Source organism: Wyeomyia smithii, chromosome 1, assembly GCF_029784165.1.
Source record: "Wyeomyia smithii strain HCP4-BCI-WySm-NY-G18 chromosome 1, ASM2978416v1, whole genome shotgun sequence".
Taxonomy (NCBI): domain Eukaryota; kingdom Metazoa; phylum Arthropoda; class Insecta; order Diptera; family Culicidae; genus Wyeomyia; species Wyeomyia smithii.
The window spans coordinates 57,244,952-57,376,222 of record NC_073694.1 but is presented as its reverse complement, the minus strand read 5'-3'; the positions used below and the strand labels follow the sequence as shown (position 1 = coordinate 57,376,222).

The window sequence follows — 131,271 nt, the reverse complement described above, 5'->3', positions numbered from 1 at the left end:
GAACAGTACCTACTGTAAACTGTAGACAAAAAATTTTAGGGTGGAATTCGAACGGGTGGGACAGGATTGGGAAAAGTAACACACAACCTGATGCGTATACTCCCTTGAAATCCAAATAAAAAAGCAAATACAGTTTGAAACAATTTTTAAGTATTTCAGGCGTTATAACGTTTGAGTTAAAAAAATGGACAGACATTTATGGTTTTTCATGGGTTTATTTTTACACGCACTGACTACGCATGCAGCATCAATCATACTAACCCATGAGTCAGCAGGAAAAAATTGACAACTCTATCAGTCGAACTCCAACCGTGATGGCGAAAACAGTGAAGCTACTCCGTTCTGAACTGTGCGCGTTCAAAGAACGGTACCCCGTCGCGTCGAAAAAGGACATCGTTCGGCAGTTCTTGGACACCGCATACGCCCGTTTCGGCATCTACAACATCTTGGCACTATTGGACAACAATCAGAGCATTGTAAGAAAGCTCAGCTCCGGACGGCTGACGACCATGTGCGACAAAAAACTCCGAAGAATGCTGAAGAGGAAGACCGAGAGAAAAGTGGTTACATTGCTGCGTGCGCTCGGCCAGGAGATCGGTGCAACCGGCCAAACAATGGAAAAGTACTTGGCGAATATGGACATAGATGTCAGGAACCAGCAGTTCCGTCCACTAGTCTCGGAGCTGCAGGCAATGATGCAGCGGCAGCGCCTGAATAAGATGGTCAAGTCGATTTTCCGGCAAATCACGACGTGACGGTGGGGAAGTACGACGAGACCTGTCTCACCCTGGATGGCAACGACTGGAAGGGCACTGCGTATTTTACCTCCCCGGCGAAGGAAGAGAACACCGAGGTGATGTTTATTTCACACACCAAGTTCCCCAAGAAGGTGTTGCTGTGGCTGACAATCAGCGAGAAGGGGATGTCAAAGTTGCTCTTCTTTCGCTACGGACTGGCTCCGAAAGGCTGAAGACGCGGTGTTTTCGCCGGATCTTGCGTCAGCCCACTACTCGAAGCGATCGTTGGAGGAGATGAAGCAGCTGGATATCGATATGGTACCCAAGTTGGCGGACCCGCCCAACGTCCCCCAGTTGCGTCCCATCGAGGATTTCTGATTATTGAGAAAAGGTTATGTTTCCATTTAATTCTACTACAAAAAATCGAATACCCTTTAATCGAATACCGTCCTCAGATACGTATTTCGGCTGCTACATGCAACCATCATCAGTGCTTATGTGGACAGTCCACATTAGCACTGATGATGGTTGCTTGTAGTAGCCGAAATACGTATCTGCGGACGGTATTCGATTAAAGGGTATTCGATTTTTTGTAGTAGAATTAAATGGAAACATAACCTATTCTCAATATTCAATTCCATTCTACTAAGACGCTCAAAAAGAAATTTATTTGAGGATTTCTGGCCAAGCCTGAAGCGTAAGATCTACTCCAACAATTTTGTCGTGAAAACTGAGGAGGAATTTATAAGCAAAACGACGAAAGAGTTAATAAATATGCCTACACGCATGTTATCGTCCGTCATGACCAATGTTCCGGATAACTGCTGGAATTGCGCACGCAAGGGCATAGAACTTTCTTGCGAGGGAGCTAGCATAACTACCTACCATGGGAAATTTCCCAAACTCAATTATCTGTCTTAGTTATTTTTCCACCACCATCCGAAAAAAGTCCATTTTTTTCAACGCATACGTTAAATAACTGTTTCCAATTGGTCTCGAGTTACGATGCTAGCCTAAAAAACCAGTCGTCTAAGTTCGACTCGAGAGAGACTGTTAGTGTCAGTAGGTTCGTAGTGCTAGCCCCGCAATTATCCTGTACACTTAACAGCTGGCTGCGAAGTCTGTGTATTATGAACAGAACGTCATATTCCGAATCGGAATGTAGAATCAAGGCTTTGCTTTAAATAACTGCTCAAACAGATATAAAATATCAGGGTACCATCGATTAGAAATCTTTGCTTTACCAAAATCCATTAAAACCAACCAGAAACTTGAAAAATCGAAAAGTCTAAAACAAAACATGAATTTTTTTGTAAATTAAAAATTAAGACTATCTTCGGTTACTTCTGTACGTTACAGGAAATGGCGTCAATTTGGAACACAAATACGTAGCCCGTCGTTGAGCGTCGTGTATTTACATTTCTAGCCCAATCGGCATCGGGTAGTAAACGGTTTTCCCATTGTCTGCCGTTCCTTTAAAGTATCGGAAAATCCTCTTCCCTGCCTACCAATGTGCATAGGAACTTCTTCAATCGTTTTTTTTTTTAGTTTTGCACTGTTTATGAAGATTGTAAATCCACATAGATAGTGACGAACAACATTCTGTCTCCATTGATCTTGTAGTAAAGACGGGTGTCGCCTTTTGGTTGTTCCAGTTCGCACTCATAGTCATGTAACGACTCATCCAAATGTTGGTTCCAACCACGACTGGATTGCATCAGACTGTACATCACCACCAACACCATCAGGAATGTTATCGTTGAGCACCGGACCTTACTCACTTTACTTCTCTTTTATGGCGACAGATCGTTGAGATCCTATGCCGAATCCAGAACACGTCTCCACAAAACTCGGTCTTGGTCTTCTCCTCCCAGTCTCCCCTCACACCTGCTGCTAGGGCATCCTTGTCGACAGCACACATCCAGCGCAAGCGAAGTCTGCCTCGAAGTTGTCGGCCTCTATCCGGTTCTCTGTTTAATATTGTTTTTGCCGGTCGCTCATCTGCCATCTGTGCTACGTGGCCAGCCCAACACCCGCAGAACTACCGCGCTCTCTGCTAGCCACCATGTACTTCGTTTTGGCAGTGTTTATGGTGAGTCCAATTCTCTTAGCTTACCTTCTGAGAGCCGTGAAGGCCTCCTCAACAGCTCTACGGTTAACACCAATGATATCAATGTGCATGTGAACTTCGTAATGATGGTTCTTCCCGTTCCCGTTCCTCTGCACACCTGCTATTCGTATTGCACCTTCTAAAGCTACGTTGAACAGCAAGTTCGAGAGCATAGTCACAAGCTCCGTGTTCAAAATAATTTGCCACAGCTCGTTGCGTTTCATTGTATCGTACACCGTCTTAAAGTCTTTAAACACATGATGTGTCTGCAAGTTGTGCTCTCGGAACTTGTCGAGGATCTGTCTCAAGGTTAACATCTGGTCCGTTGTAGATCGTCCGCTCGAAAACCGTATTGGTATTCTCCAACAAAGACTTCCTGCTGCGGCCTCAGTCGCTAGAACAGAATACGGGAGAGATTTTAATAAGCAGAATTGAGGAGGCTTATGTTCCGATAATTGCTACAGTCGAGTCTCTGTCCCTTCTTGTAGATAGGGCATATGAGTCCTTCCAGCCAGTTCCTCACACCATACCTCCAGGATAATCTGGTGAATTGCACTTAACAGCCGCTCGCTCCCGACTTTGAAAACTTCGGCCGGTAAGCCGTTCTTCCTAGCGGCTTTGTGGTTCTTCAGCTTCCTGCAGCTTGTCCATCCTCCCCAATTTCTATCCTTTTCCCCTCGACGACTCTCCTATCTTCCTCACCGTTCAACACCACTTCTAAATGTTGTTTCCACCGCCTGACCATCTGCGATTCATCGGTAATCAGATTCCCCTCCCTGTCATTACACATGGCAGGTACTGAAACGGACTGGTTCCTGTTTCCGTTAATCGTTCTATAGCAGCTCCTCGTGTCATGCTTGGTGAAGCAATTCTCTACCTCCGCGAGGATGCGAACGTAGTGGAATGTATCGGCCTATACCGATTGCTCCGATTCGTATCATCCTCTGGGTTGCTCGTAGTATGTTTATTTTGGCATGCTGCCTCACTAGAGCTGCGATTTCAAGTCTCGCGACGGGACTACCGTCTGTTGTTTAGCTGGCGAGACAGCGCATATCATACTTCAGCCGTCCGCCAGTTGCTGTTTGAGCCGCCCCTGATCTGGGGAATAGACGCTCAGGCAAGTTGTTCTCCAAGAAGAACAACACCTCGCTCCGTGTCTGCATACGACAGACCGGTTCACCGATCTTCCCTTGGTTGCTCCAGTCAGTACTACGTGGAGGTAATGATAGGAGTTGCTGGAGATGCTCTGGACCACACAGGGGTCTATGCAAACTAGTACAAATTGTACTGCTGGTACGCATTGCCTAGCCGTTTACAACCGGAGCACCGGACCACCAGTGCATAAACCTCGTCGTAGTTGATACCCGGTCGATGCGAATACCCCTTGACGACTAAGTGAGGCTTGTACCGCTTAATCTTTCAGTCGGGTTCACGTTTTGTTTTGTTTTGACTCACTTAATTTAGATTATCTTTCTGCCTTGGGACAAGTTCAAAGCACCCACGTCTCCAGTGCTGCGACTTTCTTTTTCATAGCCACCATGCACAGCTCTCGGTCTGGTTTACCTAACGTTTCGTTGTACGTAGTTAGATCGTTCATTTTCTCGACATCCTGAACTGCAGCACCTCGTGTGCCGCTTGTAATCGACTGTCGGAAAACATTTAGGTCAGTGTACGTATGAATGTCATTATACGTGTCTGGAAGCCGGCACTCTAGACCTCTGCGCCTCAACTTTAGCAGCAAATCAACCGATCTTCTGAATTGCAGTGGGAGCGCAATGTCGTTGTCTGCATCTTCGGTTGTTCTGGTTGATAGTCAGTTGCCTCGTCTTCAAATCACCACACGCTTCACCGACTGCCGCATCGGAAAATTAGATCTCTAGATATTCAACTGGTTCTGCCTGCTTAGGTAGGTGTCCTCAGTATAACCAACGAATTTATTGTCGATTTTGAGTCCAGTTTCTTCCGCTAAACCCTTCCAGTCGGTCTTGAGGTACGATGTTGGTTTAACAAGCCAGTCGTCGTTGGTTCGAGTCCAGGCTCGGGAAGGTCGAGTTCCGAAATTTAGCACCAAGGCTTTGCTTTGTTTTGCTTCTTCCTCTACTGCTTCGGTATGTGCATCATGGCCACGAAACCAAATAACTTCAAACGACCAACGTAGGATTTTTGTCCCGACCACTCCTTTTCTAGTGTCTTACCATCCAAAGACCGCGTTAGACTACAATCTGATCAATTGCCTTCTTGCTCATCGCTTTCGCCAAGAACTTCTTCAGGAAATTTGCATCATTTGGTATGCACCTTCATTTCTTGAGTAATTATGAAATATATCTAAATCGATTTTTCTTTTTGGATGTTCATTACCCTTGTTTGTGTATTTATTTGGTTATCTCGACTCATCTCCCACACTCACCTTCTCGAGATTCATGCGCCCCGCAACACAGTTTTACTCAAGCATACACGGACAGGATTGCTGATATTTTGTATAAACTAAATAGTGTGGAAGAAGTAATGAGTCTCGAAGAACAGATGAATATATCGCTAGTGGCAGCCCCACCCGAATTCAACCATCTTCTGGGTCCACTGCCAGTAGTAAGGGACAAAATATAAACAAGCAGAAGAAGCAAGTCAAGTGCTTTCATTGTTGAAAACTCGGTTGTATGATGAGGAAGTGCTACGCTTCACGAAAACAAAGGCAAATGAGAAGACAACAAAAAAGGAAACTAATCAACAGGAGGCCAACGTTGCTCTAGTGGCCCGACAAAATGGTACTTTCATCTGCCGTATTCCTCTTGACAGGATAAATTTGCGAGAGGTTGGAACGATCAGGCAAAGACAACGTCATTCTTGGCATCAGGGGTCGAAGGACACAATTCAGGATCAAGAAGAGGATTTAGAAGAGTTGATATGAATGATTTCCCTGTGAAGCATCGGGAAAATTCTAGGTAGTACTGGATTTAGGAGCTTCAAACCATATGTGTAAGGATAAGGACATGAAGGCTTTTAACAAGCTTTGGGAGATGGAGAATCTAATTTTGGTGATAACAGCTGAAGATCGTGAAATCTCAAGGTTCAACAAATGAGTAATTTATAGCAATCATCGTCGAAATCTGTTGAAATTTCAGAAGAATTTCAAATGTTTTTTATTTTTCAAAATGACGATATATAACTTAAATAGCAACTCTACTCCCGCATAATCCAATAACCATAAAACGTGCCTAACAACTAGTCCAGGATATAGCACCGATTGTATGGGGTATTGCTAAATCGGGTCTACTATGAAAGGCTGAAACTCAAAAGGCTGAAACACGAAAGGCTGAAATTCGAAAGGCTGAAATCACGAAAGGCTGAAAACTACATAAGGCTGAAAACACGAAAGGCTGAATCACGAAAAGCTGAAAAATCATAAGGCTGAAATTCACAAAGTTCATTTCTAAAAGAACACTCGTGGCCTACGGCCGACTCGATTGTCCGAGATGTATGCTGTCCTTACTCGCTATCGCTCGTTCGGACTAAACTAGGGGATCACCCCTACGAGTCAGTAGACCTAGAAAAACGAACGAACCTATACAGAGGTGATTTCGCGGGGGGGCTGCCCCCCCGCAGTGGCCGGCGCTTCCGACGGCGGGTCGCCGGCGCACACTCGCGGCCTTCGGCCGTCTCGCCCTGAATCATCTAGGAAACGTGTACAAGAGTCAAGTGTGTATAGATTCAAATGTTGCCGAAAATTAATTTTCCATTGCACAAACCAATTAATACTCAAACATTGAACTCTGTCACCTTATAAAAGTTTGTTATCCATGTGTCCGAATTTTTCAACGATTATGATTCAAAAGTTTCAGCCTTTCATGTTTCAGCCTTTCGTTCATTCAGCCTTTTGTGGTTTCAGCCTTTTGTGCATTCAGCCTTTCGTTATGAAACATACTTTTCCAGCCTTTCGAGTTTCAGCCTTTCGGGTTTCAGCCTTTTGAGTTTCAGCCTTTCGTTACTAACCTCGCTAAATCATATGGATTTTCATCCGTTTATTTTTGTTATTGATTATGTATGTGGGCTATCAGATATAAAGATTTCATAATCATACCCACCATAAGCAACATTTTCATTTGATATTAAAACTGGCAACGCTAGTTTTTAGTACAATCGAGCAGCCGTCTATAAAATCGACAAACCACTTAACTTCGGGCTCCCCTCTTGCACATCGACTTGCGCAGAGTTGCCAATGTTCCAGTTTAAACTGGATTCCTCCAGTTTTTTTCAAGTGATCCAGTCAAACAGTTTAATCCCAAAATCTTCCAGTTTTTTTGTATATCTGCCAGTTTTATCCAGATTTTTTGGACACTCAAGCTCCGACTGGTTTGGAAATATTTTTAGAACGTAAATTTTGTGGATTGATTAGCAGCATTTTCAGTATTGTATCTTCTCGCACGAAACACGGCCAAATTAAGGATGTGTTGTGCATGGTTGAGATAAAAAGACAAGTAAGTTCAGCTTTATTCTAAAACTAACAAATAGGTGTTATCAGATCATGAAGAAAAAAAATAATAACAATGATGGGTTAATGTTATATAAAAATAGAAACAATCTATCTCAAAGATATTATATACAGGCGGCATTCTTCAAATTAATTTCAGTTGCGTAGCAGTTTAAAAACTGTTCGAATTCACAGAACGTAAGAAAATGTTGCATCAATTAAAAAAATTTTGCTCCTGTGAATGAAAATTTTCAGTTTATAATTTCAACAAAATGTAGGCCTTAAGTTGCTGTACTTAAAACTTATATTGGATTCAATAACCTCACTCTCACAATTTATTTTTTCGGTATTTTGTAAATATATCCAATCCAGCTTTTTCCAGTTTTTTCTTCAGCAATCTTCCAGTTCAATTGAAAATTTTGTTGGCAACTCTGGACATGCGTGCGCCCATTGTTTCCTATCGTGCAGTCATATGACACTTCTTTTTCATTCATCGTCAGAGAAGAAAATCTCTCAGCGGAGGACTGCTCGCCATCAGAAAAACTTAAGTTAGTCGAAAATATTTCTGCTTTCCCTGTTAATAATCGGTGCAAAAGTGTGAAGAATAATTCAGCAAGATGCCTGGTTACATGTTTAACATCGATGGTGGCTATTTGGAAGGTCTGTGCCGTGGATTCAAGTGCGGAATCTTAAAGCAGGCAGACTATCTAAATTTGGTTCAATGCGAGACTCTTGAAGGTAAACATATGTAAAAGGAAATAATTAAAGATTCTTGGTGTATTAACGTTTATAAAGTGATAAATTGTAATGTGACTTCATCACGGGATAGTTAAAAAGAAAATCAATGAATAATTTTTAATCTGAAAGTTGATCATATGACCCTCCTCAGCACCATCAACAAAAGTAGGGGGGTCCACAAATGTATTTTTTCTGGCTTAAATGCAAATAATTTATAGATTCTATAATTTTCAATATTAAAAGCACCAGTTATTATTGTTGAAATAGAAAAAGCACAACATGATTATAACAAAAAATGTTACTTTCAGATTTAAAGTTGCACCTGCAGGGCACGGATTATGGCCAATTCCTTGCAAACGAACCGTCTCCACTAGCAGTTTCGGTTATCGATGACAAACTCCGTGAAAAATTGGTCATTGAGTTCCAGCATATGCGTAATCATGCCGTTGAACCCCTGTCAACCTTTTTGGACTTCATCACTTACAGTTACATGATTGATAACATTATTCTGCTTATCACTGGAACGCTGCACCAGCGGCCAATTTCGGAATTGATTCCAAAGTGTCACCCTCTCGGAAGCTTCGAACAGATGGAGGCTATTCATGTGGCCGCCACCCCGGCTGAGCTCTACAATGCCGTACTGGTGGACACTCCGTTGGCTCCCTTCTTTGTCGATTGCATCTCGGAGCAGGATCTGGATGAAATGAATATTGAAATTATTCGTAACACGCTGTACAAAGCGTACCTGGAGGCGTTCTATGATTTTTGCAAGAAAATTGGCGGCACAACAGCTGATGTTATGTGTGAAATTCTGGCGGTGAGTCTTTGTTAACATGTATACTATGTTTCTTGTTTTTTTGCTTACTATGTGTCAAAACAATCATTTGATTTTTTCGCTTCCGCTAGTTCGAAGCCGATCGTCGCGCCATCATCATTACAATAAACTCGTTCGGAACCGAACTGTCTAAGGACGACCGTGCCAAGTTGTACCCTCGCTGTGGTCGAATGAATCCGGACGGTTTGGCTGCGCTGGCTCGAGCCGACGATTACGAACAGGTCAAGGCTGTCGCGGAGTACTACGCTGAGTATGCCGCGTTGTTCGACGGTTCCGGTAACAATCCCGGCGATAAGACGCTGGAAGATAAGTTCTACGAGCACGAGGTGAAGCTGAACGTTTACGCCTTCATGCAGCAGTTCCATTTTGGTGTTTTCTACTCGTATCTTAAATTGAAAGAGCAGGAATGTCGTAACATTGTCTGGATCGCGGAATGTGTAGCCCAAAAGCATCGCGCCAAGATTGATAATTATATTCCCATCTTCTAAAAGGGAAAATTCATAGATTGTTTGCTAGTGCAAGAGAAAAGTTTAGACATTCCTTTTCATGTGAAAGTGGATAAGCTGCGAAATAACGACGATGAAAGTATTATACGTGTTTTATCTTTCTGAAATATTACCGTTGCTGTTTCGAGTGCAATCGAAGAAGAAATTACAGTTTCCCTCAGGCTTTAAAACTCTAATTCAACACGCCATACACAATCCTATGTAAATGCCGTTTCTGTTATTTGTTTGAAACATTTTATCTATTTTAGGGAAAAAATTCTTAATACCTGTCCGCCAAAGGTGAACGCTTTCTGTACATTTATTTGTGAACAATAGAATTTATTGAATACTGCACTAATCGTAATTAAACTCCAATTAATCAATGTACAATGGTGAAAAATAAAGTGTAGATAACCAATATATTTCACTATGTGTCATCCTTCGTTAAAAATGCCTAGTCTCAGTCAGGTTATGGGGTGTGAATGGCAGATCTCGAGAGCCTCCAAAATGTATCAACCATTCAGCTCGTTTCGATTTGTACAATGACACCGGTATGTGGATGCTCCTAAGCGTCCCAGCTGGCGCTATTGAACACATTCTTCACATTAATCGTTACTTTGCGCAATAGCGAATAGACCTACCTTTCCGGAAGCCGAACTGATTACTAACGAGACCGTTTACTTCGCCAATCTCAAGATAATTGAAGATAATTCTCTCAAGCTGCTTGGCCGCAGTGTCCAGCAGACATATAGGCCTATAATCCAATGCTTTCCCTGGTGATTTCCCAGCCTTCGCCAATAAGACCAGTCTCTGTAGCTTCCACCTCTCCGGGCAGAAGCAGTCATCCAGGAGTTCTGCATGACTGCCTAGAACTACCCAGGGGCCATATTAAACAGGAACATCAAAACACGGCTCGGCATAGTACGTTCTCTCCCCCTTCACGCTGGCATTTGAAAACAACGAGATCAAACGTAACCTGGAAGAACATCAAATGTTACCGAGAACTCAACAGCTGATAAATTCAGCGAAATGTTCAACAAGTTTCCGGCAAAATTTTCAAGAACTTCGGCAAATGAAATGGCAATACTTTCTGGTTTACGGTAAATCGATGTATTTGCTGCTGAATGTTCGTCGAAATATATTGCTGACAATAAATGTAGAGCAACATGTCAAAAGGATCTATCTACTTTCATCGATTCTCTTGATTGACTTTTCATTTGTTTAATAGTTCAGCTAAAGTAACTATTCCCAACGTGGTTTTTATTTAAAAAGCTAGATTAGATTCTCCGCTATCAAATGGTGTAAAGAACATATTATCATGAAACGTGTTTAATAAGCCGTGGCGGTTGAAAGAAACCGATCGATCAAAAAATCAATCAAAGCAGATAGATCCTTTTGACATGTTGCTCTAAATTTGATAAAAACTTTGCCGAGCTCGATCAGCTGTTGGAGAAATTGCCGAGATAAATTGAGTGTGCAGGTTCATCAACACGAGAGAAATCGAAACCTTTGGAGTAGTTGAATCTGTGTTAGTGCGAAGTCAGGAACCAGTTTTTCAATAACATACGTTGTTTTGTTTACGATTTTTTTTTCAGAAAAGCCATTCAAGAATTAACTATTTCTAAAAATATTATGGTGTAGTAACAACCCGGGAACCATCTAACTTGTTGTAGGAGTGGTCATTACCGGGTATTCGGCTATCATGTCATCTTGTACTGTATGTGGTTCCCGTGGTTCTGTGGTTAGCGATGTCGGTCGGCTAGCTCCCACACGGTTGTGATATCGGGTTCGATTCCCGATCAGGTCGAGGATCTTTTGGCCACCTTGAAAATACTGGGTTCGCCAGCAGAATTGCTCGAGCTCGCATGATTAATTCTCCGCCGCCACACAACGTTCTCCTGCACGCCACCGAAAATGAACGGCTGGTATCGTTGTCCAAAGTGACCAGCAGCGTCGGCAGAATTATTTCGTTAAAATCCGTAGATTCTACGGATTTCCCCTCTTTTCTACGGATTTCCCATATAAATGTTATTCCGTAGAAGCGAACAAATCCGTAGATCTACGGATAAATCCGTAGATCTGGCAAGCCTGGTGACCAGCAATGCAAGGTAGACAAATTCGTCGACTACCTCGAGCGCATCGCCGTCGATCGCCATATTACTGCCTAAGCGGCCCTGTCGTGGTCGGTTCCACCAGCCTTCGTTTTAGACATATTGTTCTTCAACCCAACCTTCTCTACCTTGCATGTTAGCAAAAACATCATATCAAGAAGACTGGCATCTTTGGATCGATCCCATACAAATGACAAGCGTCAAATCAAACAGCGCACTCCCTCTATTAAAGGTGGAGGTTTGCATCGCTGCGAAGACAGAGTGGGCGTATGTGGTGGTCCAACCTGTGCGTTCGGCTCGCATTCGCATCGCCAGCACGCACACTAGCATGCGTCAGTGCCACTTTTACTCGAAAGACTGCGCTGCTAAAACTGTCGCTCAATCTCAGGCAGAGTTCCCAGTCTTTTTGATATGATGTTTTTGATGTTAGTCTAATGTATTGCTTTGTCACCACTTCTAATGTTCTGTCGACAATCCCAACAAACAATTTTGTTGGATAACGGCTTGTTGAACTATAGTTCAGCCGAAATCCACTGCATAGTGGCTTATTAAGCTGTAAATCAACAAAAATGTTTTGCGAAATTGCAAACATTTAATTTTCCAATTTTCCTAATCAAAATTTAAAAAAAAATACCTTACTGATCGAACTCTGCAGGTTGTCTATCAGAGTTCAAAATCTGATAGATTTCCTGTCAGAGCAGATGTACCTCAAGGTTCAGTGTTGGGTCCAGTCCTGTACAACATATTCACTTCGGATCTTCCTGATTTGCCTCCAGGATGCACAAAGTCATTGTTCTGCGAAAACACAAGCATTTCCGTAAACGGAAAAAGTCTTCGTGTCATATGCAGTCGATTGCAGAAAAGTTTAGATGTTTTTTCTTCCTACTTGCAAAAGTGGAAAATCTCTCCCAATGCTTCTAAAAATCAAATGATAATTTTTCCGCATAAGCCTAGGGCTTCTTTCCTCAAGCCAAACAATAATCACGTTGTCAAGATGAATGGGGTTATTTTAAGTTGGTCTGACAAGGTTAAGTACTTGGGACTAATTTACGATAAAAAAAACTTATTTTCAAAGAGCACATTGAGAGTATACAAGCCAAGTGCATCAAATATACGAGATGTTTATATCCTCTCATCAACAGGAATTCTAAACTTTGTTTAAAGAACAAACTTTTGATTTACAAACAATTTTTTAGACCAGCAATGCTTTATGTTGTACCGATCTGGTCAAGTTGCTGTTCAACAAGAAAGAAAACGCTCCAAGGGATTCAGAATAAAATTCTGAAAATGATTTTGAAGCGTTCTCCGTGGTTTGGTACACTCGAATTACATAGACTTACTGGTGTTGAACCATTAGAAGCTATGTCAAATAAAATTATGAACAATTTTCGACAAAAATCGTTGCAATCCTCTATTGCTACGATAAGCTCTCTTTATAGCCAATAAGATAGCAATTAATTTAGTTATAAGTTTACTTCCCCCTTTCTGACAAGTAGGTTTAAATCCCTACGAACGCTAAGTCCTAATTGCGAAAGCAAACAAATCCTAACAATTAAAATTACAAATTTTAAACAGATGGTGGACTCTGTACTCATGGCAATTTTGGAGAATCTGCCATAAAGTGAAAATCTGGTTCGTTGTTGACCGGCCTTCTACGAAGCAAGCGCGCCTTTGGTCTTGGCCATTACGATCCTGTAAGCGCCACCCCACGAGTTCGTATTGGAACTCGCGTATAGCCTATCGAAGCAGGCCTTCTTGCTTCCCTTAATCGCACTCTTTAGCGCCGATCTTGCAGAACTGAATGCTGCGCGGCGCTCAATCCTCTGTCGGCTGGCTGTTCGCGCACGCTGCATCTTCCGTCGTGCCCGAAGGCACGCACTGCGGAGGTCCGCATCGCGTCAGTTCACCAGTAAACCCGTGACTTCAAATTCCTAGGTTGGCGAGTCCTAGGCATGGTGGCGTCGCACGCTCGAGATAGTATGGCAACTAGTTGGTCAGCAGTCTGGCGGATATCATGCTATCATGCTCTTTTATCTTTGCCTCTTCGAATATCTCAGCATCGAAATGCAATGTCTTCCACTCGCGGACGGTCTGAATGTTGGCTCTTCCTGTTACTTGCCACCTCACGTTGTTGTCTTCACTATAGCAAACCGACTGGTGGTCGCTATTGGTGGAGCCATTGTCTACTCTCCAGTTCGTGATCAGTTCTGGGCTGGAGAATGTCACATCGATGATTGACTCTGCACCATTTCCGCACCATTTCGAGCTTTGCCAAAGCCTCCAACAGGATCTGTCCTCTCTGGTTCGTAGAGCGACTTCCCCACACAACAGCCCAAGCGTTGAAGTCACTCGCCACCACCAGCGACTTTAGGCCCGTTAGCTCCATGGATAACTGGTCGACCACCTGGCTGAATCTTTCGGTTGAACAACGTGAATGAGCATTGCAACTGCAGGGGAGCTCCGTAGCCGCAAGGTTACAGAGTCCGCCTTGGTAAGCGGGTGGTCGTGGGTTCGAATCTTAGTTGAATCAGGCCATCTGGTTGCCAAAGGACTTTAGGCTTCCCACCAAGTACCTTTCCTTCAATTTGAATTCTATAGTACCCCTGTTGACTCTCCTTCTAACAAAAATAAGTCCATATTATAATTAAACTGGTGTGAGTAACGTGTGAAGGTTCTCTCCAGAGAATTGTAAACGGGCGATATTGTTAGGAGGGACAGAGGCTCGGTTATAGTAGAGTAGTAAGCTTGAAACGGAAAGGTAAAACTTACACACAAGCGCGGATATGAATGATAAGCGTATCACTTACTTCAATAGTGATACTGCTAATAGTATGAAGTGCGGAGTACAGAAATAACACCTGGGCAATATCACACTAGATCTAATCTCTGGTCGCAGTGATGGGTCCACACAGGAAAAAAAATCGCAACATCAGTAGAGCACTGCGTTTGCCTTGGCAACCGCGTGCCCTTCGTTTGAGGTTGAAACAACCTCGTGAACCGGGAACCTACTCATCGTCATACGGCCGCCATACTGGATTCATCCCCAATCCAGTTTCCGTTTGCGGGAAGGATGCGGTAGGGATCCGATACGATGGCGATGTCCGACAGCGACTCTGTGGTTGCTTGGTAAAGCAGCTGCTGAGCCGCGTAGCAGTGGTTCAGGTTCAGTTGCGTCAACTTTATGCCATGGTTTCGCAGGCTGGATTGCCGCCTGGTGCCTTCCATTAAGTGTTTGGTCTAACAGTTATTAAGTTATGTCTAACATGAAACCAGAAGTAAAACTGCATGTCTATGGCGACTTCAACCAACGTAATGCAGACTTTATTGTAGACATTGAAAATGAATCTATCTTACTCCCAGTCGTAGGCGAAAACGAAACACTGCAGTATCTTTTTGGCAAATCCTCAGAACTCGGTCTATATCAAATCAATCATGTCAAAAACAAACAAAATGCTTATTTAGACCTATTATTCACAAACTGCACTGAAGACTTCTGTGTAGATGCATCATTTACTCCCATCTGGAAAAATGAAGCATTCCACACAGCAATTGAATATTCAATAGTAATGAATAACACTTCGTACCCCAGCGACTGCGAGTACGAGGATGTACCGGAATACCACAAAACTGACTTCGAACAAGTCAAACGAACACTACGCATAATAAATTGGCGTAGTATAATTTGTAAAGAAGGAAATGTCAACGAAGAAGTAACAAAATTTTATGAAATAATTAATCAAATTATATCAGAAAATGTACCTCTAAAAAAAAGAAGACGAACGAACACCAACAAATATCCAGTGTGGTTTAATCCACAATTGAAGAACCTAAAAAATAGAAAACAAAAAGCACATAAAATATACAAAAAAGACAACAATAGCGAAAATCTTCAAAATTACCAAGAAATTTGCTGTCAACTTGACGCAGCCATTAAAATTGCACATGAAGAACATAATCGTAAAATCGAACATCAAATCAAGTCTTGCCCTAAGAACTTCTTTAATTACGTAAAAACCAAACTAAAAAGTAACAACTTTCCATCACGAATGCATCTTGACAGTAATGTAGGACAAACTAGTAATGAAATATGTAGTCTTTTTGCCACTTTTTTTCAAGAAATTTACACCACATATGAAGAAACAGATCGCGACCGCGAATACTTCTCGTATTTTCCTGAATTTTCGAATTCTTTATCTGTCAATCAAATATCTGAATTCGAAATTCAAAACGCACTTAAAAATTTAGACGCTACGAAAGGTCCTGGACCTGACAGAATAGCTCCAATTTTTCTCAAACACTTGGCAGAAGAACTATCTACACCCTTACAACACCTTTTTAACATGTCCCTGAAGAATGGAATTTTCCCAGAACTCTGGAAAACTTCATATTTAGTGCCAATTTTCAAATCTGGCGCTAAATCTGACATTCGTAATTATCGTGGAATTGCCATTATTTCATGCATTCCAAAATTATTTGAATCAATAATTAATGAAAAAATCTTTCAACAAGTAAAACACCAAATTACAACTCAACAGCACGGCTTTTACAAAGGCCGATCAACTACCACAAATCTTTTGGAATTCATAACTTTCACTCTGACTGTTATGGACAACGGTAACCACGTAGAAGCTCTTTATACGGACTTTAGCAAGGCATTTGACAGAATCGACATACCATTATTGCTCTTCAAGCTCGAAAAATACGGAACTGAAACAAAATTTTTGGAATGGCTGCAGTCATACTTAACAAAACGAACACAAATAGTCCGCTTTCAAAATTCCTTTTCAAACCCAATAGAAGTAACTTCTGGGGTTCCTCAAGGTTCCCACCTGGGCCCTCTTCTTTTTATATTATACGTAAATGACATTTCCTTCCTTCTTAAGTCAATACATGTGCTTGTATATGCTGATGACATGAAGCTCTTTATAGAAATAACCAATGCAGAAGACTTCGAAATATTCCAGAATGAAATTAATGTATTCTACACTTGGTGCAACAAAAGCCTATTACAACTCAACATTAAAAAATGTAATTCAATAGCCTTTAGCAGAAAAACAGTAACACCACCTACAAACATTTTCTTAGGAAACCAACCAGTAGAAAAATGCAAAATCGTAAGGGACCTAGGCGTAATCTTAGACTCCAAACTTACATTCATAGAACATTATAATACAATTATCAACAAAGCAAATAGTATGCTGGGCTTTATAAAACGCTTCGGCCACAATTTTCAAGACCCATATACAATCAAACTATTATATATTACATACGTCCGACCAATTCTGGAATACTGTAGCATTGTATGGAATCCCTATATTGCCACACATGAAGAACGCATTGAATCTGTCCAAAAACAATTTCTTTTGTACGCGCTTCGTGAGCTAAATTGGACATCATTTCCCTTACCATCATATGAAGCACGCTGCATGCTTATAGACATACAAGCACTTAAAGAACGCCGCAATCTGTCAATGCTTTATTTTATCAATGACATTATTTCTCAACGCGTGCAATCTACTCAATTATTATCACAACTAAATTTTTATGCACCCAGTCGTCAATTAAGAAATCGTAAAATATTTTCGGAAAATTCTCACAGAACAAACTACTCGAAAAATGGCCCAATAAATCGCATGATGCGTCACTATAATCAGCAGTGCGAAAATATCGACATCACCATGGGCAGAAATCAAATAAAAAAACGACTAACTACTGTTTGGCGTCTCGTTTTCTGGAACACATCATGCACTTGGGAGATTCCAAGCAATCCTTCGCTTCATAGACTGCACCAGCTCAACTTTTCTTTGAGGGCTTGTGCAACATCACTCCCCCAGGTGATTTTATCCAAGTTTTTAAGCTGGAGAGTCACCTCCGAGATAAGTGCCCGAGCCTGCACCTCTTTGCCAAGGTCCTGCTCGGCTAACGCTTTGTAGAAAGCGCTTTTATTCTTCGCATCCTTTTGGAGCTCAAGAATCATCTCGCCAGTGCTAGATCGACGGATGCTCAGATACTTGAGCTGGGTTTTGCTCCTCATTTTCTTCAAGACTTCCGAGTACCGTTTTGTCACTGCTCCGTCTTGGCACTTCTCACTTTTCCGGCACTCTTTTCCTACTACGGTAACCCATGGGTTTCACGCAGTCACCCCTCCGGTCCTCGTTCCTGCCTCTGAGCTTGTTGGTGTGCTAGCTTGCGAAGCTTGCTCCACCAACCGCTTCTTTGCGTTATCGGGGCCCGCTTCCCCGAACTGTCTCGTTCGCTTACCGACCTGCCCCGTAAAGCAGTTCGCAGGGAATGGGGGCATGAGGACATCGGTCATTTGAACTCCAGGTGTAGCGATGTTAGAGGTTGTGCTGGAGAAAGGTATACGTGCGGCCATATTTTGTGAGATGTGGCGAAGTCGATGAGTCTTAGGCCGTTTTGTGTTAGTCAGCTAGTGCATGGTGAACTTTCCAATTACCGGTTTGAACTCTTCCTCTTGGCCGACCTGAGCGTTGAGATCCTTGATAATGATCTTGATATTATGTGTTGTGTAGTGGTTGTATTATTTTTGCTTCAGATGCGTGTAGAGTTAATTCTTATCATTATCAGTGCTTTCGAGGTGAGGGCTGTGCACATTGGTGATAATGGAGAACCGGCCTTTGATTTTCAACCAGCACTGCGGGAGGTGATCGGCCACCACCCAATCACCAGCTTCTGCGTCTTGCCCATTACGATAAAATATGGTAAATGCTATGGCGCTACGATGTCGAACTTGTGGCTCTTTCATGAGCAAGTACTTGAGTACTTATAATAAAATTGAGAGATCGCCATTCCATGTTCCGAGTTTCCGTTCGTTAGTAGGTTGATTTTCCTGGTGGCCAACCTGAACGCGTGCTTATTACGGTAGTTATCATTAATATTTTTCATTGCGTGGTGAAAACTGTAGGAAGATTTTAAAGTCGCACATCCTTATACATTCTCCATACCATTTTCCTAACGCAGACATCAAAAACGTGAACAAAATGATTTCAAGCATATACTATACGATCAGTGAATAGAAATGCCAGCTAATATTATTTCCAGCGTTCTTTGAATTTCTATATTTTTTTGAATTAAAAGTTAGCTCTTTGACTGTTTTCTATATTTTTATACTCTTCTCAACGCCAAATTGCACAGTTTCTCTCAGCGATCAGTACTTGCTGCAATTTTTCATATTGGCTCGTTGCACTTTGCTAATCTAAGATTGAATAATGTTTTTTTTTCTCATCACCTTGAGATTTGGTGCTCTGATCGTAAGCATTTTTAATGTTGAACCCGTGCACATATAATTATCGCATGAACGGATTTTGCTATATTTTAGAAGTAAAGTGAAGTCGTATACGCCGATACATTGGCCGCTATTGAAATCCAACCACTTAACGCTGACACGCCGCCGGTTATATGATCGGTGCACAGGTCTGCTTGATAGGCAATCAGCGTTTTTTCAGCACTGGCCGTAAATAATGTTGTGTTTTGTGAAGTATCAAGTACAGCTGATTTGAAATGTCATCTAAAAAGTAAGCAAAGCCTTGGTTCTATATATTCCACTATCGGAACTCGATATACACAGGCTTCGCGGCCAACTGTCAAGTGTACAGGACACAATGACGCCAACATCTTTCGAGCTGCGTTCCGAACATACGACGGCTGGCTTGTTAGTTCGGCATCGTACCTCGAGACCAACCGGAGGTCACATAGAGTTATTTTTGTAATATGTCAATAGAAAATTGAGTTACTAGTTACAAACACTCTCACTGTCTACGATAATATTAGGCAAGGGAACATTCGTACATTACGTAACGCGGAATTTGGCAATTTTCAATAACCCCCAATTTTGCATGGCAGCCTCACGTAGTGTAACGCTACGCTGATAACTCTTCCTTCCCTGAGTGTGTTACGTAATATGCGAATGTTCTCCAATCGACAATTTTCCTGCATTGGTGATTAACAGAGTCGACACGATAAGGCAAAATCTTTTCTATTTTTTCTTGCTCGGCACTTGAAGATAACGTGAAAGCCATATGAGTCCAAGGAAGCCTTTTGGCCTCACGGAGCAGAATTACCAAATCTTATGTATTTGGTAGAGTATGTCATCCGATGGTGAAGCAACTAATCGTTGAAAATCCGAATAATCAGTAATTATATTTAATTAAAAAACCAAATGCATTCATTTTTTGTACTCTGTCAATTTCCATGGCTCTACTTAACAAGTGTACTTATTTCAACTATGGGAGCAATTACCCTACTGTACTGGACAGCCACGATTTCGTTTCCAAACTTGATGATGTCCCAAAAACACGCAAGCAGAAACAATTAGCCTGACTCGTGCTAAAAGATTTACTGCGATACCTACGTCATGCGTCTACTAGTTGTCCTACTGCATCAGCTATTTTCGGAACCCACAGCCTCACATTATAATCCTAGACCAAAAAGAAATTTCTAATCACAGCTAATATCAGTGTCTGTAGTCGATCATTCCAGTCTATTGTTATACAATAAATAGGCGTAGATTATCCAACGTAGATTATCAATCTGGCTAATTGATCAGCCTGGTGCACTACACAGTGTGAAAATATTTTTTGGTTTTGGTTCTATTTACCCTCTAGGTTATCGGTGAGATTTTATTGATCTCGCCAGAAGCAAACTGTTGAGCTGTAGATAAAGTCCACAAAGGTAATCGTTGACGTTGATGGTATTATTATCCCCGTATCTTAGTGAGATTAAGCGTTGCACTAACATCCAATTCAGTGGGGGGTTATTGAGACTAGCTGCTAGAATAGTTGAAATTTGTACAGCGCGCAGAACAGGTGCGCTTCTGATAACTGGTGACCACCCGTGAAGTAAACTGAGGAAAATGTGTTGCAACTGTTCAAACTTAGGCAAGAAGATTTGGGCCTTCGTAGGCGTACTAATCATTTTTGCACTGGCCGCTTTCTTCGGATTTGCTCTACCGGCAATAGTGAATGCAGTTGCGCGTCTAGTAAGTAACAAACTACTGTATCGTGCCTAGTGATCGACATGAAAAAAATTAAGTACGGATACTCCTCCAAAGATCGTTTTTGGTTCGGTCCTACCTGACTCTGTTCCAAAGTCCAATCAGTAGTCTGGGAACAACAGTGGCTGGTGAATTCGTTTAGAGTTTTCACAATTGAAAAAAAATGGTGGTGAAAAAATAATCATAAGGCTGGCCTTATATTTCAACGGTTTTACTACCATTATTTTGATATATGCGCTCAAAGCGAGCTAGAGAAGACAATGCTGATAACTTTTATACTAAGGTGCGCGACAAACGATTAGTTCGAGAACATCAATCAAAAAGGTTCACCATATAAATTACACCACGGAAAAATAAACTATGAATAGATTATGAACAAACTGGTATAAGTTTATGACAAACATAACTTTACGATAAACTTAAAGTAGACTGGGAGGAGCTTATTCCATGAATTGGGTAGACTGATAAAGTTAGCAAATTGAATGTTAAAGATCGTTTCAATTAGCCACGCGCTTAAACTTTCAATCCAATCAGTGGTATTATTGTACTGGACTTTCTCTGCTTCTACCCGATCAGATCTATGTCAATCGTTTTTATCAACAGTGTGTTCAGCTGGTAACTTTTTCAGGAATTCGTAATGAAACCGGGCACTCAGGTATACGATAACTGGTTGAACGGCGAGGTTCCCATGTACTTCGACATTTATTGCTGGGATTGGACGAACTCAGACGAGGCTACGAACGACAGTGTGCGGCCCAATTTTGTCCAACGAGGGCCGTACGTTTTCTTAGAAGTACACGAGAGGCATTTTATAGAAACCAACCCGGATCACACAATAACGTTCCAGCAGAATCGAACGTGGACTTATATTCCGGAACAGTCAAATGGAGACTTTTACACCGACACTGTAACTACTCCTCACACGATGCTTATGGTGAGCTAAAGTGATCTACAATTTTTCGCTTTATTAATTCAATAGAAAATAAATTGTTTTAGACTGTTGGAGCACTAGCTGAAGACGAACCATTTTTAAGAGCCATTCTAGATGGGATGATTGATGCTAATAATCTGGCTGATGGATATACCTATAAGAATGTTAAGGTTCAGGACATTTTATTCGACGGGGCTAAGGATCCGCTTCTTGAGGCATTACAAACACTTCTAGGCGCGTTTCCTGAATTAGTAGAAGGTGTCGAGGTACCTCCCTGGGATGGTTTCGCATATTTGGCAGAGCGAAACAACAGCGTTGATTATGATGGCGTTTTTCGGATGGGCACCGGTACAGATTCGTGGACCAACACTGGGCTAATGAGATCATGGAATGGAGATACAACGGTTCCGTACTACCGCGGTGATTGTGCTAAAGTTCATGGTTCAACTGGTCAAGTAAATCCTCCGATGACCCAAGCACAGATTGACAACCCAGAAGATTTCTTACTATTCATAACCGATATATGCAGTGCGATACGGTTGAAGTATGATGGAGAATTCGAGCACGGTGGAATTGTGGGTGGAGTTTGGATAGGCGACGATAGTATCTTTGATAATGGACACAATTATCCAGAGACCGAATGCCAGTGTACAGCCGCAAAGGAAGAATGTCCTGTGCTTAAACCGGGGTTATTAGATGTATCTGGCTGCAACTTTGGTGCCCCATTGGTAGTCAGTTTTCCACACTTTTATCTAGCAGACCCTAGTTATTTGGACAGTGTCACTGGTCTGAGTCCGTTACGGGAACTACATGAGTTCCGCTATGCGCTACATCCGTTTTCTGGAATTCCGTTGACAGTAAATGGAAGATTGCAGTATAACGTTCATGTAAGAGATTATGGACTGAAGTGAGTATTTGCAATTGACATTTATGTAAAAATTTGGGATTACTCTGTTGGAATTTGTTTTTTTTTTCAGGTTGACTAAGGGTTTACCCGATCTGATTGCGCCCACACTCTGGTTTGAACAAAGAGTTGTTTTGCCGGAAGATAAAATCGATGACTTGAAGGTTAGTACATAATATCGCTAAATGTTCTTTTAAAGTCTATATTTCGGATGTACCTTTTCAGCTCATTTACACATTGCGAGACGTCGGAAAATACGTTGGCTGGGCACTTTTCGGCATTGGTCTGTTGGCACTTATTGTTGCACTTTATTTCAGCATGTTTGTATGGAAAGATTGATCTACAAATATAGTTTTTGCAGCGCGTGAACGCATTTTTGATTGAAACTCAGAGTTTGTGATATTCTTGTCTACCTACTCATTTATAACGTCAGAAACGAATCGGCTAGGAATGGGCGAACGGCTCACGAGCCGTTCATATGAACCGGTTCTTAGCAAAGACCAAAAAACGAACGGCTCGTGAATTAGTGTGAACCATGAGCCGTTCAGATGAGCCGGTTCGGAACGGTGAGTGAGCGGTTCAGAGCCGTTTCGCCCACTCCTAGAATTGGCGCATTCGAGTTGATGGAAATTCCCTGGTTTTTTGTTTTTCTTCGCAAGCTTTCGTTTTCGTGAGCACCATTCGATCTTATCTTCTCTCAATGTGCCTATCAAGACCATCAGTCATTTTAATTTATTTTTTGTTTGCCTGACTTATTCGCTCATAATAAATAATTAAAACATAATCGAAGACAGGTAAGCTTAAGTTCAGGTATGATCCTTTCGAAAAAACCTTAAAAATTGCTGTTATTATGCATAGTTATACGTTATACCACACATGGCAACTAGGAAGGATCGTCAAACTAAGCGCCGGCCCTCACACGTTCCTATCTCACGCCTCCACGAGTCATATGATACAAAAGACAGCCAGCTGGAGCATGGACGCAATATTGTCATCCGACAATAGCTTAGTAAGAAGATGCGACGTGTCTATTGGCATGTTAACTATACTCCGGCGGTAGAGGTAATGCTTCGCCCGAGCGTCTGTTCACCAAGATAGAGCGGCTCAAAACAGCGTCTGTTCTCAACGTTAGTCCTGGTGTCAGTGTGGGACTCTGGGAGCCACCTGGAAACAAAGCTGACACGATGGTCCCCCGGTGAGTCAGGGATTAGTGGAAGGCCTAGCAAGCCACTCCGCAAAACACCAAACGTTGCAAATATCGAAGAAGTAAATACGGATTGGAACAATCGGCCCAGCCCTAGGCGACGAAATAATACTACGTTTGGAAACTCGGTGCATATAACTGCAGATCGTTATGGAACAGACAGACGTACAAGCAAGAATAACATTAATCGAAAATTCCGTGTAAATTTTTAAAGAGAATTGCATTTTAAATCTCTTGTATACTAGCGCCACCTGGTGACCCTATTGCTACAATACAGCGCGTGATCGTGTGGCAGCTGATCAGTGCGAGGATGTATAAGTTAAACATTAATTCCTCGACAAAGGTCCACAAAGCCACCTGGAGATCACCTGATTTACAACTGGAGAACCAAATCGACCATGTTCTAGTTCTAGGTAAATTCCTCTGAGATATCATAAACTTTGGCACCTACCGCAGTGCGAATATAAACCAAATATTATGAATAAATGCGAATATAAACCAAATATTCGCGGTACGGCAGGTCCTTCAGGAATGCCGTGAATTTAACGTGCCCACACACCATCTGTTCACCATCACCATCTCTTCGACTTCGCCGATGACATCGACACCGTGGTACGAGCCCTCGAGAAGATGACGAAGACGTACACAGGGATACCAGCGGCCAAATTTCGGGCACACATTTCTTCGAAGGGAAGAAAATTTCTTCATATACTTTTAATAAAGAAATTTTCTTCTCTTCAAAGAAACGTGTTCGACATCGACACCGTAGTACGAGCCCTTGAGAAGATGACGAAGACGTACACAGGGATACCAGCGGCCAAATTTCGGGCACACATTTCTTCGAAGGGAAGAAAATTTCTTCATATACTTTTAATAAACAAATTTTCTTCTCTTCAAAGAAACGTGTTCTCGGAATTTGGCCGCAGATGTGCAGATTTGTCTTCAAAACGCAGATTTTTGGAATCTGTGTGCAGATTTTTGTTGATTCGCAGATATTTACAGATTTTCAATAGTTTTTGCAGATATTTGTAGAAGTTTACCTCTATTTGCGCAGACTTCCTCAAAATGTGTGCAGATTTTTGCAGACATTTGTCTGCCCAAGTGAAATGTTTTCGAATCACGGCTAGATTTTATACAGATTTCAAGCAGATTTTTCCAGTTTTTCGAGCAGTTGCAGGCATTTTTCAAAAACATCTGGCATCTCTGGACATACATTAGTCTAAAGTGATGGCTTCAAGGCTACAGTCGTACAAATTGGACTGGCCATAAACGCTTCGATGACTAAGTACATGAGAGGCAGAGATTCCAGAGAAGAGAGTATCAACTTTCCACAACGAATTCATATTAGCGGTGATGAAATAGAGATCGAGCTCGTGTACTGTGCTCACCGAAGACTGCTAACATCGACACCAGTAGAGGAATTTGTTGCAGGAAATCGTGCCTACGTTGGACTCCGGAGGATGCATATCTAAACACTGATGAGACCGCTAGTACTTGGACCATGCTCGTAGAGAACCAACGTACCCTTGGGATTTTCGAACGAAAGGTGCTGCGTGCCATCTGCGGTGGAGTGGTGAGATGGATCATGGCGAAGGCGGATAAACCACGAGTTGCCTCGGCTGCTGAGAGAACCACTCATCGTTCACACGGCGAAATTTGTGAGACTGCGGTGTGCTGGGCATGTCGTAAGGATGTCGGACCACAGTCTAATGAACAAGGCGATGAGCCGCGCAGCGAGTAAGGTGGCTCGATCATGTGGAAGACTACCTGCGGGGCCAAACAACATGGCTGGAGAGCTGCAGCCATGAACCGGATTGGATGAAGACTAATTCGGCCAACAGCAAGGGATAACTAGAGTTGGAGCTGACTGGTAAGGTAAGTTATACCACAGACTAACAGCAAAAACATCATACCAAGAAGACTGGCTTGATATGATGTTTTTGCGAAAGTGTACTAAACGGTAAAAAATTTCAAGTGTTAATGCCATAACGCGCAACGATTATATCGATTATGTCAAACTGGTCGAACCCCATGTTAATATTGTCGGATATCGACTGCTGAGCATAATCACCGTAATCACCACTACCATCACCTCACCTCACATACCTGAAAAACGTCTAAAACATGAACAAGGGTCGATAAAATACGACTGACAGCGCGTAAGCGAAAAGTGTGTGGGGAAATTTTCGCGATGCATGAAAAAGATCGCAAGTGATATTAAATAAAATGTTTTGATCTCAAAATATCAAATCTCCAGTGTGTTTAGTTTGTAATTATAATGCAATAGCAGTTGTGTCGTACAAGTAATTATATGGGCGATACAAAAAGCATCCACGATGCAATGACTTCGAATAGCAGCAGCAACAGCAATCTAGCAGTGCTGAATCCCGTTGTTCGATCCTCCAGTGTTCTTTCGACTTCCGACAGTCCACAGTCTGTGGCAGCCACAGCAACAGCAAATTCAACACTTACTACACTATCAATATCAACAGCAACAGCATCACCACCAGCAGTAGCAGCAGCAGCAGTAGAGTTAAGTAACACCTCCACAAACTCCGCCGTTCGAAGCACTTCCAATACATCTAATGTAACTGATAAGTCGGACGATAATCTTGACTCGTGTAGCAAGTCAAGTGATAGTGGCAATTTGTTGGCCGTCAGTGATAGTCTTTCTTGCACCGGCAGCAGCAGCACTAAGCAGGACAAAAGTTTAGATAAAACCGGTAAAAGTCAGAAAAATCTCACAGAGCGTGCGAAGAAAACACCTTGGTATAATGCAATTTATCCCTCCTATAAATCACGAACCGAGGACTTCAAAAAATTGTTCAAGGATGTGCCGACTGACGATGACCGCCTAATTGTTGACTATTCTTGTGCTATACAAAAGGATATCTTGGTGCACGGTCGGTTGTATGTTACACAAAATTTTCTTTGCTTTCACGCCAACATTATAGTGTGGGAAACTCGACTATCGATTCGCTGGAAAGAAGTCACATCGATTACCAAGGAGAAAACCGCTCGAGTCATTCCAAATGCTATCCTGGTCTGCACGGACAATGATAAGCATTTTCTTACATCGTTTACGTCACGTGACAAGACGTATTTGATGCTTTTTCGAGTGTGGCAGAATGCGTTGATGGAAAAACCTATAAACCCGCAGGAATTGTGGCAGTGGGTACATACTTGTTACGGAGATCAACTCGGTCTAACCAGTGACGACGAAGACTACATCGACCCGTACGATCAAACTTGCGAGAGTATCAACATTTCCAAGCAGTCCTCCGAGGAACTGCCTAAAGAAACAAACGACTGTTCGGACGAATCTGGTAGCATCATGGTTGCAAAAGAAACCAAATTAACTAAAAAGCCGTCGCTGCCGAAGGCAACCTTCAGCCCGGAAAGCACTCTATCAACCCCATCGGAATTGCTCCCTACGGACATGTCCGATTCAACCGAGTCGGAAAAAGAGGAAGAATTCTTCGCTGGTGTCGAGTGCAATTCGTTGCACTCTGGACGCCAGCTGGTGCATACTATTCTTCCAATCAATGTGGACATATTGTTTGAATTGCTTTTCTCGAAGTCAAAATTTCTCACTGAATTTCACAACACTCGTAAAACTACAGATATGATACACGGAGAATGGAAGGTTAACAAAGAAGGCCTCAAGGAGCGGGTCGTTTGTCTGACTATTGCTATTACGCAAACAATTGGACCGCGAAGTGCCCAAGTAACAGAGACCCAAGTTATGCGAGATTGCAGTAAGCCTGGACAGTTGTATTCGATTGACGTTAATGCCGTTCAAGGGGGTATTCCCTATGCGGACAGTTTCTATGTAACGCAACACTATTGCATGTCTCGGACAAAGGACGATCATACCGTCCTGTCGGTTCACGCGCAAATTCACTACAAAAAGAATATATTCGGCTTCGTTCGAGGCTTCATCGAGAAAAATACCTGGGTTGGGCTGGAGGATTTCTACAATGCTCTGTTGCGAAACTTGCAAAGTGAATATTGCATACCCCCGGCTAAGAGTAAAAGCCGACGATCTCGAAAGTCTACATCTTCTCAGCACACCAAGCTTGGGTCGATGGATGAGCCACTATTACGGACCGCTCCGCTACCGGCATCCGCGATTGCAACGGGAGTTACTAGAGTAGCACGAAAACGCAGCGGCGGTTCGCGTACCTTCTTCTCGTGGTTTGTGGTGATACTGTTGGTAATTCTTCTCTCAATTAACGTGGCCCTCTATATGAAATTGTTGAATCTGGAAGAAGAAAACGAGAGTCTCTTTCGTAGCAGCAGCGGTAGCGATAGTATGCTGGATAGGAAAATCCTGCAGAATCCACCGCTAACCCATGCCGATTGGCTTTCGCTGCTGCACGAACAGGAAGCGAAGCACGCCAAGGAAATGATCAAGTGGCAACATGTGCTGAATACGGTTACGGATCTCCTTAAAAAGGTTAGCACCATCTGCGAAAATATTCCCGGTAATGTTTCACAAAGTGATCAACCTGTTATCCGCAATGACGAATTGTAGAATCAATAAAATTGGTATTGTTTAGTATTTCTCTAGTATCTATTTAGAAAATAGCGAATCGACAGTGTATTGCGCCTATTATGCCGATTCAACCCCGCCATGATTAGTCACAGTGATGTGATTCCCGTTTCATTGAACACCAACTTAACAAAAATTTCAGTTCGCATTTACAATGCATCCTGGACTCTTATCTGATCAGTTTTGGAAATTACCGAACAAAATTATTCTTATCAACCATTATCTATCACTTTCCAGTCACTCATTTATCTGAATTGCTTTTCGAGTCAGTTCGACAGTCTTGAAAACTTTTTAATGTTCCATGTTACTTTTGGATCTATAACTTGTGTTGAAAACGTCAACCTTTATTATCCGAATGTTTATTTAAGTAAACAATAAATTAAATACTGTCCTACCGTTTCACAAACGCGTCGCCCAAGGCGTACGCTAGCGTGCCTCGTATTCGCTTCCCCTTCAAGACCATACCATGCGGAAGCAATGCTGGCTGCCGCACATAGATTCCTCTCCGTTCTGGTGTCCAAGCACGAAAGATCCCTTCAACGTCAACTGGTAAATTGATGGAAACCCATCCGGCAGATGAGAGTAAAATATCTGCAACGGATAAATGTTTCCCCACACCGCTCAACAAGATATCCGTAGTAGATGCTTGCAGTTGTGGCCACTTGGCAAGCCTCTCAGGGTCTGGTCCTGGCACTCGAAAATATTCCGTACCTAGCAGTGTTTGATAGACTTCATCAGCATGCTCTGTATCACAAATGGTGACGGGTAGATTGGGCGTTGAGTACAACAAGATACGAGTCGCGGGAAGTCCATCTAGATAGTCTAGTCGACCTATTCCTCCCAGAAACAGAGTCATTCCCGTCTTCAGGAGATACGCTCGGGGACGAATCATTTGTTTCGGTAGCACTTGCAATAACTCGTCCGTGGTAAGTAGATTCGTAATTTGGTCTGGTTGTACTACACCCGGTGTATCATAGCACCATTTACTGTTTATATAGATATCACTTTTTTCGTTCAAAGTCAAAATAGGTGGAGCTCCTGAGCTTCGTTGACTAACGGAAAAACGGTCCTTTGGCTCTTGGGTTTCATTTGCATTTGGGAACGTGCACCCAATGTGACCTATTAGGGTAGCATGTTGGACCAAGCCAGTATTTCTCGCTTGATGTTTCCGCATTTTTTCTTCCTGTATTTGTTGCAATTTTTCTGAAAGCAGTCTTTTTGTACGTAAATAAAGCCGGTAGTCCGATGGTCTTAGGATCGGAAATTTCAACATGCGCAAAGTAGTCCCTGGCCAAGGACAAGCGGTGGCTCGCTGTATCAGGTCCCGAGCTTGAACTTTGCACAAATCCGATCGTAAAAGTGCGTTAAATAATGAACTTTTGCCAACATTCGTACAACCAACAAGATAGACATCCCCACGATTACCCCAAATGTTATGCAATTTTGTGATCAACTGCTCTACTCCAAATCCGCTGGTGGCCGAAATCAGGGCAACATGCTTAATGTTGTTCTTATCGAATCCCGCATCAATAACAGATTTCGCCAGATTATTGCGAATATTGTCCAAATATCCAGGGCAATCCTTTGGTAAAAGATCGACCTTGTTTCCCACTACTATCACCGAACGAGATGGACCTAGGATATCTGACAAGCCAGGCCAAATGGAGCACGGAAAATCCAGTAAGTCTACCTGCAAGCATAGCGAATACATAAAAAACGGTACCTAGTAAACCGGTATGTGACTCACCATCAATAAAGCCAACGCTTTGTTGTCTTTTATACGTGCAATCATGTCCACATAATCCTCTGGAGAAACAGTTACATTGATAGCCGTATTGTAGGTTTTCAAAAAGTGGCACCTTTGGCAAATAGTCGTTGCTAACTGTTGCTTGCTCAACCGCTTGAATAGTTGACTCGGCAGATAACCTGGAATACTCGGCTCAGCGCACTGTAGTAGAGCTCCGCAGCCCCCGCAGGCGACTTTTGACACCGGTTCCCTAGGATCTGGAGTGCCGTAAAGCGACGTTCGGTCATCATCTTCGTTTTCCTCATAGTATTCATAGTCAGACATCCACTCTCCGGTTGTCGGTGCTTGGTCCAACATTTTGCCGTCATTATTTGCGCTTCGTTCAATTTTTACTTGCAAATGTTCGTAAGGCAGATAGTTTACTGGATCGTCAGAATCACTAACAGCTTCTTCTTCCTTTGTTTCATTTAAACTCTCCCCATACACGTGCTGCAGTGCCACAGGAAATGCCTGTACCGAGACGCGCTCGCGCGCTTTATTTCTTTCAATCTTCTCTAGTTGTTGCGCAAAGATTTTGTTTCTCCGGTAGCCCAACCGAAGCGTGTTTTCTTGCACATAGGAACTGTAATGAATTTTATCTTTAATTCGCTCAATTTGTTGCTTCCGAGTGTTAGAAGGCTGAGGTTTCGATTTCTTCTCGATTGAACAAGATCGTGCTAGCAATGGTATTTGAAGATAGTTTATGCGACAAAATTCAGGTACGTACAATAGTTTCCTCACGTGTGTGCTTCGAATCATTTTTTAAAAACAACCTTCTTCACTAATAATGCAATATCAAGAAACATACCAATATGTTTATTCAACTGCAGCTGTGATGTTTTAGAAATTTTGTTTTTGTTAATGCCGCACGCGTGCAGTTGACGTTTTTAATCTTGGCTTGCCTTTTTCTCAGAGATGCCAGATGTTTTTGAAAAATGTTTGCAACTGCTCGAAAACCCGGAAAAATCTGCTTGAAATCTGAAAAATTCGCGATTCGAAAAAAATTCGCTCGCGCAGGCAAAAGTCTGCAAAAATCTGCACACATTTTGAGAAAATCTGCGCAAATATAAGGAGACTCTGAGAGAAATCTGCAGAAACTATGGAAAATCTGCAAAAATCTGCGAATCAATAAAAATCTGCACACGGATTCTAAAAATCTGCGTTTTGCAGACAAATCTGCACATCTGGTATCCCTGCTCTTTCTTCACATCCTCAGCACCAGAGCTGCCAGCCGGCAGTCTTAGCAAACCATTGAGCAAAACCATCTCAAATGACCAAATCCGGAGCACTTCGTGATAAGGGCGAATCTAACAAACTGTAAACAAATAAAGATTTAGCGAAAACGTATGAAGTGAGCTACTATCTCACCCCTTTGGTATCACACCATGTTTCAAGGGCTAATATCTCAACATATCTAGAGAAACATTTCAAAAGTTCCTATCTGCTTTGATCGATTTTTTGATCGATCACTTTCATTCAAGCTCCACAACTCATTAAACACCTTTTATGACGCGTTATTCGTACAAGTTGATAACGGAGGGATCACTCTTGCCTTCTGAACGAAAACCACGCTTGGGAGAGTCACTAGAGCTGAACCATTACCAAAATGAAAAGATCCTTCGGAAAAATGATGAAAGCAGACAGGAACTTTTGAAATGTTTATCTAGATATGTAAAAACGAGATAGCATATCACCGTTTCTTTAGGTACATCTTTATCTTATCATGATTCTCATGATTCTCAAAGCAGTTTGCAAGTCGAATCGCGACAAATCGACTCTAGTGCTTGGGATCTTTTGTGCAATATGATTTGCCTCGAATACAATGGGCACACTAGCGACATTACTTATCTAGGGACTAAATAATCTTATTTTATCACGCTTAGTTACAACACTTTTAATCGAGCCTTTGGCATTCCTATACCGAGTAACAGTGAACAATGATCTCATGTCCTGGGCTCAAATTAATTTGTGCCCGCTGTCAGCTGTAAGATAAAGATGTATGAAAAGAAGCGGTGATATGCTATCTCGTTTCTACATATGTTGAGATGTTAGCCCTTGAAACATGGCGTGATGCCAAAGGGGTGCTTTTCATCCACTCCTGACATTATCATTTTGTTTATTTACATTGCTCGATTGGTACCCTTGGTTTGACACTAATTTGATTCCTTTGGTTTCATCTTTGCGCAACTCTATATTATAAACATACACTCTGGTGATTAACGTACAGCCTGGCAACCCTGTCTATTGTATGATTTGTTTTCATTCTGTTTTCCGGGTTTAGCAGTTGTATAATTTTCATTACCCCGGACGCAAAATAAATAATAGTCGCAATTACCGAAAAAATGGATTTTTCAAGCGATACAGATCAAATCTGTCGACTGTGTTGTGAATCAAAACTACGCCTGAACGATATAACCCTGCTTGAGTATAACCAGAAATGTCTTTTAATGCAATTTTTTGCAGAGGTTCTTCGTTTGGAGGTTGAAAAAGCGTTAATAAACCTTGAAGCTTTTCCTTTAAACTTCCGGTGTTTCGTTTCAGTATGATCCCGATGATGGTTTGCCACAAAAAATATGTAAACACTGCATAACTACTGTGGCCAACATAAATGAAACTATTGAAGACATTCGAGCTAATGATGCGATGCTACGGAAACGATTTTGTGATGAGATCAAGCTGGAGAAGGTTGAAATGGTTGGACCAACAGAAACTCTGATTCCTATCGAAACCGAGTAAGTTTGCAAACATAAAGTTTCATTTTCGAAAAACAATTTTAAATAAAATCGTTTTCGTAACAGGGAAACTAATGATGAGACATATGCTGAACCATTGAATAACGTAGAATATCTGGACCAAGACGAGCATGTTTTACAGTCCTATCTTAGCGGAAAGACAGAACAGACAGATGAAGACCATAGTGAAACGATACTAGCAGAATCGTTGAAGCTGCCGTCCGAAGACGAATTCGAACCCCAACCAGAATCAGAGTCCGAGCAGTCACTGTTGCAAGAAAAACCATGCGCAACACGAAAAAAAGACAACACTAAAACCAATAGGAAACAGCCTAGAGTACCTGCAAGACGCGGTCGCAAGCCTGGACCTAAAATGGATACCTCGAACCGACCCCGCTTGAATGATAATAAATGCTATGTGTGTAAAAGTGACTCCCTGGGATCTAAAGAGGCTCTCCTGGCTCACCTGCACTCCCACTCGGACATGTTGCCCTACACATGTAAAATATGTGTGAAGGAATATATCGTCATTGACAGTGTCACGACGTTAAACGTTCACAAACGCATGCACGAGAATCCTGTCAAATGTAATTATTGCGACCGGCGCTACAGTGATAAGCGCAATGTTGCGCTTCACGTACAGCAGTTCCATCTTGGCGAAACTACACCCTGTCCGTTTCCCTGCAACCAATGTGGAAAAGTTTGTTCCTCAAAGATGTCATTAAAACTGCACCAAGTTTTACACAACAAACCCTTCAAGTGTGATCGATGCGAAAAAGTGTTCAGCCAGAAAAGTAAACTGCGTCGTCACATCGAAAGGCGGCACGAGCGCACTAAGCAATACGAGTGCCATATCTGTCACAAACTGTTACATTCGTTGGATGCAGTTCAACAACACATCGAAAACATGCACACGGAAAAATCGCTAATTTGCTCGTACTGTTCGAAAAAGTAGGTATCTGAATATTGTTTAAGTCATCGTAAGAAAATTGGTTTGGTTCGGTTTTGCAGGTTCAGTTCTAAAACACTGCTGCGTAATCATGAGAATGTGCACAAACGCAATCCCGAATACAGAGCACCACAAAGTTGGACATCCTTCTATACGCCGCTAGAAGGCGAAAACGAAGGGTACTCGAAGTGCCACGTTTGCAACATGAAGTTCAAATCGATAGTGGCACACTTGAGGCAGATTCATTTTCCAGAGGAGTACCACTGCCAGACTTGCGGAGCAATTTTCAAACGCAAAGAAGCGTACGAAACGCACGTCCTGGAGCACGTTCAAGGGAAAGCCTTCCAGTGTCCGATATGTGGAAGAGAGTTCTCTGAGCGGAAACTCCTGGTATGTCATCTCAGGACCAAGAAGCACAAGGATCATCCATTGGCTAAATCGCTTGACTGGTTGGCGCGTAAGCGTCAAAATACCCGCCACAAAAGCGAAGAACAGGACAGTGATCTGCTTGACGACGTGCTGGTGTGATTTATGGTGTGATTATTTAAATGTAAATTGTGGGACACTAAATCAATGTAAATTGTGGAACAAATATGGTGCGCTGTTGTGGCCGATGAAATATATAATAAAGGTTGAGTAATTGAAGCATGTTCGTAAAACCATTAGATTTTAAATACAACTGGAGAAATTAACTTCAAAATGTATATTCAAATCGTTATCAACCGAATCCATCTGTTCAGAACAAACAATAAACGATGCAGATCAAAACGTTTTTCAAATAAATTTAGTGCAAGAGTTTCAAGGAACGTGACGTCAAATATTTTATAGATAAGGTAAAACATGTTTTATAGTGTGTATTGAAAAAAGGAGTTCAAATTTTAATGAAGATTGAATTTCTCGGGTTTTTATTTATGTATTACCTCTATTAAGCAACAACGACGTAGTGTATTTTATTAATACTGTGGTTTGAGTTGTATCCGACTAAGTTAAAATATTCTTGATTGTCCTTTTGCATACCTATTTCTTCAATACAAAAACTGATGAAGATTTCATATCTTCAATCTTACTTTTTGGCTGCGTAACTATTTAAACAAAACTCTTCGTTTGCTTTTATCGTGCACAAGATACTTTATACTCGTCAATCTTATTTTCCACGAATAAGCGTGCATTCATGAGTTTATTTATTATTTTTATTTTTGTTATTGAGTTTCAATTCGCAAACAGAACACAGATTTGTCTGGAAATTAACGAAATTACTCGATATTCGGATGCCGTTTTCATCCAGATGACAAAACGCCGACTGCTGTGCTTGGTTGTGACCGGTCTCCTGTTTCTGTTAGTTGTGATTTACAGTACGAATTTATATTTCATCAACTGGCTTGCAACGGATGAAACATCGTCCATGCGGGATGCATTGCTAGAACAGCAGGAAAAGCGTTTCAAGCCGCAAATGCTTGCAGCAAACAAAAGTGAATTCCGCTTCGGGCTTCAACAGTCAACAAATGATGTTTATCCTGCGTTAAGTCGAGGAGAGGCACTCAAAGTAGTGATTGAATCAAGGATTCCCAAATTGAAAACCGCTTTCAAGAACAAAAATCCTCGCTATTATCCGGTTAAACGCGGATTACTTCGGTCTTTCAGTGCTTCTACGAGCTTCAACTTGTCTACCGTATGGAAAATTGCTAGTTCGGTATGTTCAATTCTTTTTCGGAATAATATAGCATTTCAGGTTTAAAATTTGTTTCGTATTCTAGTGGCCTCATGAAAACGAGATTTATCCTCAAAAGGATGAAAAGATTGGCAAAGTTATACGTGCTTTGCAGGAGGCCGAGATCTTAGCTGCCAGAAACACGCCTCGAGGAACCCAGTTGAAGCTGCTGTTCGATTTAGCTGGAAAGCAAACTGTTCTTTTTAAACCTAGTTGGTATAGCAGAAATACTACTATCGATGGCTTGGTTTATTCCGGAAAGGATCGTCACAACTCGGAAATTGTTGCTTTTCATCTAGCGGCTATACTGAACCTCCGATGGACTCCAATTGTTGTCGGCCGACGGATTTCCCTGCTGGAAATTTACCGATTAGCTGATCAAGAGCTCAAGGAGACAATGATTAGTAAGTATTTGCTGGCCCAGAGGATATTGTAATTACCAATTCTCTTACATTTTCTATCTAGAAATCGACACTCGTCAATGTGTCTATGGCAAGTGCTATTACTGTAAAAAGAGTGAGGCTGTTTGTAACGACCCAAAAACGGGTACTCTAGAGGGTGCTCTCCTTCTTCTGATTCCGGGAAAGTTTGCTAAGTATCGTTCACCCTGGCAGAGAACGTATCAAAACGGGGTATCAGCTGAGTGGGAGAAAACGGATGCTTACTGTGCTAAAGTTAAGGAAAAACTACCAACAGTGCGATTACTAGATTTAATCGATGTGGCCATTTTCGACTTTCTTATTCAAAACGGCGATCGACATCATTACGAGACCCGTGACGAACGAGTGCTACTGATGGACAACGGGAAAGGATTTGGAAACGCGTTCAAAGACCATTTTGACGTTTTGGCGCCCTTGTACCAGTGTTGCATGTAAGATTCCGTCCAACGACAGTTTGATCTAAACAGTAACTGATACTTGTTCTAGGATACGTAAAACCACCTGGGAGCGATTGCAAATTTTCTCTGGCGGGGCTATTACGGAAACTCTAGTCGAATTGAACGAAATAGATCTACTGTATCCATTGCTGACCAAAGAGCACTATATAGGAATAGAAAGGCGTTTAATTTTAGTGTATACAACCGTTGAGCTTTGCAAGGAAAAATATGGTAACAAAGTGTTCAGATAGTGTTTCTTGTTGATTTGAGTACTTTCTCTAGTGTTTTATTGAATTTACATTATTGTCGATTACAAACGATCTGTCGATACATAATTCTAAATCCACGTCCAACCCGTTCGTTGTTTGTCCGAACCGCAACTACAATCGGTCCTCCACTGTCGTCTGTAACCGGACTGTTTTGGGTGTAATTAGCAATGCTTGAACCAGCGTTCAAGCGGTCTCCACACAGCCGTATATAGTTGATAGTAATAAAATCATCCGGACAGCTGTATATTTCAACGCCAGCTGTGTTCGGTTTGGTCAAGCTGCTGCCCTCTTCGTCCACGTTGATCATTTGAAACGTGGTAGCCTGTCCATCTTCCGCCACGGCCTCAAACATTGTGCTGCAGAAGTTGGGTGATCGTTTGATGCAGATTGCATAGTTTAGGCTATTCTGTAACGATGTAACGATAAAAAAAACATATTCAAGTAAATAATTGATAAAGGAACTAAATTTACAGAAAAGAAATGAGCCGTTGCGGATCAGAGTGGTCTATGTGCCATCGAGCGAATTTGTCAGGAGAAGAAAATTTCGAAAACTCTCTGAATAAAATTCAGTTTAACGGATTCTTTAAAACAAAATGTTCTAATATAAAGGTTATGAAGTGTTTTAACATGTGAATACATGAAATGGTTGTCCGACTTTTCCTAGAAAACCATTCCCCAGAAAATAAAGTGTCGAAGGATTTTCCCCAGAATGAACCATTCTCCAGAGTACCAAATCCCAGAATATACTAGTTACCAGAAATCTGAACCCCTGAAAGTACTAGTTACCAGAAAACCGTTTCCCAGAATACACCAATGCCCAGAAAACTATTCTCCAGCATCACCGTCACCAGAAAAAAAAATTAGTATTCAGTTATTATATTGTTAACATTCTAAATTATTTGTCATTTGAATTAACACTTGCGTACCAGACCCCTCCAGAGCCCGCACGAAGCGGGAGCACGACCGCAGACCCGTGACCCGGCAGCCACGTGACCCGGCAGCCCCGTAGCCCGAGTCATCCCAGTCTTCAGAGCCAATCCTTATCCCGAAGTTACGGATCTAATTTGCCGACTTCCCTTACCTACATCGATCTATCGAATAGAGACTCTAAACTTTGGAGACCTGCTGCGGATTCGGTACAAGCTGTTGAGAGAGAGCTTCGATTTTCAAGGTCCAAGAAGAGAATATCGACACATTAATTTAATACCATGCTCTACTAGCTTGTCCAACCATATCTCTCTATGAAAGACTTCCATGGCTAGTATGACTGTTAAACAGAAAAGAAAACTCTTCCGATATCTCTTGTTGGCTTCTCGAAGGAAAGGATTCATGTTGCCATGATTACAAAGGCGATACCGTTTCCGGTGTGCACGCCAATGCAAACGTATACTCAACAGGCTCCGGAATTGTAACCGGGTTCCCTTTCGCTTGTTTAATATATACTAGTGGATGTTGCATCAACCCAGGTAAACGAACGAACCTCTACAGAGGTAATTTCTGCTGGGGGGCTGCCCCCCATGTGAACTAGATTAACCGAATTAAGATAAGAAGGGGTATTTTAGATTTTTGGTCAAGGAGCCTCAGAAATCAATTCGCTACTGTGTTTATGTGGTCGACTTGTGATGCTCATTCAGCCAAAAACGATTACTGAAAGTTGTCTGATTTCATGACTATGGCCTGGTGTCAAGCGCTTACTTATTTACTCCATGAAAGAACAAATGTATTAGTTGACAATAAGTTGGTACAAATGATAGAATAGTTATTTTTTTTTTTTGTTAGGGAATTAGAATTACGTTGTCCATTGATGTGAACTTTTGTAATATATATCCCAGTCAATTGCAATACGTGTCCCCTTGCAAAATACAATGACCACTATTGTTGAGTGATCAGGTACCTGCACCGACACGCTCCCAGTCAGGTGAAATATGGTTTATGAAGCCAATCACCTTCCCAGGATTCAAAGACCAAATCTCTTTGGGCTGTAAACAGCCACTGCCAAGAAACCTTGATCTGCGTTTAAATAATGCACCACAACTGCACAGCAGATGTTCCGATGTCTCGCTTTCCATATTACAAAAGCGACAGATATCATCCTGAACCCGGCCAATGTTCTTTAAATGATATCTACTCGGACAGTGCCCCGTTACTAAGCCGACGTATGTACAAAGAGCTCTTTTGTTGAGCTCTAGGAGCTTTTTCGAATGATTCTCGTTTGGTGTGATAAATCTTTTAGATTGGGAACACTTTTTGACATCAAACCAATTGGTTATCACCTTTTGTTCCTCCCAGCGTTTAAGCTCCATTTTCACTGCACAGTTTGATATACCGCAGAAAGGTTCTGGGCCGATAAACTGTGAGTTAGATCCTTGTTTTGCAAGTTCGTCTGCTTTTTCATTCCCACCAATGCCACAATGTCCTGGAACCCAATACAAATTTACTGAGTTTGTTTGACATAGCTGTCGCAATGTGAGAATACATTCCCAGACAATCTTGGATGTACATTTATAAGCATCAAGTGCTTTCAGTGCTGCTTGACTGTCAGAGAAAATACAAATATTTGCATGTATGTATTTCCTAGTCAGACATACATTCGCACATTCAAGGATTGCAAAAATCTCTGCTTGAAACACTGTTGGCCAGTGTCCCATTGCCACTGAAATATTAATTCCAGGGCCGAAGATTCCTGCACCAGTTTTGGTACCTATTTTTGAGCCATCTGTGAAAAATATCGTTGAACCGGGACGGACATCAGGAACTCCGACTTCCCAGTCTGCACGCGACGTTTCGCATACCTTGTAGGGAATATCATGGTTATCCTGAGGTGCCATCCAGTCTCCATTCATACTCATCACTGGCCCTCTTTTGAAAAAGTCCAGTATTGTCAGGTGACCCACAAGATCACCTGACAATATAGTTTTTGTTCTTTTTAGCTTCAAGGCACTCTTCTGCTTCTAGTTGCACGTATTCGTACAACGGCAGCAGATGAAGAATTGCATCAAGAGCTTTAGACGGGGTGCTTTTCATTGCTCCTGTTATAGCAATGCACGCAAGTCGTTGAACTTTATCTAGCTTTGTTCTAGCGGTGGACTCTTTGGTTTTTGGCCACCACACTAACGCAGCGTAGGTCAGTTTTGGACGTATAATAGATGTGAATATCCACATCACCATTTTCGGTCTCAAGCCCCACTTTCTCCCAACGGTTTTGGAGTACAACCATAATGCACTGACCGCCCTTTAGCTTTAGCTTGGCATCAAGGATAACTCCTAAGTATTTAACCTGTTCACTGAATGGAATTTCTACTCCTCCAAGCTTGAGAGTTTTTAGATTGAATTTCCTCTTTCTAGTGAAAGGTACGATTACAGCTTTTGTCGGATTAATGCTGAGACCCTCCTTTATACACCAAGACTGGGTATACTCCAGAGCCTCCTGCATTCTTTCCGAAACTATGTTGTCGAACTTTCCTCTTACCAAGATGACTATGTCATCTGCAAAGCCCACAACTTCGAAACCTTTTGCTTCTAAGCTTTTGAGAAGATCGTCCACCACCAATGACCACATAAGTGGCGAAAGAACACCTCCTTGCGGACATCCTTTCGTTGCCCTTATCGTGATAGACGAGCCTCCCAACTCAGAAGTGATTTCTCTTTTTGCAAGCATGGTATGAATCCAGTTAACAATGCTCGTGTGAAATCCTCTGTTCTTCATTGCACTAGACATTGAAGAATAGGACGCATTATCAAAAGCACCTTCAATATCCAAGAAAGAGCACAGAGCAATTTCTTTAGCTGAAAGTGACTTTTCAATTTTTATGACCAGCGTATGAAGCGCTGTTATAGTGGATTTTCCAGTTTGATAGGCAAACTGGAACTTTGAAAGCGGTAGAATCGTTATACATTTCAGATATACATAAACTCAGTTTTAACAGATTTTCCATGTTAAAAAATAAAAATGCATATTTCTTCGTTTTTGGATAACAGTTTTCTGGAAAACGTTATTTTCTGGGAAATAGTTTTCTGGGCATTGATTCATTCCGGATAATAACTTTCTGGGGATTAGTACTTTCTGGGTAGCAGTTTTCTGGTGATTGGTACATTTTGGGATTTTGTTTTCTGGGGAAAAAGCTTCGACGTTTTATTTTCTGGGGAATAGTTTTCGAGTAATTGTTATACAATCCATGAAATTACTATTTTTTGGCGAAATAAGTGATTTTACCATGCCAATGTACATAGACCACTTTGACTTCATATATATTTCACTGAAATCCTCGTATCGTTTCGGAACAGAGTGGTCTATGTACATAAACATAAATAAAAATGACGTTAAGTCGTATAAAATGGCTAGTGTCATATGTTATATGATGTGCATGGCATGTCACAAGTAACACGTGACGTGTAACATTACATGTAACACAACATGTTACGTATTACATGATATTTGACATGTTACATTACGTGTAACATGTTACAAATCACATGTTACAGGGCAAGTGACAAATTACATATCATATGTAATATGTTACATGTCACATGTTACATGATGGTATTACCTCGATTTATGTACATAGACCACTCTGTTCCGAAACAGAATGGCCATTCTGTTTCGGACGAAATTTCAACATGGTATAAATCACCTTTTAAGTTCGATTTTTCGAACTTTTTCTAGTCTCCTAACTTTAGCTTCTTGAGTAGATGCGGTTTATGTAAAAAACTCATTTTTGGAAAAATGGTCTTTAGATCACTCTGTTCCGCAACGGCTCAAATATAGAGCTCAGCATCACGTGTAGAAAAATGTAACGATTTTTTCAAAGATATGATGCACGAGATGCAACATGGGTTAATGCAACATCAAGAAGAAGTATATGGTACTATAGCCCCATCCTGTTTTTGATCTTAATCAATGAAGCATGGCTTATAAATACTACGGTCACAAACAAACTGACGTGTCACTCGATGACGGTTTCATCGACCAGAAAAATAACGATAATTTTGAAATTTTGCTTAGTGGCCAATAATGCCGCTAGTGCACATTCATTATCAAAGACAAAAACCATCAATAAAGCCGCTTGTGTTGATTTAAGCAAGCGTGCGCATCCATTAGCAAAGACAAAAACCGTTTTACGAAAATAAGTTAGTAGGCAATAAGCTCGCTCACATGGCGCATGAGTGTAACGTTTCGAATAAGGACGAAGATTTTTCAGTTTTTTTTGTTCGAAGAGGCACGTCTGTTTGTCTGTGCTACGGTGTTGTATACAAATCGTGCAAATACGCAAAAAAAAGCATGGATGGCAACTCTGCTAATTTTCTATGTTAAACAAATCTGGCAACCATATTTAATTTTACATGACTTTACTGCGACTCTACGTACGCACTGGAAAGTGAAATAAAAATTCGAAACTTTGTAAAACTATATTACTGAATTTTGAAGCTTGTTCCATCACATACTCACAATACTTTTAATTATAAATGCACCACACGTAATATCAAGCATGGTGAACACATTTCCTCTTAAAAATCACAATTCACGTGTTTCACAAAATAAATACTAATTGCGAAACTTATTCTGTACGAAAAGGACCACGCATGAGATTGTTTGCTTTGCACTCTTGGAGCTTCGATTTGACGGTTAGTTTAGAATTTTTGACCTCACTCTTTGCGTATCGGTACAACATCGTTCGTAAAAAATACATTAGGCACTGTTAATTTTTAACTAAGTTCGATGTAAGACTTGCTCCCTGTGTGATAAGAGCGTCATAAGTGATAAATCGAAATCAGTCAAAGGTATTTTTAGCAGCAACCTAGTTATCAATGTTGCTGGAAAACGACGATGCTTTTTGCATTACGTAATATTCAAACGAGCTTTGAAGGTTCATTTCCCACAGCATGACGTACAGAAATGCTTGGCTGCGTTCGTTTGATTTGTTTTTAAAGGCGACTTTGGCATTACTAATTTATGTATAGGGATGAAGGCGTTCTTTATGGACTGAACGGTCTGCGCCAAACAGCGAGAAAGAAAAAAAAAAAAGAAAGAAGGCGTTCTTCGGTATTTGATTAAAAAATTAGTATTATATTATTATAAGATACGGAATTTTCGTTCTCAAAGAAAGTGAACAGGATGTATCAATGATAATGATTGTCTAGTTCAAGAAATAAACTGTGAAAATGTATGTTTCAAATCACATCAACAATAGTAAATAAGGTAAGATTTTTTTTCGAAGATTGTTATCAAATTTAAGAACAAACAAATTAAAATTTAGAAAATCAAATGCACAAATCAGTGCAATAAGGAACAAATAACAGAAATGACTATATTACATATCGATTGTCGGTCTAAGGCCTATGGTTCTGTTTGTTACCTAAGATACTCACCAAATAACTCGGATTGCGCTGCTCTACTATAACAGAATGATCGTCATAGTTGAACGATTTAATATATCCATTCACGCTGTCGTAAAACTGCAGACATCCATCGGGAGCTTCATCGGTTACCAACTGTGAATGAAAATGGCTTACAAAGGTAATTCGTATTTTCATATAACAAAAAACGACGTCCACTCACCTGAATTATTCGAATGCTAAATGCTTTCGGTTGATCAGAATTAGATACGGCAGTCAGGTACAAAAAATGGGAATACTGCCTGTCAATATGAAGAAATACTGAGGGAAAAATTAAACAATAAACATTTATTTGCATGAATTTCGCTTACCATGCTGGCCACTGTTAACACCGCATATGATCGGATATTTCCGATAGCTGTTCTGAATGGAAATGATAAATTTATCCTCCAAACAGTTACCGTCGATAGGCGGGGCCATTTCGAAAAATATAAACTCCAACAAAACCTGGCGCACGTTCCAGCGGAGTCCCACTGACAAGGTGCAAGTCAGTCTGCTACGGACCGCCAGCGGATAGTTTGGACTTTGGAAGTAGCTTAAATTCTGCGCAGTCTGCTCGTTACAACCTAGTTTAACTATCGGTGAAAGTTCTTATTACATCTTGACCAAATTTATATATTGGAAGACTTACAAACACAGCAGACCCCAAAACCAACTGCGCACAAATCGAGTGGCACACCACCTAGTTGGTGGCATTCCACCTGGTGATAGCAAACACCGTAAAGCCTCGTTAAGTTATCACGTTTTGCCACGCAAGGTGTGTTTTCGAATCTAATCACATCGAACACACTGAACAATGTTAGCGGAGATTTGATCTTTTGTATGACTCGTGATCCGGTTGAGTTAACTGCGAGCCCATGCCCGAAAAGCTTCTGCAGTCTTTCGCTGATTAGGGCAAGTGCGTTCTCGATTCGGGTGGGTGGTCGCATAACATTACTGGTGGCAGTTGCGTTGGTTGCGATGATCGACGTAGGTGTAGCGATGGTGCCGCTGCTGATTGGCGATGGTTCATTTTTTGTGACGATGACCGACGACGGTGTAGACAGGCTTTCTTCCTCATTACTTTCATTTCCTATTACTGGAAGCACAGGCTCGGCTTGCTGCTGCTGCTTGTTAGCGATAACTTTCGGATCGTAACGTAATCCATATTCTACCTTGTAATCAATGTACTGAAGTTGGCTCCTCCCAAGTAAGTCATGCAAGCGCTGGTGCTGCGAAGTTGGCAGTTGATTAACTGAAGCATTGTCGACAATGAGCACGTTTGGAGGAATGTCTGAGATTATGAATGATTGTTAATTGTTGAATCAGATTGAAATGCTTAAGAATTCGATTCTATATGTTTAAAAACATTAATTATATTTTATCTAGATCTACATCTAATAAACGTCTAGCTTTCATTCCAGTTAAAAAAATACAAATCGTTTTCGTTAAAATGTACACTCAACACTAACAATAAATTAATAAGGTTCAAAATCATGCATCTACCTACGTTGTTGTTTAATTGATATTTCAGACTTTTAATTAATGTAACCAGTGTCATTTCTACTCGGAAGTGGTTTATATACACTCTGCCAAACCTAAAATCATATCATTATTCATTATGTCCAATTTAGTTCGTTCCTGCACTTGTTTCGCTGTATTCCATTGCAAAACAGATAAAAAAGCAGTATTTAGCATTTATTTGTTGGCTATTTATATGCTTTGAATTATGTTGTCGATCAGATAGAGCATTCCTCTAGACTGCTAATCTAGAGTTTACTAGAAGAGCTAAATCACGGAAAGTTCTTTTAATTATTTATTGCAATTTCAACTTTCATTGACACCTACCAATCTTCTTACATGCAGAGTATATTTTAAGACAAGTTATTTGATTCAAAGCTACGTGTTATTCAGGCAAATAAAGCTCAACAAATACTCAGTTTCATGCATTTCAGCTTTATTAGCTTCCGTTTATTTTAGTTCTCGTGTTTTCCGGTATGAAATTCTTCAAGTATGAAATTCTGTAGATGGAAACCTTCAGAATGAATGGTGACATCCGCAGAAATAATCATCAATTATCATGCGTGTCATCCTTAATCGTGTGATCTTTATTAATAGATTTAACTTATTACCAAACTAACAATAAAAATACAGATACATAATCGTTTACAGGATATTGAGAATAAAACTTGATGTTGAGTGTGTGATTTTGGAAAGCAAATCACATTTGTTCAAAATTTCATTATTCTAAATATTTAAAATTTTACTACCTAGCACCTGTGCTTATTTTATCTATTGTTAATATAAACTATTGACTGGAAAAGATTAACCTTATGTGAGAGCAGGTCTGGAAATGTACGAAGCAGTCCTAGTCCTATCCCATTCATTTAGGTTTCTTCTTAAAGTATGACGTGAAAACTGCATTACTTTTCCAGACCTTCGTCATACAATCTTGGATGTTAATGATTGCCTCGCTCGGTCCGAATGCTAGATGTTTTGGCAAGTTTTCAAACGTAAATCCTGCTCGATCTGTTTTCAAGTAGTTTCTGATACGTGTCTTGTAGTTTTCAATTCTGAATTGGTGAGTTGTTCATAATTCTTTGCAACTATACTTCAATAATATAAAACTCCATAAATTTCTTACAGAAATAATGCCCGAGAACAACTATAGTATTATTCAGACGTTAGAACATAAAGACACTGTTTTGTCGGTGTTACCTTCGTTGTGGATTATTAAAAACGGATGGAAGTCCTATGAAACGGACGATTCTGATAGCAGTAGCATTGATGGCGATGATCTGTGCTATTGGCCTAAAGGTATTTCTGGCTATCGGTTGCTGGAAAAATCCAAAAAAGATCCCAACGTCAATCCGGACATAAAAATGCTGCGGCCCTTGCGGTGCACGATTAAGCGAAACAAATTTGAAAATTATTCTGAGGTAAAGAGGTGTCCATTCGAAGGAGTTTTAGGTCTTTCTACAATTTAAACGTTCTAATTTAAGGCGTTCCAGGAATTGGAAAGGCTGGAAAAGGTTTCGGAAGAATATGGAACAATGAAGAAGATGAGAAAAGACCGACAGTTACAGCCAGTGCGATCATCTGAAGAACCAACAAGCTTGCTCCAGAGTTCAAATGATGATCCTACTAAAGCACCGGATATACGTGAACTACTGCAGTCACTGCACGAGAAAGTTGATAAGAACACCAGAATACTTGAAGAATACAAGCTTGCTGAAAAAAGAACATTCACGCTTCTCTCCCAAGTCAATGCTAAATTAGATGTCCTTGCCAATCAAATCAACTTGAAAAACTTTGGGTCGCAGAATTCCCAGCGAGTCGAAACTTTGTGCAACGAAACAATAGCTGCCCCGTTGAGTCCAATAAAAAATTTCGAAGAACTGCAATCTCTTGAAAAGCAAGCAAAAGATCAGCAGTTCGTTGAGGTGGTCACCAAATATTTTGGCTCCATGCACGGTAAGAGTCGATACGTTGGTGAAGGTGGAACAGTTTGCCTGCAGATCATCGACTATTTCTTCGATAGAGAATTTCTACTGACCTGCTCGTGGACCGGAACAAGCAGACCGAAAAACAGCGATGAAGTTACTATGCCCAAGATTCCCTTCTACAAGTTTGATAGAGTTATTGCTCTGTTTCATAAAGTGGTCACGTTTTCCGATCCAACGTATCCGCTGGTCGAGTGCCAAAACTTTCTGAAACGTTGTTTGCGAAATGCCAAGCAACGATTCATAGAAATTAAAGGAGTAAGAGCTTCGTCGGCAAGAAAGAGACGCAAACAAAATCAAAATCAATCGGTGCGAAGCAGCGTGGATGGTTACCAGGAAAAGCAGGATGAAGAAGATGAGTCATCGATGACATGTGAAGAACCATTCGTGAAGTTTGAAGAAGCGTGGATGGATGAGGAAGAGGAGAACCAGGATGATGCAGAAGACTTTGATTGATCAGTTCAAATGCATCCGTCGCACAATAGCTCGGGGAGTAAACTTTGCGAATCACATAATTCTGCCTAATGCTGAAAGTATTCCAAAAGGAAAAGTTTATCGTTTGACTTTGATTTATATTAGTTATTAAACAAAATCATGAACAATAAACAATCCGACAGTGGATCTTTGAAAACTTGTCTTTGCTTTTATAAAGATTGGCCTCTGTTTACAGTTTAACCCTCTCCCAGCGGAAAAAAAACATTTTTTAGTTCGGAAAATGTCTTGTTTTAAACTCTCAACCCAAATGTTTCGTTATTTTCTTATATTTGTGACTCTCAGCGTCCCTCATAGATTTTTATTCGACCACCCTAATTCCTGATTTTATTAAAAATTTGATTTCTATCAATCTTTTTTTTTTTTAAATTTAATCCGATACAACCCTGACAAATTTTATTATTTTTCCTATGTTGACGCATTTTTTATTAGGCAAAGCAATTTTAGTTTTTATTAATTGTGGTATTTTTTAGAACAATCACTCAACCTAAAGATTAACAGGGTTTCTAGCGTCTGAAAGTACCCAAAAAACCTGGAGTTATCAGGGTATCTAAAAAAAAACCTGAAAAAACTTGGAATTTCTAAAACAATTAGGAAACTTTGATTTTTTTTGGATCCGATAAATGCCGAAAATTGAGATAGAGTAATGATTTGTTCCTAATAGTATTGAATGATATTACTAGAGAGCTATGAAGGAAAGGAAATGGCGTAATAACGAAAAATAGTTTTCACAATGAAGGACAAGGTAGATTGGTATTACAATTATTTTTTCAGTTTACGGCTAGTTTGATGGAACAATTTCATGCATCTAGCCCACCTGGGAAGCCACAGAATACAAAACGATTTTCGGCAATAAAAAAATATTTTTTTCTGAATAACGACAGATTTTTTTAATAATATTTTATTGCATGAAAAATCCCTTTTGAATTTTTAGATCATAGATTTTACTATGAGCGTTTTGAAATTAATAGCTTAAATGGGCCAATTTCGATTCTTCATTTCATAACTGAAACACAAGGCATTAAAAGGTTGAAACAAAAGGCTGTATTGAGGAACAAAATTCTGCAAATAAGTTCATAGGCAGAGTTCAGAGCGTCTTTGCTTTTTTAACTTTGTCATTCAGATCCCTCCTGATCCTTCTGATGTTTTGTATTAAAATAAAAATACCATCAATGCAATTAAATTTTTATGCAAATCTTGTTTAACAGCCTACTAAAACTTATGAAATGTTCCTAACTATCTGTGATCATATCCGGTTTTTATAAATTCAGATCTTTATTTAGGATTTATTTTCCGGTGAGACGAACTCAATTTATCAGTTAAGCCGAACAACATTGGTATCAAAATTTATGATATCACTTCAGGAATTGATTTTCGTTTATTTTGAGTTCATCTGATGAGTTGTGTCCGAAATTTCCATTCCGGACCAGATTCCCGATCTTGAACATGGTCCCAGAGATCCGGATTTACAGGAACCATATGGGAACCAACGGCTGTTTAGGCCCTGTATATTAGCTTGAGTGTGACATCACATTTCAACTAAAAAAGCCACATAACTGTACAATAGAGGTACCCTTAGGAGCAACTAAAATTTTGATATTATTCTTGTATCCTTCATTCATACTTGCACGATCACTGTTATTTTGGGTGAGATTTACTTGATATAAAATAAAGGACATAATTCCTTTTTTAAAGTTTAAGAAGCACAATGTTCGTTATTTTTATTTTACCGTGCTTTTTTGTTTATGAATGACAGCGCATTACTGCAAACGTGACATAATTGAATAGAAGGGGATGAGGGAGGTGTGACAAGGGGTAGTCATTTTTTTCCAAATTTTGCGTAACATCATTGGGAGATGGCCTAAATATGCAAAAGTTACAATTTTGGAGCCGGTTTCCTCTCGCTCCGTGGGATTCTTTCCATTTTTTGATGCCGTCTGAAACCTTTAATTATGGCTAATTCAATATGTTCAGAAATAAACTGATACATTATATTTGAAGAAAGTTAGATAAGATTGTAATTAAATGTTGTATTGAAGAAGCAATTCCTATTAAAACCAGCCCACTGGTTACATGAAGGTTCAAAATGAGTCAAGTTATTGAATGCCAATGTTAAATAAGTAATGAAACTGCGTTAAGTTGATCAAGTTGATGAACCTCTCGTTAACTGGAAATTAATACTTATTTGGACCCTTTGTTTTTCGTCAAAACTTGTCTCACGAAAATTGCTCTAACTCTTGAATTTCTTCAAGCAGTTACTCAAACCAACATGCCAACGAAAAGAGAAAAAATAGGGCCTTCTTTTGCAAAGATCAAAGTGGGTGGTAGCCATATTGATTTTGGCTAGAAGTGAGGAAATATTCTCCAGGGCTTAGACTTATAAAAAAAGGATGCATGAACTAGAAAAAGTTGAGCACCACTGCGCTATAGAAAGGTTGCTTCTTATAAGTAGGTCTACATTTAAAACCAGCGCACAGTGGTCCATTAAGGCAAAAAGTGGAACTTTATTCTATAGCGCCTTTTACCTTCATCTTAGCTTTAAAGTGTCTTCGGAACAATTGTTTGTATGAATGACCCGCATAATCGCAAATTGTCAAAAAGTATGAAAAGTTTATTATACTGAAAATAAAAAAAATAACTTTTTTGTGTTAAGAAGAATAGAAAAAATATGCTGAAATGTGCAATAACTTTGTAAGAAAAAGTCCTGGAGATGTGTGGTCTTCAACAAAAACGTGTGTTTTGTATGTCCAAATGTTTCTCCAGAACAACATTTTTTTTGTAATATGTAGCTAACAAAAGTCAAGTGCAAAAAATTAACTTTTTAGTAACTTTTACAGAAAATACTCTGTAACTCTGTACCCAATGCAGATAGGAATTTTGTTTGTTCAGCAAAGATTCATATTTCTGCACGTTCTAAAACTTTGCCGAATTAACCATTCCTCTATCTCTTAACACTAAAAAGTTAGTATATTTGATATGGTCGGCGTGCAACCAGACCGAACCAAGCGCCATTTTTTTTTTGAAAATTGAGTTTTTAACACTAGTGGATGTTATAATTGATAATCTATATTTCATGAAGAAACGAAATCATTTGAACAGTTTATAATGGTATTATAACAAAATTTCTCTGCAGCAGCTTGCATGAAGCATACGGGGTGAGTAAACTTTGTTCGCCGTTTACTCGAAATAATGTTTTTGGTGCTTGGTTCGGTCTGGTCGCACGCCGACCATATATGAAAAGCTACTGTAACATATGCCGTACTCTAATACTGGGACAAATGGAACCTAAAGGAGTTTATAGTACTTTAGCTTAACTTCAAGGAAAAGTATTGACTTCATAATTCCACTTGCCCCTTTTCAACTTATACGTTCTTGAAGTTATTGAAAAAATAAGCTAAAATATGAAACAACTTTGTAACGAAAAGTCCTGGAGATATATGGTGTTTCACAAAAATGTGTGTTTTATGTGCCCTAACAATTCCTCCGAACAATACTTTCGTGTAAAATGCAACTAACAAAAGTTAAGTACAAAAACTCACTTTTAAGTAAGTTCCATGTAATATACTTTATAACTTTGTACCAAAAGAAGATAGGATTTTCATTTGTTCAACAAAGTTTCATATTTTTGAATCTTCTACAACTTTGCTGAACAAACTATTCTTCTATCTCTCAACACAAAAAAGTTATTTTTTTTATTTTTAGTATAATAAACTTTTCATACTTTTTGACAATTTGCAATTATGCGGGTCATTTATACAAACAATTGTTCCGAAGACACTTTTAAGCTTGGATGAAGGTAAAAGGCGCTATAGAATTAAGTTCCACTTTTTGCCTTATTGGACCACTGTGCAGCGGAATGGAAAAACTAAAATTTTTGTTGGCGGAAAAATCTTCGACAAAGTTGTAGATCATTTGATTTTAGGCGACTTTATAGAGGAATACTTTCATGTGGCTTTTGAATTGGCTTAATTTTCAACAGACTCGGGCCGTTCTTAGCTTTTAGATATCGGAGACCAGTCTTGTAATTCTGGCCTTGTACACATTGTACACATTCTTCGGTAAAGTTATAGATAAGCTGATTTAAGAGTTGTTCATCTGCAAGTTCAATTATTTTCAATAAAAACTATTTTTTTTTCTGCAATCATAGCAATTTTACGTAATTTCAAAAATTTTTAAAGTTAATTTTCAACGTCAATTTTATTTAAATTTTTGTCAACTATTAATTCAATTAATAACATTAATATACGACACAATCTTTCCGGTAGCTTTGAAAGGATGAAAGTGCTATAAGAATGGCAAAGAAAAGACTTTTCTTTTCAATTCAAACATAATACGCAAAATTTATTTTAAAGTTTAAGATGCTCAAAGAATTTTATTTTTTTAATTCAGATTAGTTTATTTATAGACAATATGTTGTTATGGCAGTAGTTTAAAAAAGAGTTTTTGACGAAAAATGGCACTTTGTTCAAAAAAAGGGAGGGACCAATGGAGCGAGGGGTGGTCCAATCGGCATCGAATTTGAGATTTTTGCATTGTGAAGTTTGAGCCAAATCTATAATTTTACTAAAAAATATGTACAGTCTCCGGGATTGCGGACTTGCGGGTTCAAGTTGGGAAATTGCGGGTTCAAGTCCCGTCGGGATACGGGGTATTTTTCCAAATCTGTATCATATTTCCAGTTCGCTTATTTTTCGCTTTCCCTACTGCACACATTGCCTACTTAATGAACTTGAATGTTAACGGGTAAAAGCCGTTGTTAAAAATAGAAGTTTAGTTCGAATAATAAGTTAAACATTTGCGTGTAGTTATAGCAGCTATTTGGCTGGGAAATAATATAGGTAGGTATGATAGCATGGCAGTCAAACATTCAACCAGCCAGCTCATCAATTTTGAATCTTCGGCATCATCGTTCCCATGCAGCACCAAGCTACAAAGCAACGACGATTGGAATATGAATCCTGGAACGTGACAATTGAACGAGGGACATCGCGCCGCCACCGATGATGGTTCCCAGCTGACCTCAGCAAGCTAGCTTAGTAGTTAGGTTGTTAGACGGTTAGGAGAAGAAGTCACAGTCAGTTCTAGTTTAGATTTGGTAGTGAATAGATCGTTTAGTGAATACTAATGTTTTTTAAAAAGTTCTTAATGGAAAGAAATCCATAAGTGGCGCAGTCGACGGCCCTTTCTACGTAAAGAAAAGTGAAGCTTGAACAAACGCTAGTGCATTAATAACAGTTGACCAATAAGGGCAAGTGTAATTTGGAACTCAACCCGTAGCGCCAAGTGCAAGTGCTTTTTGTTGAACAATCTCTGTGTTAAAGTGCAAGTGCGATTGTGCTCGACCCTGTAGCTTAGGACGCCCGGCGAAAAATTCATCGAGAATTTGGATCCATCCCCCGACACGTAGGCAACTTGTGACGTCCCATTCCAGCAACACTTCTTCTGAGCGGTTGGCTTCAGCCATTTGAGATTGGGAGAACAACACAAATCGGTGAGTTAATTTCATCTTACTTTCAATTTATTATATGCCTAAGTATAGGCCATTTCCTAAATTATAAAAGCATTAAAATACAATAAAAACACAACCATGGCTGAGGGATTCGACCTTCAAGCCATGTTCAACGCGCTCAATCAATTGGAGCATCGCGTTAATGCACTCCAACATGAAAATGCGCAACTGCGAGCGGATCAGTTACAGCAACAACAGAATCAGCTAGCAGTAAATGCTGTTGCAGCACCTGCAGCACGCGGGCAACCGCAATATTTTCAAAATACCGGACCCAATAAAAACAATCCCGACGTATGACGGGAATAAAAAGCAATTAAGTGCTTGGCTATCCACAGCCGAACGAACTCTTAATCTATTTAGAGAGAGAGTAGCTGTAGATGTTTACAACATCTATGAACAAACTGTCATAAACAAAATCGAGGGCAAAGCCCGTGACACTATTTGTGTCAATGGGAACCCATCGACATTTGCTGAAGTCGCGGAAATTTTACGCGCAATCTATGGTGACAGAAATGACATGTCCACTTACCAAACACAATTATGGTCATTAAAAATGGAGAAATCTCTCCACACGTATTACAAACGCACGAAAGAAATAACGCAGAACATGAAATCGCTTGCTAAGCAGAGACAACTGTATAATAACCATTGGGAAGCGATCAACGATTTTTTGGATCAGGAATGCTTAGCTGCATTCATAAATGGATTGAATAAACAATACTTTGGATATGCCCAAGCCTCTAAGCCAGACGACTTGGAAAGCGCTTACGCATTTTTGTGCAAATTTCAAAACGCGGAGCATACCAAAAAATATACTCAGGCTTACGAACAAAACCAGAACAGAAACAAACAAACATTTAATAAACAATTCACAAAAACGGAAAACCAGACACCTAATGCAGGAAAATCTAAACCACCCTCTGACAGACGTAAAGTAACTCCAATGGAAATTGACCCTACACTGAGGTCGAGAATTAACAACCATGATGCAGAAGAGGAAAACGAAACTGAAAATAACACAGACGTTAGCGAAAATGAATCGGATGGTAACGAAGAAGTAAATTTTCAAATTGTGAGTTTCAAAGAAACTCTGGAATAAATTCAAAAAATGGACTACCGTACACAATTATAAAGTTTCCATCGGGCATTAAAGCAAAAATTCCGATTGATAGTGGTTCTAATAAAAATTTTATTTCGTCTCATCTTGTTCCAGAGTCGAAAAGATGTTCTTTTTTATTTATTCAAATTTCATAGTTTTTTTGATGGCATATTAGGCTACGAGACCTTATCACAAATGCAAGCTGTATTAGACATAGGGAAAAATGTTCTAAAATTTCCAAAAAAATCAGTCAAATTAGAAATTAGAAAAATGGGACTTCCTGACGTAGTGATAAATGAAAATTCTGCAAAATTAATAAAAATTCCAGTCTGTGAGCAAAACGGCGATGTTTTCCTGGCAAAAACACTAAAACTTATGGATATTTCTATACCTCCAGGTGTTTATTCCGCTAAAAATGGATTTATTTTAGCATTGGCGACGAACCGTGGAAAAGACATTGCATTTAATTGGGTAGAGCCGATCAAAATAAAAAACATAGATGAACTAAGAGAAATAAATTCAAATCAATCCAATTTTCAAGACGAAAACTCATCACAATATGAGGAATTGGAAAAATTGATTCGAATAGGGCATCTTAATTACGAAGAAAAACCTGCATTGCTTAAAATCTGAAAGAAAAACATTCACATTATTCAAAAAACTGATGAAAAACTTTCGTGCACAGCATCAACAAAGCACCGAATTCGAACTGTAGATGATGTTCCTATTCACACAAAAACATATCGGTACCCTCACATTCACAAACCTGAGGTAGAAAAACAAATAAACGAGATGCTTGCAGATGGAATCATTCAAAATTCAATTTCACCTTGGACATCGCCTATTTGGATAGTTCCAAAAAAAGGACGATGCCAGCGGTAAGAAAAAATGGAGAATTGTGGTCGACTATCGTAAATTAAACGAAAAGACCATCGACGACAAATTCCCAATTCCTAATATGGAGGAAATTTTGGATAAGTTAGGAAGGAGTGTGTACTTTACCACACTGGACCTTAAATCAGGGTTCCACCAAATAGAAGTGGACCCTAAGGATAGATCAAAGACAGCTTTTAGTACCGAAAAGGGTCATTTTGAATTCATTCGAATGCCCTTCGGGTCAAAAAACGCGCCAGCTACATTTCAACGCGCAATGAACTGTATTTTGGGAGACTTAATCGGAAAGTGCTGCCTTGTCTATCTTGATGACATTATTATTTTTGGAAACTCCTTGCAACAACACTTGGATAACCTTAATAAAGTTTTGAAAAGATTTATTGAAGCTAACTTGAAGGTTCAATTGGACAAATGTGAATTTTTACAAAAACAATGCGAATTTCTTGATCACATTGTTACAGAAAATGGAATTAAACCAAATCCAAATAAAATTGATAAAATTTTGACCTGGCCTTTACCAAAAACAACAAAGCAAATCAAGGGATTTCTTGGACTTCTTGGTTATTATAGGAAATTCATAAAGGATTTTGCCAAACTTACGAAACTTTTGACAAAATGCTTGAAAAAAGGAGCAACAATTGTTCATAATGATGAGTTTAAAGATTGTTTCAATGACTGTAAGCAAATGTTGATATCTGACCCTCTTTTTTACGATATCCAGATTTTGATAAGCCATTCATTCTTGAAACCGACGCAAGTGATTTTGCACTCGGTGCGGTTCTTTCGCAGAGATTCGAAGATTCGAAAGAGCATCCAATAGCGTATGCATCACGAACTCTGAACGACACAGAATGTAATTGGTCTGCTACCGAAACGGAACTTGCTGCTATTGTATGGGCCGTAAAACACTTTAGGCCATACATTTATGGTACAAATTTTGAGAACTGACCATAAAGCTTTGGTATGGCTCAGACAGAAAAAAGATTTAAACCGTAAACTATTAAACATGAAATTGGAATTAGAAGAATATGAATTCGATGTTACTTACAAAAAAGGCACACTAAATAGGAATGCGGATGCACTATCAAGAATAGAGCCAGAAAAATTAACAACAGCCGAAATTCATGCAACCAGCGAAGATAGTATGACACAACACTCTGCTGATACGGATGATGGAGACTTCATCCCTAGCACAGAGAAACCATTAAATGAATTCAGGAACCAAATTGTTTTAGAACAGTCTTCTGAAGAAAGTACAGAAACCTCTGTTGTTTTTAGACATCATATGAGAATGACGATTAAAAAAACAAACTTTAGCCCCGCAGTTTTAATAAATATTTTGAAAAATTATGCAAGTCCTACTTGTGTTAATGGACTTTACTGTAGCACCAATATACTGAATAGCCTACAAATTATATATAAAAACTATTTTGCGAGAGCTAAAACTCTTCGAATATTTTGGACTGAAAAATTTTTAACCGATGTCTTCGACGAAACTGAACAAGATCAAATAATTCTGGCACAACATAATAACAACCACAGAGGAATTGTAGAAACAACTAAACATATTTTAACTCAATACTATTTTCCAAAGATGAAGGCAAAGGTAAGTCGTTTTATTAATGTTTGTAAATTATGTCGAAGAAGCAAATACGAAAGACATCCTTATAAATTAAAATACAAATTGACTCAAACACCTGCTAAACCATTGGAAATCGTCCATATGGACATTTTTATAATCAGAAGTAAAAATTATCTTACTTTCTGTGACAAATTTTCTAGACTTGCATTAGTAATTCCAATCCGTACACGAAATACAATACATATTCTTCAAGCATTGGCAAAGTTCATCTCTCTACTAGGAAAACCTAACCTAATAGTAATGGATTCAGAAGCCTCTTTTACATCAGCATCTATGCGTTTCTTGAGGATAATCAAATAGAATATCATTTTACAAGCATAGGCCAGTCATCTTCAAACGGCACCGTGGAAATTATTCATCGCACTCTTAGAGAGTTGCACAATATATTATCAAATAAAGAGTCGACTAAGGACTTATCTGAATCTACAGAAATAAATTTAGCAACTGCAATTTACAATGATTCAATACATTCCCATACTAATATTACACCAAAAGAACTGTTCTATGGTTTTCGAAACGGTGACACTCTCCTGAATAACCTCGACGAGCGTATTCGTTTGAAAGAGAAATTATTTAAGAAATTTAAAGACCAGGAATTGGTACGAAAACGATCGGAAATTGATAAACTGAATCGAAACAGAGGAAATCATGTAAGCCTAAACCCTGGCGAAACAATGTATGAAAGAAAACGAAATAACTTTAAACATCAGGAACGATATAAGGAAATAACAATTGCAGAAAACATGGATGTGAACATACTTGATGAAAATCAAAGAAAAATCCATAAGTCTAAACTAAAAAGGAAACGGAATACGACATAAACTTATTTTACAAGTGCAAGCAATATACTAAAACATTGGATACAAATGAGTTAAAAAAAAACAAATTATTTTGGATTCAAACACTAAATTATGAGTATTTTGCTAGCACATTCATGTTGTCTTCATTTATATTAATATTTCTTTATTATTTTAGGTCTGGATACGATGCGGTGGATCCTGTTTTTATTCTCCATTTTCCCAATCCTATCAACCCACCTTTACTTTCAAGCATACGGTGCACACCTAGAAATCACGGACTTGAATGACAACCCAGGTATTGTAGCTCTTAAAGTAGGTAACACTTTCATTAGAGAAGGATATGATTGGTTAGTTCATACATTCAAGTTAGATACTTTTCAAGAAATTTTAAATCAGTATGATATAATGATAAGTCAAATAAATTCAAATGTAAACATGAAAGATTTTAAAGATATTCTAAAAATGAAATTTATACAAACAAGCTTGACATTACAAAAACTTAGTCCTAGAAGAAAAACAAAGAGAGCTATTAATATTCTGGGTACGTTAATTAAAACCATTACAGGAAATTTAGATAATGATGATCTAGTTACCTTAAATCAAAAGATTAGTTACCTACATTATTCAAATAAGGATCTTATTATGAATAACAATGAACAAATTAAAATAAATAATCAGTTTCAAGACAGAATTAACAATTTAACAAAAGTAGGGGTTTTATCCAAGAGCATCCTTCAAGCAACGGAAATCAACTATATTATTGACAAATTGGAAAATTCAGGAATTTCCGTAAACAGTGACGAACAGGTTTACGAATTTTTAGAACCAGCAGCTTTCTACAACGGTTCATGTATTGTGTTTCTCATAAAAATTCCAAAATTCTTACAAGGAATCTACCAGCAAATTATTGTGGAGAATATTCCCATCAATGAAGAAAAAATACCGATCGATTTCACGCACGCAGTTTTAGGGACGAACGTAACATTTGTCATGAACGATACTTGCGTAAACATCGAACAAAATATCATTTGCAAGTTACAGGCAATGAAGAATGTCTCTAATGATATGTGCATACATCGATTATTAAGAGGGAATCCCAGTAGCTGTCCATTTAAAAAATACAATGGAATTCATGAAGTTAAGTCCATGGGAAACGGAAAAATTCTGATTCGAAATGCTAAAGCTGTGCAATTAAAAAACAGTTGTGGTTATGGTCCTAAAAATCTTACAGGATCATTTCTCATCACTTTTAGAAACTGTTCTGTCGAAATAGAGAATCAATCGTTTGAAAACACCCAATTGGACTATAGCAACATTTTGGAAATGCTACCATTGCAATCAACATTAATCAACAAATCGAAGACTATAGTAACAGACACACAAATCTTACAACAATTACATACCAACAGTAGAAAGCGTATTGAAGTTTTGGAAACAAATAATCATCATGTTTCATACGGAGGAACTTTCACGGTAATCATCCTTCTAATAATAACTGGTTACCTGTTCAAAGAAATAAGGACAATTTGGACGAAAATTGTAATCAAACCAAGTAAACCCACGGACACCAACATCGAGTTGAACCGGGACGGTTCAAGCTAAGAAGGGGGGAGTTATGTCCGAGCCTGCCAGCTTACCCTTATCATATCGTGGTTATCACCCAGCATCAGACGAGCCAACTTCCCAGCCATTTCTTTATCATATCGTGGTTATCACCCAGCATCAGATGAGCCAACTTGCCAGCCATTCCACATTGCAGTTCTCACGCAGCGTTAAACATTCAACCAGCCAGCTCATCAATTTTGAATCTTCGGCATCATCGTTCCCATGCAGCACCAAGCTACAAAGCAACGACGATTGGAATATGAATTGGAATATGAATCCTGGAACGTGACAATTGAACGAGGGACATCGCGCCGCCACCGATGATGGTTCCCAGCTGACCTCAGCAAGCTAGCTTAGTAGTTAGGTTGTTAGACGGTTAGGTGAAGAAGTCACAGTCAGTTCTAGTTTAGATTTGGTAGTGAATAGATCGTTTAGTGAATACTAATGTTTTTTAAAAAGTTCTTAATGGAAAGAAATCCATAAGTATATATTTTTTAGAATCGCAATTTTATTACCTACAACTTTGCTGAAGACACCATTTAAATCAAATAAGTCGTTTTTCTGATACAAAATATTTCATTCATCAGTCACATTTTTGGATAGGCCCTTCTGAAACAGCAGTCGTGAGTCTACATGAAAAACTGATAGTGTAGAATGACCTCTTTATCAACTGGGAACAACTGTGCAAAGTTTCAGTGAAATCGGAAAGGACATCCTAAAAAATTATTTGTTTTATTTTTTTTATTTTCGATGGAATGCCTCATCTGTTATGCCGGTGTTCGGCAGTATTCAGCAAAAGATATAAGCTCTTTGATAGAGGGCTATTAGAACCCTCGGAAATCTGGAAAACAACTTCCAGTATGGTTGTGCGCTTCATACCAAGTGTTATACCGGACTGGACTAATACTATTGATTATAACATGACGGCCATTTTCCAACAGTAATACGGTATCATGACTTAACGAAAATTAAAAAGGGGCATTTGTCATATAAGATAAAAAAATTGGAACGGAAAAAATGTTTTGAGTCAAATCTGAAAAGTTCGTTGGCAGGTTTTTTTTTTGCACACTTGAGACAAAATGACCCATATATTACTGAGATTCCATCCAACTGTAATATTATTAGACTATATTCCAGCTATTCCGAACTAATCTCTATGTATAACCATTTTCTAGCGAACAATTTTAAGACTTTCAAATAAGGCTGATACAAATTTCAAATTCTTTTTTTGTCCAGGGTTATCAAAGTTAGCAAAGGGGGTGGCAAAAAATAAATAACACCGAGACGAAAAAAAAAAGAAATATCTTTGATCAAAGTTTGTGTGCAAGTTATGACGTTTGTAACTTGCACTCAAATGTTGAAAAATAACACTTTATTATTTTTATTATATATTTCGCTTGCCTTTCGACGACACTCTCGCTGTCACCTGACTTGTTTGTTGCTAAATTAAGCATTTATGCTGTCGGAAAACCAATGAAATGAACAAAACGGTTTGAGCTTTTTTTTCTTCCCCTTCCAATATTCAAGATTTTTGAAGGGGGGGGGAAATAAAAAATTAAAATCAAATTTGTAACGGCCTAACTTGTTCTAACTGAAACTGCTTTGTTATTCCCGCGGGGTAAAAATCTAGTCTCTTCTCCGGGATGGACTCTGACTCTGATTAAATATTCTTACAGAAGTATATTAACCGTGAATTCTAAACACTGCCCTGCGGTACATTTCATATTTTTGCTAGCGATTCAAGTGAGTCGAACAGTCGTGAATTGATTTCATGGTAAACTCAATAGCAACTTTTGTTATTTCCTCGCAACTTATGTTACTCCCACGAGGTGTCTACGACATCTTTGTCACCACTTTTGAAAACAGAGACTAATTGGCCTAATTATTATTTCCGATTATTTCACTTATTCGTAATCGCTAGCGCCAGTAGCGAACGTTGTAAACCGTATTGCATCAAAGTTCGAACACTTAAGCTATGATGTAACTTCTTGCACTAGAAAATCAACGAAAAATGAATCTTAAAAGTTTACAATGTTGCTTATTTGATTTATGTCGCAATTAAGTGCTATTTATATTGATTTAAACATGTTTTGTATATTAAATTAACGAGAATTCAGACCTCGGGTTTGATTCAAATTCCGAACACTTCAATGTAATCACGAAGAAATAGATAGGGAAACCGTCTTAACACTGAATGTCACTTTTTTCAACGCCTGCTGGTTCCCTGGAAGTGGTCCTACAGTAAAAAGCTATACATCACTGGGTGAAGGACATTCCAAGGAACAAAATGGTATATAATAATCATACTTTTGATCACTCTAGCTATAATAATGTGATTTTTATTCCGAAGTGTTCGAAGTTAGAGACTGTTCTAAGTTTGAGTCAAAATGGTATTATGTTTACTTTTAACACATTTTATCGAGGAATTTAACCTACCGATGCTTGCAGCTTCATTCGTTGCCAGTTCTACGGAACCATCTATTTCACTTGAAGCCAAAAATGTGCTGTTAAGCTCATTTGATGTTTCATTAGCGTTACCTTCGGATAGCACCCCGCTAGGTTTCATGTAAAACGTAGCCAGAACGGAAACCACCAACAATCGTTTCTTATCCATATCTTTTTCGAGTGTTTCAACTATCAATCCGTTTGGTGAAACCTGCGACGGCAGACTGGATGTCACCAGCCACTTTTTTTTGCTTCTCATCAGGATGACAATTTTTGCACCATCCGCGATGAAAGTTATTACGGCCGTCCGGATGGTAATATTTGACGCTCCCTCACTGTGCGGCGTCTGAGATGATTACCGGCAATTAAAAGCTGAAGCAGGCCGTAACCGTATCGAAATGTATCTGTCCATATCTGAGGGAAAAATCACGCTCTCACCTTGCTACTGCTGATGCTGTTCGCATGCGCAATGCAATTGGTAACGTGTAAAACAGCGTTCCGTTTTTGCAAGGGCCTTCCCAAGTGCCCGCACTCCGTAGGTGGATTGTTTGGTGGTTATGGTCGATTTGAGTAATTGTACTTCAAACGTTTGATGTTTCAATTATTGAAAGCGATTACTTTCGTTAGAGAGGCTTTCTATACATGTGTTGTTGGTATGCACTGATCATCTGAGGAACAGAGTGGTTCAATCTTATAATTTTTCAAGCACAACACCGCCATGGAATTCGTGACTGTCGTTAAAATATGTTGCTTCTTTTTCTGCTTGCATTATTCCAGATCGACTATAGCAGCAATACGGATCTCATAGTTTAGTTTAGTTTTTTTTTGTTGAAAATCATGGGTTCCGAGCAATCTCAACTGCAGCAACAGGCGGAGGGAGCGGCCCTTCGGAGTGGTAGTCTCAGGGCACAATCAACCAACGCTACCCCAACGCCCACCAGATCCGGCGCTGGTGCAAAACTGCACCGCGGAAACACTATTGCTGCAACGGAAATATCGGCCCTCAATTTCGACGACAACGGAGCTGGTCCTAGCTTCCCGGGAGCACCTTCTTCCGCGTACATCTGTGATTCTCGGCCGGTGTCACCCCCGATGAGTGTCTGCTCGGACTCCGATCTACCATACATATCGTACACCGATAAACCCATAGGAGGTAAGATAATTTATTTGCTTGCGAAAGCTGTTGAATTAATTTGATCAGCACCTTTTTCGGGGGATTTTACTGGTTTGTTTTCCTTGAACAGATTCGCCAAAATTGCGCAACAAACAGCAGACGAAGAGTGCTGGCAAGATACGCCCCAACAGTGCTATCGTGGGCAGAACGCACGAGGTGAACCGCTATGGCAACACAGGAACTGGAGGAACCGGCAGCGGGTCTAGCATTGGCAGAACTCGACCTTCCTCGACGGCGCACAGTATTGTAGTGGTAAAGTCGGCCACCGTTAAGGAAACCGGCATCGAGAAGGATGACGACATCGTGCGGTTGCAGGTAGGTGATCCCGTATTGATGAAAACATCTGCACTCCACCGGAAGGGAGGGAAGAGTGCCGCCACCTCTGTGGGCTGTTCTCAGTGGGTGGGAGTTTGTTTCTTTTGTGTTCTGTTCTGGTTTGGTGCTTAAATCATTGTCGCGGGGAAGTCAGAAAAAAACGTTACAATGATGAATTATTTACCATCTTTTTATTGTTTGTTATTTTATACACTCTTATTCGATAAGTCATTTGTTCGTTGCAACTAGGGTCGTTAATGCAAATCGAGTATTTAAGTTTTTTTTAGTAAGGTGCGAATGGTGTTGATTTTTCATTGCATTGGCGCAACGTGGCGCGGCCTTTCGGGCCCGGAATATTGGGCGTTACGCAACGCAAGACAACTCGAGTGACTGTGGTTTGTGAAGCAGATTGTGGAAACATGCTTTTCATTACGAGATGTTTACGTTTTTGATAGCTTAACTTTACATTCATGAACGTAAAATGGATAATTTTATAGACAATTATAATTTACGCATTTTGATTTTACTTCCTACTAAGCATTAGTCATAGTGGATTTCGCTTTTCTTCATGATTTGTGTTTTGTTTAAATTACGTTACCATAAAAAGTATGTTGAAAGATGACTTTGAAACTAAACAACAATTAGAACATTTGCATCAAATGCAACAATGCAATAGCTCAGTGCTATAGTAATATGGTTATCAAACATTCAACGAGCTGTATGGAAATCAAAAACTTGTTTTCTCTCGAATGTACCCAAATCTAGAATAACTGCAATCACAAATTGATGAAGTTGTTAGTGCTTTAAATTTGTTGATGAATGTAATCGTCATAACAGTTCTTGAAAATAATTTTCGGCGCTATAACTTGTAGCATAATGATTGCTCTGACAAACTACAATCTAAAACACATTAAAAAAGTACATTTTTATTCCATCCATCGGCCATAACCCAAGAGCCATGGAACTTTCACTTTCACAATTTGATGTCGTCATGCCAAAGACGATGAGAATCAAATAATTCATTTATTTAAACAATATTGGGTTATACAGCTACCATCCAGCACATAAAATCAGTAGTGGGAATTGTGCGGAAGTAATCTTCAGGCAGTACATTGTCTTTTGCATACCTAATTGTTAGGTACAGCTAGCTGTAAATACGTCTTTCGATCAAATTTGGCGAGTATGACAGTTTGGTGGTGAAACTTTTTGCGGCTTATCGATGAATTCAATCACAAACTCATCCGTTTTATGGTTGTTTTCGACAATGATGCTGGCGTTTTATGTCTTACTTTTACTGGGGTCTTTGTTGCATTGTTAGCAAGCCCCGTGTTAAGTTTCACATGAAAATTATTCGCCAAATCCGTTGCTCTTAAACAAAGACGTTCCACGCGAAATTTTGCATTGTCGATCTGTCGTTTCAAACTGTATTACAGCGTAAAGCGCGAAATTTTTTAATCTTATTAAATCTTGAAGTAACAAATCATTTTCATTTGATTAGTAAATTTGTTTTTGCATATTTCTGCTAAAATCTGAGTGAAAACTATTGTGATGTGATTTTTTCTGGAATGCCAAGACGTAACTGAAAGCACGGCTTAATGAGGCTACAAGAAAATTAGTCGAATCTTTTGATTCCCCTAAACATCTTTTACAGTATTTGACTGAAAAGATGTACAAATATTATTCTTATGGTGTCAAAAACGAGAGACCTTTTGAGGCTGTTAAGAAAGATTGATAGACATCAAAGGATCAGACCAGACAAAATTAAAGATAGTTTAGCCGCCCCCAACCCAATAATTTCGATAAAACGAAAGACAAATACGACAACTTATGTAACTGGAACACACAAAAATATTTTTTTGTACATTTCGATCATGTCAAAGTAAATAATTTAAAATATAGACTGTTCTAAAAAAAGAAGAAGATGTGAGTGTCGGAGCAGTCCAAACTGCAATAAGGAAGAAAGGTGAAGAGTATACGTTTGCAGATGCCCCGAGACGTGGTAGAAAACCCGGGCTTGCTGACAATGGACAGGAACATGAGAGATTACTACAAGTGGCGTCCTTCAGCATCAGTACGAGATGTGGCGAAAAAACTAGGTACCCCTTCGACTAACGTTATGCGTACCAAGAAAAGGATGACCCTACAGTCGGAAGCGGAACAGTCGGAAACGGAAGCAGCCGAAACGAAACACCAAATAGGCTGAATCTGCGAAACCGAGCACTGGGAAGCTTTATGACAAACTTCTGACGACACACGAAATCGGTGTGTGCTATTATGGATGATGGAATTATGGAAACCTACATTAAATTAGACTATAAGACTCTGCCAGGACAGCAATTTTATACTACGAAAGGGAAGGTTATCACCAATTGAGTAAAAGCCATTTACACCGAAAGATTTGACAAGAAAGTGACTAGCCATATGCGAATCTGGAAAAATATATCATTCATTCATTACGACTGACACAACAAATGGCAGAGTCTACGTGGAATATCACAATCTTGCTTCCTGTCCTTACTCTAAGAATGCGCTAAAAAGCAAAGGAAAGCAAAGCCTTGGTGCCACATTCCGACGCGGAATTCGACCTTCTGTTTATTTATATACAGACTTCGCAGCCAACTGTTCAGTGTACAGGACTATTGCGGGACTAGCGCTACGATCCTACTGACAGGTTAATTCTCCAAACTGCCCTCAACCTTGTCCAGTCGAAAATTTTTAGGTTATGATGAAGGTGAAACTAAGAAAATATATGAAATCTGCGGAAAATGTTGAAAAATTCTAGGAAGATTGGCCGAAAGTGCTATTTTCACCACTTTCGGCCATTTTTGTTGAATTTTCTAACATTTCGCGCCAGAGAATGCACTGTGCAGAAGCTTATGAGTGGATTTACGAAAAAAGCTATGAAACTCGCGTACCCTGCCAAAAATAATATAAATTGAATTGAAATAACGTGCAAATAAAGTGGGCAAATCTTACGGAACATGGAGCAATCCTATGGCCATACGACTCGTAACTGTCATATGACAGTAAAATGCATGGTTTGTGGTAACTCTTTCCACACAAAGGACATGTTTCGTAAAACAGGCTGCTAGTAGTTTCAAATGTGTGAACTGTGGGTATAAACACAAAACTAATTTCTTTGATTGTTTTGGTAGGTCAATAATTATTGCATCCAGACAACGTAGGTATTCAAAACAACCTGCCAGCACTCTTCATGTGGCTAATCAAAAGATATGATAATATTTCGTAATATTTCCAATCCAGATGACAACAAATTGAAGACAGTGTCCTTTCAGGTAATAAAATAGAAAAGTCAACCAGTTGTTATTTGGGTAGTCTCACTCCTGAGAAGATGGACTAACAACAAGAACCCATGCTGCAGTTATTGACTGCTTTGTTGAACTGTAACTCGATGAACGAGGCTGTTCAAGTAGGAATGAAATTTACAACTGAAATTGTTATGAAATTGAAATGCGGCAATGACTTCAAATATTGCTGTCAATTTCTTGAACTGGAATAACAACCATTTCTTAAACAGTCCATGTCGTGCATATTGCACTTGTGACTGAAAATTTGGTGAGTGAAAAATCATTTTAAGATTTACAAAAGGAGCTCAAACATAGATTATCTATCTTGCTAAATGAAATCTTTATAGGAGAAATTAAACAACTAAAACCGTAGTCAAACCCCTTCTTCGAAACTTTCGAAGGTTCTTGAGAAACCTCCAAAGCCCATTCTAGTCCTTAAAGATGGTGATCGCATTTTTTCTAAGGAATGAATTAAAAACTCAAAAATTTGTTTAGTACTTTTAAAGTGTTCATAATTTCAATTGTAACGTAGTACTACGTAGTAAGAAGTACTACGAAAGTATGACCAGATCACCACTCAAGAATATCTTTCTGAAGAGGTACTGGAAACAAATTTTTAGAGTAACTAACTTGATTCGAACTAATAAATCTGAAGGCAACAGTGTTAGGTATAATGGTTTGAGCTGGTGTACCTCAAGCAGGGGCGACGTGGCTTTTGAATCTGTTCAACCTCAAATTCTGAAAATCGCAATTTGAGGAAGCAATCACAATCATGTCAGCGTAATCACGCAAGTCGTTTAAGTCGTTACTATTTAACAGTGAAACTAAAAACCAATAAAATATTGATATAATTTTGCGTCGGAAATATATTTTTGCCTGACGTCCCCGTGTGCAATGCACAGGTTGCACATATGAACGAATCGCCCCTGACCTCAAGGAAGTATTTTGAGCCCAATCTTATATAATATTTTTACGTCAGGATGTAAGAAGTCTCTGCTTTGTGACGATAGAAAAAAAGCCTTCATGTTATATGCAATCAGTTGCAAAAAAGTCTAGGTGTCTTTTTTCATAACGGGTGACAACTGAAAATTTTGAATTTTTTTGAGGCTTTCTTACTCAACAACAAAAACACTCAGAGAGAAATTTTATTTATCTTTATCTCTATTGGTAGAATCAAGAGATGCATTCGAAAAGTCGACATGAAGGCCTTATTACTGTCTTGTTCCGGCTGACAGACCTTTCCTAAATGTTCATTTTTTCGTTTATAATGAATATAAATCAGTTTTTCTTTTAGTTTATCCAGCAGAAGAAAAAAATTAACTCTTAGCTGTCAGCCGTTAGTTCTTGAAATTGTGGATATCGAATTTTTCTTATAAATGCAAAAAACGTCGAGATTTGGTGTTTTCACGAAAACAAAATTTTCTAAAAAAAATTAACATTCTGGGACTAGGAAATTTTTTAGGATGATGGAGTTTCTCAATTAACAAAATGGATATTGAAAATTTCATGAACGGTGCATTTTTTCATCGGTCAAAAGGTTGAAATTTTGACCGCTTTGAGGCGCGTGTTCCAAAAGTCCGATTGAGCTAATGTTTTCCATGTGAACGTTTTTTGAGCAGACGGAACTTTTGAGCCCTGCCGCTAAACGATAATCGGAGTTCAATTTATTCCCATACATCTCATTAGCCCTACTGTTCATATGCTAGCGTCCTTTAAGGTAATATTTCAAATTCAAACAGCAACAAGCCTTTTGTATTTGGCACAACAATGTCAGCCAGCTGAGCTTTAGGTAATCTCACTCTTGAGAAGATGGACTACCTATAACAAACCTAGTGCACTGTAACTCGGCTAGGCTGTTCAAGTAGGTATTAAATTTTCACCTGAAAGAGTTATGAAATTAGAATTCAGCAACAAGCAAATGATGCTGTCAATTTCTGAAAACTGGCATGCTTGTTCTTTTAAAAAGAAAGAAGTCCATAACGTGCGTATTACAGTTGTGAAACGCTTTTAATACAAAATAATAGATTCACACAGAACCGCAGTGTTTTTGCCTTCTGAACGCACTCTGGTGAGTGAACAATCATTTCAAGAATTACAAAAGTGCCCTTTTGCAAACATGGATTATTTCTCTTTCTAATTGATAATTTCATGAGAGTAGTTCAACGACTACCATTGTCAAAACCCTTCTGAAAAGTTTCGAAGGTTCTTAAGAAACCTACAAAGCCCAATCCAGTGCTCAAAGACAGTGATCGCATTTTCCTAACGAATAAAAAAAAGTTCAAAAGTTCGAGAGTGTTCAAAATTCGAATGTAGTGAGTTCCATCGGCAATGAAGTATCACCAAAGTACGATTAGATCACTTGAATGAAGTGATTATCAAGAACATTAGAGCACCATAGAGGTGGGTCAAACGACTCTATTCTCAGAGCGGCTCTGACCCGCTCAGTCACCGCTGCGAACCGGTGGTGCACAATGATTTACGTGCGTTGGCAGTTAGTGTTGTTTCGGTAAACATCGGTTTCGGGGAAATGTGGCTTATATGAACGGCTCGTGAGCTGTTCGCCCATCCCTAGAGCACAATGAGATGATGGGATTCTCTATATCCTCGTCAAAAGCCCTTCAAATTTTTTGGTGAGAATTTATAACAGATGCTTCGAGTTAGCATTATTCTCTGCAAAATGGAAAAAATGCCAAAGTCACTTTTATTTGAAAACCTGAAAAGAATCAAGCTGAAGCATCAAATTATCGGCCAATCAGCTTACTATCACTTAAAAGCAAATTTTTTGGAAAAAATAATTCCTAATAGAATGGTAATACATATTAACCCTCTAGTGCCCAAGTTAATTTTCAGATGAAGTTCGAAAAAATCACTATGAATTTTTATAAACAATTTCTAAGTATTGATTGAAGCTTTTTAGAGTTTAAACTGAAGACCGTCTAAAGGCGGCACTGGGCACTAGAGGTTTAATGTGAATTCAATTTTTGCAAAGAGCAATTCGGTCTTTGTAGTTGGCATTGACTATTCATCAATTGCTTAGAGTAACTTATATGAAATTTGAAGGCTATTCCACTGAAGCTGCTATTTTAGACATAGAAAAGGCATTTGACAGTATTTGACATGAAGGTTAAATAACTAACACGTTGAATTTCAGTTTTCCCTTTTACATCACAAAAACGATACAAAGTTACTTCATAAGCTAAATTAGAGCTGGTGTACCTCAAGGAAGTATTTTGGGCCCAATCTTTCATAATATTTTTACTTCAGATTGTGAGAAATCTTTGTTTTGTGACGATATAAGCATTTTCTTAAAAAGAAAAAGCATTCATGTTATATGCAGTCGGTTGCAAACAAGTCTAGATATATTTTCTACTTTTACGAAACTTATTCCCTAAAGATATCCAGTTGGCTCCTGAAGATACATCTATACATGATGTTTATAGGAAATTTTCGGAAAATTTTTTTTTCTGAAGACCATGAGGTGCTACAATAGGCTAGTGAAGTTATTTACCTCAAACAGCTTGAATGTCTGAAAAACGGCTCAACATTGCATTCTTCCAGCAACACAGTCTTACGAATAAAAAACAATTGAACAGTTTGAAGGGAACATACTTGAATGACGTAGCCTTTTTTCATGATTTTCAAACTCCCTCTCCCCCCTCGTAGCATTTGGTCGCAAAACTTTAACCCCCCTTTGAAAAAACTTAGCATTCAATTAACCCCCCCCCCCCCCTTCAGTTTCTGAGAAAAACGTACAAAAATACAAGTGGTAACTAAAGACAAAAAAAAATACTTCAAAATAAATCACCATGGGTTTGTTTTTTGTCACGATAAGGAAAGCTACAACTTCGCGTGATCCATATATCTGTAGGAAAACACAGAAAATGTTCCGGAATTTGCAAAAAAAACTAATCCCTGCACTTATCAGTTTTAAAAGGAAACGAGCATCTTGTAATTTTCACTATAAAGATCCACAAAGAAACTACGATTTTTGTTTTCAGAACAGATTGTGTGTTTAGAAATCCAAGCGATTGTTTATGCAGCAGAGCTTTCAGAAGATTTCAGAATACCGCAGATAAAAAGATTTCGACAGCTCCCGCTGCAATACTTTGTACTATGTTTCAGTGTATTTTTAGTATACATTTTTCCTTTAAAAAATTGATCTTTCAAAATAAATGCTACGTCGATCTTAATCCAACACCTCCCGCCCCCCCCTTGTCACAGCTCGTCACAAAACGATGATATCCCCCCTCCCCCATCAATGCTACGTCATTTAAGTATGGTCCCTAAATAACTCTCTTTACAAGCACCGTAGCACCTTACGATCTTCAAAAGAATTTTCCCTAGGGAGATTGTCTATAAATGTTATGTACCGATATATTTCTAAGGGCTAACTGGACATCTTCGGAGAACAAGTTTTGGAAAAGTGTATCTTTCCATATAAAACCGTATGAAAACTTAAAAAAATCAGGCGCAATCGTATTGTTCTGCAGATCGACCTGAAAATTTACAAAATTTATACATTGGAGTGAAAAAACAACAGTTTGTCCAAATTTTCAGCAAAATCTATTAAGTCCAGCAGGAAATATAGCGATTCTAGTGATTTTGACGGTTTAAAAAAAAAACTTCCAGGGCCGTTTCACCCCATTTGGCACACTTGGCTTATACATGACATTAAAGTTCTTGAGTTGCACTACAAAACGCTTTATTTAGATATTTTTTCTAGCGATGTTGAGAAGAGTAGGAAGACCCTGACAAGTTGACAATTTTTAAAAGAAAAATGCATTTTTTCGTCATGTTACCTTTTTGCCATATACTGTGACCTTGCGTTTTGATGTATTCTTAGTGTAGAAAAATACCACAAATTTTTAGAAAAATCTATCAAGACTAGCAGGAGCTTTGCACTTTTTAGTATTTGGACGTTTCTGGACATATTATGCTCAAGGGCCGTTTATCCCACTTAACCTCAATGAAAAAAAATGAAATTTTGCAAAACTTCCTACCTTGAATAGACAAACAAGCGCTGAAAATTTCAGCCCAATCGGAGAACATCAAAACAACATGCGGTTGCGCCTCTCGCGAACTCGCTCTTAAAAACTCTGTTTTGAAAAACATACTGTTTTATGCTCAATCAATGGTTTCATATTTGCTATAAAAAAATCTGTAAAAACTATTTTTGATCACGCAGTAGGTTTAGTAGACTACATAGTCTGTTATAAAATTTTGCTACGAATCATGGTTTTTGCGTTTTTCCGATAGATATCGTACATGTGTGAGAGAGGATTGATTACGATTCCTGTCAGGCAGTGGAGAGCCCAATTAGGCTTTTTGTTGATGATATCAAAGCATAATAAAGCTATTCGAATTCATTTCAAAGCAGCTTAGTTATCATTCCCAAAGCTGCTCTACAACTTATGCAAGACTACAAGAGTTAACCACTTGACTGTTGTGCAATTTATCAAATATTAGGAGGTGTCTTTACATCAGTTAACAGAAGGCTAAGTTTGGTTGAATTGGAAACGATAACTGGCTAAAAACGCGAAAAATGTACGAGACTAAACGAACATTCAAAACTAATTCAAAAATTTTCAATTGAGTATTCAATTCAAAATTTATTGTTTAAATAATGCACATTATCTTCCACATCTTGAGGGATCACCGTTAACTTGACATAAAACTCATTAGAAAACTAAGTGTAGTATGGCGTCAACAATGCTCTTCTCTAGAACTTGAACATTTTTGGATTTCTAAAATGCCAGTAATTGATGTTATTTCAGAAATTGTGTTCAAATCAACCGATCAAAAACGTACAATAAGTTACCGAAAACAGAGCCAGGAAAACAAGTTTTTTTTAAGTCACCATAAGTAGATTCAAATCCGGCGACAAGAACGCTGCTCTCACATCATTCTAACGAAAATATTGTGCTGAAACTCTCGGTCAAAAAGAATCACGTTGTTTTTCATAATCTGTTCCAGTTTGCTGATTTGGGGATGAGAAAAAAACGAGTTTTGAATCAATATTACTGATAATATTTTATGTTCTTTTAATATTACAAACTCTTAGTCGCTTTGGATATTTAAGAAATATTTGTGGAATGTGGTAACGAATGCTTGAGAGAAGCCGAACAATCACATTTAAACTATTTGTTAGTTAATACCGTACACTAGAAGAAATGATTCCGAGCAAATCTCTTACAGCAGACAAACTCCACATGCTGGAACTTAACCACAGTTAGAAAAACTCTTCAAGCACTCCACAAGTTAAACACGTTAAGATTAAATTTTTACTTTTGCACGTTTGGTTTAGCTTGAAATAATTTTTAAACTGTTTGTTTTACTGTAAATAATTTGAACGTTTTTCAATAATTACGAAATAGCATTTTTATTATTTTTTTTTTCAAATTCACCTAGTAATGTCATGCAAACAGTTTATCTCGAGTGATTATCCGAAATACTCGAAGCATGAAACTGGTTTGCAGCTGCTTGTTTGTTCCGCTCAAACTAATTAAAAATTCGGCTTCTCTCTTTCATTTATTCTATCGAGCGACAATGGTAATGCCCGGGTTTCTTCGAAAAGCTGTGTTTTATTTATATAGCTATTATTTTTTCTTCCATATTTTGACACCAAGAAAAAAAGATGCCGAACTTGGGATGCTTCCGCAAACGATTGTATTCTCCATTCACTCGAATTGGCCTGCCGTTGCAGAGCGCGCGCCCTGCATCAGACGACGGCGATATTTATATGCAACGAGAAATGAAAATAACACCACACCAGAAAAAAAATCAGTTTCATAGTAGGTTGCCATCAAAAATGTTTGCTATGCGCCTTATTAGCTCACCGATTCGCCTCCACGTTCATTCGACTGCCCCGTTGCCCTCAACCCAAACCCCCCTCCATCGTTCCGTATAGTTTGGTTGTCATTTGCTGCTATCTACAAATTTGGTAATCCAACACCCACGCGTTCTGTGGCGGAATCACGCACCGTGGCCGGTTTCCGAGCGCATTCGTCTTCGTCGGCAACCGCCACGCCGTTGGCGAAGTTTATGCTGGACCGCAGATGCCTCTGGGATAGTCGTTTGTGTTCGTTCAGATCCGCACTCGATGGGGTTCCCGGCGGGCTGAAGTTGCCGTAATTGAAGTCGTTCGATTTGTAACTTCGATCGTCCTCAAAGTCATCGTAGCTTCCGGTGTAGCGAGCTGAATAGTGGTACTCGGAGGAAGCCGGCGAATACTGCTGCCTACGTTGCAAGCCTCCATTATAATTGGGTAGTGGGCTTGTTCGTAACGGATCTTCGTGATCTGGAGTTGTTGCAGCCATTGGCTGATGATGGTGTCCGTTGGTTGGTTTGATGGGTGGCTTTTGCGTGGTTTTTTCTTCTGGTGTTTCGGGAAAATCGTTGAAAGAAAAGTTGGACTTGAGTGTATTCTGACGACGAGTTTTTGCTGCCTCGCTGACATCGTCATCTTGCTCCCGGAGAAAAGCGGCTATTCTTAGTTTTTCTCGTTGTCTTTCGCGTTCTAACTGGGAAAATGACGACTCATAGTCGTCGTAAAATTCGATATGTGAACGAGCATTTCCACGATGTCGTTGCTTGGGTGTGTCTGTAGTGTCCAGTTCACTGGCCGGACTAGCACAGCCCGTGTTGGGCGTCGAGGACGTAGTAGATTGTCTACGACTGCTGGTTTGATACGCCTCCTGAGGATCCTCCCTGTACTCATCGGGCCAGAAAAAACTCGACTTCTGTCTATCGGGTACTTCGGACACTCGGTTAATCATGGCCTCTGTGAGGCCGTGGAAAAATTTTTGACCGGCCATTTCACACACTTTAGGCTGAAACTTTCATATTTCTCACACTTATGCTGGAATTTTTTTTTTGCCACTGAACAGTTCAACCGAATTCGTTACTCCAGTGTCTGATTGGGTTAGGAGGAAAACACACTTGAATTTCTCTCTCTCGCACGCGCGGCGTTATTCACTGTCCGGTCTGCACCGTTCAACGCGACTTTGCCGAATGATCCCCGCACTGTGGCAGTGAAATGTTAAGCCGAGAACCTGTTTCGCTGCTGGTGCGCAACGGTCGGACGGTCAGGAAGCAGTGCGACCAGATTGAGCTTTGTTGCGGAAAACAGCCACAAGGTTCTTCAGTTTTTTGTCTGAAAAAAAGAGGAAATATTTAAGATCTTATTGTCTACAACATTTGAGTTGTTTTAAGTTATAATCATTTTACCAAAAAGTAACTAAAACAAGCTAGGATAAAATCCATGATTCATAAAAAGCAACCTTACGGGTGTACGTCCTAGGACAGTATGGTTGTCACCTCGTCTATCATCCTTTTTAATACTTTTTTTTTCTAAACTATGCTTACTATGTTTCTGCTCATTAGGCTGTCCCCTAAAAAACCGATGTTGCATAAGTCAAGGTGCTCAACCCTAAATTGAGATATAATGTTATTTATAGCATTTTTGTAGAACAATTCGACTTGCTTGAAAAATGTTTTCAAGTTGCTCAAACGTGATTTATGAAAAAATAGCTTTTTTAAGCTACGAAACTACGCTTTTGCACTTTTTGTAATACTGTTCGATTCCTACATTTTTCCATATAATTTTTTATTTCTATAGGGTTTTTTTTTGTTCATCTATAATTTATTTGACACGGCACAAATACAATTTAATGTTCAACGGCGCCAATTATATCTGGTAGCTTACTTTCTAAAGTATCTTAGTAACTAAAAGCAAATTTTTTATCCTCGCTGCCGACTACGAGCTGAAACTAAATGTAACTTAAAGCTATAATATTTTGCATTAAAAGCACTGGTTTACTGTATGATGGTTTTCATTGCCATAGGTAAGCACATGTTCCGCTGCTGGGCCAAGATATTACGGACTGGCATATTGGGTTGTCTCCCTCGGGCCTTGAGAGTATCGTGCGGGTCTGATTGCTGTTTCCGGATCCGGGGTCTTAACGTGTTCTTGTCGTTAGGCTGGATGCAGGCGGAAGGGGGTAGGACTAAACTGGGGCGTGGATGGATTTCAGGAAAACGTATATAAGGGACATGTAGGATAGGTCACGACTTGCCAAGACATCACGAACAGGAACAGCCGACTGCCTACCTTCGGCCTGCAGGGAAGCTATTAATTTAGACCTGGCGTCACGGTGTACAGGGCATGACCAAACAACGTGCTCTATGTCGTGATAACCTTCACCACAGGCACATAAACCACTTTCCCCGAGCCCAACACGACGGAGATGCGCGCAAATCTATAGTGATTGGACATAAGCCGGGACATCACACAAATGAAATCCCGACCTACATCCAACCCCTTGAACCACGGGTTCGTCGACACCTTGGGGATTATGGAATGTAACCACCTTCCCAGTTCCCCTCTGGTCCAAGCATTTTGCCAACTGATGATCGTATTCTGACGTACAAACGAGAAAAATTCATTAAAGGCGATTGGTCTTTCATAAATTCCACCGTTTGTTGCGCCCACCTTAGCCAAAGAGTCCGCTTTCTCATTGCCCGGTATCGAGCAGTGAGAAGGGACCCACGCTAAGGTAATCTGATACGATTTTTCGGATAAAGCACTCAGATGTTCCCGTATTTTCCCCAGGAAATACGGAGAGTGCTTAACATCTTTCATCGATCGGAGAGCCTCAATGGAACTGAGACTGTCCGTAAAGATGAAATAATGGTCCGTGGGCATTTTTTCGATAATCCCTAGGGTGTACTGACTTGCAGCCAATTCTGCGACGTAAACGGAAGCAGGATTATCAAGCTTATGGGAGACGTTAAAATTGTTATTGAAAATACCGAAGCCAGTGGACCCATCAAGAAGTGATCCGTCAGTGTAGAACATATTGTCGCAGTTGATGTTTCGATATTTATTGGAAAAAATTTTGGGGATCTACTGCACGCGTAAATGATCCGGGATTCCACGAGTTTCTTCTATCATGGATGTACGAAAAACACAGTAGAATCAGAAGTATTTGATAAGTCGACACGATTTGGAATATTCGAAGAAGGGTTAATATTATGGGACATGTGATTGAAATACAATGTCATAAAACGGGTTTGAGATGCAACCCAAGGCGATACGCAAACAACGATATTGTATTCGCTCCAGTTTGATCAAATGTGTGTTTGCTGCGGAGCGGAAGCAGAAACACCCGTACTCAATGACAGACAATATCGTTGTTTGGTAAAGCCTTATAAGGTCTCCTGGGTGGGCTCCCCACCATTGTCCGGTTATTGTACGAAGAAAATTTACTCTTTGTTGACATTTTTTCATCAGATACCTAACGTGACAACCCCAGGTGCCTTTAGAGTCGAACCAGACACCAAGATATTTGTGTACTAAAACCTGAGAAATCGTTTTACCCATTAATTGTGTTTGAAGCTGAGCAGGTTCATGCTTCCTAGAAAAAACTACTATCTCAGTCTTCTCCGGAGAGAATTCGATACCTAGCTGTAAAGCCCAAGCAGACAAATTGTCCAAGGTATCTTGCAATGGTCCTTGCAAATCGGCAGCTTTGGCTCCTGTAACAGAGATTACACTGTCGTCTGCAAGTTGTCTTATCGTGCATGAATTTGCCAGACATTCGTCGATGTCATTTACATGAAAGTTGTAAAGAAGGGGGCTTAAACATGAGCCCTGGGGAAGACCCATGTAGCTAATGCGAAAAGTTGCCAAATCGCCGTGCGTAAAATGCATGTGCTTTTCGGACAGCAAATTGTGCAAAAAATTGTTCAAAATTGGAGAAAATCCTTGTCGGTGAAGTTTACCCGAAAGAATGTCAATAGAAACGGAATCAAAAGCCCCCTTAATGTCCATGAACGCAGACGCCATTTGTTCTTTGCGAGCATACGCCAGCTGAATATCTGTTGAAAGCAACGCAAGACAATCATTCGTCCCTTTGGCACGGCGGAAGCCAAATTGAGTATCTGATAGTAGACCATTTGATTCGACCCAGTGGTCTAAACGACGGAGTATCATTTTTTCCATCAATTTCCGGATACAGGATAGCATTGCAATCGGCCTATAAGAGTTGTGATCAGAAGCTGGTTTCCCTGGTTTTTGGATGGCGATCACCTTCACTTGCCTCCAATCCTGCGGTACAATGTTTTGCTCCAGGAACTTATTGAAAAAGTTCAACAAGCGCCTCTTGGCATTGCCGGGTAGATTCTTCAACAAGTTGAATTTGATTCTATCTAACCCACGTGCGTTATTGTTACAGGACAGGAGGGCAACTGAAAATTCTGCCATCGTAAAAGGTGATTCTATCGCGTCGTGACCCGGAGACGTATCGCGAACAAAGTTTTGCGCAGGAACAGAGTCCGGACATACTTTCCTGGCAAAATCAAATATCCACCGACTTGAAGACTCCTCGCTTTCGTTGACCGTTACGCGATTCCGCATTCTTCGGGCTGTGTTCCAAAGAGTGCTCATCGATGTCTCCCTCGACGTCTCGTTCACGAACCGACGCCAATATCCGCGTTTCTTTGCTTTAGCCAGGCTTTTAAGCTTGGTATTAAGCTCCGAATACCGTATATAGTCGTCGGGTATATCTCCCTTCTGGAAGGCCAAAAACGCGTCGGATCTTTGCGTGTAGACATCGGAACACTCTTTGTCCCACCACGGAGTTGGAGGCCGCTCTTTGATCGTTACGCCGGGATATTTCTTCGTTTGGGCTTGCAACGCGGCGTCGAGGATTAAGCCCGCGAGGAGGTTGTATTCTTCAAGTGGTGGGTGATGTTGAATCGACTCGACCGCTACTGAAATCATTTCCTCGTATAACTTCCAATCGACATTCCGTGTGAGGTCATGCGTGTTGAACCGTTAGTAATTGAAATAAAAAAGGCAGATGGTCGCTACCGTGAGGATCGAGGATTACCTTCCATGTGCAATCCAACCGTAGCGACGTCGAACATAAGGATGGATCCAAAGCGCTTGGGCGCGCTGGAGGTTTCGGGATACGTGTCATTTCACCGTTGTTCAAAATAGTCATGTCGAAGTCATCGCAAAGGTTATAGATTAAAGAGGAGCGGTTATCATTGTAGGGGGAACCCCAAGCCACACCATGAGAGTTGAAGTCTCCCAAAATCAAACGTGGCGAGGGAAGAAGTTCTATTAAATCAAAGAGCAACCGTTGCCCAACCTGTGCTCTGGGAGGAATATATATTGAGGCAATACAAAGCTCTTTACCTTGTATTGTCATTTGACATGCGACAACTTCGATGCCTGGAATCGAGGGGAGGGTAATACGATAGAAAGAATAGCACTTTTTAATCCCTAAAAGTACTCCTCCATATGGGGTGTCTCGATCAAGGCGAATGATATTAAAATCATGGAAGTTGAGATCAATATTTGAAGTAAGCCAAGTTTCACAAAGGGAAAATGCATCGCATTTGTTTCTATTTATTAAAACTTTAAATAAATCCATTTTTGGTAAAATACTTCTACAATTCCACTGTAAGACAGAGATAGAATCCTTCGTATACGCAGATGAATTAGGCATCGAAGGATACAATCGCTGCAAGGAGGGGCCATTGGGCAGTCAACTGCTTCAAAAATGATCTAACTGTTGGGAGGAATGCTGTAAGAAAAATTTTAATTGGATCGGGTACATTGAAAGTTTCAAAAATCCAGTCCACAATGTCAGAAAATTTCACTAATCCAGAGTTTGTTTCATTAACTGGGAGTGCAAAAGGAACAACTGGGGTTTTAGATGTTCCTGGCAGTGCTGGGAACTCCTTCTGGGACTTTAAATTTGCAAGCCCAGGAGGAGTTTGCTTCGGTTTTTCCGCAGCACTGTTTGGTTTGTTTGTAACTTTCATTTCACTTTGGGAAATCTTAGGACCTTTTCGGGGAAGTTTAGGAGAGGAAATATTTTTCCTCTTTCTAGACGCCCCAGGATTGGCATAAGTTGTTCCCGCTGGTGAATCGTCAGAATCTTTTTCATCAGAGGACAACAGATCAAAGGGGTTCGATGTTATGGTAGAAGTGGTCACGGTCTTCTTCAGCATCTCAGCGTAAGATCGCTTTGAACGCTCCTTAAGTGACCGCTCGATTTTATCTCTGCGCTGCATGTACACCGGGCATGTGGAGAGCTCATGCTGATTTTCCCCGCAGTGAATACATTTTTCAGCATTTACACTGCAAGAATCGTCCGCATGAGTTTCTCCACACTTGCTACATCGTGCCTTATTGCAGCAGTAGGCGGCTGTGTGGCCTAGCTGTTTGCAATTGGTGCAATTCATAACACGGGGTACATACAATCACACAGGCAGACGAACCCGATCGATCGAGACGTGGCTAGGGAGAGCAGATCCGGCAAACGTAACACGAAACGAGTCTGACGGAGTGTACACTTTTGTGCCGTTGACAAGAGACACAGACCGCAATTGCTTGCAATCTATGATCTTTACTTTTACGTCGTGACACAAAGCATTTTTGAAGCAGCCAAAACCGCTTGCCAAGATACACTCGACCGACAGACTCGAATCGGTTATGACACCGTCGATCTTCACGTCTCGTGCGGGTATATAAACGCGATACTCGCGTGTGAAAAGCTCGGAGCGAGCAATAGCGTTGGCCTGTTCCAGGTCGCTGACCACGACTCGGAGCTTGTTGGGTCTGACCTTGGAGTTTTCGGTCACGGCCTTGTACCCCTCCGTCAGGTCTTTCGAAATCTGCAGGATGTTTAACGGTTTCGATTTCGGTCCTGCTTTTGGCCGAAAGAAAACAGTAAAGCTGCCCTGAGATCCGTCCGGGTAAAGCCTGGGGCGAGGGGGGACTGGAGAATTAACAGAGGAAGGGTTGGCAGGAGGGACAGGGTCGGAGGGGCTCGGGGATGGTGGCACGTGAGGTGAGGGATCTACATTCATCGCGCTAAATCTAGCGCACTAGCGCCTACAGAACACGTACCTCTTTACTTCTCCTTTCAGCAGGGTTGGTTGTCCGAACGGTCGAAGCTGCAGCCGTTACAGCCAGCAGCACCAATACAGCAGCTCCAAACAGCCACCGGCAGCGAGCCGGGTGTGTGATCACTCAGCACAGCGACACAACTCGCTGTCAACTGTTGGCACCAGCAAACAGCCACGATGCGAAACAGTTGCACAAAGGCGGGCGACCTTGAACCTTTACTCGACCAGGCAAACAATGCCAACACTTGCTCGCGCGTCTTTTGTTTTATATTCTATCGGAGCGATCACCAAACACATCCGATACTGATGCGTGTTCGGCACAGAATGATTTCTATAGGGTTGACTTTGAATATTTTACACGGTTTGATTTAGCATTGCATGCAGTTATTTGACTCACAGAGGTCCTTAAACATCGTAAAAAAGTAAATTTCCCCCGTAATTTTTAGCAAAAAAAAAAAATTCTTAAACCACATCCAAGCAAAACTCTGTGAGAAACTGAAATTTTTATTGCAAAGCGGGATTCATGACGAAAAATTACATTTAAAAGCATGAAAAAAGAAAACTTTGCCGAAACAATCATGTTTCTATCTCTTATATATTACGAGCAACATAAAACTTTCTATGAAAAGACACTAGAAATCACAGTTTTCGTTCTAACTTTTTTCCCAGATTTTTCCAAATTTTTGATCCTTTTACTAAGTTAGCAGCCATCTAAAAACGCATTTGTTTTCTGAACATTGCTATTTTTTATCTCAGAGAATAAAACAGTTATTTAACATACATATTTGTAAAAATGCATGGTTTTCCATCACATATAAAAATTCCAATATCTCATCGATAGATTTTTTTTTCTTCATCTATAATTTATTTGACACGGCACAAATACAATTTAATATTTAACGGCGCCAATTATATCTGGTAGCTTCCTGTAGGAGCCTATGACCACTGTTACCATTAGTTAGATATATTGTGGTAAATCTCTGGTAGCTTACTTTCTAAAGTATTACTTATACGTAAGTATACTTTTTTAGCTATCTGGTAGCTTACTTTCTAAAGTATCTTAATAACTAAAAGCATCCTCCTTTATCCTCGCTGCCGACTACGATCTGAAACTAAATCTAACTTAAAGCTAGAATGTTTTGCATTAAAAGCACTGATTTGTTGTTTGATGGTTTTCCATCGCCATAGGTAAGCAGCATATTGAATATGTTCCGCTGCTGGGCCAAGATATTACGGACTGGCATATTGGGTTGTCTCCCTCGGGACCTGAGAGTATCGTGCGTGTCTAGTTGCTGTTTCCGGATCCGGGGTTTTAACGTGTTTTTGTCGTTTGGTTGGATGTAGGCGGAAGGGAATAGGATTAAACTGGGGCGTGGATGTATTTCAGGAAAACGTATATAAGGGACATGTAGGATAGGTCACGGCTCGCCAAGACATCACGAACATCTCATCAATAGATATCAAGTATCTCTTTCCGTAGTAAATTTTCGTAATAAATCCCGCTTGCAGTCAAAATTTCAGTTCTCGATCAAAACATGTTTTATTTGTGTTCTGAAGGGTTATATCTAAAAATTCTGGGAAAAACTTTTTTTTCTTCTATAAGGTTAATTGGGCTCTGTGAGTCAAATAACAGAAGGCGACGTTGAACCAAACCATGCAAAATATTCAAAAACAACCCCACAAAAATAAAAAAATATATGCAAAAATGTATGACTCGAACAGAATTGAAAAAAGTGCAAAAGAGTGGTATTGTAGTTGAGCTACAAGTCATTTTTTCATAAATCACGTTTGGGTGACCTGAAAACATTTTTTCGGAAAGTCGAAAAATTTACACAAATTCTATAACTAGCACAGAACTTTTTCAGCATCGTTTTTTTTAGGACACCCTACTGCTCATGTTAGCTAATATAAAAATTAATTCAAGTCTGAATGGTTGAGACAAAAATGATCTACTTTTAACCGCCGCCCGAACTATTGGAGCTCATGTTCCACTGCAACGATCGCCGGAAAACCTGCGAAGTGCCACAAGGAAGCAATCTGGGGCCCATCTTTGTTCTCACTCTTTATTAACGATCTTGCTACTATTTTACCTCGGCTTCTTTTCGCAGACGATGTAAAAATCTTTTTGATTAGAGCCTGCCTATTACACTATCTGAAACTACAAAAGCTGCTCGGTACTTTCAGTGATTGGAGCAACCGTAATCTTCTTCGACTTCAACGAACCCATCAACACTTTTTTCATCAATACAAAACGTCAGATGAAACTTTTACATATAGCTTAACATAACATAACTTTATCCCGACATTAATCCCCCGGAATAAAGTTCTGATCCTAGACACCTTGTTTTCGGTGAGAAAAACAACGACGGCTGCATGGCAGAATTTGTTTAAAAATATCAATCAGCAACAGACTTTATTCCTGACGGTCGTCATTTTCTCCGCACGACGGGATGATATATATATTACAAGGTTTCTGGTAAAGGTGTAAAAGATTAACTTAACCTTAGCAATCCGACTTTCAAAAGTCGTACCACAAAGCGGTCAGATTCTTTTTTTGTAAATTTCACCTTTTTTAAATTTCCGATCGACTGATTTTTTTATGTCAAATGTTACAGAAATTCTTGAATCGTCGAGATCTACTGTTGTCTCTAAAAAGTTTTTGACGTAGGACTACGTCTATCTGGAAGTTAGGTGCCTGAATTCAAAATCAAGTAATTCAACCATGGAAAAAGTGGTCAGGATTTGAGCGCTTACATTCGAGTCATTTTCTATCAGAATATCGAGGTTTTGGCATCAATCGATCGGATTTTTTTTACGAACGATTGGGTTTTTGTAACAAAAACAACCAATAGATTGAGACACTACTGAAAAAAATAGTAAATAACATGGATTGTCTAAATCATACCGAGCAACCTTACTTCCCAAGCACAGCAGACACAAAAATATACAACTGATCTGATCTGACTTTGGAATGATTTGTTTTTGTTATGTTTTGTTGCTTTAGTAAACACGCCACGCTTACCGGAAAGTCATGAAAGGTACCATTCAAACATTTTACCATCATTTGCAATCCAAAACCGTAACGATATAATACGGGTGCTAGGTGCTAATCGTGTAAAGAAAGAATTGGCAAAGGTCATCTCGTGCCTAGTTTTACCCGTATATCTGGCGGTTGTTAAGAAATCGTTGGTAGCTGCAAAAGTGCCAAAAAAAACTCATAATCGAATTATCGCTTTTTTTCTTATTGTTAATTTTTCCACCGCGGCCGGTACAGTTTTCAAAAATGTTTTACATTCCTTGCCATTTCCTATTCTGCTGCGCTCCGCTCTCTTGCCGAGTAACTGACGAAACCTTGATATAAAAGGTACCATTCAAACATTTTACCATCATTTCCATTCCAAGACCGTAGCGGTGAGATACGAACGCCAAATTTTTGTTTTTTTGTAGTTTTACAGCGATAGCAGTTTGCAAAGCAGTTTCGTTAAGTGAATTAACGAATAAGATGAAAATTTGTACGAACATCTCAATCCTCGCAACGCCTCGTCTTATGAATCTGATGTATAAAGGCAATTCCCGGAAGCATGCGAAGGATCGATAGGAGACGATTTCTCCGAAGCATCTAAATATGGAAAAATATGGTAGTCCTACGTCATGCGGTCGCGCTTTGGATACCACCCTTCTACAGTTCTCGAGCTGGAAAACATTCCTAGAGAGTTGATTTTTTACAGCGAAAAAATGAGACAACACTAGATCGCGAATTTTCGTGCATTTCTAAAGTATTTAGTTGAAAAAAAAAATCAACCCCGGAAATTTCATGAGGAACAATTGAGAATTCATCGTTGAAAAAAAAACGGAAACCCCCTTGCCGATAAATCTAATTGGACATTCAGGAGTACTCATAATGCAGTCATTAACATGTTGAACTAGGTTACAACGAAAGACAAGCAAACAGCAACGGTCCTGAATGGCTACCTTGAAGAACACCCAGGTAGTTGCTTAACTGTGATGAAAAGCATGTACTATGGTCAAATGTTCTTTTACAACCGCTGAAAATGAAGGCGAAAGCTCTTTGTAGCCGATAAGAATTGCAATGATCTGAGCTCTAAAAAGTTTATCCGCACGGATCGACCAGACAGAAAAGTAGAACTCGTAAAAATTCGTAGCCTGTTGACATGTTATATGTTCTACAGTTATATTGTGCATGGCTTGAATTTATAGTTGGTTATGGCTAGTTAATTTGTTACATTCTACTAATGAAATCCCAATTTGCCATTAGTTCGAATTTTTTTTCCCTAAGCCCTGACCCGTATCGTAAACCACCTGCTATTCGCCAAATAGATTTTCACCTCATTGAAATGCGAAATAGGAACTACGGCAACATTTTTTTGTCTCTCGCAACGCAACTCTCCCCACGTCTGGCAGCACTCGCCACTAAAGCCGATCGAGTTCACTTGTTACTTTGCTGCATGCGATCGTTCGCCTTTCTTTTCTCCGCCTCTCCCCGAGTCATGTTTTTTTAGCGGACAACTAACCTGGTGCTAAACTAAACTATAGAGGTACGGATCACCTAAGAACGCGCACGGAACGAAACCGAAAAGGCTGGGCCATGCACATGCAAATGTAAAACAACAGCCGGTTCGGTTGATCGGTTGGTTTCTAGTCGGATTGCTAGCTACGGTTTGATACAACGGGCTCCCCTTCACCTGGCTAGCTCCCGAACAAGAAAACGAAAAAAAAATTATCCGTTACTATATGAAGAAGGTATACATAAACCCATGAAGCTCTAACGTAAGGTAGGATGCTTCACGATCGGTCGTGGTTCGTCGCTCATTATGGACTGCGGATGGAAGTATGTAAGGTGTTTTCTCTATCTCCTCTGCTTCGATTCTTTCATTCACAGTTTCAAATCAGTGAGCAGCGAAAATTGTCGATGAAGGCTGGGGGATTGTTTGAATCGATATAAGAAACCAGTAGTAATAACCATAATACAACCTTACGAAATTTTAGCAACCGCCAGAGGAGGCAGGCACCATCGACGTGCGAACTTGCAGTTTTACGATAAGTATTGAGGCTGCATCTAATCTGTATTCAGCGGATGAGTCGCGAGGAAAGTTGAAGTCATTCTATGGTTCGCAAAAATTGAAACGAATTTCTACAGTCGCAGCAGCACCAGCTTTTCACAACTTCGTCTACGTGGGGCACGCTCGGCTTTGTAAGAAAAATATTGTGTAATCAATTTGAACCCTAATTTAAATTGATTAAACTACAGCTGGTGTTGTTTGTTACACAAGCTTCCCAACATGTAGTAAATTGGGTAGAACCATTTGCTTTATTTGATTTGAGTGGCATCTGACTGCATCAGAATAACACGCTCGACGTTTAAGATTGGCAAATACTTACATTGATAAATGAATCGCACTTGTTAGATCAACCGAAAGTTCACTCGTAATAAAGCTAATAACTTGCCTTCAAAAATTGCTAACTTTCTTTATCTACCAGCTCGAGCATGTGAAGCAATTTCGTTTTTGTCCCGTTTTCGTTTTCCACATAAACAATGAACGACCAAACAAGCACTTGTTGGCATGGCGCCTACGGGTCCGATTGATTCGGCATGAGGAATCATTCCTCGGCGAAGGTAGTTTTAGGCTAACTTTGGGTGTACGTGAAATGCGTTAGGTAACGATGAGCATTGAAAACGAACCGTTTCGTATAATCAAAAGAATCAAATAGCCGGAAATTTTGTTTGACAGGGTGTCAAAGAGGATGAAATGCCACACTGTGTAAGCAACAAGCTATTTTTTCTTGAATATTTCGACTTCCTGTATATCCGACATACACTGTTAGAAAAGATTTGCATTTCATTTTTAGTAAATATTGACTAGTTTAATTGTGCCTGACTGTTGTATTTATGCGCATTTTCAGTTAAAAAACAATAACGAAAATTGATATATCAAAAAAGTTATCAAAAATATATTGAAAACATTAAACGTTGAAATAAAAGTCCAGCGGCTTCACCACTCAATAAGTTCTTTTTTAAGAAGATTTTCAATTCATTTTTTAAAATTTTTAAAAATTGACTGAAAAAATGAATTTTTGAAAAATTGATTTATTAGTTCTAAGATCAATAGCCGAAGTTTGTATACGGAAATGAATCAACTTATACATTTCTTTGATACCGATGTAGACGATACAACCGCTAATAGTTGCGTAAATATAAAATAAAATTAAATAAATTTTCATTCATAAAATAGTTTTTCCTTAAACTCGTTCCGGTTCCATCTGACTCCGTTCCTAAGCTCAATCCAGAGTCTGGGAGTAGAAAGTTTTAAAATGAAATGAATGTTTTTGAAATTGTTTGTTGAATGAAATTGAAAAAAATCTGTAAAAAAAATTGACGATGGTGATGCAAACATAAAATTTATGTTTGCATAACCACAGCAAACATAAAATAGCATTTTCACGAATGGTGCATTAACTATTACCGAGTCTAGGGCCTTTGAAAATTTGATTTCAAACCACGTCATGACTCAAAGTCGGCCATTTGTAGGTCTCACCCAGTTTCACCTTAAAAAGGTGCAGTGATAAAATTTTCATGATGAACTGATTTTCGTTCTCGCATTTTGCATGAAAACTACCCAAATTGTCGTTCACTTGTTTGTTTTGGTAAAATCACAAGAAGGTTGTATGCAAAGCCACGACCGCAAGGTTGAAGAAGAATACTTTTACAAGAAAGATAACCCGGCTGCTTGCGTGTCAGTTGGCAGTATTTGAATGATATTTTGAATGAAGTTCATTGAATATTCTTAAATTTTGTGCAAATGAGACGCTGAAGTGCTGCCGAATTGTAATATGCACATTTAATACGACATCATTAAACGGGAACGGAACAAAGGCTACGGTTATGCAGAACGCAAATGCCGGCGCGATGCGATTCGCCTTACCGTGGTGAAATGTACAGCTCTTTTTAAGGCGAAGTAGAGCTATACATTTCAACAGACTTCGTCTTGCCGAATCGCATCGCGCCATTATTTGCGTTCTGCATGACCGTAGCCAACACTAAGCGACGCAAACACGTAATAAAAAATCAGAGTATGCATGTAGATGAATATAATTAACTTTGGATTATAGCGCAAAACGAGAAAATATTAACTCTTCAAATAATCATTTGTGTTCTTCAAATTTCAGTTGTTCAATTTAATATCCGATGAAATGTTTGTTTATTATCTGTTGAAGCTCTTATATAGGCCAAATGATGCATTCCCAATTTACTAGGTCCATAACTCTGCCGACCGTGCTTGGGAAAGCGCGGTATAACGACCAATCAGAGGTCGAATTTTGTGTTTTGACAAGGCTTAAGAGTTTTCAATAGTACAATAGTTCGAATGATAAAATTGCAATTTCATGCATTTGGTAGGAATCTTAGAAGATTTTCTAATCGATTGCTGCAAAAACGAAGGAAATCCATCGAAAACTAACCGATTTATTAGCATTTGAAATTTTTCTCACTTTTTTCAGTTTTAGATTTTCATTTCACATCCCTATGTAGCCGAAATTCCTGAGAGAAGTATTCCAATTCAAAATTAAATCTTCATTAATTCATTTGTTGTCCTTATAAGGACAATTGTTCAATTTATCATAGGATGTAGTGTTTTTCTTACATCTCTGTGTTACCTTGATAGTGAGGACTAAGGCGCACGGTCAACACAGTGAGAAAGGTGTTTTCACTTTGGAAACTAGACACGGCTTGTTGGCAAATGCATCTACCGCTAATACCACCGCTATCATACGAAAGCGCGTCGTTTCATGTGGGGAATATCAACAACGAAACCTTTACATCCTACCTTTACATCGGCCTCAGGGAAGTACCGGCTGCATCTGCATCTACCGCTGAGGCTGTCACTATACTGCTATTGGTACCAAAAGCTATTAACTCTTCAAACAAGTGTTTTATTTGTTCTCAAAAGAACAATTGTTCAATTCAAAATCGGATTTACGCAATCGCATCTCTGTAAGATTACCGACAACAATATTCTTCTGAACAAAATGATACAACTTTCCCATTAGGCCTCTGCCATAATAGACGCGAAAAGCGACGCGAACCGATTCGCTCGGCTGTAGGTTGATGTTCAGCCATCAGTAGAGCTGTACATTAACCTACGGCCGAGCGTATCGGTTCGCGCCGCTTTTCGCGTCTACTAGGGCAGATAGCGAACCTATACATTAGAGAAATGACAAGACACTCACCGTTAAGGCAACTGTCAACATCAAAACGGATAACGGCAATGCAAATTTATACAGCTCGCCCGTCTTAATGTTGACAGTTGCCTTAACGGCGAGTGTCTTGTCATTTCTCTAATGTATAGGTTCGCTAATGGCAGAGGCCTTAGAGAAAGTTACTGGCTGATGTATTCACTTCATGCAAGCCTGCTGCTGATGCTTCCCGCTACCACGCTGAAACAGCATTTTAGTGAAGGGAGTGTCGTTGCATCAGCTGACCCTGCTACTATCGATGCTGATATACCCGCTGCAACAGCTACGCTATGCATGGCCATGCCACAGTTGTGGCCGCTATACGCTGGCCCAACTGCTGAGCAACTGCAACGCTATTCGCAGCCATGCCACAATAGTGGCCGCTATCCGCTATCGATGGTACCCACCGCTCGCTCCTGCTGCTGCTAAGGGAGGACTGCTGTCGTCGCTGTTCAGAACTATTATGAGCGGCTTCGACTAAAACAGGCTCTCATATAGGGATGAAAATAGGAATGAATTATTTTACGTACGTGGTGGAATGATTTAACTTGAAAAATATGTGTGACTTCATTCCGGCTCAGAGCGATCATTTGATAAGCTCCACCTCTTTTTTCAGTTTCTAAAGTTTTTCCTCAGTTTCGTAGCACGGATGCACAAAAATTCTTTCTTGTCGAGCCGGACCGATAGCACTCTCATTGAAGCAACAAAATAACATGTTTTGTGTCGTGTTGTGCAGCTTGGTTGAAGAAAATGTTCCCGTCCCCGTGTCGCATGTAAGCAGATTATTGCGTTCAGTAGACAGTAGATAGTGTATCCAGCGAATAAACACCGATGGTGCTCTCACATACGCAACGGTTTCAACCCGTATCTTATTGCGGTTTGTAACATCAAGCGATTTCGTTTGCTCGCTGTTGCGTGTTGCATCATGTTGCAACTTGGCAGCTGGGAGACGACGAAATTCTGTTTATGCTGATTGATTGAATCGACTATATATTAGCTCTACATAGTCGAACTAACTGCTTTTGTGAATGCGTACTAACAGGGCAGTTTATTATTCAATGTGGGTTATGCTGATCGCAGCCTTTGCGCTGCCCCTACAGTGGGGGTTTACTAAATAAAGTGAAAGTAAAAATTAGACAACTAAAACAGAATTTGATTGCATCCCGCACAGAATGTCTGCTTGTGTTGATGCCAGAAAATTATTAACCTTCAATTATTTTTTTATTTGCCTTGAAAAAAGCATTTTGCGGTTCAAAATCGGTTGCTAATTACAACCTTTGAGCTGCCCTAACATTGGTGGAATAAGGATACACGGAAAACATGCACTGTGGAAGCTATTTCACATTCAGTAAATTAGACGGGTGCGACAAATTCAAATTGCTAGGATGCAACACAGAATGCTTGCTTGCGTTGACAAAAATTATGAACTTTCAATGACTTGTTTATTTGCCTTAAAAAAGGCATTTTGATTTCCGAAATTGGATTTCCTGATGGCAATCATCATGCTGCCCCAACACGGGGGGAATAATGGCTGTCTGGCGACACACGCTGAGAAAAACCGCGCTGCTCCTGAGACGTGGTGACCAACCACAGGGCTAGTGCTGCTGCTAAGGAAGGACAACTGCTGTTGTCGCTGTCTAGAACTATTATGAGCGGCTCCGGCTGAAGCAGGCTCTTATATAGGCCAAATAGCATGTTTTCAATTGCAAGGTATATGATCCTGTCGACCGTGCTTGGGAAGCAAGCATGTAACGACCAATCAGAGGTCGAATTTTTCGTTCTGACAAGGCTTGACTATTTTCAATAGTACAATAGTGTGAATAATAAAATTACAATTATCTTATTTCGGGAAGAATCTTAGAAGATTTTCCAATCTATTGCTGCAAGAACGAAGGAAATCCATCGAATACTAACCGATTTATTAGCATTTGAAATTGGACATATTTTTCACTTTTTTCGGTTTTAGATTTTCATTTCACATCCCTATGTAGCCGAACTTCCTGAGAGAAGTATTCTACTTCAAAAAAATGACAAAAAAGTTCCTGTGTATTTTTAAAACAAGTACACCGCATCTTTATTTTGCATGGTCTTATTTTACATGGATTTTTACACGCCTTTTTTGCACGAAAAAAAACATGGTTTTCAAACCGACTTCTAGAAACAACACGGCTATGTTTTTTGCACGGTTTATCGAAATAACACGGTTTTTCTGTACGGGGCGCATCTTCTGAATCGGAAAAATAAATGCATTTCAGTAATTTAGAGTGAGAATTTTTTTCAAGATAAATGTATTCCACATTTATAGTTCCTTTGAGCTCATTGTGCATTCTATCCATAGAACAAGCGTCAGTAATTCGTCAATTGGAGTTGTAAGAGAAAACGGAAGATAAATTTCACCGGAAACTGGAAAATGGACAATTTTCTGAGAGTCAGCTAGTCTTCAGGCATGAGTAACTGGATGAAATCTTACTTACACTGTTTTATGGATTCATGAGAAAGAGCTCTCTGAAAAGCGCATGCCATTTTCATCACGATCTCTTTTTGTCGGGATTAAATCTGTAAAGTCCGGTTGAATAACAATAAACAATAAAACTAGATCTTTTTTCCAGAGTGGAACATGCTAGAAGCTTTGAAAATGTGAATAAATATTAGGCACACAACTAAGTTCTAGTTATTTTTGACGTGGGACTACGTCTTTGTTTACTATACTGGGATGCATCCTGTAAAACTTGAAATGAAACTGGTAAATGTTGCGTCAGATTTCAAACGTTAATAACAGCATAACCACATGATGGATAACAATAACCAATATGTTGTAGGATAGATTAAATGTATAACAATTTTGTAATATGCTAGTTATCACTCTAATTTCATTGCTAAGCGATAAAATTGATAAAAAGTTTCAATAACAAATTTACGCTAATAATGAACCAATTACATGCGAGCATTCCTAGCACAGACGACGTGAATGGACACCATCCGTTCCCTGTGATATTCTCTGTTTCAATATCAAAATAAAAATTGACAGAGTCTCCCCGTCCCAATAGGTCAATTTATTTTTGCTTCCATGAGCTTAGACTAATATGATGTCTCGAAGGTAAAAGTTTTCTAAAAAGTTTGAAACAATCCCCATTCTTGAACAATTTCTAAACCTGCTTTCAGAACCTAATAAAAACTGATGTCTTGAAATAAAACATGCCGGTAAAAGCAACAGTACCAGTGGAATAAAGAACCGCAGGTCTCTCGTCGTCTATGATTGCAGCGGTACTCTTCTATCCGTACATTTCAGCTGTACACTTCTATTCGTACTGCAGCGGTACTATTCGTATTGCAGTGGTACACTTTTGTTTGTACATTTCTGTACGTGTGCAATCGAGGAAAAACCGCATTGCTGCTGTTGATGATGATTGAAAGTTTATCTCATAAATATGATTACCATAAATTACTCAACAAGAATTGTAAATTATTGCAACGGATATTTATTTAATTTTATATTCGATGTTCAAAAATTAATCGTGACCGGATAGTATCGAAAGAGTAAATTCCCAAATATATACATTTATATAAGAGTAAGAGCCTGCGAATGCTTGTGAATTTTTTGGTTATTTACTAATATTCATTCAGAATCTCTTTTTACATTTCAAAATTGTTAGATGATATAATATTATTCTAAGCTTTACCATAATAAACGTATATTAGCTGTAAATTCTTGGTGCTTCTTCAACAAGCACGATATGCTTGTGCCTTGCAAATACATGTTGTTTGCACAAAAAAATACTACAAGCATAATATCGTCAGAAATAAACGATATTTTTCGAGTGTTGTTGAATATATTTCAAAAATTGATTTCCAAGGGAGGCTGAAAATAAAAATACGTTCGGTTGATTCTGTCTGCAGACTCTGTATATTTTGTAACAAAAATCCCCTAATTACAGTATTTAGTCCCACGTCACCATTTCATACAACCTTAGGGCTGTTTACCTTGTAGTATTTAATTAAAATGTAGTATTTAATTAAAATGTAATTAAAATGTAACTGTATGTACTTAATGTATAGATGTAACTTAATTTGAAAAAAAATGGTACCTTTAAATCCTTCGTAATATTGCCCATTTTTAGCTACAACTTAAGCCTATTGTCCTGGCAGAGCTCGAATACCGTTACGGCAAAAGTAAAGTGCTCGTCTCTTAGGAACTGCTGATCATCGCCATCGAAAGGAACAATAATCGGAAGGCGCGGGATATGGCTGGCGAAATAAGACTTTTCATTTAAGCGTTTTTATGTAAGTTTGAACGACTTTGGCAGTATAAGATCGAGCGGTGTCGTGCAGTAGAGTCACTTTTTCGTGCCTCTGCACGTATTGTGGCCGTTTTTCGTTCAATGCTTGGCTTAATCGCATCAATTGAAGTCGATACCGCTTCTCAGTAATGGTTCCGTTCGGTTTTAACTGCACATAATGCTCGCTATAACACCGACCTGACTCCACCAAATACACAGTATAGCCTTTGCAACGTCTGGGTCGAGCTGACGACTTTAAATCAAAAGCGTGTAGATCCCAGGGCTTTCTTTTCTTCGGGTTGCTGTAATGAATGCAATTTTCATCACCCGCTACGATGCGATAACGAAAACCCTTCCTTTTTGCCGCTTACATTACAATTTTCGTCCCTTGGTTCCAAATCATAAGGAATCCAAGTTTTTTAATCATTCCCAAAGCATGCAATCGCTTGAAAATGGCTTGGTGGGTAACTTTTATTATCACAGCAAGCTATTCCTGCATTTGGCGTGGATCCTCATAGAGCAATTCCTCCAGTTAGGTATCTTCCAAGGTTTTTGGACTTCGTTCACCCGGACCAGAGATGCAAGATGTTCTTGCAAAATGTCTACAACTGCTCGAAAAAACGACTGCTCGAAATCTGGAAAAATCTATCCGTGTTTCGAAGAAAATCGCTCGTGCAGGCAAATTTGAGAAAATCTGCACACATTTTAAGAAAGTCTATGCAAATATAAGAGGACGCTGATAAAAATCTGCAGAAACTATAAAAATCAGCAAATCAAAAAAAAATCTGAAGACGGACTCTAAAAATCTGCCTTTTGCATACAAATCTACATACCTATCTGATATCCCTAACTTGGCAGTCATCCACATTGAAATTACTTTTTTGATAGCGACGGAATCAAACATGGCAGGTTATTTCACTTAGAGCAGTATTTTCGCAAACCATTCTAACTCTTGAAGCGCTTCAATCGTCGCACACAGGAGCCAAATCAAAAAACGGATGGTGAAATTATTTTTATTCTATGGTCTTCTAGGAAGTTGCCTCCTTAACTGCTGTCTTTCATATGCTTTAATGGAATTAGTTATAATTTTCATCGTATAGAGAGCGTCACGCCTAACTTGTGAATGCGACTTGCTAGATAAATATTTTTTTCAGCAAAGTTGTGTAGAATTTGATTACAAAACTGTTTGTTGAATACATAAAATTTCTATCAGTTTAGACTTCAGAGGTTTCAGATTTTTTCTAAAAAGACTTTTTAAAGTAGGTTTCTCTATATTCAAGCCTGATGCCTAAACCATGGCTATTTAAAATTTAGAGTAATGCGCTAAATCAAAATGAATAAATTTTAGTGGTTTATCGGTGATTGTATACCGTTTCCATTAAAAAAATCGTTTTCAAAGCCTTCTTTTGAGAGTTGTAACTCGAAAAGGCGCAAACGAGTCCAAGTTTCCCTGAAGCCATTCGATAGAGTACCTTTCTGACCAACAGAAAAACACAAAACTATAGTGGGTTATTTTTAGTTACGAAGATATGGCTCTTTTGAGCACAAAGACCGGCGCGTACACTAAGTTTCCGTTTCTACACTGGGTTCACCACACTGGGACCAAATCGAGAAACGGATGGAGCTATAAAATTTTCAAGTCAAATGTCATCAATATTATTGTTTGCTGAATACCTCGAACATCTAGAAATTGAGATAGCACACCTTTGAAAAAAGCTCTTAAAAACAGTTTTTCATTCATATGTTTAACTTTGATACCTCGGACATGACTGTTGAATATTTATAGTTACAAAAAAAAAATTCAATTAATAATCAATGCACTAACAACGACAAATTATAAAAATAACACGACGAATTTGCCTTAATTTTCTTTCAATGTGGTCATAATTTCAGGGTTAGCAGCATGTCACTTTTTAGTGATGCTGTCACTATTTCGAGAGTGGTCAATAAAATATTGCTAGAGCAGAGCAAAGCATTGGTGCTACATAAAATTTCACGGTCAAATGTCACTAAAGTCACTATTTTAGCCTCAAGTGAGCAAAAAAAAAACTATTGCTGTTTTCAAACACACATGGGAAAGGGTACTTCTCATTTACTGAATTTTTGGACAGTTTGGTTTGTTAGGCCTTGTTGAGAAGAGCACGTAACCTTAAGGTGTCAGAGTTCGAATTGACAAGCTTGAGGTTGAGGTTGAATCTTAGGAGAATCTTAGATCGCTCGATGTCAGAAAGACTCTTCCGCATGGTTTTATTCTCACACTAAAACCATCACCCCATCACTCTTTTATCCTTCCCCCACACCAGGTTTCAAAACAATATTATCCCTTCATGGTTGTACATTGAATTTTTAAGCCCAGTATTATTCACTTATTGGTCGCTATTTGAATGAAAAATATCACTAAATTACGAATCCTGTAACCGTGTACTATATTTTTTCATTTTTTTTCATCTTTGTCTCAGATTTCCTGTTGGTATTTGATATAGGACTACGTCTTACTAGGAAATTTAAGCAATTATGCAACATATGCAGTAATTTATTGGAAAATTTAAGAATATTCACATCTTCCAAAGAATTAATTAATGCAATTATCAACATAGAATCATACAGAGCATTAATACGTCCTGGTCAAACCGCGTGCGGTTTTTCAAGTCGATTCGGAATGAAGATGAACGGTATCCTACAGTGAGTGACCATCGGCTTCCCCGACAGGTTTTCTTGATATTGAGGGAGCATTTGATAATGCATCTCACAACGGCATAAAGAGCAAAATCATTTCAAATCGCCTGGAAATACGCGAAAATTTAATCGACCATTTTTGATTTGAATGAAACTTTGCACACGTATTTGGCTTAGCAAACTGAGCATTTTTCACAGGTGGAGAGATTTTTTTACACCCATGAGTTACATTCTAAAAGGGCGTATGCCTTTTGGCATAGGTTTTATTCGAAGCATTGTAGCCCAGAAACCGTTGGTTGTAAAGAAAAACTGTCTGAGAATGAGTAGTAGGTAATTAAAAATGCACCATAAAAAAAATATACACTGTACAAACAAAATTTTTTTGACCAAAAAAAATTAAAAATAAACATTAAATTTCAATTTAAAAAAAGAGTTGAATTTTTTTTAATTTTTTTTTAAAGAAACTTGACGTTAATACGCCACTTTTAAAAAAAAGTTCAGGATGGATAAATGAAAAATAATTTTTTTATGGTAGATTAATTTTTTTATTAAAATTCTAATTTAAACATTTTTCAAAATATTTGTATTCTGATGATCCTAAAAGATGCAGAGAGTCATTTTGAATCAAAAAGCTTTTGGTAGCAGGGCTGGATTTAGACGGTGGGGGGCCCGGGGCAAATTTGTTTGCGAGGCCCTCTTTTCTTAAAACATTTACAGGTAACGTTCTGGATGGTGACGAGCAAAAAAAAAAAGGTCGCCTCAAGACTAGGGGCGCCCCTTGAATCGGGAGGGCCGGGCATTTGCCCCCTTTGCCCCCCCCTCAAATCCGGGCCTGTTTGGTAGTTAACATTCTAAAGGCATTGGTTTTCGAGTAATTTTTAATTTAAGCTCGAAAAATCATAATTATTTAGGAAAATACACGTTTCTCTTAATTTGTCCGACTTCAGAAAATAAGATACAAACGAAGCTGTTTTCAAAAGATGACGAATCATTTACTTATGATGTATATAAAATATAAGGTGAAACTAGTTCTGTAAAGTATCTATGTCATAAAAAAATATGTTCCTAAGATAATAAAACTCGAAAACAAATATTTGATTCTTACATATAATAACATCACTTAGAACATTTAACTCTTTTCTTGAGAACCGTTCGCCCAATCGTTTTGTTGTCAAAGAATGAATCGTATATTTTTGATGAAGCATTCCAATGAACGTATGGTTTTTGTTGGAGAACCATGGACAAATTAAAAAATACGTGTATTTTCCGAAATATTAATAATTTATTGAGCTTAAATTTAAAATAACTCGAAAACCGATGCCTTTAGAATGTTTACTACCAAAAGCTTTTTGATTCAAAATGACTCTCTGCATCTTTTAAGATCATCAGAATACAAATATTTTGAAAAATGTTTAAATTAGAATTTTTATAAAAAAATTAATCTACCATAAAAAAAATATTTTTCATTTCTCCATCCTGGACTTTTTTTTAAAAGTTGCGTATTAACGTCAAGTTTCTATAAAAAAAAATTAAAAAAAATTCAACTCTTTTTTTTTAAATTGAAATTTAATGTTTGTTTTTTTTTTGGTCAAAAACAATTTTTTTTGTACAGTGTATATTTTTTTTATGGTGCATTTTTAATTCCCTACTACTCATTCTCAGACAGTTTTTCTATACAACCAACGGTTTCTGGGCTACAATGCTTCGAATAAAACCTATGCCAAAAGGCATACGCCCTTTTAGAATGTAACTCATGGGTGTGAAAAATCGCTCCATCTGTGGAAAATGCTCAGTTTGCTAAGCCAAATACGTGTGCAAAGTTTCATTCAAATCAAAAATGGTCGATATTCGACCATCGGTGATTTGGCGCGATCTTGCTCTAAACAGGAACACAATAAAGTGGATACGTGCCATATTGGTTAGTCGCGTAATAACTGCTCAACTCGGTGGGACATGCACAGAAGCAAAAACCACCAAAGGATGCCCTTCAGGCCGGATTTTATCACTTTTGTTCTGGTCATAAGTCGACGACCGTCTTCAAAGTCTAAAAGGAAAACGATTTGGAGTGATTGGCTTTGCAGACCAAGTAGTGATTTTGGTGAGAGGAAACCAAATAAAGCTGTCCACTGAAGCCAAATATTTGGGAATAATACTTGATCAGAAACTAAACTGGAACATTTAAATTTAGAAAGCTCCCTTCGTTAGTTTGGTGGCACAAAACGATTGAATCATCCACTTAAGCAAAGCTAGGTGAAACTCTAAAATTGGCCTGTGCATCGACCTGTGGAGCTATGAGAAGTATTCCATCGAAAGTCTTAGATGCAATATTTCACTTCACCAGATGGTTCAACTAGAGACGGCAAAATGTGCTCTTAGGCTGAATCGGTAGGCTAATCTAAAAGGAGGAGATCTAACAGCACACCTAACAATACTGAAAGATTCCCAAATAAATAATCAAATGAAAAGCAAGGAGGATTGGTTGGAAATGATTGCCTACAGTTGGGAACAAGGTGGGCCCAGAAATCAGGAAGGTTCACTTTGCTTCTACACAAACGGTTCTAAAATGAATGGAAGCGAGTTTTACTTGTCTAGGAAATAATAAATCTTCCCTCATGGGACACCGGCCAACAGCATTCCAGGTGGAAATGAATGCGAGATTAGGTTAATTTGTAATTTTAGTTTTAACTTGGAAGTGTGATGAAAATGTTTTAGAAAATTTGGTTAGAAATTGATTTCAATAAACAAAACTTTAATTCGATTGCATATGACATACTCGTATATAACAGCAAATAATCGTATGCCAAATTATCCCCCACATCAATTTATATTCGCACAGAGTGACGCATCTTCCTGGTTGGTATTCTGTTTCCCCATCAAAACATTTTTTTTAACCAACGTTGGTGCTCCATATAAAGACAATATTAGTTTGTCGATTTTGGATTGGGTCTGAGTACAGCACATGGCTTTGTACTCGAGCGCTTGCGTAAGCTCCCGAATAACCGTACAGATTCCCATCAGCGCCCGAAGCGATCCATCAACAGTCTTGACTAGTTTTTATTTCTTGCTCCACGCGGAGAAATCTGGAGCGGAGGAGGTCTGATCTACACCTACTATCCGGTACCACATGGTGGCCACGGGACAAACGTAGGCAGATTTACGACCTTGCTTTGTATACATACCTACTCGACATGAATCGTACATATGCTGAGTGAACTCCATTAACGTCTCTGAGGTGCAGCGAAATAAACTTCCAGTTTAAAGTTGTATTTAGCACTGAATAATACCGATGACGACGCCTCGGCGAACGGCGATTAAAAGCTTATTGTGATCGGTTCGTGTATTTTTCTACCCTAGCAAACCGATTCATTACAAATTCATACAGTGAACTTTTCATAGTTCGATGCAAAACAGCTTACGCCATGAACCGTTTTCCTAAAAGCCGAGCTATGATAAGCTGATTGTAAGAGATTTTTCAATCACAACACTTAACGCCATTTGTAAAATGATTAAAACTATCTTGTTTGAAATTTATCATAATTACAATGTGTTCCTTTTCAAGGTAGTAAACACCTAATTGTAATGACATTTTGGGTGTGGAATTTGACGTGAGCTAGTTAATTAAGGCAATTGCGCGTTTGAATATGCACGGGCACATATATTCTACCGGTTGCCGAAACAATTTACATCAATTTACTCGCTAACCAGGTTGCCACAGTATTCCGCCTTTACGGGGCTAGCTTTGATCTGTTTTGCCTATGCATACGGATCGAAGTTTTGCGTGATCCTGCAGGCAATACACGATCGATTGCCTATGCAAATGCATCGCATTCAGCGGTTCTCAAATACCGATAATGTTGTTATTGTCTCAACGGTGCCGGGTGAAAAATATCTTACTGTCACGATTGGTTCCGAAATAGTTGTCTGAGCTCTGATCGTTCACCAAAAACTGTGCTGTTTTATTGCATTAGTCGGCACCAGCACCAGCGTAAATGGGTATCCGGAGGTATTTAACTTAATACTGATTTATTGGTTTACACAATCCCGGGTTGACTGCTTTATGGCAACTCCATACTGGGAATCATCTCTGCCGATTTATGCCAGCTACATGCATTTTGTATGAAGTTGCTGTTAAGCAGCTCATCAGTGACGACTGCTCGAGGAGTGACTTCAAAATAAAAACGAAAAGTACTTCATTTATACAACACCCCGACTATTTGACCTTTTTCCTCACCCTGCAGCATGTATTGTTCGTGTAAAAATGTCATATTTCACATCAAATTAATGTTGAATTGATTGACCTATATCACCAACAGAGCATACCACAGTTTCTACCCGTAATGCGAGGTACCCTGTCCCTGCCAGCCAATCGCGATCCCGAGGTACTCGAGCGTCTGCAGCCGACCCATATGGCCAACATGTGCAGCCGTTTGCAGTTGCACTTCAACACCTGTGCCACTCAGGTCGCGGCCGAGCAGCACCAGATCACCAACAAAATCAAAGAGGTAGGTTCGTGCGCGCGTATGTGTGAATATGTGACAGACGGTAAAGGTTGATCATTTACGGTGTTGCGTTTGCTTTGTTTCGTAGGTGGACCAAGAAATCTCCAGCGCACTGGCGCAGCTGGTGCAGAAGCAGAAACTGTACACCTCCTACGCCGAGACATTCTCCAAGGTGCGGGTAATATCGCAGCAACTAACGAGATGTAATGATATTCTCAATCAGAACATCGAGAGCATGGAGTACTTGAACAATCTGCTCGACGTCGAGGATCGGCTCGAGCCGTTCGTGTGGAAAACAGAATAGAACCCACTCGGATGTGGTGGAGGGAGAGGAAACTGTCAGTAATAACACAGTATGTATATAATAATTGATACATAATACCAGATTTAGTATGCGTTACATATTACTGCAGATGATCGAAGGGCTTGCTTCGAATAAATCAATGCATAATCGTGGTTGATTTAATTACTGAAGTTTATTGATTATTGAAATCTCCGGGTGAGACAAAATTACACTACCAATTTCTAATCAGTTTTATTTACCTATGGAAGACGATTTTAAAATGCTTCAATCGGGTTTTTGGTGGTTTTTAAAAACTATACTCTATATATTTTTCTCGATTGCCAGTAAAGCGTATAAAAGTAATGTTGAAATGTCCAGCCCAGTTGAAACTGCCATCTCAGAATAATGCTGTCGTGTTTTTTGAAAACTTTAGATGAACATTAATTTAAAACTAGCTTCTGTGAGATTCTAGCAACCATTTGAAAATTTTAGAATATAAAGCCTCAGTAATGATAAAATTTATTATATCTGTGAATTGTTAAGTGTTTTTGCGTCTCTGATGTTTTTAACCAGGGATGAGAAACATCAACTGCATTACAATCGTTCGATGAATATTTACAGAAGTGCGAATTAAAATCTTTTGAGCCTGAGGCAGCCTGAGCCTGAAGCCCTAGTCGAAGGATGTCGAGGGCGCCATAAGGAGGAGTTCCCGCAACAGTTGCAAGGATACTGAATGTTCAGAGTTTTTCTGCAACTTGAAGCCGAACAGATCGATGCGTATGATCGATTAGGGACAAAAGATGAGGATTGAATGAAAGGATCTAGGGGTATTTTTTTTTTTGCGCGGATTTCGGTTTCCCTCCACTCGGAACGCAGAATTAACGCTGGTTTTTTTACGCGGGCTCCGGAATTTATGCGGTTTTTTTATGCGGATCCCGGAATTTACGCGTTTTTTTTACGCGGATTCCGGAATTTACGCGGTTTTTTTACGCGGATTCCGTAATCTATGCGGTTTTTTTACGCGGCACATATCCCGACTTTAGTGTATATTGCGCTACACAGTAGGCCTGGCCGTTGATAAGAAAAATGTATGGAAAACATTTTTTTTTTAAATGGTGGATATCATTTTCCAGGATCCTTTCAAGTACTGGCTGTGTTAGTGTAGACTAGACTAGACTCCCAAAGTGCGAAAAGAATCATAACCTGGCTAACGTCTCGGCTCATACTTGACCAGAAACTAAGCTAGATCACTCAAATAGAACAAACAATTACCAAGACCACAAACGCCCTATGGGTATGCAGCAGAGCCATTGGAAAAAGCAGGGGTCTCAAACCCAGCATGATACACAGGATATATAAAACAATAATCATACCCAGAATAACCTACGCCTCGTTAGTTTGGTGGCTCAAAACCACGGCAACATCCGCTCAAGCCAAGCTAGGTAAAATCCAAAGATTGGCCTGTGCATCGATTTGTGGAGCTATGAGAAGCACTCCATCAAAAGCCCTAGATGTAATACTTCACCTTCTTCCACTTTATCAGGTGGTTCAACTAGAAGCGGAAAAAAGTGCTCTAAGGCTAAATCGACAGTGCAACCTAAAAGAAGGAGATCTAACAGGACACCTGAGAATACTGAAAGATTTCCAAATAAATAATCTAATAAAAAGTAAGGAGGATTGGTTGGAGAGGAAACCAAATTTCGAAATTCCTTACAGAACAGTAGAGATAGAACGAGAAAGTTGACAACAAGGTGGACCCACAATTCGGGATGGTTCACTTTGCTTCTACACAGACGGTTCTAAAATGAATGGTTCCGCGGGTGCGGGATTCACAGGACCAGAAATTAATAAATTTTTTCCCATGGGACACTGGCCAACAGTATTCCAGGCGAAAATATACGCGATAATAGAATACACGAATACGTGTCTGGAAAGAAATTATCGTCACGCAAATATAGGCATTTTCTGTGATAGTCAGGCAGCACTTAAAGCCCTGAATTCTCCTTTCTTCCATTCTAAACTAATGTGGGAATGCATCCTGTCGCTCCGAAAGTTAGCTATGAAAAACCAGGTGAACTTTTACTGGGTTCCTGGTCATTGTGGAATCGAAGGAAACGAGAAGGCCGACTTACTAGCCAGACAAGGGTCATCTACTAAATTTGTTGGCCCAGAACCTTTCTGTGGAGTCCCCCGAGCGCTCTAAAAGCTGAACTCGGTGAATGGGAGAAAGCGATCATCAAAGCAAACTGGGATGTCATAAGCGGATTACGACAATCGAAAAGATTCATAGAGCCAAATCGCGAGAAGAGCCTCGTGCTGCTCAGAATAAATAAGAAAGACTTGAGGACATTCACAGGTCTTATTACAGGGTACTGTTCGAGTAAGTATCATCTTAAGAAGATACGCAAACTTGAAGATGATAAATGTCGCCTGTGTGGCATCGTAAGTGAAACTTCAGAACATCTACTCTGCGAATGCCGAGTATGAATACAACGCAAATTGCGTATCTTCGGTAAGGGACACATTGAACCTACCAAAATTCGGAGGGAAAGTCCTGGTGAGGTGATAAACTTCATACGAAGTGCGTTGCCCAACTGGATAAATGTGCAATGTAGCAAGGACATCAACTCGCCAAAAGGTGATGTACCTGCTCGTACGCACTTAGAGTAAGGTGAAGCATACCACAATAGATAAAAAAAAATGGTCGCAGTGGTTCAGTCTTCTACAAGGGAAAAAAACGTCTCGGCTCTAGAATAACTAAGATTACTTATTTTACTTTTATGGCGACAGGCCATTACCGACCCACTGCCTGTAGTCACCTGTAGACTCCGAAACTACTGAACAGATTACCGCGAAAATTTGTTTGAACAAGTTTTTATATATTGGTGTCACTTTATCCATCAGCGTGGGTAAGGAGGGGGGCGAATTTCAAAATTTTGTGTTAACTTTGAATTGATGATTTACGTGACAGGAAAATAAAATCTAGAAAAATCAGGAATATTTTTGGAAAATATGTATGACAATTTTAACATTGTTTTAAAATTATGGCACAATTTAAGAGATACGTAAATTGTCGCCTTGTCGTTGCGTTCATCGTTTTTTTAGTTTCTGGACATGGTTCAATGCATAGAGAATTATTCAGGAATGAATCAATAATTGTTGTACTTACGCCTTAACAGAGATTCTTTCGAGTGATTTCTTGCTAATTTACAGTATTTGGTAGTCGAAGTCGTGCTTCCACAAATTTTTGATAGTTTCAAGCATCACATGGCGAAGCAACATTGGCATACCTATTTGATTCGACTCGCAAATAGCTGAACGCATATTGTCCAATCATTTGAATAAATACATAATTTTCAATAACAAGTTATCCTTTCACAAACTGTTTTCTGTTGACGGTTGAAACATTTAGTATAGATTACTTACTTCACTTTTACTTTTATGACGACAGATCGTTGAGATTCTATGCCGAATCCAGAATACATCTCCACAAAACTCGGTCTTGGGCTCTCCAGTCTCCCCTTACACCCGCTGCTCTGGCATCCTCATCGACAGCACATATCCAGCGCGTGTGAGGCCTGCCTCGAAGTCGTCGGCCTCTGGCTGGTTCTCTGCTAAATATTATCTTTGCCGGTCGCTCATCTGCCATCCGTCCTACGTGGCCAGCCCACTGTAATCTGCCGTGTTCCATGAGCTTGACAATATCAGCGTGTTTGTATACTTTGTTCAGCGCCTGCACCACACCTTATTTTCTAGTTTACCTCCGAGTATTGATCGCAGGATTCTACGCTCGAAAACCCCGATCGGCCTCCTTCCACGTCCACGATTCATGTCCATAGAGCACCAACGGGAATATCAGAGTCCTATAGAGCGCAAATTTCGTACGGATCTGTAGGCTACGGAACCTAAGCTGACTACGCAATCCGTAATAAGCCCTATGCGCTGCCGCAATCCGTCTCTCCACCTCGCGGCTCACCTAGTTGTCATATGTCACGAGAGTACCAAGATAAACAAATTCGTCGAACACTTCGAAAGTATTCCCATCCATTTTCTACCGCGCACCAACACCCGCAGAACTACCACGCTCTATGACAATCACCATGTACTTCGTTTTGGCAGTGTTTATGGTAAGTCCAATTCTCGCAGCTTTCCATTTGACAGCCTTAAAACCCTTCTCAACAGCTCTACGGTTAACACCAATTATATCAATGTCGTCCGCGAAGCCTAGAAGCATGTGGGACTTCGTGATGATGGTGCCGCTCCTCTGCACACCTGCCCCTTGTATTGCACCTTCCAAAGCTGAGTTGAACAGCAAGTTCCGTCACCTTGCTTAAGCGTCGCACGTAACAGTTTAATGGGACACCCGAAACAATATTAAATTCTAAGAGATGGCGCTGTAGTGGTAGTGGTAGTAAAATCGAAATTTCTACGAGCATTTTGCTTATTGACCGGAAAAACTGCTATTAGTTACCTTGTTTTTATATTATTCTAACTTTCAAGTAGTTACTTTTACTATATGCAATCTATTTTTATCAAAAAACTTGATTTTCTTATACATCTCCGTTGACGCAATATAGTAGTACAGCAAAATCAAGTTTTTTGATAAAAATTGATTAAATATAGTAGAAGTAAGTACTAGAAAGTTAGAATAAGATAAAAACAGAGTAACTAATAGCAGTTTTTCCGGTCATTAAGCAAAATGCTCGTTGAAATTTCGATTTTACTACCACTACCACTGCAGCGCCATCTCTTAGAATTGAACATTGCTTCGGATGTCCCATTAGTTTTGTTGGAAAACCATGTTTTAGCATAATTTGCCACAGCTCGTTGCATTTCACTGCACTGTATCGTACGCCGCCTTAAAGTCAATAAACAGAAGATGTGTCTGCAAGTTGTGTTCTCGAAACTTGTCGAGGATCTATCTCAAGGTGAACATCTGGTCCGTTGTAGATCGCCCCACTTGAAAACCGCATTGGTTCTCCAACAAATACTTCCTGCAACGGCCTCAGTCGCTGGAACAAGATACGGGAGAGAATTTTGTAAGCGGAATTGTGGAGGGTTATGCCTCGATAATTACTGCAGTCGAGTCTATGTCTTTTCTTGTAGATAGGGCATATGAGTCCTTCCAACCAGTCTCTAGGTAGTTATTCCTCAGACCATTCCCCTGGGTGAATCTGACAAATTTAGTATTGATACTTCTGCCATTCTTGACATCATGATAGTTTTGACATTTGTGACATTTTGGATCTAGAACTTTCCATGCACTTTATCTTTAATTTATATGAATTATTTTTGGGATTACAAGAGACCTGTACATGATTAGAAAGCTTGAATAAAATAAAACGAAACTGAAAAGTTGTTTTATTTTAACGTTGGAAAAAATGGGGAATATGGATTAGAAATTGAGAAACAAATTGAACAAATGAATGAATGAATCACACAGTTCATAGTCTAAAAACTAAAAATAACAAAATATGTCCGGTGCTTGCTACTGATAAAATCTTTTATGATTAATCCGCCAGGGCGTGTACATTTAAAACTTCAGCCATATTTTAAGGCATTGGTGCCGTTTGCGATTTTACCCCATATACCACATACGAGCAACCAGCGAAAAACAAAGCATATGCTGTTCGGTAAGATAGGCTTGTTAGTACTGAAATAATGTTGGTAAAATTTGAAGTCGTCATCAAATTGTCTGAATTCCCGTCATACATGTTTACTAAGTTCATTATGTTAGGAGATCGTACATCTCCCAGATGGTCTCGAGGTACGATTCTGGCCTAACAAGTCAGTCGTTGTAGGTTCGTGTCTCGGCTCGGGAGAGTGTCAGTAGGATCGTAGCGCTAGCCCCGCAATTATCCTGTACACTAAACAGTTGGCTGCGAAGTTTGTGTATAAATAAACAGAAGGTCAAGTTCCGGATCGGAATATAGCACCAAGACTTTGCTTTGCTATGTTAGGAGACAGTGAAAAAAAGCATGATAATTGTTTATGTACGGTCTAAGGAAAGGATGGAAAGGGGGTTGGAAGAGGGAGAAGTGGAAAACTAAGAAATAGATAGCATAGACGATACATCGCCGACCGTTGATAGAGCTTTAAACGAGACGGAGTTACTCGGAATAAAAATTATAAACATTAATTGTGAAAATCGAAGTAAAACATGATATCAAGTGATTACTCAGCTAAGGTTGATCTTTGCGAATCAGGAAAAAGTAAATCACGAAGTTAGAAAGAGTCCAGTGCTTAGTTCCTCCTTCTTTTCCCCCAACCATCAGGACCCATTATTTGAGGTTTTTGCTACATCTGTCCGCGTGGCTATGAAGCCAAAAAGTCAGCTAGAGACTGAGCTAACTCAGCTCCCGGGGTAGTGTGCCCATGAGAACTCTCTCCCAGCTGTACGTCGACGTAGCGCCGAGACGCGCGGAGCCCGCCGAGACCCAACGGAGACCCAGCAAGAGAGACCACGAGGCAGTTTCCCCAATCCAACCAGATTTAGCATCAGCCGGACCGGCCCAGCGTACCCTACACACGCCATACATTCACCTATCTGAGGTGAGAGATAACAGTATTCAGAAGAAAAAAAAAAATGGTTTAAACCCGAATTGCGAATAGCAGAGATTTAAACATCAAGATGTCATTAATGATTATTCTTAAGTTCACTAGGTCACCCAACTCCTAAATATATGCACAAATAAAAACGTCCTTAAATTGAATAAAACAACAAATCCCAGGACGGTGATCCTTACTAGCAATTGATACTTGCCAGCCGCTACATTTTATTAGATGCGATAGCAAAAGTCAGGAAATAGAAAAGCGATAATAGTCAGCAATTTTAAAGAAGGACGCTAAAAAATAAAACTCGTTTTGACAACGCATAATTCGTAAGATATTACGCTCCAGAAATCTTACGTTAAAAACACTAACAATCAGAGAACAACCGACTTTTCGGTCGGTTCGAGTCTCCTGAAGAACAGGTTGTTCAATAATGAAACGAACGCTAGTTATGCAAGTTTTTCAACAGTTAACTGAACATGGTGGGAAGAAAATAAATAAAAGATTGGCCAAACACAATCTGTTAAATACTTTGTTAGAAAAACAAAATTATTTTCCATACCTATGATCAACAAGTATATTCATTTCAGTGACTAAATTTTTAATAAGTACGTCTTTCAGGTGACATACGATAACATCGTTTTTTTATTGATACAGAAAAAGAGTAACATATCTGCTTATTCACAGAAACTTATCAGCATTACTATCATCAAGCGCTTCACAGCGTCAAAAAAGTAACCCCTTAAAAACAAAGTAGTACAAAAAAACCAGCACCCCAACCTGTAGCAAACGCTTCACCCAGTACAATCTTCGCAGCTTCGTTCGGGCCTTCTCCAAACTGTCCAGTCCATCCTTCAGCACGAAGGTCCGAATGCCCAGCATGTACTTCTCGATATACGAATCCCAGCTCATGTCGCTCATGTCCATGTTGAAATCTTCCCCGTCGCGAGCCAGTCGAACCTTCCGCGACAGCCGTTTCAGATTGGGAACCCGGAAGTTCCACTCGTGCATTGCGAAAAATTCTCCCGTGTCGGCAGCCTTCTGGAATCGTCTTGCAATTTTGGCCATAATCGGTTTCGAGCCCTGGGCTCGCATCAGCAGATCGAACAGATAAGCCGGTAGCAGGTGCAAAAACAGCTCCACTATCTTGTGCATCGTTCGATTCGTTCGAAAGCGGAAGCCCGGGTAAAGCATCACGTATTTGGTTGGATTTTTCAGGGACCATTTTTGGGTAATTTCACCATACCTGTACCATTTGATGGGATTCACCGAACCGGAAGTGCAGTTGTACACTCGAATTGGGTTGGATCTGAAAAAGGTGAGAGACTATTAGCGTTGGGTGGGATTCTTTCGACCCTTCAATTCCGTGTGTCACATGGTCATGGCGTTTTCCCAGGCGGCTGCGATTAACGTGTTGCATACAATATCCACTGGGATCACGTCCATCACACACTTCTGGTCGCACATTATGCTGCTTATGGTGCCTCTTCCGATTTCCATCATGATACCTAAAAAAAGTCATTAATTCAAGGAAGAAAAACGACTAAACGGGGGAAATTTTATAATCTGACCCGTGATTCCGTAGACATTATCGATCCAACCCGGAAAGGGTTCCTTCAGCGCTCCGGTCACTATCGAGGGTCGCACAATGCATATCGGTAGCCGGTTGCTGTAGTCTGATACTAACTGTTCGGCAATCGACTTGGTGAGTGTATACGTGTTCGGATGTGAACCCTGCAGCTTGCCGGCTAGGGCGTTGACCACGTCCCCCGGTAAGATGTTGATGCATTGTACGAAAGACTCGGCATCCATGGTAGGTGTATAGACCACCTCGTCAACTTCTCTCCTGCAGGGATTACTGTAGGCAGTTGAGACGTGAACCACACTCTGCGAAAAAAGTAAAGAACAAATTCTAATATTCTTGTAGTTCGGTTAAATAACATTCAAGTACCTGCAGATGAAACATTTTAACGCACAAATCTAGAATTCGTTGAGTGCCGATCGTATTCAGTACCGCAGCTTCTTTCAAGCCTTCGTTGAAACGAACGGTTGCTGCTACATGAAAAACGATGTGGACGTTTTCCATCAGCCGTTGCATGTCCTTCTCCGAGAGGCCCAAAGAAGGCATCGCAATATCGCCTCCAACATATATCAGTTTCTCTAGTACAAAGGGCATCTTCGAACGGATTCTATCGAAGACCGGATGCTTCACAAACTCACGGTAGCGTTGTTCACTGGAAAGACCGCGCTTCGGCCGCAGCAGCACATAAATATGTTTTATTCCGTCGCAACTGCGCAGCAGTTTTTCGATTAGCACTTTTCCCAAAAATCCGGTTCCACCGGTGATGAAAATGCTCTTATTATCATAGAATGGTCGAATTTCGTAGGGTTGCTCGATTTCCCCCGGCTCAGAAAGGGCTTCCTTCGCGGGGACGTTATTATTATTTAAATCAGGCACCACAAGGGCCTTCGCGTCTTCGTTACTCATGCTGCCGGTTTCGACTGACGGAGCGCAGAGCGATGCCGAGTGGAAACGGTTCGCAATGCTTTCCACCTGGGCCATTATCGGCAGATCCATTATGATCGATAAGCTTTCCACGGATCGCTGGCAGATGCTAACCTGTTGTCTGACTGCTGGGCTTGCTACCGCTACTGATGCTGCTGCGTGCGTTATCAGATGAACCGGTTCATTAACGTTTAAATTGGTAATTGGTAAATTGGTAACTGTTAGTATATTTTTGTTATTGTCCGTAAACAATTGTATGCTGTAGAATGGTCAAAACAGAGTAAATATAATTATCTAATCACATTACTGCAAATTTATCATGCGTTCTTTTTCCATATTTTGAATGCTTTTGCTTATTCGTATGTTATTTCTGTTAGCTTCGACATTAGACTAAATGTACAGCGAGCTACCAATTACATACTAAGTTTCTCTTGCTGTGAATGTCGATTTTGGAGAATTTGCTTCCGGTTGGATTCAGCTAATAATGCTTACGTGTTCGTGTTATAATTATGCGTTATTACAAATTTTCGTCTTGTTTACTGATAAAAAGCTAACGGGACGCTCGCGTGCTAAATTGATACGGCCTAAAAGGTAATATTATTTATATTTCGTTTTCTTTTGATTAAGCTGATACAAATTTTGAATTCTTTTTATGTCCAAGGTTATCAAAGTTAGCAAAGGGGGTAGCAAAAAATAAATAACACCGAGACGAAAAAAACAGAAATATCTTTGATAAAAGTTTGTGTGCAAGTTATGACGTTTGTAACTTGCACTCAAATAAATGTTAAAAATAACATAATAATAATAATAATTATTATTACCTATTTCGCTTGCCTTTTGAAGACACTCTCTCTGTCACTGGACTTGTTCATTGCTAAATTAAGCATTAATGCTGTCGGAAAACAAATAAAATGAATGAAACGGTATGAGCTTTTTTTTCTTCCCCTTCCAATATTCAAGATTTTTGAAGGGGGGGGGGGGGGGCGGTGACATAAAATGAAATAAAATTTGTAACGGCCTTAATGTAACGATTACTTTAATCAAAATATTTCTCTGCTTTGATGAGCAAAATAAACGTCTATGCAAAGTTTCAGCCAAAAAAAAAGGGAATTGAAAAAATATATTAAAACTGGGACATTTTTTATGAAACTGCCCAAAAGTGAAAATGTATGCCAAAGAAGGGATTACGAGTTTACCGAGGCCGTTGGATGTCATTTGACCACACTTTATCGCATCAAAAAGTCTCTACAGGATGGCCCCGAGCAAGCGAAAGCCGGGAAGTGGACGTCCTCGGATTGCACGTACGCAAATCGAGATCAAATCGGTCCGTGCAAAGATTGTTTGCAAAACGGTACGTTCTACAAGGACACTACCCAAGGATGCCAACATTTCGGAGAAATCTAGCGAAGAATCCTCGTGTGAACGCCCTAAAGTCTATCATATCCGGGTCTCTGTTGAATGTTATCTTTGCTGGTTGCTCATCCGCCATACGTGCTACGTAGCCTGTCGTGTTTCATCAGCTTGACAATATCAGCATGTTTGTATACTTCATACAGCTCGTGATTCATGCGCCTGTGCCACACTCCATTTTCTTGTTTGCCAGAGAGTATTGATCGCAAAATTCTACACTCATAGACTCTAAGTGGCCGCCGATCGGCCTCCTGCCACGTCCACGATTTATATCCGTAGAGCAGCACCGGGAGGTTCAGTGTCTTGTAGAGCGAAAATTTCGTGTGGATCTGCTCTGGCTGCAGGACCTACGCTACGCAATCCGTAATAAACCCTGTTAGCTGTCGCAATCCGTCTTTCTACCTCACGGGTTACCTCGTTATCGCATGTTACAAGTGTACAAAGATAAACAAAATCATCAACCACTTCGAAAGTACAGTCAAGTTTTATTTACGCAGATTTTTTCACGAAAGATTTTTCAATTTACGCTTTTTTTACGCGGAGTTTTCAGTTACGCTGAACCACCAAGGCTTACTTTACGGGGAATTTTTATCTATCGCGTTTTTATACGCGGATTTTTAAATTACCGCGTTATTTTTTTACGCGGATTTACGCGTTTTTTCACGTTTTTTGCCGAGGTATGTATCCCTCGCGTAGGTCTACCACGATCGTTGCCAATCACCTTGTACTTCATTTTGGCAGTGTAATCTGCCACAGTTCATTGCTTTTCACTGAATCGTACACCGCCTTGAAGTCTTGAAGATCATCCCGCTCGAAAGGTAGTTTCCCCGTAGGATAATCTGGTGCATTGCAATATACAGTAGCTCGTTCCCAACCTTGAGATGTTCGGCCGGTTAGCCGTCCTTCTTAGTTTTGTGGCTTTTCAGTTCTCTGCAAACTTTTTTCACCTCGTCAAAGGCTGGCGGACCTATAGCGATGACACCCCGTTAAGCATACAGACGCGAGGCATACGGACACGAGGCATAGTACGCTAGGCATAATGGACGGCAGGCATACGGACACGAGGCATATGGACGCGAGGCCGAATGGACCCGAGGCTGAATGGACGCGAGGCCGAATGGACCCGAAGCTGAATGGGCGCGAGGCAGAATGGACACGAGACCAAGGGGAAGTGATGCGGAATACGTTATTATCGTCATCATCATCACAGCCTTCTTTTAACAACATGTAATTCGATTCAAAGTGTCATTTGGAAAGCAATACACTCGCGGCGTTCGGCCGACTCGCTGGTCGAGCGAATGCTGTCCTTACTCGCTACCGCTCGTTCGGACTTAACTAAGGGAAGGAAACTCTGTTTGAGTAGACCTAGCAAACCAATAGATCAGTCGTTTGAGTGCGAGAGGCCGCCGCTTCTGACGGCGGGTCGGCGGCCGGCTCGGACTGCGGAAACCACGGCGGCTTAGCCGCATTATTTCAAGAAAAGTATTATACCCAACTTAACCTTTAAGTACTCGGTAATTTTAACACACGTAAGTACCGTAAACTGGGGTGACTTTGTTCACCTGGGTGGCTTTGATCACTGTACCTCTTTTTTGAAAATGTGGTAAAAAAGCGCTCGTAGTGCTTGGGACTTGTCGTAATCTTAACTGATTGCGTGGATATATGTTCGCATTGCTACTATTCATGCATTTCCTGCTATTTAAAGAGTGTTTTTCATGCTAAAATATTAATTGAAAATAAAGTGTATTTTCAACGATTTTTGTTGCATACAAACAATCGGTTCAAACAGATTCAAAACAACAAGTTGCAATACGTAAAGTTTTTTTTATTTTGTTCCCAGATTAGTTCTTAAGATGAACAAATATTATAACAATACATTTTATTGTTATTTTTGCAAGTTTTTCCTCAAAGGCAATGTTGAGTCCCAATACTCTCCACAGCGTATTACATATTTCTTCTTAACAAAAACTCAAGACGTGAAGTAACATGCAAATTTGGACAATTACATGAGTCATATTCCACGTGGACTAGTTTTTGATGATTTTAGACCACTTTCCCTTTCAGTGGATAATCATTCATATATATTTAAAAAAAAATGTATGAATCTTGGACATTCGCCAACATAAACTGTTCACGTAGAATGTGAATGGCCCCCAAATTGCTTTGCATGCTTATAAACTCGTTTTAATCGTTTTAGATTGTTTAATTTAGTGAAAGCAGCAAAGTGTTACTACAAATTCATCAAAATAATGAAGTGATCAAAGTCACTCCGGAATGATGATTGGTGTAAAATTTTTAGAGCATGTTTAAAACCAGCAAAATTGTTACTAAACTTTTGAAGTAGTGACTGAATCTTTCTCAATGCATGCCAGTACTTATTTTAAAAATATCAAACATTATTGTTTCCAGTATATTCTGAAAATATTTGAGATACAATCAAAAAAGTGATCAAAGTCACCCCAGTTTACGGTATTTGAAGAAGTAGCCCTTGATTCTCAACACGCATAAACGGTTATCAATGGGCCTCCACCTAATGACACGTTTCATTTAGTACTCTAGTAGCACGAAGCCGACGCTACGTTCCGCTCTGTGCTGTAGACACCACTTTAGCAGATGTGAAACTTGAAAGAACGACCCGTTGTCTGTTACACCAGACCCGGATTTCACGTTCTACGATTCTTGGCCATCTCATCTCTTGTATGATTACTAGCAGATTTGAAACTTGAAAGAACGACCCGTTGTCTGTTACACCAGACCCGGATTTCACGTTCTACGATTCTTGGCCATCTCACCTCTTGTATGATTACTACCTCTATATTTGCCTTCAACAGCTCTCTGGCCAAGATGACCGCTCATACCGATCTAAGAATATTCCTCACATTCCAAGCGCCAAGTATCCTATCGATGTTCATTTTCGTTCGCTCGCAACGGTTCTGCCGTTTCGGGTATTACTGGTGAGACACCGCATTTCATACGTCAGCCGTCCACTTCGCAACCGTCGCTGTTAGAGCCGCCCTGATATGGGAAACAGGCGCTCAGATAAACTGCACTCCAAAGAGAACTACTCCCTTTTCTTTGTATACGACCAAGTTCCCACTGGTTCCCCGATCTTTCCTTGGCTGCTCGTATCCCAGTCGGTGCCACGTGAAGATAAGGTTAAGTGTTGCTGAGTAGTATGCTCTGGACCACACTAGGGTTTTTTTTATGCCAACTAGTATGAATTTTAGACTACATTAAATTTAAAGCTTTTTTAGCTCTGAAACCTTTTGTTCTAGAGAGAAACTGTCAAAGAAAGCGTGGTAAATAGCTAATAATGATTTGTAATAAAAATACACTCAAAGAAAAAAATTTTTGACGTGGAACTACGTCTATGTTTTCTACACTGAAGTACACCTGTGTAATTGGATATGGTAAATGGATAACTGGTGAATGTTTGGTCAGATTTCAAACGATAATAAAAGCTTAACCACATAATCGATAACAATAATGTTGTTGGATATATAAAGTGTTATAAAATTTATAATACGCTAATAATCATTATTATTTCGTTGCTCAGCGGTAAGCATTGATGAAAAGTTTTAAGAACAAATTTATGCGAACAATGAGTCAATCACATGCGAGCATTCCTAGCACAGACGACATGAACAGATACCAACCATTTACTAGGACATTCTCTATATCAGTATCAAAATTGACAGAGTTTTTTCGTCCCAACAGGTCAACTATTGTGTGCTTCCATGAACCTTACTAATTTGATGTCTCGAAGGTAAAGGTTTTTCGGAAAGCTTGACCCAGTTTTCCTTCCTAAATTGTTAACCTGCTGTTAGAACCAAATAAAAAATGATGTCTCGAAAGAGAACATGCTGGTAAGGAACAGTCCATTACAAAACACTTAAGTTACAACCAAATTACCCTATAAAACCCAAATTGATCCACGTAGTGGTGAGACCCAGCCTTTCCCATTCGAACTTATTATTTGTTCAAAAAAAATTACACAACACTCGCATTTAAAAAAATATACCTTGAAAATTTCTGCTGGATTTATTTTCCACTTTAAATAACGAATTTCTGGTGGCCAACAGCACAACTATAACGAACATTCAAAACCTAACATTCATACACATATGAGCACACATGCATACACATGCAAATACTATGAAATAAATATGTTTCACATTGCTGTGCAGGCGTTGTTTATGCGACTGAAAGGAATGTCTCATCACACACAGGAGAGTCAGCTGACGCTGATTACTCTAATAGACCTTTGTGATCGAGACCAAAGCCAGTCTGACTGCGAGTGCAACACAACAACGGAAGGTGCTCCGTAGGGCTAAATTTTTCGAATTAATTTCTATCTTTAACAACGGCTTTTACCCGTTAACATTCAAGTTTATTAAAGGCAGACAGTGTGTGCAGCCGGGGAAGCGAAAAATAAGCGAACTGAAAATATGATACAGATTTGGAAAAACATACCGCATCCAGACAGGACTTGAACCCGCAGTCTCCCTGACTACTTCACTGGTTGCCGGAATACTTCCTAAAATGGTCAAATTCTGCCTAATCTGGTTATAGAACAACATCAAATTTGAAAAATGTTGAGGCCACATATTTTGATCGTTGCTGCAGTTTTAAACAGTCTCCGAGATACTTTTCTTCTCATAACTTTCAAACCACATGCCTAAACATTATGATGGTTTTAAAGACAAGTTTATTTGGTCCATTGAATCCAACTTTGTTCAGATCGATTGTGTAGTTTCTGTGGTACCTAATTAAGTTATGTGATTTTTACAATTTGGTACATAACGGGCACAGTTAAAGTGCGATAACAGTGTAATTAAATGGGATTGTATTGCGCAACTAGATCTTTTATTTGAACCTAATTTAGTGAAAATCGGTCCAACCATTCTTGAAATTGAGTGAGCTTAAGCAGTCTTTGGAATATATTTCTTTTCAAAACGTGATTTCCTTCTTATATACATATCTTCTATACATAATTTTGAACCACATGTTTAATCAATAGTTGAGGATTTTCAAGACAGGCCATTCATTTGGCACCAGTTTTGTTTAAATTGGTTATTTAGTTTCTGAGATAATGAAATTTCGTGATTTTCACATTTTGATACACGGTGCTTAAACTAAAAATCCGATTACAATGAAGTTCAATAGGGTGTTATGAGGCCACTAGACCTTACATTTGCAACTAATTTCGTGAAAATCGATCTAGCCATTTCTGAGAAAAGTAAGTGAGCTTAAGCAGTCTTTAGTATATGCTTTGCTTTTATAGCGTGATTTGACATTTTTATAAATAACGGACAAAGTTAGAAACCGATTACAATTAAATTCAAAAGCAACCTATGGGACAACTAGGCCTTTCATTCGAGGCTAATTTTGTGAAAATCGATCAAGGCATCTCTGAGAAAAGTAAGTGAGTTTAAACAGCGTCTGGAAAAAACCATTTCTTCACATAACTTTTGAATCATATGTTTAACCTTTATGAAATTAAAAAAAAAGTTAAGAGTTCTGTAGATAGCCCGTTCATTTGACATCAGTTTTGTTAAAATCGGTTGTGTAGTTTCTGAGATATTGATGTTTCGTGATTTTCACATTTTAATACATAACCTCTAAACCAAAAATCCGATTACAATGAAATTCAATACCAACCTATGGGGTAACTACACCTTTCATTTGCAATTAATTTCACGGAAATCGGTCCAGCCATCTTTGAGAAAAGTGAGTGAGAAAAAAAAGTTGCACATACACGCACACACATACACACATACATACATACATACAGAAAATGCTCAGCTCGTCTAACTAAGTCGAGTGATATACGACATTCGGCCCTCTGGAGCACTTTCATACCTTTAGTTTTTGCAGTGATTGCTATACCTTTCTAGGAGAAAGACGAAAAGGTGAAAATGGTTCCAATGGGCTCGGAACTAGTTGAACAGATTCAAATGTTTGTTGTTCAACTCTCATGCTCAGCCCTGATTATATCGGCTGTCAAAAATTCATGTTAAGCAAAAACACATTCCTCCGAGTTTAGACCCACTTCACTTTAAGGGGCAACAATGGCGCTACTTTGAATTTTCGAGAAATCGAAAATTTTCTATGGGCCGAAGAAAACCACTGACGAAGACGTTCGATACCCTATATCGATTTCAATGCAATTCGCTCCCTTGTCACAAAACGATAATCCCCCCCTCTCTTCCCCTGCGTCATTTAATTATGCTTCCTAACATCTAAATGTGGTAGTCAACTTGTGTCTTATATTTGGGAAAAAAGTCTCAGAAACGGTTTGGTAGGTGTCTGATTTACGTAAAATGTCAGCAACATGTCAATTTTGCCCCAATTCCCCTAAAAAGCAAAGCCATATTTCGATTCGGAACTCGACCTTCTCTTTATTATACACAGGACAATTGCGGGGTTAGCGCTACGATCCTACTGACACTAACAGTCTCTCCCGAGCTGAGTCTCGAACCTAAGACGACTGACTTGCTAGGCCAGCACCGTACCTCGAGACCAGCTGGGAGATGCCCCAATTTCCCCACAATACTGAAATAGGTTTATCTCGATGTAAGATTAACTTATTTGAAATCTGTTTAATGTCAGCCATTTTTGCAGGGATCCAATTCCTGCCGATCGATGTTTCAAAAAAAGAAATTGAGGTACAGGTATCAGGTACATTTCTAATAAATCACAATAACTGCACGTAGTACTTTAGGAGCCTGTACAGTTGAAAGTAGGCAAATGTTTACGGTTCATAGACGATTGTAGACGAGGAGTTACCCGATCCTTAAACACAAAACACTTGTCTACAAAGAATGTATATGGCCTCCATAAAGTCACTCGGATTCTAGTCAACGTTGTTGAATAATATTAATGAATCATATCCTTTTTTTTAAGGGGGGGATTTGTTAGTAGCTTAAGTATTCATGATAAATATTAGTTAGCAGAGCCGGATTTACGATTGTATGGGCCCGGGGCCCAGTTCCAAGTGGGGGCCCTAAAATATTTATTTTTCATACGAGTACGAGATTTACACCAGAGGTGCCAGATGTTTTTGAAAAGAAGTCTGCAACTTCTCGAAAACCGGAAACTTTTTCTTGATATAAAAAAAAACCTACCGTAATTTGAAAAAATTACGATCCACAGGCAAAAATTTGCCCTCAAAAAAACTGTGCAAATATTAGGCGACCAAGACAGTAATCTACAGAAACTAGGTAAAAAACCTACACACATCTGCAGGTCAATAAAATCTGCACACGAGCTCTAAAAATCTGCATTTTGCAAAGCACATCTGGTATCTCTGATTCGAACAAGTTAGCAATAGCAATGCATTAAAAACTTGTGGGTTATTTCTTTTCTCGGCTTTACATACCTAGCTACAAAAACGTGATGAAAATTGAGTTGATCAAAAAAAAAAAACAATGGTTTTAGAGCCGTAGTGGCTTCGGCAATGTTGATCCATTAATTATTCTCCATTTTATAGAAGTTGCAGTTTCGTGATTAATCCACCAAACAGTGAGAAACAAATTTTACTTTTTTCATTTTTACATATAAAAATTCACTTTGTTTGGCAAAGTTATAGCACGTTCTATGAAAAACAGCTTTGTTAAAGACACCGTGCTTCTATCTGCCAGTTTTAATGGACTTTTGTGGAGTTTTCTACAGATTGCCACTCAAAATCAATTTTTTCGATATAACATTTAGTGGTGATTTTCTACAATTTTTCAATGTTCTACAATGTTGTCTGCTACATCTAAACAAATGATTTCATCAAACAAAGTTTATTTTTATCCCTCATATTTCTTTCATTATTGACGATTTTTTTAAAATAATGCACAAATATACTGAGAAATATCATCAAAATCTGCAAATATCCGCAGACTAAACAATTTTTATATTAAAGTATAAGTAAAACATCATTCAACTCACATAAAGGCATTTGTCTCTCGCTGCCTCCTGTGTAGATAATGTAAGTAAATGAGAGCTCTATTACATAAAAATTTTCAGTAGCTGATTAAATAAAAGCGAAAAAAATAAACTTTTTTAGGTGACCTTATGTGTTTTATTATAGTAAACAACATTGAAAAATTTTAGAAAATCACTAAAAAAAGTTATATTAAAAATTAATTCTAAAGGGCATTCCAAATAAAACATCACAATAGTTGATTTAAATTTGTAGATAGAAGTATGGTGTCTTCGACAAAGTTGTTTTTTTTTAAATGTGATACAACTTCACTCAGCAAAGTGGATTTTTATATCCAAAAATGAGAAAAATAAAATTCGTTTCTCACTTTTAGGTAGATTAATCACAAAATTGTAGTTTCCATAATATGGTGAATAATTACTGAAACAACTTTACTGAAGACACTGTGGCTCTAAAATCAATGTTTTGGGTCAAAATAATTTCGATCACGTTTTTGCAACTTAGGCAACAGTGTGCACTGGTTCGAATCAAACGGTGTGTTAATGAGTATCATTCCAAGAGAATCTTAGGTGAACTCTCATGGATGTAGTTGTGATATTGGCCCTCGCGAAAAAATAACACTAAAGAAAAGACTGAAAGTCATATCGACACGGTCTGTTCATATATTCTTGCTGTAAATCGAACTTTTGATTTAATCTCATTTTTGATAGAGAGAAAAATTGTTCTCGATTTGTGGGGGCCCCAAAAATGTGGGGGCCCGGGCCCCCCGGGCCCCCCCTTAAATCCGGCTCTGTTAGTTAGTAATGAGTATGTGTGTCCAATCACAAATGGTGACTTCTCAACACTGTTAAAAATTTGTAATTTTAATTGTTAGGTTTTGTTTGCTTTCCCAATTAGGACTTATCGTTCGTAGGGATTTAAACCTACTTGTCAGAAAAGGGGAGGTAAACTTATAACTAACTTAGTTGCTAGCTTATTGGCTATAAGGCGAGCTTATCGTAGCAATTGAGGTTTGCAACGATTTTTGTCGAAAATTGTTAATAATTTTATTTGACATAGCTTCTGATGGTTCAACACCACTAAGTCTATGTAATTCGAGTGTACCAAACCAAGGAGGACGCTTGAAAATCATTTTCAGAATTTTATTCTGAATTCTTTAAAGCGTTTTCTTCCTTGTTGAACAGCAACTTGACCAGATCGGTACAGCATAAAACATTGCTGGTCTAAAAATTTGTTTGTAAATCAAAAGTTTGTTCTTTAAAAGTTTAGAATTCCTGTTAATGAGAGGATATAAACATCTCGTATATTTGATGTACTTGGATTGTATACTCTCAATGTGCTCTTTGAAAAATATAATAAAACCATGCCATAACTGTTTTCGTAAAATCACCGTTTGTAGGTCCGTATTTGTCCGATTTAAGATTTTTTTCAAAGATGGGTAAGAAAATGCTTTTACATATGTAAACAAACTCTTAGAATTTTGATATTTGGTATAAAAACAAAATGGCGACGAAAAACATCAAAAACTTTCGATTTCTCAAAAATTCAAAATGGCGCCATTGTTCCCTCTTAAGGTGAAAGGGGTCGAAACTCGGGGAAATTTGTTTTTGCATCGAAATACATCAAAAAATCATACACAAAATCCAAGACAGAGGAAAAAGTAAATTTTTGTTGCACTGTGTAATTTATAAAAGGATGCATTAGGAAAATGATTTACTAATTAACTTGAATTGAATCAAGGTTATACAAAGAGAATTTTTTAAGTATCTAATTGTATTTATGAAAATTTAAATATTGAGTATTATCTGTTTTTTTTAATAAAAAGTAGTAGTGAATTCGTCAAATTTATTCGAACTTTACAAAATATTAATATTAAATCAACAAAATTTATCAAAATTTTGATAAGTTTCTTTTCGTGTGTTTATCTCTCTCTCTTATCTCTGTATTTTTTATCCTCAAAGGATTAAATAAATTGTTCTCATTTCGTTTCGTTGCAAAGTTCTAATCTTGGTTTTATAGGTGTTCTCTGCCCACAAATTACGAAAACAGCTGATCACTGTGACCAGAGACATTTGATTTATTGTGATATTGCCCAGATGTTTTCTGTACTCCGCACTTCATATTATTTGCAGTATCACTATTGAAGTAAGTGGCATGCTTATTATTTATATCCGTGCTTGTGTGTGAAGTATTACCCTTCCTTTTTAAATCTACTACTGCTCTACTATACCGAGCTTCTTTTTATCCTACCAATATCACAAAAGTACAATTCCCTGGAGAGAGACTTCACCTAACGTTTCTCTCTAGCCAGATGTATTCTAAGAGGGACTTTTTTAACCTCGTTCCTTCAGCCAATATCGCACCATAATTACAATACCTTAAACTATTATACGTTACTTAGACCAGTTTTATTATAAAAGGGATGACCTGATTCTACTAAGATTCAAACCCACGACTACCTGCTTGTCAAAGCGAACTCTGAAACCTTGCAGCTACAGAGCTCCCAGAAATTAGTTTTTTTCACTTGGGTCTAGTTTTTTATAAATACAGCACGGACTCGATTATATACAGTCTCCGAAAAATTTTCACTATATATAATTGAATCCTGTATATAATCGAATCGGAAAAAAATTTTTTTTTTTGTTTATTTTGCATAAATATTTTGTTGTTTTTGAATAAATAAGTAGGATTTTTTTGACTAACGCCCTTAAAGTCGCAAAAAACCTTTCTTACAAAAATATATGTATATATAATCGAATCAGAAAAAAAAATTGTTTATTTTGCATACATCTTTTGTTGTTTTTAAATAAATAAGTAGAATTTTTTTGACTAACACCTTTAAAGTCGCAAAAAACCTTCCTTACAAAAATATATGTATGTATAGATATCGTAGTTATTCTTTATGTTATTGCAGTCAGCCATGGCAAGAACACTACACCGTGCTGCACGGGTGCCACTTTTGCATAGAAACACTACACGGCGTGTATTGCAACTTGCACTGCGTGATGTGTATTGGGTAGATAGTAGATTAGCTAAAAACATTGCCTTTAATTTATTTAAATTTTTGCTCACCAATTTCATAAAAATAAGTATTTGAAAAGAGTCAATCTCTATCACCTCAACCTTTACATTGAAATAGTAATATTAGGGTCCATTCAAATTTAACGTAACATAAATATTGGACTTTCGGAAAACCCTCACCACTTTGTCTAGCATGTTTCCAATACTCAGCACACCAGGCATAAAAAATTTTCTCAGCTCCGCTTGCGTTGTATAACATTTGAACGGAGGTTCATGAATCAATAAGGAAGCGCTTATTTATAACGTAACGCAAGAATAATTATTGTTGATCTCCTTACCCCCTTTGCCATGCTTTTTGTTTAAATTTTCCGTATGGGTTGCAACACTTTGCCAACCCAACACTCTTTCCCGTTTCCTGAGCGTTACATAATTTGTAAACGTTCCCTCGTGATATTTCTGTTTTAGATCAACTTTACTTTACTTGAAACATTATGGCTCAAAAATCAATGTTTTGGGTCAAAAAATGTTGCGTTGCGTCATATTGCACTGAAGGGAACGTCCATTAATTACGTACCGTAAATAAAAACTTTTTTCGACCCCCTCTTTCCTCTAGGTATAGATCTTCAAAATTTTTAGTATTGATTGCGACGTTTTGTCAGATCTCTACCTCCCCCTAAGCGTTACGTATTTTTTGGACGATCCCTACACGACATTGCTGCTTTAGGTAAGGGGCCATCCACATATCACGTGGACAGATTTTTAACGATTTTGACCCCCCCCCTCCCCCTCCGTGGACAACGGCCCATATAAATTCTAAAAAAAATGTATGGACATTAGCCAACCCCCCCCCCCCCTCCAAAGCTGTCCACGTGGTATTTGGATGGCCCCTAAGTTATATTTAAAATTGAAAAAAAAAATTTTTATGATTCGATTATATACAATTTTATATATGATCGAATCATATATAATCGTGTCAATATATAATCGAGTCTGTATATTATCGAGTCCGACCTGTATTGCGTAAAGGTTTTTCTTGCAAACAGGTAAAAACGAATTTTTCAATGAAAACTCTTTTACCGCTATTTCTACTAAAATTTCACGAAAAGTATCGAAACGTCTCTTCAGTGACGTCCTTTGGATGTAACCAAGCGGTTATAAGATTTTCGTTAAACACTCCTGAATTATATTGATGCTAATTAGAATGTCAATAAACGCGTCTTCACGCAAGTCAATACAGTGGGAGGCCTTTAATTTATTTTCAGCCTCATAAGCAACTTTAAATAGGCGTAGAGCCCAATTAATCATATTTGCTCTATCAAAGTGTTGTATTTCGATCCATTTTTTTTAAGCAAATTATATTATTAAATCGCTATGAAATTGAGAAGCTTACTCAGCGTGGTCAGAGCCATTTGATTTTCGGTAAGTTACTTCTTACCCGTCCCCGGAATATGGCACTAACCATAGATTATAATTTACACAGTCCTTTGTTATTTAAAAAATTAAGCCCCTGCAAACAAACGAACTTCTTTTTGCGAAACAAATTAGTACGGTACAGAATAAAAAAAGACACATCAGTCTATTTCCATGCATTAGTTCGATGAGCCAACTTTTGAACGGTTGATTATGTAAAGTAGCATATCACCAAGTGAGTGTTGTGTTTTTTTTTTGCTGAAATATGACCACACTAGCAGAAAATGCAACCGATGCATTGGTTGCATTCTTATGCAACTGAACATTAAACGGCCGATGCTATTGCAATAAAAACTCCACCTGGTGGGCCGCGCATTGCTTGATACGCACTTTTGCATTTCACATTTGCACTCCGCTTGTTACGCAATCCATAATTTCCCACCACGAAAATTTAGTTAACTATTAGGTACACTTCGAAATCGCTATTACCTGATCCAGATCAGTCATCAATGCCAAACAAAAAGGGTCCACTGACCTTAGGGAGCTCGGATTAGATGTCGTTAAGTTGCGAACCGCCAGGGCGCTTGAGAGCCGAATGTAACTTAGACACTTCCCTAGTAAAACCGTCTAATTCGCGCGCAAATACAGAACTGAGCAGCAAGATTGGAAAGCATTTTTCTGTAAGGCTCTTCTGAAAGCCTTGTGGTGTGCCGACCGTTGCGCGCCGAATGTGGCTCTCCTAGAGCTGCTCGAATTTTCACCCTTTTTTCCTGGTCTGTGATAAAGACTGCAACGATCGGTCAGTAAAGAAAACCAGTTTTTCTTTTCAATGTAGTATAAGGAACAGGATGTATTTTTGTCAAGGTTACCCATAACATTTCAATTTTATTATTTGAAAATTTCGATTAGCTGATCATACAATCGTTCATCTCATAAAAAGTGGACACCCCCAGCATTGCTGCATCATAGTTTTCCTCAAAGGCTCGTGTTACTAAGTAGAAAAATTGAAGAAAGAAAATACCAGTTTTTCACCGCACAACACTTCCACTCGGCATCGGCGGTCATTTTTCGCATTAGTCTGTGTAATTATTTTATTTCTATAAACTGAAGAACTTCGTGAGCCCAATTGCGTTCATCCAACCCAGCGCAGCGGAGCGTCTTTGCAATTAGGCGAACGCCAGTCTTAGAAGGACTACTTGTAGTTGTACTCTATATATAGTATTTCTATTGGTTACAAGGCCCGTAGGTTTATTTCTTTTAAAAGCAATATTTCACATTTTGCTAGTCAAGTCTGTCGAAAAAAATCATGAAGTCAAAGAACCGTTTCACAAAAAAAAAAATAAGATGTAAAACAAAAAAGTTACATCAACAATCTGGATACAGGAAAATAATCTCCCCATACGTAACATAATCACCACATTTTCAAAATTTATCTGGTACTTTGGTGCGACTGTCTGTTTAGCTATGAATTGTGGTTAGCTAGAGTGGACCTAAGACGGCACAGACTAGCTCATGTGCACTTACTTGCGCGATCGTGTGGTCGCTTGCATTGAAAAACCTTATACTAAATGCTGCTATACAGCGGGACAGGTGCAGCGGACAAGAGAAAAGTCTTAGATGGACCTCACGGCCAGTTTACTCCCAGTAAAGACGACGGCCTGCCGCCGCCGCCGCCCCTGCCTGTGTAGCATTTTCGTTTGGGTGCAAGTGCATTTTATTGATTGGAGCGGCGTAACATTAAACTAATGAGTTGGGTCTGTTGCGGGCTTCAGAAAAAGCGAAAGAAAAAAGCTGTCTGCTAATGTTGATGATTTGTTATTCATGCTAGCACACGGGGATATAAGTGAATTAGTCATTGATATTGGGGAGATAAATTGCACGTAATGTTGCATACTTATTCAACGTGATCTCTTTATCGCATAACATGAGCGTTTGACAAATTATTTGAGAATTCACCTAGTTTTCAGCTCTTGTGAGTCAAATCACAGCGTTGAAATATTTATTGTTGTTATTTTTCATTTAATTGTAAAATTAATATGTTCTTGCATATTAAATACAGTTTCATAAAAAAAGTTTCAATATGCTGAATATAGCGGACAGGAACTGAGAAATTGGATAGGCGTTCGCCAGTAATTCCAAGCAATATTTGACAATTTTAATATTCTTATTTGTCATTTTTTGTTTTAGGAAATCTTTGCACAGATGTTCCTGTTGGTTAAAGATACCATTTCGTGCTATTAGTAACGTTTTTTAATCACGACTAACTTTTGAAAAGCGCTTGTGTATGAATGGTATTGATGAACAAAAATATTTTTAGAGTCAGAACTACTTATTTTACATCATCAGTTGACATTCGGCTCAGGATATAATCCAAAAACTTACAGTCCCTTCACAATTTTGGGTCAGGCACAACTATGGGCCACTTATACGAAACTACGTCAAATTTCAAGATCTTGAACAACTTTCACTACTCGTTGCATTTATCATAACTGAGTTGTTCCCCTTGTTTAGACAATTGCATTGATTTTAATTCGCAAATGTCAGTAGGAGTAAGTATAACTTAATAATTTAAATAATATTAGTTATGAGAAGTGACTCATAATTGTTACAATGGTAAATTTTACGCATAATTGTGGGTCAGTCAATGTTTTGACAATTTTCAATATTATTGCACGGTGTCTCTGGTAGAAGAAACTTATCCGAAAAAAATTAGTATCGCTCTTATACTCATCATTCGGAAGCTCAAGGTGTCCCCTTCAATATGCTACTAAAATTGAAATGTTCTATCGGGGGGTCCAGAACATTTTTTTTTCAGACATTTTTTTGTAATTGAAAAGCTGGTGGTATGGGAACTATGTATACTACGATCAGATAGTGTTGAAACCTTCAAGTTTTGTTTTTTCATATAATGAAACAATATTTGGCATAATCTTAGATTTTTTGAAAAGGGTAAAGTGGGGTAAAAAAGACTCGAAAATTTTGAGTCAAAAATTGCTGAAAAGACAAAAAAGCTATAACTTTTTGTACGCTGAATCGATTTCTCTGAAAATTGATATGGTAATTTTATCCTATAAAAATAAACATGGTGATTTTTGGAGTTTTTTTTTGTCATCAGAACTAGGTCTTACAATTAAACAATACGTTTTATAAATCAACTCAAGAGCTTTTATTAGACGTATTCAAAAAGTGCATCGTTTAAAAAAAATCGATTTTTTTCATAAGAAGGTTTAGACCATCATTTAAACCTGTTACACAAGGAGCGCAACTCCATTTTGTACCTACATTTAATTTCCTGGCTATAGCAGGCTTTAGCTCTATAACATCCCAGTCTCCAATTGGTTTAAAAAATATACCTCCAAAAAACAATCTCGGGTTCGGGTTAAGCTCGGGTTTCACAGCTTCCGGTTCGGGTCGGGTTCGGGTTTCCCGAAAATAAAATTTTCGGGTTCGGGATTGATCGGAAAAAAAGTTTCGGGTTCAGGTCTGGTTCGGGTTTCAACCGAAAAACAAAATTCGGGTACGGGTTTGAAAAAAGCCAAACCCGACCATCTCTAGTAGCCAGTACTTCAAACATTCCTAATGGTACAATAAGCATACCAAATTGCAGAAAAATTGATGCATTCTACTCAAAGTTACAGTAACATTATGATTTTAGCAGCACCTGGACATTAGAGTTTAAAATGCCATTTCACCAGGCCCGGATTTAAGTGGGAGGGGGGGGGGGCAAATGCCCTGGGCCTTTCGACACGAGGGGCCCCCCTGGTTCTAGACCAGACGTGAATACAGGTTGGAGACTTTTTTTTTGTTTTTTTTTTCACCCCACTAACTCCTTTCCAAAAAAACTTGTATGTACAAATTAATTCATGGATGAACAAACCCTGGAAATTTAAGCTCGATTGGGGGACATCGATGCAAAACGGAGTTGCGCTCCTGACACAATGGGTTTGAATAATGATTTAAAACATGTATGAATAATGAAATTTTCTCGGTCGTTACTAGAACGGCGCATTTTTTAATAACATCAAATGAAAGCTCTTGAGTTGCTCTATAAAACGTATAGCTTAGATACAGGGTCCAGTTTTGAGCATGAGCATGATTGACCGCCCGCGGTTGCTACTCCGTTATTGCCAGATCAGCTGTAATTACACAGAGAACCAACAGATGATGCTTGGGACCAACATGCATCCTCAATGTGTAAAAACTGGTGACCTTAATCTTTATATTAGGCAATACCAGCGCCGGCCGCATCCGAATGCAGGTCAAAGAAGGAATTTGTATAGGAAAATGTTGACGTGATACTCGCTTATTGGAAGCCGAGAACACCTCTGCACTTCCACGAGAAATCACTGGGATGTTGGAGAAAGGGCAAGGTACACAGCAGGGTTCGTTTTGGTAAACGATGCGCTGATTTAGAGTGTCGGGTTCTTTAGAACAAGTATCGCGCGAACAAGTTCATTATATCCGTCACGATATTCATAATGCGGTTCGACATCATTCAGTTTGACAATGTAACACCGCAACAATAAATCGTACGCAAGGATACTGGACCTTTGATCAAATTGGGACAACTTCAAATGATATGATATCTCCTCGTAAGGTGATCCTCTTTACACCGAAATCAGTTGCGCGTTGTTGATCTATATGTAGATAATTCGACCTCATGGAGGTACCGACGCGGAGTCTCTAGGGGTTCGGTCAACCGGACATTTTCTACCTAACAGATCGACCAACGACGTTTCTCGTATACACTTTGTCTGCTCTAAAAAAACGATAAGATACCGCGAAAAACGCTTATTACGAAAACTAACCATGAGTATATTTCTAGCTAAACGTCGCGATCCTCTGCGTACGACGCACGCGATGTAGCCCATGCTACTCGTAGCAAACAGCTATTTGTCGATCCCGAGTCAATCCCAATCCCGAGAAGAAACGAACGCACGTCGGCCGTCGCGATTCTTGGGAAGGTATACATCGCGTTTTCGTTAATCGCGATATTTATCGACCGGACGAAATCTTCGGTTAAACAGTCACAGTGAGACATGAACAAGTATCTGGGTATACCCCTCGAAATCATTATATTCCGAAAACGTAATATAAGTAAAATTCTCCCGAGCCGGAAACGCGGTTTACATCGAAACACTACGACATTTCACGCCGATTCTATCTTAGTTGTCGATGCGAATGTTGCCTATTAAATAGAAAAATTGGCAAAGTTTCATGCATACAAAGCCTTATTAATTTAAAAATGAAAATTTCCATATTGACCATCCATCGAGCTAATATAGTCTCAAGTTTGTTAACAAAATGCCGACCTAGTCATTATTGGAACACAGTATACAAAACATAAGCAGCCCAAAAGCTAGAAAAATCGAAAAAGTGGAGCATAAGATTTCATGTATTTTTTTTTTTTTTTCTTCACATAACATTTATTTGACACGGCACAAATACAATTTAATGTTTAACGGCGCCAATTATATCTGATGACTAAGATTTCATGTATTATCCACAACCATTGCTTTCGAGGTGAACACATGTTTGGCTGATAGAACCCTACTTGAAGCCTGATCGTGCAAAAACGTGGTAGATGACGGATTCGAGGCATACTACGCGTCATGTTGGCTCATTACTAAGTTGAGCTACTCATTACCTTGGAAGTGATCCTGTTGGAAAGATAGAAAAATGGCAAAGCTTGGTGTATCTAAAACATTAAGTGCAAACATCAGGTGTAGATGTACATACTAATCCAAAGTCTTAAAATTATTGATAAGACCAAACCAATCATGATTATTTCAGGCTGACTAAATAGTCATCAGATGTCAAACTCAACTTTATTGAATTTTCTATTACCTGACATGCGAGAGTCAGTGCGTTCAAAAATCCATTGCACACGACATATCAGTGAATACATATCAATTAATCTATTCCACCATAAATTCTAATAAACAATACTATTACACAAAACTACACGAGAAAAAGGCTCCAGAAAAACACCTTAATTGCACTCTGTTTTCAATTTGGACATTCAAAACTGTAACAGTTAAACATTTATGACGAGCACAATTAAAACGGCGTGCTACGTCGTTCCGCAAACTGGCAACTACGTGGTATTCGGTGGATCATCACATGATGTGAACCATATTCGAACGCGGACCATTTAGGAAAATAAATATAATACCAAACGCAAATCGTGTATGTCGTATCGAGCCCATTGATAAGTTAACTCACCTGACAATTCTTAGTGCTTTTACTTGTGGGAGAAAAAAGTAAAACAGTAAAACATCATCGCACAATCTGGTTTGCAAACAAAAAAAACTACTCGCAGCCGAAAAGCTACCACACCTCGTGCACCCAACAGATCACACATTCACACTTCTGCCAAAGTCCAAAGCCCGCTAAAAACCACTACACACAGAGCCTATGCATTCTTGATACAAAAAAAATAACATATACTCATCTGTTTTATTTTGGTTATGCCTATGCCAGCGAAACAAACGCCGACTAGCACAGCGCAACGCTACTCTCTCCGCTCTTCAGGTAGTGCAATTCTCTTCGATCACACCACCATGCACTCCATTTTCGCACCTTAATAATGAACCGCTAGTTAGCGCGACGCACGAAGTTGGCACTCACACTCACGCAACCTAACTTGCCTTACAATTTTCAGTTTGATTTCGTGGATAAATTATAACTTCCACTCAAGAAACACTGTGTTTTTCACAAAACGTTCACTTTTCTCACTTAGATGAAGCATCACAGATCACAACTTTACACTTTTTAACAAGTTTGGCCCCTAAAATCACTTATAAATCAATGACTTTAACGGATAGCTTCCGGGGCACGTATTATCAGTTAGCCTTGTTGCCAGCCTTCTCTCCTTAGATACAGGGTCCAGTTTTGTTGCAAAAAAGAGCTGCAATAATCACCATTTTTTGAAGAAAAATGCAAATATCCTATAATGAAACCACGACAGCAACTCTTAACAACCGGCATTTTATATTTTTTTATAAAATAGAATATCGATTTTTGAAGAAATCAATCAAATCAATCATCAGTTAAAATCATCAATCTAAATCAATGTAATCAAAGTCACAACATTCAATTTGTTTTACGCTGAATTTCGGCTCCAAATTTTCTAGGGTCTTTTTTACCCCACTTAACACTTTTCAAAAAATCTGATATTATGTAAAGCTTTGTTTTGTTACATAAATAAAAACAACACTGAATATTTCAGTACGATCAGACAACCCTGATAACTTTTTGTATTTCTGAAACATATTATTTATTTCCATTTCACTAATTTTTCAAATACAAATATATGTTCGAAAACAAATTGTTCTAGACCCCCCGATAGAACATTTCAATTTTGGTAGGATATTAAAGGGGACAGCTCAAGCTTTCGAATGACGAGTATTAGAGCGATACTAATTTTTTTTTGGATAAGTTCTTTAACCAGAGACACCGTGATTGTACAAAAATCAACTATACACATTTCGTGTATTTCGTTTTAATACACATGAGGCTACGAAAGCTGCCTAAAATAGGTTGCACACCCTGTCTTGTACGAAAAGATATTCGGAGACGCACATAGCAAAACTTTAATGACGAAGCCTGCTCTCAGGTCGATCACATTCTCTTTGACGGTCGCAGGGTGGCGGAAACCTGGAGAAAGCCGGAAAAATAGGGGAATTTATTTTCTGATCAGGGAAATCAAGGAATATCAGAGAAAAATTAAAAATTGAGGAAAAATTCAAATGGCTCTTAAGCGCGAAAACTTTTTCGCCTCATTGCTGTCGCCTTTTTCAAACGTCTTTGACGTGCTGTCCTTCCGAATGAGATCCGTAGATTACCATCTCGTGGTTGAAACGAAATAAAATACAGTAATGGCGGACAAAACAATTTTTCTTTATAATACTTCATTTGATGTTCGATCTTGCTCTTAAAACATGACTGTAACAGTACAGTAGCAATCAATAAAACATAGTTCAATTTGAAACCTAAACTAGACTACCACAGTACGACTTGAACTGCCTTGCAGAACGGTCGCATTTTACCAACATTTCGTGGCTTGTCTTAGACTACCGAGAGATATTGGAAATTTTCCGCTTTCAACAGGTAACCTTTTTGAAGAGTATCTGTTGAATTGCAAAGTATTGAATTTGTTTTTATCGTTTAACAAGTGAATAATGTGTAAATTTGTGTTGACAAAATTTGTGTAAAGTGAAAGTGAAGTGAATTTTGTCCTGAAATGCCAGGACGAACCAAAAAAGCTCGCTTTGATGCGGCTACAGGGAAACGTGAGGCTTCTCCTCCGAGTGATTCAGAAAGCAATAGGTATGAAATTCTTTCTACTATAGGGGATCAAGAATTTGAAACTTCTCATTCTGAGCAAAATGCCGGAATGACTAAAGTTCCTCTATTGTGGTAACAGTTGCAAATTTTGAAGCTTTTCGTTCAGAACTTTCATCATTTCTTTCTGATGTAAAAGTTAATTTTCAAATTGGCCGCCGAGGCGAAATTCGTATTTTAGCCGAATCTTTTGAAGGCCATAAACATCTATTACAGTATTTGACTGAAAAGGATGTACAAATTTTATACATATGATGCCAAAAACGTGAGACCGTTTAAGGCTGTTTTGAAAGGTCTTTCAAATGACCAAACTATCTATTTATTTATTTATTTATTTATTCTTCATCTGACTTAATGAAATGTGATCTGGTCTTAATGAAATGTGGCGCGAAAAAGCCTATTTGAGGCATTCCTTGCGAAACCCTCAAGTGCGCGTAAAACCCCGCATCTTTTGATTTAAACATTCACAAATCATGAATTAAGTCTAACAATGGCACATTAATACTACAAAGCTGACACTGACTAAGCTTAACTATAGTAAATCTAGAACTTAAGGCTAACACATTATACCATTCGCTTAAGTCTATTTTTAAAAGTAACACTTGATTCATTAAAGTC

At 39.2% G+C, this 131,271-nt stretch overlaps 10 protein-coding genes and 1 long non-coding RNA gene across 27 annotated transcripts; 6 read left to right on the top strand and 5 right to left on the bottom strand.

The window, feature by feature from the left end:
* The first annotated feature begins 7,765 nt into the window (after window positions 1-7,765).
* On the top strand, window positions 7,766-9,792 carry LOC129716934 (V-type proton ATPase subunit d). Its single transcript, XM_055666781.1, has 3 exons — window positions 7,766-8,050; window positions 8,359-8,867; window positions 8,957-9,792. Exons 1-3 carry the CDS (start codon window positions 7,930-7,932, stop codon window positions 9,371-9,373), a joined length of 1,047 nt encoding a protein of 348 aa, XP_055522756.1. The 5' UTR covers window positions 7,766-7,929; the 3' UTR covers window positions 9,374-9,792.
* On the bottom strand, window positions 9,503-10,484 carry LOC129716944 (uncharacterized). Its single transcript, XR_008726669.1, has 2 exons — window positions 10,012-10,484; window positions 9,503-9,954 (listed from the first exon to the last, which is right to left on the bottom strand). It is a non-coding gene; the product is annotated as an uncharacterized LOC129716944 (long non-coding RNA).
* Window positions 10,485-20,183: 9,699 nt separating this feature from the next.
* Window positions 20,184-22,689, top strand: LOC129716928 (protein croquemort-like). The gene is made up of 5 exons (XM_055666776.1): window positions 20,184-20,479; window positions 21,123-21,428; window positions 21,491-22,332; window positions 22,403-22,493; window positions 22,555-22,689. Exons 1-5 carry the CDS (start codon window positions 20,354-20,356, stop codon window positions 22,666-22,668), a joined length of 1,479 nt encoding a protein of 492 aa, XP_055522751.1. The 5' UTR covers window positions 20,184-20,353; the 3' UTR covers window positions 22,669-22,689.
* Window positions 22,690-25,642: 2,953 nt separating this feature from the next.
* On the top strand, window positions 25,643-28,128 carry LOC129716924 (protein Aster-B). Its single transcript, XM_055666769.1, has one exon. The coding sequence runs from the start codon at window positions 25,845-25,847 to the stop codon at window positions 28,068-28,070; it is 2,226 nt and encodes a 741-aa protein (XP_055522744.1). The 5' UTR covers window positions 25,643-25,844; the 3' UTR covers window positions 28,071-28,128.
* A 55-nt stretch (window positions 28,129-28,183) lies between these two features.
* LOC129716917 (nitric oxide-associated protein 1) lies at window positions 28,184-30,766 on the bottom strand. The gene is made up of 2 exons (XM_055666765.1): window positions 29,836-30,766; window positions 28,184-29,778 (listed from the first exon to the last, which is right to left on the bottom strand). Exons 1-2 carry the CDS (start codon window positions 30,631-30,633, stop codon window positions 28,480-28,482), a joined length of 2,097 nt encoding a protein of 698 aa, XP_055522740.1. The 5' UTR covers window positions 30,634-30,766; the 3' UTR covers window positions 28,184-28,479.
* Window positions 30,767-32,131: 1,365 nt separating this feature from the next.
* LOC129716911 (zinc finger protein 83-like) lies at window positions 32,132-34,376 on the top strand. The gene is made up of 4 exons (XM_055666760.1): window positions 32,132-32,354; window positions 32,416-32,606; window positions 32,673-33,557; window positions 33,618-34,376. Exons 1-4 carry the CDS (start codon window positions 32,217-32,219, stop codon window positions 34,081-34,083), a joined length of 1,680 nt encoding a protein of 559 aa, XP_055522735.1. The 5' UTR covers window positions 32,132-32,216; the 3' UTR covers window positions 34,084-34,376.
* Window positions 34,377-34,740: 364 nt separating this feature from the next.
* LOC129716892 (glycosaminoglycan xylosylkinase homolog) lies at window positions 34,741-36,816 on the top strand. Its single transcript, XM_055666736.1, has 4 exons — window positions 34,741-35,245; window positions 35,310-35,667; window positions 35,729-36,134; window positions 36,190-36,816. The coding sequence occupies exons 1-4, from the start codon at window positions 34,841-34,843 to the stop codon at window positions 36,389-36,391; spliced, it is 1,371 nt and encodes a 456-aa protein (XP_055522711.1). The 5' UTR covers window positions 34,741-34,840; the 3' UTR covers window positions 36,392-36,816.
* Window positions 36,377-61,691, bottom strand: LOC129716845 (uncharacterized). 2 transcript variants are annotated; one of them, XM_055666688.1, is made up of 7 exons: window positions 61,209-61,691; window positions 60,762-61,142; window positions 43,434-44,075; window positions 43,114-43,377; window positions 42,966-43,063; window positions 42,776-42,898; window positions 36,377-36,815 (listed from the first exon to the last, which is right to left on the bottom strand). In XM_055666688.1, the coding sequence occupies exons 2-7, from the start codon at window positions 61,027-61,029 to the stop codon at window positions 36,441-36,443; spliced, it is 1,770 nt and encodes a 589-aa protein (XP_055522663.1). In that variant the 5' UTR covers window positions 61,030-61,142; window positions 61,209-61,691; the 3' UTR covers window positions 36,377-36,440. The 2 variants fall into 2 exon arrangements, with proteins under 2 accessions (XP_055522663.1, XP_055522668.1); XM_055666693.1 differs by lacking the exon at window positions 61,209-61,691 and having other exon boundaries at window positions 43,434-44,013; window positions 60,762-60,922.
* Window positions 42,352-99,648, top strand: LOC129716857 (BLOC-1-related complex subunit 5). Of its 8 annotated transcripts, XM_055666734.1 has the most exons (7): window positions 42,352-42,605; window positions 42,664-42,923; window positions 56,896-57,015; window positions 61,548-61,923; window positions 62,015-62,259; window positions 99,007-99,195; window positions 99,281-99,648. In XM_055666734.1, the coding sequence occupies exons 4-7, from the start codon at window positions 61,608-61,610 to the stop codon at window positions 99,494-99,496; spliced, it is 966 nt and encodes a 321-aa protein (XP_055522709.1). In that variant the 5' UTR covers window positions 42,352-42,605; window positions 42,664-42,923; window positions 56,896-57,015; window positions 61,548-61,607; the 3' UTR covers window positions 99,497-99,648. The 8 variants fall into 8 exon arrangements, with proteins under 8 accessions (XP_055522709.1, XP_055522704.1, XP_055522699.1 ...); XM_055666729.1 differs by lacking the exon at window positions 56,896-57,015; XM_055666724.1 differs by lacking the exons at window positions 42,664-42,923; window positions 56,896-57,015.
* LOC129716898 (uncharacterized) lies at window positions 69,799-98,005 on the bottom strand. 4 transcript variants are annotated; one of them, XM_055666750.1, is made up of 2 exons: window positions 97,873-98,005; window positions 69,799-73,719 (listed from the first exon to the last, which is right to left on the bottom strand). In XM_055666750.1, the coding sequence occupies exon 2, from the start codon at window positions 73,379-73,381 to the stop codon at window positions 72,497-72,499; it is 885 nt and encodes a 294-aa protein (XP_055522725.1). In that variant the 5' UTR covers window positions 73,382-73,719; window positions 97,873-98,005; the 3' UTR covers window positions 69,799-72,496. The 4 variants fall into 4 exon arrangements, with proteins under 4 accessions (XP_055522725.1, XP_055522723.1, XP_055522719.1 ...); XM_055666748.1 differs by lacking the exon at window positions 97,873-98,005 and adding an exon at window positions 84,891-85,029; XM_055666744.1 differs by lacking the exon at window positions 97,873-98,005 and adding an exon at window positions 73,794-73,891.
* A 7,005-nt stretch (window positions 99,649-106,653) lies between the features above and the next one.
* Window positions 106,654-122,822, bottom strand: LOC129716816 (putative fatty acyl-CoA reductase CG5065). 6 transcript variants are annotated; one of them, XM_055666674.1, is made up of 6 exons: window positions 122,797-122,822; window positions 109,355-109,425; window positions 107,979-108,685; window positions 107,599-107,914; window positions 107,403-107,535; window positions 106,654-107,336 (listed from the first exon to the last, which is right to left on the bottom strand). In XM_055666674.1, the coding sequence occupies exons 3-6, from the start codon at window positions 108,603-108,605 to the stop codon at window positions 106,754-106,756; spliced, it is 1,659 nt and encodes a 552-aa protein (XP_055522649.1). In that variant the 5' UTR covers window positions 108,606-108,685; window positions 109,355-109,425; window positions 122,797-122,822; the 3' UTR covers window positions 106,654-106,753. The 6 variants fall into 6 exon arrangements, with proteins under 6 accessions (XP_055522649.1, XP_055522637.1, XP_055522654.1 ...); XM_055666662.1 differs by lacking the exon at window positions 122,797-122,822 and having other exon boundaries at window positions 107,979-108,792; window positions 109,355-109,376; XM_055666679.1 differs by lacking the exon at window positions 122,797-122,822 and having other exon boundaries at window positions 107,979-108,688; window positions 109,355-109,372.
* Window positions 122,823-131,271: the final 8,449 nt, after the last annotated feature.

Coding starts and splice junctions, on each gene's coding strand:
- LOC129716924 (XM_055666769.1), top strand. CDS start 25,845: ATGGGCGATACAAAAAGCATCCACGATGCAATGACTTCGAATAGCAGC.
- LOC129716845 (XM_055666688.1), bottom strand. CDS start 61,029: ATGAGAAGCAAAAAAAAGTGGCTGGTGACATCCAGTCTGCCGTCGCAG. Junction 43,064..43,113: donor TGTTAACAGTGGCCAGCATG/GTAAGCGAAATT, acceptor TTTTTCCCTCAG/TATTTCTTCATATTGACAGG. Junction 36,816..42,775: donor AGCGCAATCCGAGTTATTTG/GTGAGTATCTTA, acceptor ACATCGTTACAG/AATAGCCTAAACTATGCAAT.
- LOC129716892 (XM_055666736.1), top strand. CDS start 34,841: ATGACAAAACGCCGACTGCTGTGCTTGGTTGTGACCGGTCTCCTGTTT. Junction 35,668..35,728: donor GCTCAAGGAGACAATGATTA/GTAAGTATTTGC, acceptor TTTTCTATCTAG/AAATCGACACTCGTCAATGT. Junction 36,135..36,189: donor CCCTTGTACCAGTGTTGCAT/GTAAGATTCCGT, acceptor TACTTGTTCTAG/GATACGTAAAACCACCTGGG.
- LOC129716911 (XM_055666760.1), top strand. CDS start 32,217: ATGGATTTTTCAAGCGATACAGATCAAATCTGTCGACTGTGTTGTGAA. Junction 32,607..32,672: donor CTGATTCCTATCGAAACCGA/GTAAGTTTGCAA, acceptor TTTTCGTAACAG/GGAAACTAATGATGAGACAT. Junction 33,558..33,617: donor TGCTCGTACTGTTCGAAAAA/GTAGGTATCTGA, acceptor TCGGTTTTGCAG/GTTCAGTTCTAAAACACTGC.
- LOC129716934 (XM_055666781.1), top strand. CDS start 7,930: ATGCCTGGTTACATGTTTAACATCGATGGTGGCTATTTGGAAGGTCTG. Junction 8,051..8,358: donor TCAATGCGAGACTCTTGAAG/GTAAACATATGT, acceptor TGTTACTTTCAG/ATTTAAAGTTGCACCTGCAG. Junction 8,868..8,956: donor TTATGTGTGAAATTCTGGCG/GTGAGTCTTTGT, acceptor CGCTTCCGCTAG/TTCGAAGCCGATCGTCGCGC.
- LOC129716928 (XM_055666776.1), top strand. CDS start 20,354: ATGTGTTGCAACTGTTCAAACTTAGGCAAGAAGATTTGGGCCTTCGTA. Junction 20,480..21,122: donor TGAATGCAGTTGCGCGTCTA/GTAAGTAACAAA, acceptor TAACTTTTTCAG/GAATTCGTAATGAAACCGGG. Junction 21,429..21,490: donor CTCCTCACACGATGCTTATG/GTGAGCTAAAGT, acceptor AAATTGTTTTAG/ACTGTTGGAGCACTAGCTGA.
- LOC129716917 (XM_055666765.1), bottom strand. CDS start 30,633: ATGATTCGAAGCACACACGTGAGGAAACTATTGTACGTACCTGAATTT. Junction 29,779..29,835: donor AAGCGTTGGCTTTATTGATG/GTGAGTCACATA, acceptor CTATGCTTGCAG/GTAGACTTACTGGATTTTCC.
- LOC129716898 (XM_055666750.1), bottom strand. CDS start 73,381: ATGGCCGGTCAAAAATTTTTCCACGGCCTCACAGAGGCCATGATTAAC.
- LOC129716816 (XM_055666674.1), bottom strand. CDS start 108,605: ATGGATCTGCCGATAATGGCCCAGGTGGAAAGCATTGCGAACCGTTTC. Junction 107,915..107,978: donor TTAAAATGTTTCATCTGCAG/GTACTTGAATGT, acceptor CTTTTTTCGCAG/AGTGTGGTTCACGTCTCAAC. Junction 107,337..107,402: donor TGGGAAAACGCCATGACCAT/GTGACACACGGA, acceptor CACCTTTTTCAG/ATCCAACCCAATTCGAGTGT.